Source organism: Eptatretus burgeri, chromosome 6 (assembly GCF_056783735.1).
Source record: "Eptatretus burgeri isolate ZD-2024b chromosome 6, Ebu_testis_v1, whole genome shotgun sequence".
NCBI classification, from domain to species: domain Eukaryota; kingdom Metazoa; phylum Chordata; class Myxini; order Myxiniformes; family Myxinidae; genus Eptatretus; species Eptatretus burgeri.
The window spans coordinates 106359890-106472389 of NC_140966.1; the positions used below are offsets into that span (position 1 = coordinate 106359890).

General features: G+C 44.1%; 2 protein-coding genes and 1 long non-coding RNA gene across 4 annotated transcripts in view; 1 reads left to right on the plus strand and 2 right to left on the minus strand.

Annotated features, from left to right (window-relative positions):
* Positions 1-9570: 9570 nt before the first annotated feature.
* On the minus strand, positions 9571-80518 carry LOC147025539 (uncharacterized). Its single transcript, XM_085886576.1, is given in 11 exon segments — positions 9571-10059; positions 15702-15830; positions 18036-18338; positions 43800-43953; positions 47533-47669; positions 50075-50155; positions 64419-66986; positions 67201-67323; positions 79735-79851; positions 80405-80473; positions 80476-80518. Coding segments are annotated over 11 exon segments (3798 nt in total). The 5' UTR covers positions 80504-80518; the 3' UTR covers positions 9571-9970.
* A 12778-nt stretch (positions 80519-93296) lies between these two features.
* The window catches only part of LOC147025540 (uncharacterized), a 33097-nt gene continuing 13893 nt past the window's right edge, over positions 93297-112500 (plus strand). Inside the window, exons 1-4 of one of the 2 annotated variants that reach the window (XR_015059565.1) lie at positions 93297-93810; positions 94167-94257; positions 111238-111351; positions 111779-112356. This is a non-coding gene — a long non-coding RNA (uncharacterized LOC147025540). Of the gene's footprint in view, positions 93811-94166; positions 94258-111237; positions 111352-111778 lie in introns of both variants that reach the window. The other variant, XR_015059566.1, reaches the window with a different exon arrangement.
* The window catches only part of TH (tyrosine hydroxylase), a 77261-nt gene continuing 69548 nt past the window's right edge, over positions 104788-112500 (minus strand). Inside the window, exons 11-13 of the mRNA XM_085886577.1 lie at positions 107008-107103; positions 105337-105470; positions 104788-105206 (exon numbers count right to left, since the gene is read on the minus strand). Of these exons, the coding sequence (XP_085742703.1) occupies positions 105029-105206; positions 105337-105470; positions 107008-107103 (408 nt within the window). The 3' untranslated portion in view covers positions 104788-105028. The remainder of the gene's footprint in view (positions 105207-105336; positions 105471-107007; positions 107104-112500) is intronic.

Here is a 112500-nt window from a genome sequence, read left to right on the forward strand (position 1 = left end):
TCTCATAGTTTCCTTCAATTGGCCGATCTCCTTTTCCTGTTTCATTCGCTGTTCCTTCACTATCTCCACGTACTTCAACCTTGCTTTCTTTTTCAGTTGTTCTTGTCTTTCTTTTTTTAATTTCTTTCACCCCCTGTCCGACCGCCATTATTTCGCCTGTCACGTCCTTCTTGCCCACCTCCATCGTGGACCACACACCTTTTACACTCCCTGCAATTCGTTCACCTCCTCTCGTATCGTGCCGATCTCCTTCACCATTTTGCCTTTCACCTCGTCCAATTCCTTCTTTCGTGCCTCTTGCCCTGCCTGGAGATTCAGCCCCATGCTCTGCGTTTCGCCCTGCAGTGGTTGCATATCGCCCCTCAGTGTCTGCATATTTGCATCCATGTCACCCCTCATCGCATCCAAATTGCCATTCGTGGCTTGAACCGGTGGGTGGGAGCGCTTCCCCCATGTCGTGCCGTTCGTTGAGCTATTAATATCAACCTGCTCCATGTTGCGCTGAGGTGCGGCTGCGCCGCTATTTTGCGACTTTGAGTTTGTTTGCCGGCAAAGTTCATGCGCAGTCCGCTCCCACTGACGACAATTCGTTGTGGGGTTGTAATAAAAAGAACTGTCCCGGGCCATGGATTCTACATTAAAACATATTTCTCCCTGCCCGCACTCGCCTTGTTGCCATTTTGCGTATCGGAAATAATTTATACGCTCGTAATTTAATGGGAATGAAGGGTCGCTCTACACACCGTTGATCCGATTCCTGTTAATTTAGTTTGGAGGCGGGATGGATTTGAATCCCACTTCCTGACAACAGTGTTGTGGTTCTCCGCCGCGCTGGCGTTCGGGCGGCCGCTTTTAGCTAATTCGCGGCCGCACGTGCCCAACGTCCATGGCAATCCAGTTGTAGCTTCTGGATCAATGCCAAAATCCAGCTATGGGTGTGTTTTTAACCACAACATAAATCAGCCTACTATTCTGTCCACGCGCGACAGGGTTGATCGCCAAATTGTCGATTTACCTAATTATTCGCGCAGACAGAAATGCCGGGGATTTACACCTCGACGGGACCCGTACGGACACAAGCCGCTTTAAGCAGCTCGCGCCGTTTGCGATTGCCGAGCGGTTTATTATCGCCAAGCCCTGTCGGACTCGATTATCTTATCGGCTATTAAAAACCAGCTATTATTCCGAATGCAATTACGGCAGCTCAATGGAGCAAGGGACGCAACGAGCAGGTGAATATTCAAACAATGACATTTATTTTACACGCATGCAGTCAATGAAGCAATGGGGATAAGGGACAAGACATGAGCAAAAAGACCTACAGTCGTTGTCTATTTACTAATGTACATGCACTTAACCACTATTCTACTTATTTGACAAGGTGCCACAGACTTCCATGAAAAACCCCAGAAATAAAAGAAAGAACAGGGCCCGTAGGCCTTTAATATTCTGCGGAGCTGTGGAGACCGAAGGAGCTCCGCGAGACCGTGCAGGTTACCTGCCACCCTCGTGGTGACTCGCTGGGCAACCCTCGATGTCTCGTCGTCAACATGGCAACTGGCGTGGCGGCAGCTCAGTTGGTCAAGGCCCAGCCGTGCAGCCTGGTCGATTGGGCCTAGCCGACGACACCTCAGAGGAGCGAACGGGCCTTGCTCTTTTAGAGTTGATGCTCTCTTAAGAGCCCACTCACTCCTCAGCGTCGTTCGGACCGTTATGCCGCTGGCTGGCGACTTCTCTCCGGCTGCCTCCACCGACCTACAATTCTGCACAGCACTGCAGGCTTGGCTGGACTCCAGGCTCCGCTCCGACCTCAACCCCGACAACCACTCTGACGAACTCAACCATGAACCCAGACTGCTGGCGACTCCTCTCCTCAACTGGACCACGAACCCAGACCCCAGACAAACTCACCTCCCAGGGCATCAGCCCCGCCTTTTATTGGGTTTGGGGGGGGGGGTGTTTGGTCTTTCACCTCTGACCCTTCACCCCCCGCTGGCTCTGCCCCTTTTGTCATTCTGATCCGATCTTTCCGTCAAATGCAGACAAAGCGGATGTGGTAGAAATCAACGGCCCTCGCCCCAACGAGGGAGTCCCTGCATCTGTCGGCGGAGATGCCGTTCGTCTGTGGATGTTGTTGCTGGCGGAAAGATGGCGGCGTTTGTGGAGATGAAGGTGAGGAGACATTGTTTGTTGATGTTGTTTGTTGGGGAAAAGTTGGCGGCGTTTGTGGAGATGAAGGTGAGGAGATATTGGCGGTTGTGGCGACGGTGGTGAGGAGATGTTGGTGGTTGTTGGTTAAGGTGGTGAGGAGATGTTGGCGGTTGTGACTATGGTGGTGAGGAGATGTTGTTTAAAATAACGATAGGACAGAATAACACTACCTCAAAGATGCACAGCCCGGCTCACAAATAAATCCCTTTAGACATCGGTGGGGAAATCTATCTGGACACACACTTATCGACATAACTGATTTTCGGGGAACCTGAATGGTGTTCTGTGAATGTCCACAACCGTAACAATATATATATATATATATATATATATATATATATATATATATATATATATATATATATATATATATATATATATATATATATATATATATATATATATATTGTTACGAATTTGGAATTCGATCGCACACAACATACAGGTTCCTTTAGCTCAGATATGTCGATAAGTGCATGTTCCCTAGATAGTTCACCTTCCATTGTTTAATGGGCAGAAATCGATTAAATGCACTGTGATTTAATTTAATAGTTGGTGAGCGATCACAACACAAAGGAAGACGCCCCTCCCCCTCTTCTGTGAAGAGGAAGAAGAGCCCTTCCGTCCTGAATCACGGGACGTAAACAACTCCCTCCCACCCGTGGTTGAGTGGGGGATGGAGCATGAGGGCATGAGTCATGCCGGGAGCGGGGGAGGGGGCCGATAAGAATAAAGAAGAGACGCTCTGCTTGAGAGGGCTGGCTTTTAGTAAGCTTCGTCTCCTGCTTGTTTCGGGTTTGGGTTGAAGGCTCTTTGAAGGCTTTTTGCTTCGGCTTGGCTTTTAGCAGGCCTTTGGGTTCTGCTTGGCAAGGTGGAGGCTTTTTGGAGAGCTTTTTGCTTTGGCTTGGCTTTTCAGCAGACCTTCGGGTTCTGCTTGGCTTGGTTCGCTTTTTGGGCTCTGGCTTGGTTCGTCGAAGAGAGAGGTTTTGTTCATCGGAAGAGAGTTGAGCTGGTTGCTCGGCTCGGAGTTCTTGGTTCGTGTTGTGCGAGGCTTTCTTCATCGGAAGAGAGTTGAGCTGGTTGCTCAGCTGGCTCTTCTTGGCTTGTGGAGCTCTTTGTTCTCCGCTTGGTTCCCGGCTTGGTGCGACTCATCGGCCTCATGTTGGAGGTGGTTCTTCGAGATAGCGACGCATCGACGGGAAGGATCGGCGCCTCGTCTCAACAGCACGTGTTCGGAAGCACGAGAGGATTCGCTGGAGCTCGGGAAGGATTGCGGCACACGGCGATTGGATCCAGCTCGCTCTCGCTGGAGCCCGGGTCCGAACAGCTTGAAGACCACACGAGGTGGAGAGGTTCGAGATAGGTTCTGGGTTTCAGCTCATCTGTCCTCCTAGCTGGAGTCCGTTAATAAAGGCATCAGCTACCATTTCTTGGGTGTGTGTGTGTGTGTGTGTGTGTGTATATGTGTGTGTGTGTGTATGTGTGTGTGTGTGTGTGTGTGTGTGTGTGTGTGTGTGTGTGTGTGTGTGTGTGTGTGTGTGTGTGTGCATACGTGTGTCCGTGGGCCCGTCTAATAAGTAGGAAACTGTTAATATAAGTGCCTGTGTTGTATTTGCTTCACATTGGAATAGAACTCGGCTGTAGGATATTTTGCTCGTGCCTTTTTCCCCATCCCCCCATTCATTGCATTGCCTGTGTTCAAATAAATGTCCCCATTGTTAAATGTCACCCACTCGTTGCGTCCTTTCCTCTCATTGACTGCCATGGAGCATTTGAAATGTTACCTGGTTTTTAACACCGATAAGATAATCGGGTCCGACTGGACTTGGCAATATATAACCGCTCGGCAATCGCATACGAAACGAGCTGCGTAAAGCGGCTCGTTTTCATGCAGGATCCGTTGAGGTGTAGATCCCCGGCATTTGTGTCTACGCGAATAATTAGGTATATCGACAATTCAGCGATTGACCCTATAGCGCGTGGACAGAAGAGTTGGCTGATCTATGGTGTTATAAAAGCACCCGTAGCTGGGTTTCGGCGTTGATCCGGAAGCTACGACTGGATTGCTCGTTCGGTGGGCACGTGCGGCCGCAATTGGGCTGAGGCGGTCGTCCGCACGCTGAGCAGGCGAGAATCCATAACAATATGTATATGAGGCGCCGCGAGGAGGAGTGATGTAAGGGACACCTCGGCCATTTTGGAGTTAATGCCATATACCACTATTTTAACCCTTACCCTATCATCCGAGCCTATCATCATCATATCATTAAAAAAAATGTCGCTTACATCTTTCCTCCTCGTGGGGCCTCGTATGTATAATATATGTATGTATAATATATATATATATATATATATATATATATATATATATGTATATATATATGTATATATATATATATATATATGTATATATATATATATATATATATATATATATATATATGTATATATATATATATATATATATATATTGTTGCGGAAATGGCCCTTAGTGTGTTATTAAATATAGGATAAACCCAGATCCCCCATTGAATGCATGTTTAGCCAGGTTGTTCGGTAAATGGACGCTACATGTGTGTCGGGAGGTGGAAGAGGCTGTTCATTGTTCGTACATTGGTGGTGGACTGAGAGGTTCTTCTTCTTCCTTCCTCTCTCAGCACAGTTGTCCCCGCCCAGTGCTCTGAGGGGGAGTGGCCTCGAGAAGGAAATGAAACTGAAGGGAGGAGCCAGTGGGTTTGGAGGCCAGCGTGCGCCGGGAACAGAAGGTGGAACTGAGAGCACCGAGGTCAGTCTGCGATCGGCAGAAGGTGAACCTGAGCACGCCGAGTCTGCCAGTTTGGCAGTGGGTGAGGCCGCCTGCATGTCAAGTCAGGCGATTGACTTTGTGGAGGAGTGGTTTTGACCGGCGGTGCCTCCTTGGCCATGGACCCAGCCTGCGGAGCCCAACACCTTGATTTGGCCTTATCTGGTGAACAGGCCAGGCCTGGACTTGTATGCTGGACCTTGTGAAAAGCCAGCTGGAGCATATCACCATGGATCTTTCGCTCTGGTGCAGTCGACCTCCCAGGGTCTGAACGTGCCGAGGCTGCGTGTGTGAGGGCTGCGACACATGGACGAGCGCCATTTTGCCACGCGGCGTGCTCGAGCTTGGGCGCTCGATTCCGTGGACATCGGCTTGTCACGAGCCACATTCGTGCTTTTGACACTTTCCTCTCATCCATGAAACGTCGTCTGCATATATCGTCGCTGCGTGCGTGAGGGCTGCGACACATGGACGAGCGCCACTTTGCCACGCGGCGTGCTCGAGCTTGGGTGCTTGAATCCGTGGACATCGGCTTGTCACGAGCCACATCCGTGCTTTTGACACTTTCCTCTTGTCCATGAAACATCATCAAGTACTCTGTGTCTTGTCTGCACGCTGTCCGTGTCTTGTCTGCATGTTGTTTAAGGTTTATCTCGTTTGGGTCCCCTTCAAAACCTGTAATCCATAGTTCCCTAGTTAAGAACGGATTATAGATTAATTATAACATTGTCGTAAATGCTTTGCTTGTGTTGTGTTTCCTCGATGTGTCCCCAATAAATCTGGCTGATTCGTATGAAGTTTCCGCTTTGAATTAATTTGTGCCTTGTCGAGGAACGATCCGCTCAATTTGGATATAAAAACCAAAATGGTTACAGAATGGCAGAATTCACTCGGTCTCTGACAAAACCAGTCTGTAACTGGGGTCTATTTCCCCAACTGATAAGGTCCAGGGGTACATTGGTATCGCAATTCGGGATGCGTGACCCGAGGCGTGTGCCGAACCAGTCGGCCTTATAACGCTGGAGACGCGGTGGTTAGGGTGGCGCCGAATCTGTAATATTTGGCTGTCGAGAGTGGGGTGGGAAAACCCAAACTGGTTACGGACAGTGATTGACGCACTCGTCCAAATCCCCCCACCCCCGAACCTTAACAATTGGTAGTCAGGATTGGGATGAGAATCCCTCCACCTCAATAGATTTGCAGGACACTGATTCAACAATATCTGGTGTCGTTCGCACCTCGAACATTGGTTACGAGAGGCGCGAGGAAAAAAGCCACAAATAAAAACCTGTCGCTTGCAAATTCAAAATTTGCTTTGATTTTATTTTGAGCAGATCAGGTGTAAAATTTCGATATTATAAAGAAAAATGGAGTCACAAAATGGCGGCGCGGCTCCACCTCGGCGCGACATGAAGCGGGAGTTGGCTCATAATAGCGCATCGAGCCGCCCAGCATGAAGAAAACGCTCCCGCCCACCGATTCAAACCACGTGGCCATGGCAGGCGAAGCACGACGATGACGCGTACATTGACGAGCTTCATGCACGATTGGAGGATACCCTGGAGCAGAGGAGGGGTGATGGAAATTATATAGAGGAATTGCAAATTAAATTGGATGAGACACTACGGCAGGCTGACGAGGGTCAGGAAAATTATGTGCACGGGGAGTCACAATAATTGGCTGATGCACAGGAAAGAATTCGGGGGCTGGAGGAGGACTTGGCCAGCACAGGCGTGGAACTACGTGGAGAAAGGATTAAAGTAGAGTGCTTTACCCATGAAGTGTTGGAAAAGTCAAGACAGTTCAAGGAACTACAGGGAGAAATGAGGAAAGTAGAGTGGAGTACCCATAAGTTGGCACAAGAGAAGAGCGAACTGAACAAAAGAATAGAGGAGGAGCAAATTAGTAACTCCCAGGATAGGAAGAGCTTGGAGGAAGAATGGAAAACAAAGCTGGAAAAGGAAAAATGGGAACACGATTTGGAATTGAAACAACTGAAGGAAGAGATAAGATCAGACAATCAGATAAGAGAAAGCAGAGAACAGAAGATAAAAAGAGGAGAGAAATATCTGGAGCAAAGGAAGGAAGAATTGTTGGAAAATTCAAGAGAGTTCGAGGAACGACAGGGCGAAATGAGGAAAGTAGAGTGGAGTACCCATAAGTTTGAACAGGAGAAGAGCGAACTGAACGAAAGAATAGAGGAAGAGCAAATTAGTAACTCCCGGGATAGGGAGAACTTGGAAGAAGAATGGAAAATAAAGCTGGAAAAGGAAAAACGGGAACACGATTTGGATTTGAAACAACTGAAGGAAGAGGTAAGAACAGGCAATCAGAGAAGAGAAAGCTGAGAACAGAAGATAAAAATAGGAGAGAAATATCAGGAACAACTTGAGGAATACGGTAAGAGAATGGACGACATGAGGAAGGAAGCATGCGAAAGAGGGAGGGAATACGCTAAGAGCATGGACGAATTGAGGGAGGAAGCTTGCCCCTCATCCCACCCGCCCACCCTTCCATACACACACACACAGGGAGAGGAGGGGGTGGGATGAGGGGCGTGGTGGGTCGTTGGGGGAGTGCACCTTCCCCCCCCCTCCTTTGCACTTCCTTTATTATTTTTTTAATAATTAAGAATTAAATAATTGAAAGCAAAGCAAATATAATTAATCAAGATTGAAAATATTAAACATTCTTCTTTGGGTAAGGATTCATTTGCGAGAATGGACGATCTTTCCCAGCAGGCGGATGTCTTGTGATTTTTAAACTCGAACATCATATTCTGTTCAAAACAAAGAGTGAAGAACAATTAGGGTATGTAAAGATGATGAAATAATGATATGAATGAAATAATTAATTAAACATTTACCTCCAGAAGATAGAGTCATGTCAGATTCTTCCAGATGAGCATTTAAACTGGAACAAGTTGGAAATGAATCATCACCCCGTGGAATTTCAACATCTTCCCATTCAAGGTTGTGAAATTCATTCACTTCACCAACCATGTATGATTCAGTTTTAATGCTGAAAATAAAAAGCAAGTATTAAAAAAATTACCACCATGCCATATCGGGAAAACAGAAAGAGACAGACAGAGACAGATAGAGAGAGACAGATAGAGAGACAGAAAGACATACAGATACACACACACACACACACACACACACACACACACACACACACACACACACACACACACACACACACACACACACACACACACACACACATACACACTCTCACACACACGCACTCGCACAAACACAAATGCACACACACACACACATATACAAAACAAATACACACATGCACACACACATCTACACACACATATATGTGTGTGTTTCTCACCTTGAACTCGATTCATTCAAGATCAAAGGGCGTGAGAGGGCGTCTTGCCATCCAATAAAAATATCATTCACTTCTCTTCTGAAGATTTGAATATCTTTAAGAAAGTCGTTCATTTTTATCCATTCCTCGTGATATTCAAATAATTCATTTTCAACATCCATTATATATCAACAATGTTGTTATTTGGGACAATCTGTTGATAAAAAAAACAATAATTATTAGTCGTACAGTGATTTAATTTTGTTTTATACAATGAATAATAAATTGGGATGTGAAATCTCACCTCTCATCTTGTGAAATCGATTGATCTGCAAGGTTGTAGTAAGAATCTGAATGCTCCATTCTCTGAAAACACCTCCGTTCGCTCAAAACTTGATTTAAATAAGCACAGCACACTCTGCATTCTTATTTATATGGGAAGTTTTACCCCACATAATTTGCTCTTGTGAGCCAGTGCTGCACTCACTGTCTTGCTCGGCAGTAGTCTGAGTGTGCACTGAGGGCACAAACCTCGATTTGTCGGGGTTTGTGGTAAACCTCCTATGTTAGCCTTCCAACACAAAGCTAATGACAAACCAGGAAGGTAAACCTGGCCAGTTTACCTGGCACAAACCAGGTAAACTGTGTCAGATGGCGAACCCTGTTGGAGTTGGCAAGTTTAATTGATGTTCGTGGTTGCTTCGCAACTCGCAGGACTGCAGAGTTATCCGTGGGATGTCTGCTTGCAGGACAGGGCGTTCGGGAGGAGTCTGAGCACTTCCCCTCGTGGTGAACCCCGAACCACAATTCCGCGACAATATGTTAATGAAAAGCTAATGACACATTGGTTTGGTGTTTGTATAATAAAGTAGTTCCATCATGGCTGTTCACTGAACAGGTGTATCTCAATCATTCCTGGCATTCGGCTACTGTTAAGGAACGTTGATTGGAATGAATGGAATGAGAAGGAATTCCATGATGTGAATGAAACTCCTTGTGTATCATGGCCCTTCCTGTATTGTCTTTCTTCCCTTTGCTGCTTGTTTAAATCTCCTCCATGTCCTGGTTTGTAATTCAGGATTTGCAGCAAATTATGAACAGGTGCATGTCTGTATATACCATTCAGCAAAGCTGGTCTTCTCAAGACGTGCTGTGCATGTAAAATCAGGTAAAGTTTACGTTGAAAATGGGTGGCAGGTGTGGATTCAAATTGAACACAAAAAAGTTGAAACATTTTGAAACAGGTTTTAATGCACAAAAGGTTTTGCTTATTTGAGGTTAAGAACTTAACTTGCAAAACAATCTGTTTAACGAGAATTCACAATGAAATGTATATTTGTGAAGAAGACGAAGATGAATGACGATGTGGTGCACATGAGTTGAATATCTGAGACTGACCTGCAACCAGGACACCTGACACAGTCATGGGGAGGTACTCAATTCTTCAGATGCACAAAGTCAGGGTTAATGAACATTCTGCATTTGTTGTGATGAAGATGTTTACAATGAAAAAATAAATGAGAAGCACAGGTGTGGAGAGATCACAATGGTGAAGGAGGGGAGTGTAATTGGGATCCAGAAGGTACAGGCGATGAGGAAGAAAAGTTCAGAAACTTTGAAGGTGGATAATCATGGACAGCGGAACCAATGTTTCTTCATGTCCCCAACAGGTACAGAACTCACGGTGTTTCTCACAATGTCCAGAGGGAAGATATTGACTGCAGGAAAAGGACGACACAAGCACACATGATAAAGAGAAAATCGGTGACGTGGATAAGCACGATAAGGTTTATTTTTAATACCGACTCGAGGTCAAGGCAAATGGAGGAGCTGGCCAACTTGATGGAAGGTTCACACCTGCCGAGGTGGAGGGGACAGGCAGACGAAGACCAAACAGATGCCACAATGAGTACACGGAGTATCCAAAATGTCTTTGTGATGAGATATCAGGGCATCTGCAAGTTTATATGTTCCGTAACAATCAATACCGTCATTGCATGTATCCTTCAAGTTGTCCAGTGTGACACCATGGTGCACAGGTAGCACATTTTCCTTGCATATGTGTGGTGTAGGTTTGATTCCCGTTCTCAGTACAAACCATCGGATTGATGCTTTATGAACAAGTCCTTCTGTCGCAGTGTGCTGTCACTCAGATGGATGTGAAGCCGGCTGCCTCGTATGCTTGCATTCGGTGATGGATGTTATAGATCCTACTGTGTCCTTTACGGAGAGTTAGCGAGATATCGACAGCACCCTGAACGGATGACTAATTCCTGTTCTAAATTACAGTGGACACTGCATCAGCGGCACAGCTGTGCCCCAAGAAAACGCTGCTCCCTGCAGGAATGTACTGCCATCGATGCTAATGAATGTCACAGTGTGTCAGTCTGTCAATGTGTGTATCTCCTCCATAACTCCAAAACCATGAAACTTCGCAGCCTGAAACTGCATGCCCAGTAAGGAAACTCCAAGGCAATGCAAGAGTGAAAATTTGGTGCTTCGGTTAATTAAAACACCCCTTTTGTAGATAATTAACAGCCTTATTTAATTTATCCTTTATCAGGCGCATCCTCGGCCATCTTGTTTTCCCTGGAAGGGGTCTTGTGGTGTATCCTCGGTTACCTCGCTGAGGTCTTAATTCGCCATTTTGTTCAGCCTGCTCAACATTGCCTTGACTTGGAAGAGGCCGCACCGATTTCTTCACGATCAAATTTTTTTTTTCCTCCCACTTTCCTCACATCATCGAATGCCTGATCATCATACATATGACTTGCTGGGTACGTTGCAATGCTTATAAATGCCCGGATATGCCTGCATTCGTGGCTATGATTCATTTCTGCACATGTCATAAGCTCTAGAAGCTCTTAAACTAAACCGAATTACAAGATTTGAGCTCCAGAATTGAACTTAGCAGCAGTTCAGACTGCTCACAAAAAAGTGTTCATTTGTCTAATTCGGACATAGTTTAATATTTTGGCGTCTCCTGGAGGTGTTCAATATTATTGATCGGTGATCACTAATCGCTTGCCAAGTCAGCCATTTCTTATCAACCGTTTCATTTGAGTGCTTCCCTGATTGCTTAAGTCACTTGGTGAGTACTCTGCGATATTCGCACTGTCACTGCATACTGTGTATCGATCGACGTGAACAAAGTTCAGGGGCCACTTGCCTGTGTTGGCCCCGCGTTGTTCTTTGGGGGATCAGGCATTGGCTGGCTTGCTGAAAATGTGCAATTTTATTTTACACCCTGTTTCCACTTTTTGTACGATATTCTTTCATTATAGAACCATCACTTTGGCATAGATACATACATATTGTTGCGGGTCGGGGACCGGTGGCGAGAACGACCGCTAACTGGGGGAAGTAACATCGTCTCCCACCAGACTCCCGGAATTGTAGGCCATCGCTCACGAATAACTCCGTGAGGCGGCAGGTTGCTTAACCGACCATGGACGCCAATACCTCCACTGCGTAGCGTAGGGTATTTTTGTCTAGAACCAAGTTACCTAATTAACCACGCGGTGTCGTCTACCGGGGAACCACGCCCTCGGCACGTCTTGCTCGAAATGGGTCACTCTACCGACTGCGGTAGAGTTCCAACTACCAATTCCGGTTCGGGTGCAGTCGAGCAGAACTGTCAAAGCCGTGCCGGCTAGGATGAGCAGATTAACGGGAACAAAGATCCAGCGAAAACTCAGATCTGAACCATGATAGACCAATGAAAGAAAAGACGAAAACGAAATGGGAACATTTCTACAATAATTTATTTATAATAAACGAAATTTATGTGGCACAGAAACAGGTTTATTGGGGTGTCCTGCAGGGGAAAGAAAGAAGATGTAGTGCGACGATTTACAGCAACTTATAAAGCAGACGCAGAGCAGACTTACGTGGGAATTATACAGGCAAGATTTTCAAGATCTAACACTTATACAGTTTCTACTTATTAGACTAGTGCCACACACTCAGACACACACTCGGACAAAATAAACCCAGTTGAAGGCAAAGGACTTTTGCAGCCAGGGAGGGAGGTGGGCTGAGGTCACAGTTCTTTTGAGTACCTGAGTCTCGGGTAAAGGAATGCTCCATGGTGTGGCACCTGCCAACAGTCATGCAGTCAGGTCCACAGCTGCCCGTGTGGCGTTCGGGTCCGTGGAGGAGCTCGAGTGGGCCAGGACTAGTAGTCGGGGCGAGACGTGAGCGGAGCCAAGCAGCGGGAACCCTTTTGTTTTCCAACGAACTCCGGCCTCCAAACACAGAACGAACGAACCCCAAAGAACTGAACGAACGACCCCCAAAGAACTGAACGAACGACCCCCAAAGACCTCAAGACTGAGGATGGTGTCGTGGTTTATAGACCTTCCTCATCAGGGAGGAGCCTTGGTGAAGCCGACGCCACTGTCCGCCCTGATTGGACAGGGCCTCCATGGGTCCGCCCATTCTGGGCGGGGCCTCGGCCAGGCACCGGCGAGGTCCGCCCACTCTACGCGTGTGGGCTCGTCAAGAAAGAGTTGGAGCGTTTGGAGAAGCCAAATAGGAACTGCGACAGCGAAGATTCTGTCTCAGAAAAACGAGCCTACAGAGGCAACAGGTGGACCGTGGTACATTGTTGCCAGCGAACCGAAGGCTGTAAGCGCTCGGGTACCGTGGATCGCAATGGAGGATGGGATATAAAGATTTATTACCCTCACTAAATAAACATCGCAACGCACCCCTTCAATTTCCCAATACCCACAAGGAAGGCATCTGTCTACACATATACTTAACGGCATAACTGACTTGGGACACCTGTATGTTGTATGCGTGTGGTTCCAAGAACCGTAACAATATAAAAAAATTAAACCTTTCATTTTAAAAAGTTTCTTCAACCATTTTGTGAAGTGCTTCGTGAAGCCTCTTGACGTGCGCTATTCAATCTTCGATGGCGATACCGAATTTCAATCCCGGAGTTGGGAAGGAAAAATAAATTATATGATTACAATGAGTGTTGTATAAAGAAATGAATTGCCACATCATGGCAGGATAGCCGAGAGGTACGCACGCTAACTCTGTGCTGTCTTGCCTCGGTTCGAATCCTGACCTAGCTATATACTGCCATCCCAGTTTTTCACAGGCAGGGTGATTCATCAGTGTGTGTGCCGTCTCTCGGATGAAAGTTAAACTGGGTGTTACATCTGCTGGAATTTCCCTCTGCCTCCCTCAACCCGGTCTCTCTCTCTCTCTCTCTCTCTCTCTCTCTCTCTCTCTCTCTCTCTCTCTCTCTCTCTCTCTCTCTCTCTCTCTCTCTCTCTCTCTCTCTCTCTCTCTCTCTCTCTCTCTCTCTCTCTCTCTCTCTCTCTCTCTCTCTCTCTCTCTCTCTCTCTCTCTCTCTCTCTCTCTCTCTCTCTCTCTCTCTCTCTCTCTCTCTCTCTCTCTGTCTCTGTCTCTGTCTCTGTCTCTGTCTCTGTCTCTGTCTCTGTCTCTGTCTCTGTCTCTGTCTCTGTCTCTGTCTCTGTCTCTGTCTCTGTCTCTGTCTCTGTCTCTGTCTCTGTCTCTGTCTCTCTCTTTCTCCCCTCCCCCTCCCCCTCCCCCTGCTTTCCCACCCCTCCCTCTCTGTTCAGGGGAATGTTAATGACAGACAGTTTAGTAATTTAATTTTAAACTGCTTCCCCATCAGGTAGCACGTACGAATCCGATTTGGAGTGAATTGTCCCTCATGCTGCCTTACTTTCCATTCCCATCACACTGTCTTCCCTCCACCTCCCCTGATGCTTTCCCCCCTCCCCTCTCAATCCCTATTGACATCTCCCAGCAGTCTCCGCATGTTGTATTAACGTACCCGAATTTGTTCAATCCTGTACTACACCCCCCCCCTTATCCACAAGTCCCACTACCAAATGCAATTCGAGAACCCCTGCCCTCATGCTTACCAACTCCCAAACTCTCTCCCCACTCCTCACTCTCACCATTCCCCTTCCCGGAATGTATAGCGACGTTTGGTGAGGCATCACTCTCTCCACCCCCCTTCCTCGCTCTTCCCTCTTCGAGCTCCCCTACCCTCCTCTCTCTCCCACTACCCCTTCGTCACTCCTCTTTTCTAGCTCCCCCACCCATCCTCACTCCCCCTTGCTCTCTCTCTCTCTCTCTCTCTCTCTCTCTCTCTCTCTCTCTCTCTCTCTCTCTCTCTATCTCTATCTCTATCTCTATCTCTATCTCTATCTCTATCTCTATCTCTATCTCTATCTCTATCTCTATCTCTATCTCTATCTCTATCTCTATCTCTATCTCTATCTCTATCTCTATCTCTATCTCTATCTCTCTCTAGCTCTATCTCTCTTTCTCTCTCTAACTCTCTCTCACTCTCTCTCTCTCTCTCTCTCTCTCTCTCTCTCTCTCTCTCTCTCTCTCTCTCTCTCTCTCTCTCTCTCTCTCTCTCTCCCTCCCTCCTCCCTCCTCCCTCCTCCCCCTTTCCTCCATCTTCTTCCCCCCCTTCTCCGTCCCTGCTCTCCCCCTCTCTTCACTCCCTCCTTTCTCCTCCTCCTTCTCCTTCCTCCTCTTTCCCTTCTTTCCGTCTTTCTACTTCCACCTCTCCCCCTTAATATTCGTGTCAGAGAAGCGATGGCTTGTATTTGCTCGTATAAAATAAGAAAAAGGATTGTGGGCTCCCAAACCTGTGAGCTGATCTTGGAAAGAACAAGGAGAAAAGACGTAAAATGTCACAGCCCCCGTTGTTTTAGTAATTTTGCTGTACGGAGTTAAAGGGCTAGCCCATATTTATTTACAACTACAAAGTCAGCCACCTTTGATCAGATTGCAAAGTAAAGTGAGCGGCACGTGTTTTCCATCATGTACTATGTTTGTGCCATGTTTGAACAAAATCGGACCGTGCATGTCTAAGAAATGGATGGGGACACATTTAAGTAAAAAAAAATGGCTGCCAGTCGGCCATCTTGGATCTCATCTCGAAGAAAAATGACGTGTCGATGTTTGTAACTACCATCATTGGCATACTGTTTGCCAAATTTGAAGAGATCAGTAAATGCATATCCGAGAAATGGTTGAGGACGTGTTCAACATCTGGTTTCTTACAACTAAAATGTCCGCCAGTCGGCCATCTTTGGTCGAATCCTGAAACAAAATGATGTGCTCATCTATACCATCCGAGATGGACAAGCCCCAGTTTTTGGAGTAAGTGCAATGAGGGCTAATAATCAAAATGGATGCCAGGTATCCCACTCAGTCCCCCTTACTCCACACCCCCACCCTTGTCTCCACCCCACCCCTATCTCTGCCAACCGACTCTCCCCCCTCCACCACCACCTCACCACCATCCACCAATCTCCCCCCAACACCTGCCCACCCAACCCCCACTCCACCATACCTCCTGATGTGATGTAGAACTTGTAGGGAATCAACTCTCGTTTCCTGAATGTCGGGAACGTGGCGAAAGAATCAATCTGGGCCGGGACACCTCTCCACAATTTGCTCGTGAGTCTCGAAAGGGAAAGCTCTGTGGATGTACCATAGAGTGGAAAGGAAGAATTAGAAATTACCCTTGGTGTGCACTTATCTACTGTACTTCCTGGGAATTATAATTTTAGCCAAAACGTTATGAACTCATTCGGTACTTTGTGGACCATTTTAGGTATTCAAACATGTCTGGTGTATCTCTCGCTGTCCATTTGAGCCCTCACTGGTTAGTGAAGGTTTGATTTGCTCCAAATTTGATCTTTTAATTTGCATTATTCCTTTTGTAAACAGTTGGGATGATCAACTGAGAATTATTGTTCACAGTATCATGTGAATATGAGTGATACTTCACGAGAACCGCTCGTGGGTTATTTATACTTTATAAGTACCACTCATGGGATATTTATTAATTTATACTTCAAAAGTAGCACTCACGGGATATTTATTAATATATACTTTACAAGTACCACTCATAGGATATTTATTACTCGATACTTCACAAGTAGCACTCATGGGATATTTATTAATTTATACTTTATAAGTACCACTCACGGGATATTTATTAATATATACTTTACAAGTACCACTCATAGGATATTTATTACTCGATACTTCACAAGTCGCACTCATGGGATATTTATTAATTTATACTTCTCAAATACCACTCATGGGATGTTTACACTTTGTTGGATATTTAATCTCAAAATACCACTCATGGGATATTTATTAATTTATACTTCTCAAATACCACTCATGGGATGTTTACACTTTGTTGGATGTTGGATATTTAATCATTTATACTTTAGAAATACCATGAATGTGTCATTTATTAATTTATACTTTTCAGTACCACTCATGGGATGTTTATTAATTTATGATTTGTAACTACCACTCATGGGATATTTATAATATGTACTTCACAAGTTCCACTCGTGGGATAGTTATTAATTTATACATCACAACCACCACTCATGGGATATTTATCAATTTATACTTTACTCTTTGTTTTTTGTACATGTGGAAGAGTTAGTATGGGTACACTGAACAGATCAGGACGCAATAGAGCAAAATGAAGAGGAGAGAGAGAGAGGGGGGGGACTCCAACAGCAGAGCCGAAGGCCAGGACAGAGGGAGGTGGTCAAACATTGGGTGTGGGGAGGAATAGCGGGCAGGAGAGGATGCATGGGGTGGACAAGAAAACTGAAAATTTGGAAGAGGGATTGTGGGGGGGGGCGGTAACAAGGGTGGAAACTATCATAGTTTTGGATTGGGGATGATTTGAGATGGTGGTGAACAGCTGTCTTGGAGACCTCGAGGAAAGAATGAGATTGATGATGATGTTGAAGTTGGTCCCATAGATGGGGAAAAGAGGAACAAATGAGTGGAGTTCAGCAGTGATCCTGGATTTAGGTAGTTTCACCAGTAGGGTGTTGATGGTGGACCGTGTGAGTCCTGCAGAAACCTGGGGGGGTACAAAGCACGGAACGAGCAGAGGGTGCAAGACCAGTTCGGAGGCAGTAAAAGACAGAGTGACCGCCGACCTGTCTGCGATGGCGAAGTAATCGGCCACAGACTCGGCTTCATTGCAGGAGCTTCCAATTATCTTGAAACCCTGGTTTCCACGGCGTCAATCTGAGGCAGGGGACTCAGTCCAGAGGGGACAACAGTACTCCTTCAAAGTGTGGATGAAGGCCTTTTTGGTGGATAGGAGTTCGGGTGTGCCAAGGAAGGACTTTGTACAATGGAGGATGCCCAGTTGGCAGCTGGCTTTGGGGGCCAACTTTTAAATGTGGTTTGTCCAAGATGGATCATAGCTGATGGTGTGTGTGGGGGTGGGGGGGGGTTCCAGATGGTCCTTTTGGAGAGAGATAGTGAGAATATAAGATGTTTCATGATTGAAAGACATTTTCCAAGTGTTTGACCATCTTATGTTTTGGTTTTTCAAGGTCTGAAGAGAGGGAAGAAGTGCAGCCTACCTGTCTGGAGGATGAGGAATGTCACATCTGTTCTGGAGCCCTCACACTTCTTAACATCTGGTCTGGAAGCCTCACATTTTACGACAAAATTAAATTCTGAACCACAAATTGATTAACGACAATATTAACCACACTCACTCATGTCAGTCTGGACCACAAATTGATTAACCACAGAACTTATCACTCTCCCCTGTGCCTCAGCACCATTTTAATGTCTCCTGTGATTCGTTTCCATTTATCTTATAGGAAATAAAACGATCGATTCTTACCTCCAGATCTCTGTACATTTGGATATTTCCTCCTCATGATTAATCTTCTCCCCGTTTTTGAGCCTCTCTTGTGCCGTTGTCTACCCTTTCTTCCTGTGTTGAATTGGCTGCCCCTGTTTCTGATGGACACCGTGTGAATTCGAACGTGGCCACGAGATGTGTGCGACCGGGAGGACGAGGAAAAGCGAGAGTGTTGTCGGGGTAAGGGGAAGAGGGATTCAGGAAGGAAAGGTTTTCGTGGTCTATGACGTTTTTTACATGAAGGTCTTGAGTGCTTGAAAATGTAACGGCGCACTTTGTTCCCTGGAAAGGACAGAGACACACACATGGTCAGTGCGAGGATCATGAGGAAGTCCAATGCAGGAGGAGGCCATCTGGCCCATCATGGCCACGCATTTCCACCAATATACGTGTAGCCCCCTATCCCCAATCATTGCATGTACCTATCCAACTCCAGTTTAAACCCTTCCACCATTTCAGATTCCACCATTGTTTCAGTGAGACCATTCCTTGCATCAACTACACTCTGCGTGAAAGACCCACGCCTTAACGTTGGCATAGCTCTCCTCTTCTATACTCTCAGGCTGTGCCCTTTGGTCCTATCATTACCCACTCTGCTGAAGAACCGTTCCACACTTATTCTCTCTACCCTTCATTATCTAAAGCATCTCTACCAGATCTCCTCGTAATCACTTCCATTCTCGTGTGAAACTTCCTGTCTCCTTCAAACGTTCCTTGTCATCCCCATCAAAAGCTCGAAAGCTCATCATGTGACTCCTCGTTTTTTTCCAACTAAACTCTCTTTCCATCATTCGATTCTGTATTCATTACAGATTATAAATCAGCAATGTTGAAGACCCGATCGACCAATCACAGTTCGCCATTCATGCTGTTTCCCATCGGTGCCCGGAAGAGGCTGGACGTGTGCCAATTTTTGCCGATTATCCAAGAAAGAATCTTGCGAAAACTTTTGATTTCGATCACATCAGATTAATGTTTCAAATATTTTTCTGTGTTTTTATCTTTTTCACTGTTTTAGAAGTACCAGTGATGGTATTGATTTGCTGGATCCAGTTATGTCCAGCAAAAGAAGACCACATCCTCCTCACATTGGCTCCAGTTCAGTGAGAAGTTGGCTACTCAAGTGAAGGACTGCATTCCGAAGTGGGCAGGTAATGAGGGTATAGGGAAATGCCTCTTAAACTGGGGGTCACACCACCGAAGGGGGGCAAAATAAGATTTCAAGAGGCCATGAGGGCTCTGTGGAAAATGCTGGCACGATGGGCTTACCATGCAAAAAGTGCACACACGTAAAACTATGTACGTGTGTATATATGTGTGTGTATATATATATATATATATATATATATATATATATATATATATATATATATATATATATATATATATATATATATATATATATATATATATATATATATATATATATATATATATATATATATACCTGTGTCTATATACATATATATATACATATATATATATATATATATATATATATATACATACATACAGGGTGTGTGTGTGTGAATCCACTTTGAGGAATGCACTCATTTACCCACGTATCTAACGGGTCTAAGCTGGTTCTTTCAGGTGAATTTAGGTTCTTTAACGTGAAGAGCTTGGTATTATTGTTTTAGAAAGTACTTACTTGCTTGTGATGTGTCCTCATGTTCATGGCATTGTGTTCCACAATAGCTGACTATATGTGGGTCAACGATTAGAACTGTAAATGTAAATGTAATATGGGGGTACAGTATGTGTGTTTGTTACCTCCAACCACTGCGCGAAAGTGGAAGGAGGTTATGTTTTCACCAATGTCTGTCAATTTGTCAGTGGCCGTTCTAGATGTCGTTGTGTTATGAAATGTCAGCAAAAAGAGCCAGAATATAATCCATTCTTAAGAAAAATACCAGGGGCATAGAAATGGCCCCTCTATACGTAAGTGCCATGTGACAAACAATAGAAAAGAAGGGACATTCCGTGGCTTCTAGAAAATGCCAGACTATAGGAAAGAAGGGACATTCCGTGGCTTGTAGAAAATGACAAACAATAGAAAAGAGGGGGCATTTCCTCGCTTGTCGAAAATGCCAGACAATAGAAAAGAAGGGACATTCCGTGGCTTGCAGAAAATTCCAGACAATAGAAAAGAAGGGACATTCCGTGGCTTGTAGAAAACGCTAAACAATAGAAAAGAAGAGACATTCCCTGGCGTGTAGAAAATGTCAAACTATACAAAAGAAGGGACATTCCTTGGCTTGTAGAAAATGCCAGACAATAGAAAAGAAGCGACATTCCGTGGCTTGTAGAACATGCCAGACAATAGAAAAGAAGGGACATTCCGTGGCTTGTAGAAAATGGCAAACAATAGAAAAGAAGGTAATTCCGTGTTTTGTCGAAAATGCCAAACTGTAGAAAAGAAGGGACATTTTGTGGCTTGTAGCAAATGCCAAACAACAGAAAAGAAGGGACATTCCGTGGCTTGTAGAAAATGCCAGACAATAGAAAAGAAGGGACATTCCGTATCTTGTAGAAAATGCCAGACAATAGAAAAGAATGGACATTCCATGGCTTGTAGAAAATGTCAACTGTAGAAAAGAAGGGACATTCCGTGGCTTGTAGAAAATGCCAAACAATAGAAAAGAAGGGACATTCCGTGGCTTGTAGAAAATGCCAAACAATAGAAAAGAATGGACATTCCATGGCTTGTAGAAAATGTCAACTGTAGAAAAGATGGGACATACCATTGCTTGTAGAAAATGCCAAACAATAGAAAAGAAGGGACATTCCGTGTCTTGTAGAAAATGCCAGACAATAGAAAAGAATGGACATTCCATGGCTTGTAGAAAATGTCAACTGTAGAAAAGAAGGGACATTCCGTGGCTTGTAGAAAATGCCAAACAATAGAAAAGAAGGGACATTCCGTGGCTTGTAGAAAATGCCAAACAATAGAAAAGAATGGACATTCCATGGCTTGTAGAAAATGTCAACTGTAGAAAAGAAGGGACATTCCGTGGCTTGTAGAAAATGCCAAACAATAGAAAAGAAGGGACATTCCGTGGCTTGTAGAAAATGCCAAACTTTAGAAAAGAAGGGACATTCCATGGCTTGCTGAAAATGTCAAACAATAGAAAAGAAGGGGCATTCCGTGGCTTGTAGAAAATGCCAAACAATAGAAAAGAAGAGACATTCAGTGGCTTCTAGAAAATGCCAGACTATAGGAAAGAAGGGACATTCCGTGGCTTGTAGAAAATGACAAACAATAGAAAAAAAGGGGCATTTCCTCGCTTGTCGAAAATGCCAGACAATAGAAAAGAAGGGACATTCCGTGGCTTGTAGAAAATGACAATAGAAAAGAAGGTACATTCCGTGGCTTGTAGAAAATGCCAGACAATAGAAAAGAAGGTACATTCCCCGGCTTGTAGAACATGCCAGACAATAGAAAAGAAGGGACATTCCGTGGCTTGTAGAAAATTCCAGACAATGGAAAAGAAGGGACATTCTGTGGCTTGTAGAAAATGCCAGACAATAGAAAAGAAGGGACATTCCGTGGCTTGTAGAAAATGACAAACAATAGAAAAGAAGGGACATTCCGTGGCTTGTAGAAAATTCCAGTCAATAGAAAAGATGGGACATTCCGTGGCTCGTAGAAAATGCCAGATAATAGAAAAGAAGGGACATTCCCCGGCTTGTAGAAAATGCCAGACAATAGAAAAGAAGGGACATTCCGTGGCTTGTAGAAAATGACAAACAATAGAAAAGAAGGTACATTCCGTGGCTTGTAGAAAATGCCAGACAATAGAAAAGAAGGTACATTCCCCGGCTTGTAGAAAATGCCAGACAATAGAAAAGAAGGGACATTCTGTGGCTTGTAGGAAATGCCAGATAATAGAAAAGAAGGTACATTCCGTGGCTTGTAGAAAATGCCAGACAATATAAAAGAAGGGACATTCCGTTGCTTGTATAAAATGCCAAACTTTAGAAAACTAACTCAGCTCAAATCATATAAAGGGGTCTATTCTATGTTCCTGGAATTTTTCCCAAGAATCCTCTTCATATTTCAAGTTTATCAGATGAAAATTGCCAATGTTAGAAACATGGCCTCTGTGGACCTTTGGCCCGTGTTGACCTCAAAAGAGTGACTGCTATATCACATGCTCATGTAACATGTGGGAAAGTTTCAATTTCCTCCGCTGAACAGTTTTCGATCTCAACAAAATGCACACACGTGTGAAGTACGACATACGTACATGTGCCACCGATCTCTTTTCCCTGCTTTTTTGCTTTACGAGTGCAGGGTATTGAGTATGTACATTTGTTGACGACTTATTTCATGCACCAATAAATTGATATGCCTGGTTTTGGCTTAATGGTTAGGGTGTTGGGCTTGGGATCTGAAGGTCCTGAGTTCAAACCCTGCTCAGCCATTGAATTAATACCAGGTGGGGTTGACTCTGCCTGTCATCCTTCCGAGGTCAGCAAAATGAGTATCAGCTTGCTGGGATGATTGAGCCATTCAAGCATCTTGTGTTGGAGTGGCGACCCGTCCATGATTGTGCCCAAAACCCAGGAGAATGCTGAGGCAGCACTAATGCTCTGCACAGAGTTTGGTCCCAATGGATGTATGGAAACAAATTGATCGACTTTTGCATCTCCACGAATGATCGATAGTACTGCCCTCTGGTGGAAACCAAGAAGAATTGCATAATGTTTCTGAGTTATTTGTGGATCAGCAGGGTCCCCGTCGAAGACGGGTAATGTCACTGAAATGAAAGCATGTGTTTAATGTAGGTTACTCATGGATTCAGTAGTCAATTTCGTTATGAGAGGGTCTCTTCCGTCGTCTACTGGAGTACATTTTTAAAAACAACATTCCTCGTTATGTTATCTGGGGCATGGACATGCAGCCTGCATCTTGATCCAACTCTTGATGCCGCAACGTAAATCATCCCGTGGGAGAAAACAGATGTAAGTAGATCTAGTCCGATGATTTTAAACGACTGTCCTTGTGCTTTGTTTATTGTCATGGCAAAGCAAGATCATATGGGAAATTGTAGTCGGCGGAACTGGAATGGCAAGTCACTGTCTGATGGTATAAGCGGTATTCTTGGAATTAACGCATGTTTTCCTGTTACCGGTCCATTATTGAGGACTATCTCAATCACATTTGGGCTCTTTGGTTAGACTGTGCAGCTGGTGCCATTCGTAATATTGGGTGCGTCCACTGAACGTAGAACCATAACTGGGCATCCCACTTTCAGCTTCAGTTTGTGTGGCGGTATCCCTGATATTTCGATGGAATTTAGGAATTCCACTGGGAAGTGCACCACCTCCTCAGGAGTGAGTGTACTATTGATGGAATTGTAGATCTTCACTTCTCCTGGAAAATTGTCAATGATGGTAGAGTTCACAGCGTCCACCGTTTCATTTAGAGTTGCCAGTATCGCTCGTTCTAACAACCAATTGTTGTCATTGGCAGCATGTTCTGCTAGACCTCCATAGATTGCTTTTACTAATTTGGATGGAGTCTGGTGCTGATGCATTCCTTCTGGCAAAGCGATAATTTGGCGTTTCTGTCTTGTTGTATAGATGCAATCAGATTAAGTGGAGCTCAACGTCGCCATGACAGAGATGGGAAATGGCAGGCCAGGAACTACTTTATTCCACACTGCATATCAATACACAAAGCTGTAAATACACCACAAACATGATATATGTTTTTTTGTGTATTTCATTTTTATAAAGACGATTAAAATAGTCCAGGAGCAAGGACCTGAAAAAAATGAAATCGTTCAACACCCCCTACAGAAAAGTTTTGACTTGACAGAGTGGTAGAATAGACCCTATAGAACACCTCCAGGTAGTATGTGGTTTCAAATTGTGGTATCATTAAAATTATACAGGCCATTATACATACCAAGGGTACTTACCAAGAGGGTCACTGTGGGCTAGCAAAATTTAGGGGAGGGGTAATGTAAACGTGAATATCTTTGTCGAGACTCAACCAATTTTTAATATTGAAGTATCATTGGCTTCGTATTATATATCTCTTTCAGAATATGTACAGAAATGTGGATATTCCTTCAACTGTACAACCACAAGAGGTAAAAATCACAAACAAATCAAATATTATGAGCTTTTTTTTATATTTTAGGCATCTTTTGGAGCATACCAAGTTGTCAAGTCAAACTTTTCTGTAGTGGGTGTTGAACAATTGAATTTTTCACAGCTTCATGCTGCTGGACTAAAAAATGCTGTGTTAGTCTATTTTTTAATGAAATTCTTATGGAGTAGATCACACTGCGAAGAACTGGTTCCCCTCAAGTCAGATCATGAAGAGGCAGACACACGAATATTTCTACATGCAAAACATGCCTCTCATTATCACAACAGGATTGTGATTCAATCACCTGACACAGATGTGGCTGTCCTCTGCACCACACACTTCAGAAAACTCCAGTGTCGGGAGCTGTGGTTTCGGACTGGAATCAAGGATAAAGCTAGGTATATTCCTATCCACAGCTTGGCACACAAACTAGGACCTGAGCTGTGTAATACTTTACTGGGCTTCCACGCACTCACTGGATGCGATTCAAACAGTGCACTTTCAGGACTCGGCAAGAAAAAGGGTTTCAATGTCTTACTTGACAGTAAAGAGCATCAGACCAGTCTGGGACAGCTTGGAGAAGAACCCGAGCTCAGCAACAGCACTTCAGAAGCATGCGAAGCCTTCATATGTGCAATGTACTCAACAACCAAGGGGGCTGGGAGGAAAGTGAACAATGTGAGATACTGGCAGTTCTGTCAAAAGGGACAAAGAAATGAAAATCTCCCCCCTACATTCGACAGCTTACAGCAACATATGAAGAGAGGAAATTACCAGGCCTATGTATGGGAGAGAGCATTGAAGCCTACACAGAGCCTTCCACCAGCAGCTGGACATGGCTGGAAAATTCAGGATGGTGCCCTGCAGCCTGTGCTCACGACCAAAGATCCAGCATCACGGGGTCTTCCGGAGCTGACTGTCTGTCACTGCAAGAAGTCTCTATGTCGCCGAGCCGACTGCACATGCAGAACCAACCACATGCCATGCACAGCAGCATGTGCATGGATGGCCGAAGAAACTTGTGAAAATCCAAGAACAATCTTTGAATCCAGTGGTGAAGAAGACGCTGACTAAAAGTTACAACAGATGACATCTTCATGCTTCCATGGCGAATGTGATTCCTTGTTGCCAGACACAAATATTACAAACCGCTCTGAAGAATGTGCTTCCGTGCAACCATGCACAACTATTATGATTCGCTCTCACTAATGTGCTTCTGTGTTGTTAGGAACAGCTCCCAGTGTCGACCATGATAACTATTATCATCCACTATGATGAATGAGTAGCTTCCGTGCTGCCAGAGACTACTATTATACTCGGCTTTCACTAATGTACTTCCGTGTTGCCAAAGACAACCATTATGCTCGGCTCTGATGTATGTGCTTCCGTGTTGCCATACACTAGTAAAAGACGAACGCTAAAAATAACAATTGCAGTTTTCTTTATGCGTGCCTCTGTATGTATATGAATTTCTGCAGAACAATACTTTCTTAAGTGTTGGATTTCCAAAATGTATACATACCAGTAGTAATTGAGAAACACCGTTCACCTTCATATGAGAACACAATTAAAAATGTCAGAAAGTTTGAATTAGTGTGATATTTTAGCTTTGGTGATGCCATGGCAAAGGCCATTTTCAAATAACTGTACATACTCTGATAGAGAATTATAATAGGAAGCCAATGATACCTCAATATTGAAAATTGGTTCAGTCTAGACAAAGATATTCACGTTTACGTTACCCCTCCCCCTAAATTTTGCTAGCCCACAGTGACCCTCTTGATAAGTACCCTTGGTATGTATAATGGCCTGTAGAATTTTAATGATGCCACAATTTGAAACCACATACTACCTGGAGGTGTTCTATATGGTCTATTCTACCACGCTGTCAAGTCAAACCTTTTCTGTAGGAGGTGTTGAACGAATTTCCTTATTTGGCCTCATATGGGAAATGGCTGCTGGACTATAAAGACTATGTTCTGAAGTAAATGGGAAGAATCACTGCTTCTTCTGTGAAGGATTGACAGCAGATATGGAGGTGGCGTTGCGAATGAAAACAATTTGATGTTTCCACTTCACAGCAAAATACTGGTGGCTCGTCAGTGAATTTGTTTGCATCACAGTAATTACAGATTATTTTCATTTCTCAATTATCTGTTTCAGTGAAGAACCTATCTTCATCGTTCGTGTAGGCTCGTGGGATCGATCGTAACTGCAGATGTCTTCTTGCATTCCTTCACGCACCGATTCCTGGTAATCGCTGCGCAATTCACCGTCGTCTCGGCGTTTTCTGCATGTTGCCACATGGAAACCGATAGAAGTAATTAGTAATGAGCGTTTGAATCTCAACGGATTTTAGTTCTTGGTTTATTGGCTAAAATATTCTGTAAAGCAAATAATATTGATTTTTGCCAGTTTCTGGGTATAAAAATGTTTTCGCTGCTTCAGTCCCTGAAGCTTATTTTCACCCCTGAATTTCATGAAAGATAAGCATCAGTTCACCACAAAAATTACATTAAGCCCCCTTCCAGATAGTAAAGTAAGTACCTGCCAATTGTCCGGAGGCTACGATGTCATTTGGTGCCGCAAATTGGCGCCAAAATTTGGCGTTTCTGTCTTATTGTATTGATGAGATGTGGATAGTTGAGTTTGAGCAATCAATAACAAAAATGAAAAAAACTAAGGCGCTTATGTGGAATTTATTTTGAAAGCCATTAATTAGATGTATTTTCCGATGTATATTCCAAGTTTCAGCTCATTTCAATGCATTGCCTTTCAGATATGAGCGCCAACACATTTTGGGAGGACAGGCGGACAGACAGACTGACAGACACCAACGTGAGTTTCAAAGGGTTTTGGTTGAAAACTCAAGAATGCGGAAATGGACGTTGCTGAAATTTGGAACATATTACCTCGACGTACAAAGGGTTTACTTCTCAAACTTGCAGCCGATTTTGTCCTGTGGAAGCCGAGAAATGAATTTTCAGTCCCTGTGTTAAAGTTGCTTACAGAGAAACCGTGCCATAAAAGGAAGGGCCACTTTGTGCCTCCCTTGATTTCATTAATGAGAACCTGCTTGTGCTACCTCTGTGAGTATCTTCTGCATTGTTTTGCACAAAGGCTCGTTACATAAAATAGTACCATGAGAACTGTAGCTTATCTGGACCCTATCCTAATGTTGTAAGCCAAATTTGGTCACATTCCGACTGGTGGGTCGAGAGAGAAAGGTTTTTGAAGGAATTTATACGATTTGGACCCCTGAATATAGACCCCTGAATTTGGCAATATTTACTAAAACGGCTATAGTTTATATAATTTTCATGTTACAATACCTTGATATACATCAAACTGATCCTAAGACAATAGGCTATAACATGCAATAACAAAAAAAAAACCATGTGGCTGATAAATGTCAGTGCAGAACCAATTTTATTACAAATTTTGCCCCCAAAATCCTAATTTCCGCATTTTTCATATACTTTTAGCATCACTCATCACAAGCATAATATAAAAGTATCACATATTAAGCATTACAAAGTTTCTCTAGAGTCTGCTGCAATTATTCATATATAATACATTGTATTATCTTAAGTGTAAATCACATTTTCATCACATTTTGTCCAAGATGCCCGAAAATACCTGAAAGTGCTATTATTCAGTACTCATGGCAAATGACCATTAACTTGATTAATTTCATATTTATTAAGAGAAATATTTGTTTCAAATATTATATTGTCACAAGGAATTATATTTGTTGATGAGTATATCAACAACACACAAGGATGGATCCAGGATTTGTGTCAATGGGGGGAGGGGGGATACAAATTCTTATATACTATAAATATTTTTTAAATGGTAATTTTTCAATGTACTTTCAACTTTCAACAAATAAATTTCAAACTAATATTGAGAACTAATAATGGCTGTTTGTACAAACTCTCCACTTTTGGCATCAAATGCAATCTTTCTTACAAAATTATCAGTTACCAAGATAAATGCCAGGAAACTGTCAACATTATTGTTACATATGTTGATATCTAGTCTGCATCTGAGTCTGAATTATCACTGTAAAATGCAGAGAGAGTAAAGGGATTTGAACATGATTTATCCCCTCCATCCACAAAGGCTTCACAGGTGCATGCTGCTGTGCATGGTTGGCCACTCTCCAAGCAAGAACACGCCACTGCACAGGTATTGGGTTGACAGTCACATACAAGGTCATTGAACAACTCTGGAGCAGCTGGCGATTGACTCATCATTTGAGGCTGCAGACCAGTGCCACCTGGGCTGTGTTCGAAGCCATATGCTGTTGCATCAGGTAAGGTTAGAGAAGGGTAAGCAGCTTGTCTCCATATTAACAGCTGATAAGCAGAGCGAAGTAGATGCAGACTGAAAGCATCTTCTGTTGGTGGTAGTTTCTTTCCCTGGATGTTCCTCTGTCCAGTCTTCTGACACTTCAGGGCATTCAATGACATGCAGTTTGTCTTGCCATACATGCAGCCAACAAACTTTGTGGCTGCCATTTCTATCTCCTTTGAAATGTTTTGCTTATCAGATCCTAGCAGACCAAAAGGCTGGAACTGGTTGGCTTTCTGCATCATTATCCTAAAGGCAGTGCGCTTTCCATGGCCGAAAAAAGAGCTTACCGTATCGCAACCAGTCACGTAGTAGAGTGTAGACTGACAGAAGAATTGTCTGCTGTTCAGTGGTGAGTGTATCATAGATAGTGTGCACAGGTATATAACGGGTAAGCTGTGTGTGCCTGCCATCACGACCAGTCAAAAAGAAGATCTCTTTGGTCTTGATTGCTTGTCTATGGTGAACTAATAGGACAAGAACATCAGTATCATGGCTGCACACCACAATAGTCTGTGCCCCATCATCTGCTGCAGCTACAGCATGGAGGATGATTCTTGTGTCTGATTCTTCTTGGTTGGAGCACAAGGAACTAACTTATTTTACTCCTTCACATGTAATAGAAGATGCTTGATCTTCTTGACCACCACTGACAAAAATGGTCTGTCCTTCCTTCAATAGCTCTGGTGCATTTTCTGTGATATACTGTGTGTAGTACCGTGCCAAGTTTGCCTTGTTCTCTCCATGGGTCAAAAAATGCTTCCAGTTCTGAGGGATGAGTGCATCTCCTTTCACATGGTACATGTGACCTTGTCCTTCACCTCTCCTTGCACGGGTTTGAGCTTTGATGCTATCCTTGGTGTATTTGTCAAAGACAATGTGCACTTGCTGGACTAGGGTATTGCTGGCTGTAATGGTGCTGCTGGTGTGCAGAATATAGGCAAGGAACCTTTGTGCAATGTTCTTGAAAGTCACCTTCTCTACAGTGTTTGGAACTCCCAGCATCTGGATAGATGCATGTCCATCGAAGATAACATCACTCTTCTGTATTGTTGTAATTTTCTCTCCAGGTACCAGCTCTTCAAGGTTGTGCATGAAGTCTGACTTAGCACAGGTTGTCATGTTGCCATCGTCTGTGAAAAGGCTCAGGGGCACTGGAGAGTTCTCGAATGATAAGACTCGCTTCAGTGGCACCTTCTTGTTAGCAGTGACAGCAAGAAGCCTCAAATACATCACTTCACCATCAATGGTCACTTCCTTCTGTTTCACTTTTACTTTCTGGTGCATGTTCGCCATAGTCTTGATTGTTGATCTTGGGATGGTATCATGAAGACTCTTCTTGGGAATATCTTCTCCTTCAGGTACTATGAAGTGCTCAGCAATAAACGCTTTTGCCATTGTTGCTCCCTTGGACAAGGCTTTTGTCATGCTCTCCTGAATCGGTGGTGGTGCAACTGCTCCAGTAGCAAAGTTGACCAAGTATCCTGAAGAGTCTGTAGACAGCTCAAATGGATCAACGTAAGCCCCATCAAACATAACTGTCATCTTCTTGACATCTGCATTCCACCTCTTTTGGGCAGCATTCCCTTGCTGTGCATGGTGCTGGCGAGGCTGCTTGTTTTTGCTTTTCTGACCCATAAAACGAATGGCTTCCTGGAACTTCATGGAGTACTGTGCTGTCACAGGACGAGCTAAAAACCATCTTGCTAGAGCGGGTCCTCACAGTGTCAGACCAATAATTCCTCCAGTCCCTTTCAGGGATTTATTTTCAGTTGCTTCCAGAGTGTAATCCATCCAGACAGCATTAAACCTTCCCTGGGAAAGCTTTGCAACAAACTCTCCCTGTTCAAATGCTGCCTTCACCTCAGATGGTAGCCTGCACATCATCAGTAGTGACACAGGGAGGTACCGAGAGTAGTTCGTACGATTTGTTGCAAACAAGAGAGGTATAAACTCGGCCTTTATGATTTGGTTCTCGTGCCAGAGCCCATTTCTGGTTGTACTGAGGAACACCTTAAGTGGGCACATCACTTTCATCAGAAAATCATCCCAAAACTGAAAAGTTGGGGAGCAAGATCTTCCATACTCCCGAAGGAGCTCAATTAGTTCTCCAAGCCTGCTTGTGATGACTTCTGTGAGCTGTGTTACAACATCAGACATTAGGATGTCTTCGAAATAGGCTGAGAGCACTTTGTTAACTTCATGTGGGATCAGGTGATTTGATTCTTCACACCAACGTTTGAACTGCAGAAGAAATCTTTTGTTCAAAGCCTCATCCACCAGTAGAAGACCATGTAGCGCTCTGTCAAAGTCTTTTTCCAGACAACATCTGCTGTATGCTCCCTGGGGCATACACCCCAGATTCAGAAAGAAGCTGTTTCAGCCCAGCATTTCCATAGAGGCAGCCAACAGCTGAGAAGACCGACATCAGTAAATGCATTCCCCCTTCACATGGTATGATGCCTCCCAAATCATCAGGATGGGCCCATGCAATTTCATATGCTTTGGTAAGCAGCCCCATGTCAAAGAAGATGGGAATGTGCTGTTGCCCCAGCGAATTTGCAGCTTCCTTCGCTCTCTTCAGGGTAGTGTAGACAGTAGCAGGATCTGTTGGTTTGGCCATTATTATTGGGTTAAATGCCACAGTAGAGACTGGCGTTGAGCTTTCTGACTCCATTGTTGCATGGATCTGTGTCTGTCAGGTCAGGTTCGATCTGTGACCTGCTACAGGTACCATGTAAACCTGTACTAACCTGTTCCATGGTCGGGTTGTCGGCGACTCAACCGTCTCCCCCCACCAGGTTTTCTGGTGAGGAGGGTGTTCGGATATGGACACCCAGCAGGATTAAAAACAAAACCTGTCAAAGGGCGGAGGAGCTCCTTGTGAGCCAACGGCCATCCATATCTAGTGCCCAACTGTGTCTGCGGACATCCTTCTGCAGTTGGGTCACTTCTTATTAGGAGGTTGGTGGCAGGATTTGCACTCCAGCCACCGTAAAACCCTTCATTCCGCAAAACGCAAAAACGCAAAAAAATCTGAAAACCCACTCCGTGGGAGTACCTCCTGCGCAGCTTCCCTTCGCAGGGCAGCTCACCGGATGACGGGATTGGGGCAAAGCCTTCGGGACCCCCAATCTTTGATAGGAGGGAAACCACGGGGTAACATCCCTGGGTCAGATTGCGGGAGAGTGTGTCGGAGTGGTGCTGAGGTGTCGTCCACCAGACGGCGGTCTCCTTGGGTTAACCTGAGGCGGTCCCTTCGGGTGGGTGCCTGGAATGTCCTATCCCTAAGAGAGGATGATCACCTGTCTCTGTTATCATCTGAGCTCAAGCGTTTGGACCTCAGGATTGCAGCTCTCTCTGAGGTTCGGAGACCGGATTGCGGCGAGATAATGGTGGGTGGTTACACCTACTATTGGTCTGGTCGCTCTGATGGTTACCATACCCAAGGAGTTGCTGTAGCTGTGTCCAATAAGCTGACCCCAATGATAATTGAGGTAACACCGGTCAACGAGCGTATTATGAGATTAAGGATTCGTAACTCCTTAGGTGTCATTTCCCTGGTCTCTGTTTATGCTCCGACTGAGGCGAGTGATCTCACCGTGAAGGATGCATTCTACGCCACACTCGAGTCTGTGGTTGATCAGTGCCCCAGACGAGATACACTTCTAGTCTTGGGGGATTTCAATGCATCGACTGGAACTGATAGGGATGGTTATGAGGTGTGTGTTGGTCCCCATGGGTCAGGAACTATGAACCAGAATGGCACTAAGTTCCTTGACTTTGCAAGAAGTCATGGACTTAGGGTGGCTGGTTCATGGTTTCAGCGCCCACAAGCTCATCGCTGGACTTGGTATTCCAATGCTGGCGGTGTGGCAAAGGAGATTGACCATGTCCTCATTGACGGTCGTTGGAGGATGATCCAGAACTGCAGGGTCTACCGGAGTGCTCAGTTCCTCAATACTGACCACAGGCTTGTTGTAGCAACTCTAAAGCTGCACCTTAAATCCTGGAGAATGGTACCATCCCAGCCGAGGCTGGATGTTGTCAAGCTCAGGGATGAGAGAGTAGCTGAGGAGTTTGCAAACAGGCTGAGTGGACACTTGGGGGTTCTGGGTGCTTTGGGGGGTCCTGAAGAGTTGTGGAGCGCCTTCAAGACCACCGTCCTTGATGTTGCCGGTGGATGCCTTGGAGCTCACCGCAGGGCAAAGAAGAATTTTGTCTCTCAAGGGACACTGGATACCATTGACCAGAGTCCCAGGGCCAGGCTGAATGGCAGAGCTGAGCTGTTCAGGGAGCTGAGGCGTAAAACTGTACGTGCACTGAGGGTGGACAAGGAGGCCTATGTGCGAGGAATCTGGGAGGGGGTAGAGCATCACCTGTGGACAGGTGATTCTCGTCCCGCTTACAGGGGAATTCGCGCATTACGTTCATCCAAGCCCATCCCTCGGAGCACTACAGTTCGAGCAGAGAGTGGTAGGCTCTTGACAGAGGAGTCTGAAGTGAAGGCCCGCTGGGCCGGTTACTTTGAGCGGTTGTACCAGGCTGATCCCCCAACTGTCGAGTTGGACGTCAAGGGTGTTACAATCCCTGTTGCTGACCCTCGAATCAACTGTGGTCCACCTTCGCTTGTGAAAACACGGGCTGCGGTGAACCAGTTGAAACGGGGCAAAGCTCCAGGGATCTGTGGCATCCATGCCGAACTTCTCAAGGCTGGTGGAAATGCTGCACTCGTGTCGTTGCATGCAGTTTTGTGCTCTGCCTGGAACACAGGCATCATCCCAACTGACTGGAAGAGGGGCCTTGTTGTCCCTCTCTGGAAAGGGAAGGGTGATCGCCAAGACTGCAACAACTACCGAGGGGTGACGCTGCTCTCAGTGCCGAGCAAGGTCTTTGCTCGGATAATTCTCGACAGGGTTCGCCACCATCTGCTTGAGCACCAGCGTCCAGAGCAGTCAGGCTTTACACCAAAGAGGTCAACGATTGACCGTATCCTTGCACTTCGTGTCCTCACCGAACGCAGACAAGAGTTTCGGCAGGGGCTGCTTGCAGCCTATGTTGATCTCTGTAAAGCATTCGATTCAGTGAATCGGGATGTCCTCTGGAGGATTCTTGGTCTTCGTGGGGTGCCACCAAAACTGATCGATCTGACGTCTGAACTCTACTCTGGTACTGAGAGTGCTGTGAAGTGTGGTGGTACCATCTCTGACTTATTTCCAGTTGTTACTGGAGTTCGTCAGGGATGTGTACTTGCCCCCACACTTTTCAGCACTTGTATGGACTGGATTCTAGGGAGGATGTCGGAGAGATCAAGTTGCGGTGCGTCATTTGGGAATGTCAAGATCTCGGACCTTGACTTTGCAGATGATGCAGTCATCTTTGCGGAGACTTTAGACATCCTCTTGGGGGCCCTCGAGGTGCTGAATGAGGAGTCGAAGCCGTTGGGATTACGGGTTTCTTGGGTCAAAATTAAGATCCAGGCTTTCGGTGACATCTTGGATGCTGCTGTCCTGTCTGTGTCTGTTTGTGGTGAGGATGTTGAGGTCGTCGAGAGATTCACTTACCTTGGCAGTGATATTCATGTCTCTGCTGGCTGCGAGTCAGAGGTCAATAGACGTCTGGGTCGGGCCTGGGGAGTCATGGATTCACTGGATCATGGGGTGTGGCGCTGCCGGTACCTGTGCGGGAGGACGAAAGTCCGAGTCTTCAGGTCCTTGGTACTTCCAGTCTTGCTCTATGGGTGCGAGACCTGGACTCTGACCAAGGATCTGAGACGGAGACTTAATTCCTTTGGTACCAGGTCTCTTCAGAGAATCCTTGGCTATCGCTGGTCGGATTTTTGTCCAACGAGCGGTTGCTGAGAGAGACTCGGATGAGATTTGTTACCTGCATAGTCCGTGAGCGTCAGTTGCGGCTGTATGGACATGTGGCTCGTTTTCCTGACTCTGATCCTGCTCACCAGATTCTCTCAGCGAGGGAGTCTCATGAGTGGAGGAGGCCAGTGGGTCGACCACGTGCCTCATGGTTGCAACAGGTTGACCATCATCTCAAGGAGATGGGGATGGGCCTGGCATCTGCCTGGGGGATGGCCAGACGGAGGCCCCTGGAGTACCGGCGGAAAGTGGAAGCAGCGACGTGCTGTTCTGGCACATGCTCCCATACCTGACCTGACCTAGACAGTAGCAGGATCTGTTGGTTTGGCCATTATTATTGGGTTAAATGCCACAGTAGAGACTGGCGTTGAGCTTTCTGACTCCATTGTTGCATGGAATGGCCCCCATGGAGGAACATTCCTGGTGCCTTGTTCAGGGGATTCCTGGTGAAAGAGGCCACTCCTGGCAAGGGCATAGGCTAGTTCAGATGCCTTTGCTTTTGCAACAATTGGTGAATTATGTTGCAGCATAATTTCCTTAGTGGATACCGGTGGTTCAAATTTTGGTTCTGGTCTCTTTGTTGGTTTCTTGTATGGAAGAACTGTTGATAGGTCTCCTCCTTAAACAATAATTAATTAGAATAAAACAAGTGGATATAATTTACTAAACTTTATTGCAATTTGAAAGCTGAAAAAAAGTGACATGTCATTTTTATTATGCTAGGTTGAATTTAGGAAGTATGTTCTAGATACCTGGGACATCAGTGGTGTTGAATGTACGACCTGGTGCACGTTGGATGCGAGGCGACTCTGTATGAATCCGTTCAGTGCTGCGCTGGACAAGGATGCTGGTCATAGCGTGTGTGGTTCGCTTTCCATCGGTGGTCCGTTCGTTGTGGTCCCAATTGTCAGCCACAGCAACAATAAGCTGTCCACCTCTGTCCCTTGGAGTGATTTCAGGAGGGATGTATGCTCCACATGCAGTTGGTTTTTGTTGATTGCAGACACGGTTTGCTGCAGATGTTTCAAACTGCCGAATTTCTGTGTGGGACACACTATAACCCATATGGTACATGTAATCCACCAGTTGTCTGGAGCCACAATGATGGTGAAGGTGAACAGCCAGACCCAGATGTTAAGGTGAGGCTACAGATGTTGCCAGGGTGATAATGTCACAGGCTATATTCAGGTACTTGGAATGTGTTGGTTCAGTGTCAGCTATATCAATGGCCTCAACATGCATATTTTCATCAGTGAGCCATCCCAGAGCTGTGTAAAGGAGGGGATCCACAAACTCTTGTTTGGCTTCAGTGGACATCTCTGCAGAAGAGTAGTATTCATCATCCAACTTGTTAATCTGGTAGAATCCTCTTCTCAGGATCCCCATAGCCTGGTGAACAATGCTTTCATCGACCATTGATGATGTCAAATCTGTCTTCAAACTTGTCTCTTCATCCTCAGCTACTTCCCTCAAAACTTTTGACATCTCATATGCCTTTTGTAAAGCATCTCTTACTGTTGTCTTTGAAGAACAAACAAGATCTGACTTGCCTGGTTGTGGCATTAATGCAACATCTGGCCACTCTTTTATAAGTTGTCTTTTGAGATTATAGGATGTGTATGAACCTGGATGGTCCACTCGCTCTTCAGCAAGGATCTCCAAGAACCGCTTTCTCAAGGTGCTCAGGAAGAATATTTGTCTGAGTTCAATGATGGGTGCTGTAAACTCACTGATCAGTCTCCTCGCTGATGTACTGTGTGCAGCAAATTGTTGCTTTCTGTTCTGACTTGCAGTGATAGAGCGACCACTGACATAGTTGATGTAGCATGACTTTTGTCTGTGGTAACGAGCCTCAATGGCAACCAGATCACCATTGGGTACACCCTAAAGTCTGGTTATCATGTCATCATCTTGCTTAGCCTTTGCAGCTTGAAGAACTCGGGTGTACATGTTGGGATGCTCAGGGTCATCTTTCACAGATGACTCTACCATGGACCAAAATAATCGTGCTTTGAGCTGCAAGGATCACTACAGATGAAACAGCGAGATTTCCAGTCAAACTTCACAACTGATGCCTTGGATCTTGTAAAGCGGTTTGCACACCCACCACTTGCACCATCACCATTACCACCACTAGAATTACCACCATCATCCAAAACTACATCAGAGTTATCAACTGTTTTAATAGCTCTTCTGATGTGATGTTGGCTTACATATGTTGATCTGCATTGTCTGCGATACCTGAACACCACTGTACCAGAAATTATATCAGATTCATGGGCCAAAAGTTTCTGACTAACTGAGCCATTCCGTTGTCTGCATGCTGAGAATAAGAACCATAGTTTGTTAAGAACTGGAGTGACTGGCTGTTCCTTTGATGAAAAGGATTTTGTGCAGAAAAGACACTTATTTATCAATGTCAATGGTATCTGCTCCCTTAGCTTTCTTGGCAATGGGAGCAGTGTCAAATTCTGCATCCATATTGTAATAATAGACTGTTCAGTGCTGTTGAAGTAATCTTGAGTACACTAAGACAAAATGTGGATCTGCCTGCAAGCGTAAAAAATATTGGTCACCAATAGTTTGGCAGAATAAGTCTATTTAATCCACTAAATTGAAAATAATTCAATGTAAATTCATAAGTATTTTAGACCTCTGGATAAACCCTATTCGTAGGACTGTATTCTTTAAGGGGGGTTATTTTTCACAACACCATGTACCTTACATAAAATTTATGAAGTAATGACTTCCATTTTAGACACATTCTCATGACAATACTATTTAACCCCAGCTCAACAGCCTGTAGGCAAAATATTCAGTATACCACATGTTTTTCCATCAGAAAATTTGCTACATGGTAATATATCTTCATCACAAGACTATTCATAATTAAAAATAAAATAGAAACAAATATTTTCATACTTGCATTTTAACAGAGAAGAAGGTGTCACATAAAACATGCTGCAGAATGTGTAGTCTATCGCATCTGTTCAAGTGTGACTGACCTAATTTCATATACATTGTAAACTCATGGCTGATGAGAATGCTATTTATAGCAGTGCCCATCATGCATGTGGGGACCATCTCAGGAATGTGGGGGTCATCTCAGGATTATTGTGGCATATGGGATCATCTTATATAATCCAATATTCTTTGTTAGGGGCATTATTTTAGGGTTTGTTCAGGGTTTAGGGGTGGCACTTTTTTTAGTGCATATGTATTTGGTGATATTGAGGAAGGGGGGGAGGGGGTGTTAGTACATAGGTATTTGTAACCCCCTTCCCCACCCCTTCCAAAAATTCTGGATCTATCCCTGTGTGTTATTGATATACTCATCAACAATTAGAATTCCTTACAACAATATATTATTTCAAAGATATTTCATATGAAATTAATGGTCATTTGCCATGAGTATTGAATAATACCATTTTCAGGTATTTTCAGACATCTTGGACAAAATGTGATGAAAATATGATTTACCTTTAAGATAATAGAATATATGATGTATGAATAATTGCAGAAGACCCTAGAGAAACTTTGTAATGCTTAATATTTGATACTTTTATATTATGCATGTGCTGAGTGATGCTAAAAGTATTTGAAAAATGCGGAAATTTGGATGTTGGGGGCAAAATTTGTAATAAAATTGGTTCTGCACTGACATTTATCAGCCACATGTTTTTTTTTTTGTTATTGCACGTTATAGCATATTGTCTTAGGATCAGTTTGATGTATATCAAGGTATTGTAACATGAAAATTATATAAACTATAGCCGTTTTAGTAAATATTGCCAAATTCAGGGGTCAACGACCTTAATTAACTTATTTCTCAGAATGCCACCATTTCCCAGACTGCCATCATTGGTTTTCATGTACAGGGAGAGTAGGTGGTCAATATTAACCACATTAGAAAATGTGGTACTGCTGGTGTGGATATCTCACTAAATAAGCCTCTTTTCTGGCCCCTGCTGCTCCACTATAATGTTGTAACCCAAATTTAGGAGCATTCTGACTGGTGGGTCTGGAAAATAATATTTTTGAAGAAATTTACTCAGTCGGCCATTTTGACATACTTCAAGTCATATGACCAGAATGAGCTTTGCAATCTTGTTACCAGTAAAGAGGGGAACGTTGCTGCTAAATTTGAGCCAGATCGGCTCAGTGCTTTTTGGGGGTTTTTTTGTACACCTTGTCGAGGCTCGTATGAGAGCTAACACACAACACACAGCAAGGGGGGCATGAAACAAGAGGAGCGGGAGTGGGAAGGACAAAACAGTGGGGAACAGAGACATTAGGAGATCTGACGAAGGGAGAGGGATGGGGTGGGGAACATGGGGAATAGGAACATGAGAGAAAGAGAGAGAGTTTTCTGGCTTTATTTAAATACTCGCAAGATGGACATTACAGGGACTTTCAGGAAGGAAAGTAGTGAATTTGAAGGAGGTGGGTTTGGGGTGGATTAACGGGGGTAGAAGAGATCATGGTTTTGGATGGGGGAAGATAAGTTGTGGTGGTGAACTGCTGTTTTGAAGGCAAGGAGGGAAGAATGGGATTGAACAGAATGAGGGAGTTTATTCCAAAGGAAAAAAGAAAGAGGAATGAAAGAGTGAAGGTGAGCAGTGATTCGTGATTTTAGTTGTTCTACCAGAAAGGGGTTGTTGGCGGACCTTGAGCGCCCTGCGGAAATATGTTGGAGTGGGGTGGGTTGGGAGAAATCACAGACACAGCAGGGGGGGGGCAAGACTGGAAAGGAGATGGTAGAAGACAGAAAGACCACCGACCTGCCTGCAGTGAGAGAGTGAGAGGCCCAAAGTCTCAGCCTCATCGCGGGAGATGTCGATGATCCGAAATGCCTTGGTTTTTACAGCGTGAAGCCGAGAAAAGTGGGAGGCAGGAGCACCAGCCCGGAGTGGAGAGCAGTACTCCATCAGGCTGTGGACGAAAGCTTTGTATGTGCTCAGGAGCTCAGGTGGGCCAAGGAAGGACTTTGCACGACAGAGGATTCCCAGTCGGAGACTGGCTTTGGAAGCCAGGTTTGAAATGTGGCTTTCCCCAGGAAAGATCATTGCAGATAATGAGACCCAGAAGCTTGAAAGAAAGGACTTCTTCCAGAGGATTGTTGAGAAAGTGGATGGGGGATTTTTCCATACGGTCCTTTCAGAGAGACATAGTCAAAATGTGAGATTTGTCCGGATTAAAAGACATGCTCCACGTGTTGGACCAGTTTGTGATTTTACCCAGATCTGCAGAGAGTGAAGAAGCTGCTAGTTGCCGGTCTGAGGGATGACAGATGGTATGGCAGAGGGTGGAATCATCAGCAAAGAGATAAAGTGGATTCTCCAGAGAGTCGGAGAGATCATTGATGAAAACCAGAAAAAGAACAGGGCCCAGAATGCTGCCTTGAGGAACTCCAGCCTGGACAGGAAGAGGGGATGAAAGAACTCCATTTAGGGCCACACGTTGACTGTGACAGGAGAGGAATTCTGTGAGCCATGAGTGGGGATGGCCTTTAGACACCATCCGGATTTAGGAAGAGAGTTTGGTGAGCAGGGTGCCAGACTGTCAAAAGCACGTGATATGTCCAGGGATACGGCTCTGATTTCATGTCTGGCATTGAGTACCTCCATCCATTGTTGGAAGAGCAGAAGCAGCATATCCAGGGTAGAGTGACCTGGTCTGAAACCAAATTGATGATCGGAAATCAAGCCATTGGAGAAGAGGAAGGATTTAATATCTGAAGCGATGATGGATTCCATAACCTTGCTGATGATTGGGAGAAGGCTGATTGGTCTGTAGTTGCAGGAATCTGTTTTGCACCTTTTTATGTAGGGTGGTAATGTTTGCTGATTTCCAAGCAGATGGCAGATGACCTTGAGCAAATGAGAGGGTGAATAGAACAGAGAGAGGATGAGCAAGAGCAGAGGAGTAGGTTTTTAGGACACGTGAGCTGATGCCATCTGGACCGGTTGCAGAATCTGACTCGAGGTTTGACAGCAAGCTCTCCACCTTGTCAGAAGAAAAGGACACAGAGTCCAGGGACAGTTGGGTGCGACTGGGTAAGGTTGGTCCAGAAAGCGATGGATTTTGGACTCAAGATTTTGATGCAAACCCTGAATTTAGGCATTCAGCCTTTTCACCTGTGGTATCAGCAGTGCGGCCATTTGAGGTGAGGGAGGGGGGATGGAGGGGGAACATACACCAGAAACAGATTTGATTAGACACCACCAGGATTTTGTGGAGGGAGAGAGGTTTGATAGTTCAGACTTGAGCTGAGAAAGATGTTGTTTTCTGGCTCTTCTGAGGGTAGCTACACACTTGTTCCGAGCTTTATGGAAGGAACTGAGATTACGCTCAGTTGGATTTGCTTTCCATGAGGCAAAGGCAAGTTGTTTCAGGACAACTGCCTCACCACAAGCTTCAGTGAACCATGGGTGGGAGGAAGGCTTGGACAACTGAAGACGAGAGTGGATAAATCTGTGCATGAGGGAGGGCAAGTTTCTTTGAAAGAATTCCCAGGAGGAGTTGATGTTGGGGAAAGTAGAGATGGGAGACCAATCTCGAAGTTTGATGGCTGCTTGGAGACCCTGCCAATCGGGCGAAGTGAAATGCCAGACTCGACGGCGGTGAGGTGGTTGTCTGATAATAGCCAGAGAGATGTCCACTTTGACAAGCACATGGTCAGAAGAACTGATTGGAGCGAAGGAAGAACAGCAGATGTTTTCAGGGAAATTTGTCAAAATCTGATCCAGAAGAAATGGAGTACCAGATCCGGGTTGGGAAATTGACCGATTGAGTCAGTCCCAATGAGTACCAGAAAGCTTTTGCTGAAGTGCCATGACAGGTGAGAGAAATACCCACATCCAGCCAACTGGCATGATGACAGTTGAAGTCACCACATATGAGGAAGAGAGAGTTTGGATGAGAAGATAGAAGTTGGTCCATGTTTTCGGGTAGTGAGGTGTAGATGGAGTCATCACTGTTTGGTGGACGGTACAGTACACATGTAAACATGAGGTGGGAGTGGAGGGGAAGCCGCAGCCAGAGATATTCCTGGGGGTGTGGTGGAGTGAGGGCAGTGCATGGAGAGTGAGGAATAGAGTCTTTGATGAAGAGAGCAACTCCTCCATCAGAACGAGGCTCAGGTCTGTCATACTCATGCAATGCATCGATGCCCCATCCCCAGTTAACCATGGCAGGTCATTGGAACATGACAAATTGATCATCCTGTGGATGACCCAGTCTCCAGCTGCAGAGACATTTCTCCAGCACGTTTTCTGTTCGTGCCTGAAAAGTAACTGTTAGTCAGCGAGGTGTACCTACATATCACGTGGACTTCAGTGCACGGAACTTTGTAGATGCCACAACTGCACCAACGTGGATGACGAGCCTGGCGATTAACTCATTCAAAATGATGGCTCGGATGAGAAAGTGTGAATGATGTCAGCATTCAGAAGATTTTAAAAAAAAAAATTGCTGTATTTGTTACCTATTTATGCAAATCGTTTGAAATTTCTTTTCGCCCCCAAAAATGCATTCTGGGATTACCTGGAACCATGATTCGTACTTTTTTTCATGCCAGTACATATGGACCAAATCTTTCTGCCAATTGTGGTCAATCTAGACCATATGGTTCCAGAGATCTGGGCAATTGATCAAATTCCTGCAATTTGTGACATTTTTTTCCTCTATTTTCTCAAAATTGCGTTTGTGCCTCTGGACCATTGTATCAGTCTCAGTGATATGGTTCCTGAGATTAAAGGGTTTTATCAAATTTTCAGGATTTCTGTTGATTTTTGCACATTTTGTCCCATTTTTTATGAAACGAGACACGATCGGGTCTGGAACATCAGGTTTTCTTTCTGAAAGAACATCATTTCCTTGAACAGAATCGACGAAGATCCCTTTGTCGACAAATTGAGCAGTTTGATCTCATTTCTTGGCACATTTCTCCACCTTGCGATGGAGATTATTCTGGCCTAATCGAGCTCGGCCCAGAATCGATGTCGTAGCTCGACGCTGTACCTGCTCTATGGCAGCGATGTCCTTCCTATCTATCTACATGTGGTGAGCAAAACTGTACACAATATTCTTTAAATTCCTGTGCAGTATTAACACTACCTCTTGATTTATAACTTATCCCTCCACGAATGCAACCTGAACCCTGTTAGTTTAGCTGTAGCTGATATGAACTGTTAAACCCTCCCCCCTGTTAAAATGTTAAACCCTGTTAAAATGAAGGTGAGTCGGCTACCAATACGAATGTGAGTCCGATGTCTTCATGAAGGTGACTCAGCTACCGAACATGACACCGAGTCGGACACCGACCTTGAAGTTGAGGCTGAACTGATCAAGAGGATAAAGATAAAAGTGTTTGAATGTTGGATCGCTTCACTAAAGCGTCGAAATCCAAGCTCATGGAATTGCCTTCAGGGGGTAAACAACCTAACAGCATGATCAAAAACTAAAACCAAAGATTGCCTTCATTGGCAACACCGGCCGCCATATTAATTTCCCGAAAGACCTACAGCGACATTTTATCAATGGACATCCCATACCCTAGTGCTGATATCCCATACGTGTTCCACCACTGGATGTTTAATGCTGTGTCGTGATGTTCCATATCTGCGTCACAAAATGGCGATTATGATGACCATCTGTTGAGAGAATGAGAGAATTTTTTTTTTTTTAATCACTCCATTAGTTATTTGAATTAAACAGATTCTACATCATGTCCATGAATGTATAATTTAAAATTGGGGTCTTTCACTCAAGGGAGTAGTTGATGCATGGAATGGCTTCCCTGGAAAGGTCGTGGCAGCAGAAAAAGTAGATAAGTTTAAATTAGAATTAGATAGGTACCTGGAAGTTATGGAGATAGAGGGGTATGGGGATGTTAAGACTTTTAGGGAATTTGAGTATTGATGGGTGATTGTGTACGGAGTACTGTTGGTGGTGGTCTTGTTAAGGGGGGTTGAGTGGTTGATGTGTGTTTTTAACCAAGCCCATGCCCCCTCTCAGAGGGGAAAAAAGGGGGAGGGGGGAATACAAAAAAAATGCAAAAAAACCTCCAAAAAAACAAAAGAAACCCAATTTTTTCAATTTAATTAATTAAAAACATTTTTTGCATTTTTTTCCTTGGATCTTGTGTAGATGGGTTGGTGTGGTGTTCACGCAGGCATCATGGGCTGAATGGCCTCCACCTGTGTTGGATTTCCTTGTTGTATCCTTGTTAAAATGTGTGTTACATGCCTTTTAAAAACATCATCATGGTGATTCAGACTTTAGCATGGTGCTATACTGTGGATGTTCAACACTTACATTCCATTTAAATATTCAGATCACGCAGGACTTGGATGGAAGGGTTCAAGATTAAAGACCACGTGTTTGGTGTTCAATGGCATGTATCACCTTGGAGGAAGTAAGCGGCCTCTTGGACATGACGGTAGGCCGGCATCGGTAACACCGCGTTGACCTTCCCCGTGAGCCCTGCGAAGCCTCGAGAAATAGGACGAGGAAAATTTTGATCGGTCTTTCCATTTGTGACTCGCCAGTACAAGGAATCCTGTGAGTATCACACCAACATGGCTGCCTTGGTTTAACATTTGACATCTTTTTGTTTCACAGTCTGTCCATGTTGGGTCTTGTGAGACATTCATTGTCCATGCTTTGGATCCATATTGTAATTATTGCAGTTTGTGTTATGTACAAGTTTAACAGGGCCTCTGCAGGTGAACAGGTAACACAGGCAGCACATGAGATCTACTGTTGCAACATTTAGTGAGGGACAAGGAAAGGTGAGTTAACACCACTGGTATCGAGGCATTCAAACAGTCTTCTTAATTTAAATACTCGCAAATAAAACTCCGCTTCGCTGATGGGAATAGTAGGGTGGGGAGGGAGAGGGGGGAGGGTAGAGTGAGGGGAAAGAGAGGAGGGAGGATAGCGTGAGGGAGTGAGGAAGGAGGGGGAAGCAAGGAGGTGTGGGGAAGAGCGGAAGGAGGGAGAACGGAAGTGGGGGAGGGGGTGTAATGTACTCAATGAACAGGGACGAAGACTCTGAAGTGGAAACAATTGGTTTAATCTGGATACGGGCATAACACAGCACAGCACCGCATCGGAACATGGGTGGGTCACGTGACTCTCCTTCACCACTCCCCGGTGCACCCATGTATGTAAGCATGAGCATAAACTACTGATACATCTTGGGGGGTAGGCGGGAGGGAAGGCAGGATGAAGGGAGGTGAAAGAAGTGTGAGGAGAGGGGAGGGGAGGGGGAAGCCAGTATGAGGGGAAGGTAGCATGAGGGGAGGGCAAGGGAAGGCAGAATCAGGGGAGGACAAGGTGGTAAGGCAGTGTGAGGGGAGGGTCCTTCCAGACATGAACTCATCCGGACATGTCGGGAGATAACCACCGGCCAGACACATATTGAGATAACCAGCATCCAGAAATAACCACCATCCAGAAACATAGGGAGATAACCACCATCCCAACCATCCAGACACATATGGAGATAACCACCTTCCAGACAAAACCACTGTCCAGATACGTGCGGAGATAATCACCATCCAGACATGTATGGAGATAACCACCTTCCGGACAAAACCACCATCTGGAGATAACCACCGTCCAGAAACATAGGGAGATAACCACCATCCCAAAATATCCACCATCCGGATACGTGCGGAGATAACCACCGTCCGGATACGTGCGGTGATAACCACCATCCGGATAAGTGCAGAGATAACCACCATCAGGATAAGTGCAGAGATAACCACCATCCGGATACGTGCAGAGATAACCACCATATGTGTGGACACAACCACCATCCAGACACGTAGGGAGATGATCACCATCCAGACAAAACCACCATCCGGATACACGCAGAGATAACCAAAACTCGGACATGTCTGGAGATAACCACTGTCCAGACACGTATGGAGATAGCTGTCCAAACATAACCACCGTCCAGATACCTGCGGAGATTAACGTTCGGATACGTGTGGACATAACCACTATCCAGGTATCTGCAGAGATAACTACCATCCGGATATGTATGAAGATAACCACCTTCCGGACAAAACCACCATCTGGAGATAACCACCGTCCAGAAACATAGGGAGATAACCACCATCCCAAAATATCCACCGTCCGGATACGTGCGGATATAACCACCGTCCGGATACGTGCGGAGATAACCACCATCCGGATAAGTGCAGAGATAACCACCATCAGGATAAGTGCAGAGATAACCACCATCCAGATACATGCAGAGATAACCACCATATGTGTGGAGATAACCACAATCCAGACACGTAGGGAGATGATCACCATCCAGACAAAACCACCATCCGGATACATGCAGAGATAACCAAAACTCGGACATGTCTGGAGATAACCACTGTCCAGACACATGTAGAGATAACCGTCCAAACATATCCACCGTCCAGATACCTGCGGAGATTAACGTTCGGATACGTGTGGCTATAACCACCATCCAGATATCTGCAGACATAACAACCATCCGGATATGTGCAGAGATAACCACCATCTGGGCAAAATTACCATCCAGATGTGTTTGGAAAGAAAGAGAGAGGGGAGAGGAGAAGAGAAGAGAAGAGAAGAGAAGAGAAGAGAAGAGATATGGGAAAGCATCAGGGGAGGGGGGAGAGGTGGAGGATTCTGGCAGATGTGACATCCAGTTTAAAGTCACACATGATGATGAATCATCCTGCCTGCGAAACACTGGGGTGACAATTTATATCTGAGTCAGGATTCAAACCCAGGCTACACAAGTTAGAGTGAGTGTGCGTACCTCTCGGCTATCCTGCCGTGATGTAAAGAAAACGTTTCATTTGTTTGTTTTTTGAAATTTAATTTCTGCCGAGGTGACGGGTCACATAATGAAAGAATATCATCCAAAAATAGGGGATAGGGGTGAGAGAGGGAGAGTGGAAATTGCACATTTTCAGCAAGCCATGCATCACATGATAAATCGCAGAACAATGCGGGGCCAGTGATGGTGAATTCTTCCTGAACATTGTTGAAGTCTATCGACATACAGTATTCAGTGACAGTGAAAATATTGTATAGTGCTCGCCAAGTGGCTTAAGCACTCCAATGAAACGGTTGATACGGAACGGCTCAATTGGCAAGTGATAGCAATGTCCGAACCTTCATATTAAACACACCCTCCCGGAAATTCCTGAATTATCAAATATTTCCTAATTGGACAAATTCATTCTGTAGGAGTTGGAACTACTGCCAAGTTCAATACTGGAGCTTAAATTTTGTAATTCTGCTTCGTGTAAGAGATTCTCGAGGTTATCGCATGTGCGGAAATGAAATAAAGCCACGAATACTGGTGTCTCTGGGCGTTTATAAGCTTTGCGATATACCCAGCGATTCGTTGCTATGATGAACAGGCATTCGATAATATCAGTGGGGAAAGTAAAAACAACAACTTTATCATTAAGAAATCGTTGCAGTCTGTTCCAAGTCAAGGCATGGTTGAGCAGGCCAATAAACATGGTGGCTTCAGACCCCAGCGAGGTATCCCAGGAAACGCCTTAAGACCCCAGAATATGAGATGACCAAGGATGCACCTGATAAAGGATATAATTAAATAAGGCCATTCATTATCTTCAAAAGAGGTGTTTTAATTAACCCAAACACCCAATTTTCACTCTTGCACTTCCTTGGAGTTCCTTTCGTATGCATGCAAAGTTTCAGGCTGCTAGGTTTAGTTTTGGAGTTATGGAAGACACACACACACACACGAATAGTGTTGTTGATGGAATGCAAGTTCAAATTCCAATGATAAATCGTCATTTAGGGCACAGGATGGAATTGCTAACATCCTCGTTTTTATGATTCGCCAAAACCATCATGAATGAACCATCATAATTAACCCATCATGATTAACTAAAACCATCATGAATGAACAAACCCATCATTATATGATTAATAAATTTCAGTTTTTTGATCCTCAACACCGTTTGTCCCGATTGATGATGTAATAATCGGAGCATAAAGAACATCTGATCGCAACTTCTTATAAACCTTAACAGTGACCGGACGGGTATGGTGCGATTTTATCACCGCTTTGTGGTTGTGTGCGTGGTGTCTTCCTGCGGTGTGGTACCTTAAAGATGTAGGTACGTGCTTCACAGGAGCAGCGTGTAAACACCGCATCAGGTGCACCTGGGATTCCCCAAAGGCTCTGCAAATTCCGTGGGTGTCCCATGATTCCGTGGAGTCCCAAACGCCAGGTCAAGCCTCCTGCAACGGCACCACCACCACCACCACCACCACTGGTAACCACTTCAACCTGATGCTTTTAACCACATATTCTTACTTATTTCCAATGCGTTATCCTCCAATGTCACTCTACCTCCAACCTCCTCACTTCGTGTTTATTTATTTATTTTCATTACTGAGTGTAAGTTTAACCAAACGTGACAACATTATCCTTCCCTTTTCTTCCCTCCATGTAAACGTTTCATTGACGTGTCTATAATTTTACACCGACTGCCTTGAACTTCATCAAAGTTTCATAAATGCTTCATCTATTGCTCACCTCCAACGTTTTTTTCTTTTTTCATCATATTTAGTTACTTTGTCTAACCGCTACGCTCATCCTGGTAACACTTCAACCAGTGATGTAAAGGAGATGAAGATTCAGGTTCAAGTACATGATCATTTTCCTGAAACTTGACAACAGCAAAACATCAGGCTGAGCTTTTATCGCCTTTTACAAGTCGCCTTACCTTGGTGTATGCTGTTCAGGGTACTGAGCACAAGTCAACAGATAAACATCCACAAGGAACTTCATCCTATGTGTGGAGAAAGAAGGACGGCTGCGAGTCCTGGAAGGACGCTCATCCTGGAAGGACGGCTGTGAGTGGCATCATTGACTGAGGGAGCGTGGCTGTGCCACTGTGCCACGCCATATCTAGGTTAGGGCTGGAATTTGGAATTTGGATTTTGGATGTGTTCAGCTACAAGTACAAGCAGGTGCGATGACAAAACATGACCCATGTTGAACTGTTTGTTCGAGTGATCGGATCATGCGGTGACTGTGGTGGTGCTTGTGCGTCTCAGATTACATCAACCGATGGTTGGGTCGTAAGTTTTTATCAAGCGAGGGTTCACTCAGGTGTACAGGTGTATTATCTTGGGAAGCGAAGTCGAGCTGATGTTTCAAACGTTAGTCCTCTTGCTCCAATGAAGGGCTAACGGCCAAAACCCCATCCTCGTATTGCTTCCCATGACAGTTGGCAAACCTTCGTCAGCCTTCAGTTGATTTAAAAGAAACACCTCTCGTTTAAATTGTCCATTGATGCAGTGGCCTTGAAGGTTGACCAGCAGTGGCATTGAAACATTTACTCTTCATCTCATTTAGCATTCTAGCATGTTCTCTGTTTCCCAGGATGGTCTATTTTCACCTCAATGAACAACATTGTTTGGGAGTTGTAGTACATCTCCATGTAAAGGCTCACCACCTGAACCAACCAAATAGTCAACAGGGAGTGTATACAAAGAGGCACCTTGTGTTCAGATGGTGGACAAAAAATGATATCAGCCTTGGAAAAAGGAGAGATGTCTTTGTCGAAGGACAGCAGTGGGCAGAAGCGCATACTGAACGAGTATTATGTCCGGACTGCGATGCAAAACAGGAGGGCAATGGCGGACAAACTGTGCGGAGTTCAACGTGAGTTGTGAGCATCCTGCATAATAAAAAACGGTCAGAAGGATCCTTCGCAAGGCAGGATACCCATAGCCAAGTTGCGATACACAGACTGCCCGTAATACCTGGCAACGCCAATTTAATGGTCCAGTGACACAAGGAGCATTGACAAGGGATTGCCGAACAGTGGAAGAATGTAATATAGAGGACTTCCTTGTGGAAGAATGGTGTCACGTTTTTGCAGAACAGTTCCACAAGGAGGAGGAGGAGATTGGGACCATACTCTGTGCAGAGCGTTGGTGCTGCCTAAGCAGTCTCCTTGGCTGTTGGGCACAATCCTAGACGGGTCGCCACTCCGACACAGTATACCAGCATGCTGGCACCTATTTTGCCGACCTCGGAAAGATGACAGGCCGAGTTAACCCCACCCGGTATTAATTCAACAGCTGAGCGGGATTTGAACTCAGGACCCTTGGATCCAAAGCCCACCACCCGAACCATTAATCAACACCAGGCATACAGTTCCAAACCTTTGTTGATTCCATGCCACGTGGTGGCCCAACACCCTAATAAGTGACGTTCTGTTGTTGTTTCCATTTTTGTCCACTACCCGTATGTTTCAAAAGAGAAACACCATTGTAGCAATGTTCTATGATCACTACGTTGTCTCAACTGTGTCCTTCATTTCAGTTTTGAGTACCAAGGTTACAAGCCTTCGTCCAAGTGCAACACAACTGGGACTCAAGTGTTTGGGTGACTCATCTGGTACTCGTGAACTCCCAGCTGTTTATGAGATTATTTATCAGCAAACAAACTTCCAAGGCCTGTTGACCTCAAGGCACTGACAAACCACATCCCCTTAAAAAAAATCTCCAACGATTTCTCATGAAGTCGAATGAGGATCGTAAGGATTCTCATGACAGTTCTATGTAGGGGAGACCATTTTTCATTGATGCCCCATTCACCTGTTGGTGGGGATCATATGTCCCTGACATACCCCGGAAGACGACTGTCGCTCCATTGCTCATCGTCGTGAAGGCGTTGGGAGCATCTCCTTGGCAAAGGTCGTATCTGGAATCTAAGATTGGAATGGTGAAGGGCTGGATTAGAAGCGAACATATTGTATAAATGCTGCAACAAGGTATGCAATTCAAGAAGTGAAGGAAGTTGGGACACAACAGATTCAAATCTCTAAATTTTGATTAAGCAACAGCACAAACTCGATGTTGAAACTGAAAATAAAACTCAGATGTCTGACATTGTGACCGCAGAGTGGTAGTGAACTATAAATTTGAAGGAAACATTCACCAAGCCTTACAGCAGTGACAAACTGGAGAGTTCGTAGAACACGATACCCCGTGCAGTGTTGCTTCAATATTAATAAAATAATGATTTCAACTATCGTGATGAAAAATGCATAAGTTTGGGGCGATTGAAGTAATCCAGAAGTAGTCCCGAACCCCATTGGACCTTTATTTATATTGAAGTCCTGCATTAACTGGAGGTTCTTGGAATTATTATGTCAGACAACTTCTCATACAGTCTTCAAGTATATATAATTAAATTGAAATAAAATAAAGATTGTAAAAGTCAGATAAATTAATTCTGTCCAAACATTGAGGGATGTTCAGTTACTAAGCAGCTTGCTAGCCAACATCTGTCCAAACACTTGCCAATCCATCCGTTCCTTGTGACGGACATGAACCTTGCCATGTTGGTACGGACGGACAGATGGACATGAACCAATTGCTTAACTCCTCTTTTTTTTTCTTCACGTGTGCGGGATAACTACAACAGCTCTCGGTAGAGAGCATACCTCTGCCAAGCTGAACAGGCTACATTTTGTATCCCATTGACAGGTCGGATCCGGATTTGCATCTTCACAAAAATCAAATCAAGTCTTCCTTGTCACACACCCAACCTGTCAACCAATTTTTGTTATAACTCACCTACAACTTTTCGAAATATCAGGTATGAATAGATTTTGGCCCCATCTGTCAATGGTGAAGAATCACTTGAGAAATTTAAAAATCGTTATATCTGGATCCGGATCTTCACCAAAATTGAATAAATTTGAACTTCTCACACACCCAACTGTCCACTAAGTTTTGTCCCAATCTGTCCATGATGTTTTGTGATATCCTGCTCACAGACAAACAAACAGACAGGGATGAAAACATAACCTCCGTCCACCTTCAGTGGAGGAGGTAATTGGAAAGATGATGATGTCGGAGTAAGAGGAGGGTGGGTGACGTTGAGAGGGTCGTTGATAGGTATGGTCAGGTAGATATGTGTGTACATTCTGAGAAGATACATACATACATTGGGAGCATATGCCACAGTGCTTCACTGCATCCACTTTCTGACAGTACTCCAGGAGCCTGTATCTGGCCATTCTCCAGGCCTGGCCTTGTCCATCCCTGAAGGATAGGTCATTCACCACACCAACACACCACAGTGTGTTTTGCGGAGTGAAGTGTTCCATGGTGGCTGGTGTACAAATCCTGCCACCAACATCCCAGGGAAGGTAACCAACTGCAGGAGGACATCTGCAGACAAAGTTGGCACCAGATATGGATGGTCATTGGCTCACAAGGAGCTATTCCACCCTTTGGCAGGATTTTTATTTCATCCCGCTGGGTGTCCATATCATACACCCTCCTCACCAGTAAACTAGGTGAGAGAGACTGTTTCCTCACCGACAAACGGACCATGAAGCAGGTGAGTACAGGTTTACATGGTACCTGGAGCAAGTCACAGATGTAATCTGGCTTGACCTGACAATGCCTTAAAGTCCTAGTTTAAGTCGAGAGCAGCCGTTTGTACAAGCTGTGCGTGATCACTTCCACTTTGTAAGTTTGCAACTCCCGCTTGACTCTCATGTGCTGTGCAGCCACTTGCATCATGGACAGCTTGTCAAGCACAAGAAATTTGCCAAGTTTACTTTTATTTGCAATATCTTCAAGCTATCTTTGAATCCCCCCCCCCCCCGCTAGTTTCTGACAAATATGATACTTGGATTGTCTTTTCACTTTCACAAACCCAAGAGAAGCCATATACGTGACAAGTTTATCTGTGTTGCTGGTATATTGTGGATGTATGATGGGTAGATTGTGGGTATTTTGTGGGTATTTTGTGGATGTATGATGGGTCGTTTGTGGGTAATTTGTAGATATGTGATGGGAAGATTATGGGTATTTTGTGGATGCTTGGTGGGTACATTGTGAGTATTTTGTGGATGCATGGTGGGTAGATTGTGGGTATTTTGTGGATGCTTGGTGGGTACATTCTGAGTATTTTGTGGATGCATGGTGGGTTCATTGTGGGTATTTTGTGGATGTATGATGGGTAGATTCTGGATGTTTGAGAAGTAGATTGTAAGTAATTTGTGGATGTATGATGTGTACATTGTGGGTATTTTGTGGATTATGATGGGTAGATTGTGGGTAGATTGTGACGTGTGATGGGTTGATTGTGGGTATTTTTTAGATATGTGATGGGAAGATTATGGGTATTTTGTGGATGTTTGGTGGGTACATTGTGAGTATTTTGTGGATGCATGGTGGGTACATTGTGGCTATTTTGTGGATGTATGATGGGTAGATAGTGGGTTGTTTGTGGGTATTTTGTGGATATATGATAGGTAGATTGTAGGTAATTTGTGGATGCATGATGGGTAGATTGTGGGTATTTTGTGGATGTATGGAGGGTAGATTGTGAGTATTTTGTGGATGTATGATGGTTAGATTGTGAGTAATTTGTGGATTATGATCGGTGGATTGTGGGTAGATTCTGGATGCATGATGGGTAGATTGTGGAGAGATTGTGGAGAGATTGTGGATGTATGATGGGTAGATTGCGGGTTCATTATGGATGTGTGATGGGTTGATTCTGGAGAGATTGTGGAGAGATTGTGGATGTATGATGGTAGATTGCGGGTTCATTATGGATGTGTGATGGGTTGATTCTGGAGAGATTGCGGGTGGATTGTGGATGTATGATGAGTAGATAGTGGGTTGTTTGTGGATGTATGATAGGTAGATTGTAAGTAATTTGTGGATGCATGATGGGTAGATTGTGGGTATTTTGTGGATGTATGATGGGTAGATTGTGGGTATTTTGTGGATGTATGGAGGGTAGATTGTGAGTATTTTGTGGATGTATGATGGGTAGATTGTGAATAATTTGTGGATTATGATCGGTGGATTGTGGGTAGATTCTGGATGCATGATGGGTAGATTGTGGATGTATGATGGGTAGATTGCGGGTTCATTATGGATGTGTGATGGGTTGATTGTGGAGAGATTGCGGGTGGATTGTGGATGTATGATGAGTAGATAGTGGGTTGTTTGTGGATGTATGATAGGTAGATTGTAAGTAATTTGTGGATGCATGATGGGTAGATTGTGGGTATTTTGTGGATGTATGATGGGTAGATTGTGGGTATTATATGGACTATGATGGGTAGATTGTGGGTATTTTGTGCATTATGATGGGTAGATTGTGAGTAGATTCTGGATGTATGATAGGTAGATTGTAAGTAATTTGTGGATGTATGATGGGTAGATTGTGGGTATTTTTGTGGATTTAGATGGGAAGATTATGGGTATTTTGTGGATGTTTGGTGGGTACATTGTGAGTATTTTGTGGATGCATGGTGGGTACATTGCGTGTATTTTGTGGATGTATGATGGGTAGATTCTGGATGTATGAGAAGTAGATTGTAAGTAATTTGTGGATGAATGATGGGTACATTGTGGGTATTTTGTGGATTATGATGGGTAGCTTGTGGGTAGATTGTGAAGTGTGATGGGTTGATTGTTTGGTTGATTGTGGCTATTTTGTAGATATGTGATGGGAAGAATATGGGTATTTTGTGGATGTTTGGTGGGTACATTGTGAGTATTTTGTGGATGCATGGTGGGTACATTGTGGATATTTTGTGGATGTATGATGGGTAGATAGTGGGTTGTTTGTGGGCATTTTGTGGTTATATGATAGGTAAATTGTAGGTAATTTGTGACAGGATGATGGGTACATTGTGGGTATTTTGTGGCTGTTTGGTGGGTACATTGTGAGTATTTTGTGGATGCATGGTGGGTTGATTGTGGGTATTTTGTGGATGCATGGTGGGTACATTGCGTGTATGTTGTGGATGTATGATGGGTAGATTCTGGATGTATGAGAAGTAGATTGTAAGTAATTTGTGGATGAATGATGGGTACATTGTGGGTATTTTGTGGATTATGATGGGTAGCTTGTGGGTAGATTGTGAAGTGTGATGGGTTGATTGTTTGGTTGATTGTGGGTATTTTGTAGATATGTGATGGGAAGAATATGGGTATTTTGTGGATGTTTGGTGGGTACATTGTGAGTATTTTGTGGATGCATGGTGGGTACATTGTGGATATTTTGTGGATGTATGATGGGTAGATAGTGGGTTGTTTGTGGGTATTTTGTGGATATATGATAGGTAGATTGTAGGTAATTTGTGGATATATGATAGGTAGATTGTAGGTAATTTGTGGATGTATGATAGGTAGATTGTAAGTCATTTGTGGATGTATGATGGGTAGATTGTGGGTATTTTTGTGGATTTAGATGGGAAGATTATGGGTATTTTGTGGATGTTTGGTGGGTACATTGTGAGTATTTTGTGGATGCATGGTGGGTACATTGCGTGTATTTTGTGGATGTATGATGGGTAGATTCTGGATGTATGAGAAGTAGATTGTAAGTAATTTGTGGATGAATGATGGGTACATTGTGGGTATTTTGTGGATTATGATGGGTAGCTTGTGGGTAGATTGTGAAGTGTGATGGGTTGATTGTTTGGTTGATTGTGGCTATTTTGTAGATATGTGATGGGAAGAATATGGGTATTTTGTGGATGTTTGGTGGGTACATTGTGAGTATTTTGTGGATGCATGGTGGGTACATTGTGGATATTTTGTGGATGTATGATGGGTAGATAGTGGGTTGTTTGTGGGTATTTTGTGGATATATGATAGGTAGATTGTAGGTAATTTGTGGATGCATGATGGGTAGATTGTGGGTATTTTGTGGATGTTTGGTGGGTACATTGTGAGTATTTTGTGGATGCATGGTGGGTTGATTGTGGGTATTTTGTGGATGCATGGTGGGTACATTGCGTGTATTTTGTGGATGTATGATGGGTAGATTCTGGATGTATGAGAAGTAGATTGTAAGTAATTTGTGGATGAATGATGGGTACATTGTGGGTATTTTGTGGATTATGATGGGTAGCTTGTGGGTAGATTGTGAAGTGTGATGGGTTGATTGTTTGGTTGATTGTGGCTATTTTGTAGATATGTGATGGGAAGAATATGGGTATTTTGTGGATGTTTGGTGGGTACATTGTGAGTATTTTGTGGATGCATGGTGGGTACATTGTGGATATTTTGTGGATGTATGATGGGTAGATAGTGGGTTGTTTGTGGGTATTTTGTGGATATATGATAGGTAGATTGTAGGTAATTTGTGAATGCATGATGGGTAGATTGTGGGTATTTTGTGGATGTATGGAGGGTAGATTGTGAGTATTTTGTGGATGTATGATGGTTAGATTGTGAGTAATTTGTGGATTATGATCGGTGGATTGTGGGTAGATTCTGGATGCATGATGGGTAGATTGTGGAGAGATTGTGGAGAGATTGTGGATGTATGATGGGTAGATTGCGGGTTCATTATGGATGGGTGATGGGTTGTTTGTGGAGAGATTGCGGGTGGATTGTGGATGTATGATGAGTAGATAGTGGGTTGTTTGTGGATGTATGATAGGTAGATTGTAAGTAATTTGTGGATGCATGATGGGTCGATTGTGGGTATTTTGTGGATGTATGATGGGTAGATTGTGGGTATTTTGTGGATGTATGGAGGGTAGATTGTGAGTATTTTGTGGATGTATGATGGGTAGATTGTGGAGAGATTGTGGAGAGATTGTGGATGTATGATGGGTAGATTGTGGGTTCATTATGGATGTGTGATGGGTTGATTGTGGAGAGATTGCGGGTGGATTGTGGATGTATGATGAGTAGATAGTGGGTTGTTTGTGGATGTATGATAGGTAGATTGTAAGTAATTTGTGGAAGCATGATGGGTAGATTGTGGGTATTGTGTGGATGTATGAAGGGTAGATTGTGGGTATTTTGTGGATGTATGGTGGGTAGATTGTGAGTATTTTGTGGATGTATGATGGGTAGATTGTGAATAATTTGTGGATTATGATCGGTGGATTGTGGGTAGACTCTGGATCCATGATGGGTAGATTGTGGATGTATCACGGTAGATTGTGGATGTATGATGGTAGATTGCGGGCTCATTATGGATGTGTGATGGGTTGATTGTGGAGAGATTGCGGGTGGATTGTGGATGTATGATGAGTAGATAGTGGGTTGTTTGTGGATGTATGATAGGTAGATTGTAAGTAATTTGTGGGTGCATGATGGGTAGATTGTAAGTAATTTGTGGATGCATGATGGGTAGATTGTGGATGTATGATGGTAGATTGCGGGTTCATTATGGATGTGTGATGGGTTGATTGTGGAGAGATTGCGGGTGGATTGTGGATGTATGATGAGTAGATAGTGGGTTGTTTGTGGATGTATGATAGGTAGATTGTAAGTAATTTGTGGATGCATGATGGGTAGATTGTGAGTAATTTGTGGATGTATGATGGGTAGATTGTGGGTATTTTATGGACTATGATGGGTAGATTGTGGGTATTTTGTGCATTATGATGGGTAGATTGTGAGTAGATTCTGGATGTGTGATAGGTAGATTGTAAGTAATTTGTGGATGTATGATGGGTAGATTGTGGGTATTTTTGTGGATGTATGATGGGTAGATTGTGGGTATTTTTGTGGATTTAGATGGGAAGATTATATGGGTATTTTGTGGATGTTTGGTGGGTACATTGTGAGTATTTTGTGGATGCATGGTGGGTACATTGCGTGTATTTTGTGGATGTTTGGTGGGTACATTGTGAGTATTTTGTGGATGCATGGTGGGTTGATTGTGGGTATTTTGTGGATGCATGGTGGGTACATTGCGTTATTTTGTGGATGTATGATGGGTAGATTCTGGATGTATGAGAAGTAGATTGTAAGTAATTTGTGGATGAATGATGGGTACATTGTGGGTATTTTGTGGATTATGATGGGTAGCTTGTGGGTAGATTGTGAAATGTGATGGGTTGATTGTTTGGTTGATTGTGGGTATTTTGTAGATATGTGATGGGAAGAATATGGGTATTTTGTGGATGTTTGGTGGGTACATTGTGAGTATTTTGTGGATGCATGGTGGGTAGATTGCGTGTATTTTGTGGATGTATGAAGGGTAGATTCTGGATGTATGAGAAGTAGATTGTAAGTAATTTGTGGATGTATGATGGGTAGATTGTGGGTATTTTGTGGATTATGATGGGTAGATTGTATGTCGATTGTGACATGTGATGGGTTGATTGTGTGTTGATTGTGAGTAGTTTGTGGATGTATGATGGGTAGATTGCGGGATGATTGTGAGTAATTTGTGGATGTATCATGTATAGATTGTGGGTATTTTGTGGATTATGATGGTTAGATTGTGGGTGTATGATGGGTAGATTGTGGGTATTTGGTGGATTATGATGGGTAGATTGTGGGTAGATTGTGATATGTGATGGGTTGATTGTGAATAATTTGTGGATGTATTATGGGTATATTGTGGGTTGATTGTGAGTAATTTGTGGTTGTATCATGGATAAATTGTAGATATTGTCACGTCACACAGCGTACATTACATGGGCCGACTGTGCGGGAACTTTTATCCCACAAACGGCCGCAAGGTATCTTGCTACTGCATTCAAATGAAATTAAGCTGCAACTTTACCATTCCCCCAAGTTACCCAAATTAATTGAATTTGATGGCAACACGCATGTGAAGCAGAGGATGGAAAAGGTTTCTTTCCTTCATAAGGGTTTATTTCTAATGAGCGGATGGTGCATGCAAATCAGAATAGATCAAGCAAGTCAACAGACACAAAGATGGATGTGGGGACATGCAAACTTGTACACAAGAAATAATAAATAACAATCCCAACTCCACTATGCACCACAGACCGCTCTTTTACTTAACAACAATCCTTCCTCCATTATGCGCCACAAACCACTCTTTTACTAAACAATGAAGCCTGGTGTTGGTTTAATGGTTAAGGTGGCTGGCTTTAGATCTTAGGGTCTTGAGTAGAATCCACTGTCACCCCCACTGAAATAACACCGACTGGGTTGACTCAGCCTGTTATCCTTCCGAGGTCGGCAAAATGAGTACCACCTTACTGGTACAGAACCGAGAGCACTTACCACCACCATTTGAGGAGACAAACTTAGTTTATGTTTTTTTATTTCACCATATTTGTGGAACAAAAAAACCATGCTGGACTTGTCGGAGCTGTAGCTTCGTGGCTGAAAGTAGGTAAATCCAAGATATCATCCAGGAAGTGCAAAAATTCCTGGTCAGTGCTTGTGATCGAACTACAGGCTATAATTTTCCATGGAATCTTTTCAAACATGGCACATTGTTTTTCTGAATGGAACATTTCTGTTTGTTTTCTGTCTCGGTCTGATGTCAATATCAAAGATGGCGATGAAAGGATGACAACTATCATAGAAAACCTAATAAGCAGATTGATGGTTGTTACGTTTTAACTGATCGACATAAAATTTGTCGGATTACTCAGGTAAATGAAAGAAAGACCCACAATGGTCCCCGGTAACGTCAGGTGACCTTGTTCTTTAAAGTATGATTCACAATTGGCTCGATATGCTCTTGACCAGTCAAGAATATGTCCTCGTACTCCTTCCGCTGAATGGAAGGCATGCATCATATGTTCACGTGAAGCTCCCAATGCAGGATGAGTCAGTCCAAGAGACCTGTCATCATTGGACACACTGCTTGAAGCTGCCAGGATATGTGCTTTTGAGCCTATCCTGCAATTGTCATCATCTGATGATGCTCTTCCGAAGATATCTTATCACAGGGACTATAGGAACACATTCACGCACAAAAAGGTACTCAACTTTATTAGAGATGCAGCTGCTCCACATGATTTGATCAATCAGGGGCAGAGAAAGTCTTCGAGAGATGTAGTTGCGAGTAGTTCTTGGGTGTTTGAGAATGTCTGTATTGTTTCTGATAAGTGTAGCAAGTATATCAGAAAGTCACATACCCGGGAGCCTCTTATCCAGTCCCAAGAACTTCGTTCAGATGATAAGATCCAACAAGTGGCTACACTGAAGAAGGATGAGAAAGTATAGGCCATTGCATCTCGTGAGCTTGCACCCTCTGAAGCTCACTACTACAAAACGTGTTACCGTGCTTTAATGAGATACTCTATTCGGCCTGGTTGCAGTGCAGTAAATTTAGATGATGCTGAGCAAGTTTACACAGATGTGGAGCAGGATGCCCACGAGTAGTTATGTGCAAACATCAGGGTGGATTTGTTTGCATCGCCTCATGTGTGCTCGGTGACTGACAACACAGATAAACTTGTCATGTATATGGCTTCTCTTGGGGTTGAGAAAATGAAAAAAGAAACCAAGAATCATATTTGTCAGAAAGTCGCGATGAAAATTCAAAGATAGCTTGAAGATATTGCAAAGTAAACTTGGTCAACTTGGTCAACTTGGCTGCACAGCACATGAGAGTCAAGCGGGAGTTGCAGTTGGGTTACTTTTTATTCAGAGGTTCAGACCTATGTGGGTCTGAATTTGTGCATTGCGTTCCTCCAGGCCCGTCCTGCGGTGTACTGTAGTTAGAGCGGAGGGTGGTGAGCTTTTGACAGAGGAGTATGAAGTGAAGGCTCGCTGGGCCGGTTACTTTGAGCGGCTGAACCAGGCTGATCCACCAGACCCAGCGTCCAGGGGCAATTTGCGGTGGTAAGTGGCGGAATGATGCTGAGGTGTCGTTACCAGACGGCGTTCTCCTTGAGTTAAACTGAGGCGGTCCCTTCGGGTGGGTGCCTGGAATGTCATCCCGAAAGGGGGGTGATCATCTGCCTCTGTTATCATCTGAGCTCTAGCGTTTGAACATCGGTACTGCAGCACTCTGTGGGGTTCGGAGAATGGATAGTGGCGAGATCATGGCGGGTGGTTACACCTAGTATTGGTCTGGTCGCTCGGATGGTAACCACACCCGAAGAGTTGCTGTAGCTGTGTCCAATGAGCTGACTCCAATGATAATTGAGGTAACACCAGTCAACGAGCGTATTATGAGACTCGGTCGGTATTCGTCACTCCTTGAGTGTCATTTCCCTGGTCTTGAAATATGCTCTGACTGATGCGAGTGATCTCACTGTGAAGGACGCATTCTATCCCACGCTCGAGTCTGGTTAATCAGTGCTCCAGGCGAGATACTCTTCTAGTCTTGGGAGATTTCAAGGCATCGACTGGAACTGATTGGGATGGTTATGAGATACGTGTTGGGCCATATGGTTCTAAAACCAAGAACCAGAATAGCACGAAGTTCCTTGACTTTGCAAGAAGTCATGGACTTAGGGCGGCTGGTTCATGGTTTCAGTGCCCACAAGCTCATCGCTGGACTTGGTATTCCAACGCTGGTGGTGTGACAAAGGAGATTGACCATGTGGTTGTTTATGGTCACTGGAGGATGATCCAGAACTGCAGGGTCGACCAAAGTGCTCAGTTCCTCAATACTGACCACAGGCTTATTGTAGCAACTCTGAAAGTTGCAGCTTACATCCAGGAGAATGGTACCATCCCAGCCTCGACCAGATGTTGGCAAGCTCAATGATGAGCGGGTAGCTGAGGAGTTTGCAAACAGGCTGAGTGGAGATTTTGGGGGATCTGGGTGCTTTGGAGAATCCTGAATAGTTGTGGAGTGCCTTCAAGACCACCGTCCTTGATGTTGCCGGTGGATGTCTTGGAACTCACCGGAGGGCAAAGAAGAATTTTGTCTCTGAAGTGACACTGGATATCATTGACCAGTCACAGGGCCAGGCAGAGCTGAGCAGTTCAGGGAGTTGGCATAAAACTGTACGTGCGCTAAGAGTGGTCAAGGCGGCCTATGTGCGAGGAATCTGAGAGGGGGTGGAGCATCATCTGTGGTCAAGTGATTCTCGTCCTGTTTACAGGGGAATTTGCGCATTGCATTCCTCCAAGCCTGTCCCTCAGTGTACTGTAGTTAGAGCGGAGGGTGGTGGGCTCTTGACAGAGGAGTACAAGGTGATGGCCTGCTAGGCCGGTTACTTTGAGCGGTTGTACCAGGCTGATCCACCAGCTGTCGAGTTGGATGTCAGGGATATTACTATCCCTATTGCTAACCCTCTGATCAACTGTGATCTCCCTTCGTTTGTGGAAACACAGGCTCCGGTGAACCGGTTGAAATGGGTTAAAGCCCCTGGTATCTGTGACATCCATGCTGAACTTCTCAAGGCTGGTGGAAATGCTGTACTTGTGTCATTGCATGCAGTTCTGTGCCCTGCCTGGAACACAGGCATCATCCCAACTGACTGGAAGAGGGGCCTTGTTGTCCCTCTCTGGAAAGGGAAGGGTGATCGCCAGGGCTATGACAACTACCTTGGGGGTGACACTGCTCTCAGTGCCAGGCAAGGTCTTTGCTTGGATAATTCTTGATAGGGTTCACCACCATCTGCTTGAGCACCGGTGTCCAGAGCAGTTAGGCTTTACACCAAAGAGGTCAACAATTGACCGTATCCTTGCTCTTCGGGTCCTCACCGAACGCAGACGAGAGTTTTGACAGGGGCTGCTTGCAGCCGATGTTGATCTCTGCAAAGCATTCAATTCAGTGACTCGGGATGTCCTCTGGAGGATTCTTGGTCTTCGTGGGGTACCAACAAAACTGATCAATCTGATGTCTGAACGATATTCCGGTGCTGAGAGTGCTGTGAGATGTGATGATACCATCTCTAACTTATTTCCAATTACTGGAGTTCATCAGGGGTGTGAACTGGCCCCCACAAGTTTTTAGCGCTTGTATGGACTGGATTCTGGGGAGAATGTTGGAGAGATCAAGCTGTGGTGCATCATTTCGGAATGTCAAGATCTCTGACTTTGATTTCGCAGATGATGCAGTCATCTTTGCGGAGACTGGATATCTTTTTGGGAGACCTTGAAGTGCTGAATGAGGAGTTGAAACCGCTGGTATTATGGGTTTCCTGAGTCAAAACTAAGATCCAGGCTTTCAGTGACATCTTGGATGCTGTTGTCTTGTCTGTACCTGTTTGTAGTGAGGATGTTGAGGTCACGGAGGGATTCACTTTTCTTGGCAGTGATATTTATGTCTCTGTTGGCTGTGAGCCAGAGGTCAACAGATTGGGCCTGGAGAGTCATGGATTTACTGGTTCATGGGGTGTGGCAATGTTGGTACCTGTGCAGGAGGATGAAAATCCGAGTCTTCAGGGCCTTGGTGCTTCCAGTCTTGCTTTATGGATGTGAGATTTGGACTCTGTCCAGGGATCTGAGATGGAGACTTAATTACTTTGGTACCAGGGATCTGAGATGGAGACTTGATTACTTTGGTACCAGGTCTCTTTGGAGAATTCTTGGCTATCGCTGGTTGAACTTTGTGTCCAACGAACGGTTGCTGAGAGAAACTCCAGTGATATTTGTTATCTGCACAGTCCGTGAGTGTCAGCTGCGGCTGTATGGACTTGTGGCTCCTTTTCCTGATGCTGATCCTGCTCACCAGATTCTCTCAGTGAGGGAGTCTCGTGAATGGAGGAGGCCAATGGGCCGACCACATGCCTCTTGGTTGCAGCAGGTTGATCAGCATCCCAAGGAGATGCGAATGGGCCAGTCATCTGCCTGGGGGATGGCCAGATGGAGGCCCCTGGAGTACCGGCAGAAAGTGGACGCAGTGACGCGCTGCTCCGGCGCATGCTGCCACACCTGACCAAACCTGATTTAAGGCATCATGAACACAAGCTGACCATGGCTCGCCACCACATACTGATGAGCTGAACAATAACCATATGCTTCTGCCATCCTCTCTTGCAATCTTCCTGAAGACTCTTCTGTCAGGTGTTGCAGAAAAGACTCCAACTGTGCATCCTGCGTAAACTGGCTCATTCATTCTCTTGGTCAAGATTGCATATATGCAGTTGGTGTTGGGAAGTATAAGTCTGCTAAACGCATAGTCCTACCTTGGGTTGTTAAGACACTCATGTGAAATGTGGAGATTGTAAAAATTTGAGACTTGTACTTCAGTTGTAAATTATTTTTTTTTAGATTTGCCCCAATAATAATAGTCTTCATCCCCTATTTTGGGCCCTACAGAATAGTACACCACCATGGCTTGTGGTGCACTAGCCAGATCGTGATTAGTCCTTTTGAAATGTGAAGCACTTCCTTTGTGCTTTGTCCCAAAGTCCTTGCCTGGTCCTATCTGCTAACAATAGGTTTTTACACATCCAATCTTACCCTGAGTATGCCGTCCATAAATTACAGACGCTGCCTCCTCAGCATCTCGTGTAACAAGATGACTTACTCCGACACGCCCCGATACATGGCAATCTAACCTCCTCGAAACACGCGGTCCATGTTACATTTACCAAGTCTAGTTTTGGATCCCCTCCCCCTTCCACATAATATTTTGTGGGCTAGGTCCTGTTTAATTTGTGGATGTACGATGAGTGGAGATGTGAAGATGTCAATGTTTTGTGGACCTATGATGAGTAGATTGTGTCGGTATTTTTGTGTATTTTGTGATGTTTTTTGCAGTTGTTTTCTGGACATTTTGTAGATTTTTTTGGACCTAGATTGTGGGTATTTGTGGATGTATGATTGGTAGATTGTGGTTTATTTTGTGCAATTTTGGGTGTAGATTGTGTCGGTATTTTGTGGGCACATGATGGGTAGATCGTGAATGTGTGATGCATACCTGTGAGAAGATCATGTCTGTTTTGTGAAAAAAATTGGCTCCATTGTTGGTGCATAATCGATAGATTATTATCAGTAGATGGTGTGTACATGATGTAAAGATGGTGGTGGATAAACAATGAGAAAACTGTGGATACATGATGGCTGGATTATGGATATATGTTGGTTTGGCTGTAAAAAAAAACTGATACATAACTACAAATCCACATTCATCAAACTCCTGCATTTCATGCTTCTCTCAGTTTTACAACAATCTTTCCTCCTCACTTTAACTATTTTGATGTTAGTACGATACTATTGCCAGTTTGATCTTCCCTGGCCATGTTTGTCCATAAATGTCTCAATACTAAGAAAGGAGGAAGCATGTAGAACGAGAGATAGCAGTTTGCATTTTTAAAAGGTGGAATCTGATGGCTATGTCCATACCTGGAGGTGCAAGCGATGGTGAGTCTTCTGCGGACACCGGAGGTGCAAGTGATGATCTTACATCGGGAAAAGTCGATACTGTTGGGAGACTTGACATTGTCAATGCTCTTGTCGTGATCATTTGTGCATCTGTGTGCATTGTAATACCCGTCTGTGCAGTTGTCAATATAATCCCATTTGTTTCATTGTACGTTTGTTGAATCACTGTTATAGGTAGTTTGCTTTGTAAAATTTTGTCTGACTCTGTCACCATCCTCAGAGTTACATTTCTTTCTGCCATTGTCTGTAGAGTGGCGTCTTCTGCGGACACCTCTACCGTAGATGTTGTTGAGGTACCTAATTTGGGCGGTGTCTGTGATGTCATGTCTGACTGTGTAATCTTGTTTAACCAGGTACCAGTCTGTGGAGTTGTGTCAGAAGCTGTTTGTGGTGGCAAACTTTTCATCTCTGTGCTTGTCGGAAATGCTGTGTCTTTGTCAGGATATATTGACATCGTCGTTTTGTCTGAAAATGTTTGTGTTTGTGGAGTTGCCTGTATTTGAGAAGTCTCTGGTTGTGTCTGTCCCTTCAAAGATGTATGTGGTTGTGTGTGTGTCTCTGGAACTGTATGTGTCTGTATTTCTGTCTCAGTTACATTTGTTGTTCTACTGTATGTTGGGGAATGTGTATCATGTTCGACTTGTATCTGAGATGTCTGTGATGTGTATTTGTATGTGGTCCCAATACTTTCCTGTGTCTGTGATGGGACATCTGATTCTGCTTGTGTCTGCAAGGATGTGTCAGGCCATGTCACCATCATAGGAGTTGTCCTTTGTTCTGCCAATGTCTGTCGTGTAGTTTCTTGTCCTGTAGATAACTGTGTTTGTCTCTCTAATCCAGGTAATGTCGGTAATGCAATGTCTGACTGTATAATCTTGTCTAACCAGGTACCAGTCTGTGGAGTTTTGTCCGAAGCCATTTGTGGTGGCAAACTTTTCATATCTGTGCTTGTTGGAAATGCTGTGTCTTTGTCAGTATATGTTGACATTGTCGTTTTGTCTGAAAATTTTTGTGTTTGTAGAGTTGCCTGTATTTGGGAAGTCTCTGGTTGTGTCTGTCCCTTCAAAGATGTATGTGGTTGTGTGTGTGTCTCTGGAACTGTATGTGTCTGTATTTCTGTCTCAGTTACATTTGTTGTTCTATTGTATGTTGGGGAATGTGTATCATGTTCGACTTGTATCTGAGATGTCTGTGATGTGTATTTGTATGTGGTCCCAATACTTTCCTGTGTCTGTGATGGGACATCTGATTCTGCTTGTGTCTGCAAGGATGTGTCAGGCCATGTCACCATCATAGGAGTTGTCCTTTGTTCTGCCAATGTCTGTCGTGTAGTTTCTCGTCCTGTAGATAACTGTGTTTGTCTCTCTAATCCAGGTAATGTCGGTAATGCAATGTCTGACTGTATAATCTTGTCTAACCAGGTACCAGTCTGTGGAGTTTTGTCCGAAGCCATTTGTGGTGGCAAACTTTTCATATCTGTGCTTGTTGGAAATGCTGTGTCTTTGTCAGTATATGTTGACATTGTCATTTTGTCTGAAAATTTTTGTGTTTGTAGAGTTGCCTGTATTTGGGAAGTCTCTGGTTGTGTCTGTCCCTTCATGGATGTATATGGTTGTGTATGTGTCTCTGGAACTGTATGTGTCTGTATTTCTGTCTGAGTTACATTTGTTGTTGTATTGTATGTTGGGGAATGTGTATCATGTTCTGTTTGTATCTGAGATGTTTGTGATGATGTGTATTTGTATGTGGTCCCAACACTTTCCTGTGTCTGCGATGGGACATCTGATTCTGCTTGTGTCTGCAAGGTTATGTCAGGCCATGTCACCATCATGGGAGTTGTCCTTTGTTCTTCCAATATCTGTCGTGTAGTTTCTTGTCCTGTAGATAACTGTGTTTGTCTCTCTAATCCAGGTAATGTCGGTAATGCAATGTCTGACGGTATAATTTTGTCTAACCAGGTACCAGTCTGTGGAGTTTTGTCCGAAGCCATTTGTGGTGGCAAACTTTTCATATCTGTGCTTGTTGGAAATGCTGTGTCTTTGTCAGTATATGTTGACATCGTAGTTTTGTCTAAAAAAAATTGTGTTTGTGGAGTTGCCTGTATTTGAGAAGTCTCTGGTTGTGTCTGTCCCTTCAAGGATGTATGTGGTTGTGTGTGTGTCTCTGGAACTGTATGTGTCTGTATTTCTCTCTGAGTTACATTTGTTGTTCTATTGTATGTTGGGGAATGTGTATCTTGTTCGACTTGTATCTGAGATGTCTGTGATGTGTATTTGTATGTGGTCCCAACACATTCCTGTGTCTGTGATGGGACATCTGATTCTGCTTGTGTCTGCAAGGTTGTGTCAGGCCATGTCACCATCATGGGAGGAGTCCTTTGTTCTACCAATGTCTGTCGTATTGTTTCTTGTCCTTCAGCTTCATGTTCGTCTTCAGGCACATTCATATCTGTCTCAGGATATGCCCATGGATCATCCCGCTGCCATGGATCATCTGCAGCAAATTCTAAATAGTCTTCGAGTTCTCCATCTGAAAGGCATGTCCCACGTGCACACACACACACACACACACACACACACACACACACACACACACACACACACACACACACACACACACACTTCGACACACCACTCCAGTCCTATGCATAGATCACCATCCATAACAGGTAGTGTTTAGTTTTCTATAGATGGTAACATCAGGTTTTAAATGTTAACATCAACATCTTGATGAATGCACACACCGTCAGGTGCACAGATGTTGTTGAAGTCAGAACAGCACTCTCCATATTGATGGCAGGCTTCATCGCACTGACAGTCTTTTCCACGCATGAACTTGCTGAAACAGCGGCCTTCACAAGATAGAGCTGTCAGACAGAGAGAGCACACTTAGACGTCTCTACACAAGCTCACCGTTTGGGTAAGGAGGAGGGGTTTGTAGGGTTCAAACGAACTCCCCCCCCATCATTCCCCATCCCCACTCCACTCACTTGCCCAAGCACATATAGAATTTTTTTCATGTCAATTCCTCATTGCTTCTTCCTGCAGCATTAACGGTCCCTTTGTGAGACGAGGACATTGATATCAAACATTTTCAAAGAGGAACAATTGTAATGTTCCTGCTAATAAAACATGTTGTTTTAATCTATAATTTTGCACATAACAAAAAAATCTCCCCCCCCTCCCCCCAAATGGGGTCTGCATCGTGTGCTCAACACAAATAGTTTAATATCACTTTTAAAAATTTCGATTGTTTCAGATAACTTTCACCAATCCAGATCGTCTTCGATAAAACTTTCACAAATAATTACTCTTGAATATATAAAGTATTTAGCTGCAGTACTGTTTAAATAAGAAACTATTGCTGTAATTCTCATCGTGTACAGGTTTAGGTAACTCACAAATTCAAATAGTTTGAGATAAAACTTTTAAATTTACATCGTTTTAGGTAACTCATAAATTTACATATTTTTCGGAAACTTACAAACTTGCATCGTTCTACAGTAGATAAAACTTTCACAAATTCAGATAGGCTTATGTAACTCTCACAAATTCACATTATTTCAGAAAACTTACACAAATCCAGATAGATTTCGATAACTCTCACACATTTACATCGCTTCAGATAATTTCACAAATTTAGATCGTTTTCAGTAACTTTCACAAATTTAGATCGTTTTGAATGAAAACTTTCACAAACCTATATCATTTTTGATAAAACTTTCATAAATTCAGGTAGTTTTAGATAACTTTCACCAAACCAGATAGATTTTGGTAGTTTTCACAAATTCAAATAGTTTGAGATGACTTTCACAAATTTAGATCGTTGTACATGGTGTTTACAAAGTCCTGTTACCTCCCGATCATCATCTACTCTGGTACATTTCATGTATATTGTTGTGGGGGGTGACGGCCAGGTTAACCCCCCCCCCCATCCAAATTGTGGTCCATCCATACATTGGGACGATACTCTGTGCAGAGCGTTGGTGCTGCCAAAGCAGTCTCCTTGGCTATTGGGCACAATCCTGGATGGGTCGCCAATGTGACACAGGATACCAGCATGCTGGCACTCATTTTGCCGACCTCGGAAGGATGACAGGCAGAGTTAACCCTGCCTGGTATTAATTCAACAGCGAAAAGGGATTTGAACTCATCATCCAAGGATCCCAAGCCTACCACCCAAACCATTTAGCCAACACCAGGCATATAGGTGATGACTGGTGGTTAACACCGCCAGCCCCGGACGGTCGAGCGGTTCCTTATTAATAGGAGGTGGACACGTTAATCCTCGGAGATTATAGCACATGTAGGAGGGGCAGGGCGCAATGGTGGAGGGACGGAGGCACAGCGAAGCACAACACGGGGGGGGGGGGTTGACAGGCTGAGTCAACCCCCATATATATATATATATATATATATATATATAAATAAATATATATATATATATATATATATATATATATATATATATATATATATATATATATATATATATATATATATATATATATATATATATATATGCATACATATACTGGTGTTGGCGCAGTGGTTAGGGCAGCGGCTTGGGATCCAAGAGGTCCTGAGTTCAAGCCCCGTTGGGCCACTGAATTAATACACCAGGGGGTTGACTCAGCCTGTCATCCTTCTGAGGTCGGCGAAATGAGTACCAGTATACTGGGCCAGTGTATTCCCCGGTTAAAATAGGTGTACCATGTCCCTGTGTCGTAAGAGGCGACCAGGGTTGCGTCAGGAAGGGCATCCGGCGTAAAACATGTGCCAAATCACTATGCGGATCATACGGATGATCCGCTGTGGCGACCCCAAACGGGAGCAGCCGAAAGAAGAAGATATATATATATATATATATATATATATATATATATATATATATATATATATATATATATATATATATATATATATATATATATATTGTTGCGGTCTTCGCGCCCGCCGGCGTGCTGACGGCCACGTAACTCGAATCGCGGCACGTCGCCCACCGGACGGACAATCCAGTCGTGACCCTCTCGGACTAACGCCGGGAACCAGTCACGGGTGGACCTTTCGGTCTCACCGCGATCGAGCCAATCAGCCCCCGCGTGGGATAGGGTTGCTCGCCAAATTCGACCTACCTAAGTACCCACGCGGAGGGTAGACCGGGTGATCGCACCTCGCCGCAGGTCGACTTCGGACACGGGCCACTGAAGCGACCCGTTCCGTACTATCAGAATAACCGAGCGGTGTTATCGTCGACCTCGACGGTTCGATTAATTATCGGGCGTATTCAGCCCACTACCAACCCTTTACGTGAAGCAAGATAAGGGTTCAATGGGGGAAAAGACGAAGCGAAGCGGGAGAACAGTTCAACAATAAAGCACATTTATTCGCGGCACACGGGAAGCACACAAATACAATTCCACCAAAAGCACACAAAAAAAAGAAAACACAATTCCATTTACACAAAAAGCAAATATAAAAGTGAAAACACAGTGCAGAGCTAATACCGACTACCGAGCACACGGCAACACTTATACAATTCTACTTCACAGACGGCGCCGACAACACATACCCAAAACCAAGGAAAGAATACCCTCAAGAATGAGGCGGGCCTGAGGCCGAGACCGGGTCGCGCCTACCCGTCTGGTGATGAGACGCGGAGCGGCGATGGCGCCTCACTCCGCGGGCCTCGCGGACAGTGCCTGGCAGGGGGTGGGAAAAGGGGCCCCCTTGGTCGCACTATCTCAGCGCGGGGGGAAACAGGAGGGGGTTGCTGATGCTCGGGGTATAGAGGATCTTTATTATCCCTGGTGTGCGTCTCCACCTCGGCCAGGTTGCGCTGCCGGCCTTCCTCGGGCGTGCAGCTCCCGGCACCGACGCGAGCACCCCCTCGTCTGCCTTCGCCGCTGCCGCCTCTCCGCCTCTGGACTCTCCACCCTGGACTCTTCTTTGGGCTCCCCTCGTTCGACTTTCTTCAGCTTCTCCAGCTACTGCAGGCTTCGGGCTCCAGACTTCCACACAGCTCTGACTGACGAACACGGTCCTTTTATCCCCCCGTAGCTTCGCCTTTGACCCCCTCCCTTTGACCTTTCACCTCGCTCCCCATTGGCCCGAGAAAAAGTGGGCGTGAAGGCTTTTTGATCCACAAATTTGCATATATCGATCGTTCTGGAGGCGGGGCCAAATCGCCCCTCGCTCACCGATTGGACGGCAAAAAGTGGGCGTGTGTCGTTTTTGATCCGTTTTTGAAGCACAAAATCCGTGATTTTGTACACGCTGTTCGACGCGCGCCCTGCCCGAGTCCCACACCGGTACCCACAGCGGGGCAAGAACGGTGGCGATGCTATGGTTGCGAGGTGTGACGTGAAGGTCGTGGCGGTTGTGGTGAAGCGGCGTTGTGGTTGGTGGTTGATGTTGTGGTTGTGGTGGTAATCATGGCGGTTGGTCCAAAATAAAGATAGTAAAAGAAAAACGGCTATCCTGAAGAGTCGCAGCTCGCATAAATGACATGTATTCCCACTAGACAACGGGTTTGGGCCTAACTACACATGCACTTACCGAGATACCTCACCTAAGGGACCTGAATGGTGGTTTGCGAATTTGGTAACCACAACACTACCCCCTCCCCTTTTTACAGACTCGTCCCGAGTCGTCAAATTTTCGTGTGCCATCATGTGTAGTTTTCCCCTAGTACATTTTACCTACGGATCCCTGAGTGCGACATTCATGGTATTCGTGTCCCCAAAATAAATAACCTGAGGGCTGCGTAACTATCTAAACAAACTCACTCACACGGACGACTTAAATAAAATTGCCGGCGCTAAGACAAACATGCCGGGGGCGCACTCATATTTACAGTACATCTTAACCTTAACTTACAAATTTTACACTAAACCATGGCCCAGGATCACTGAACTCTGCAAAAGAAAAGCAGTTAGCAGGGAGCCAGGCTGCCCGCATGCAGTCTCTGGCTCAAACAATGCAGGTGACAGGGAACGTGGCTGGCTGCTCACACGTAGTCCAAGGCCTTCCCTTTTGAACTGAACGCAGTGAACCACAACGGTGCATGGGCTGCACAACGCAGTCTCCGTGCCAGCTCAAGTGGCACACGCAATGAGCACAACGAATGGATGGATGGATGGATGGACACAAACACGGTGCACGGGCCGCCACTGCAGGCCCGTGTTGTAGCTGCCAACGGGGCAGTTCTCGCAGCTTGCAAACTGTTGCTTTTACGATCCTGGCGCACATGGCAATGAACAGGGGGTGGGGGGGCAAAGCAAAAATTGAATGGGGCTGGTGAACATGGGCAGTGGGCATGGCAAAGGCAGCAGGCAAACACAGCCCGCAGAAGAAGGCCGCTGCAGGCAAACACAGCCGGCAGATGAACTAGCCGGCACAGGCCTTGAAGTACCACAGCTGCAGATGATCCGGCCGGCACAGGCCTTGCAGCACACAGCTGCCGATGAAGTTGGCCGGCCTCCGCCTTGAAGCAAAACACGGCCAGCCGATGAAGTTGGCCAGCCTTTGCCGTTCAATGGAGGTTGGTGGAGGGAGTGCGGTGGTGCTGGCCACTTGGAAGGCGGGCTCGGACCTACCTACCTGTCTCCCTCCCACCTATCGCCTTTGCCTGTCACTGTACATACCCACTCCCTTAATTTGTCAAACCCCAATTTAGCCCCAACTTAATTTTTTTCTGTTGTTTTTATTTTTACTCCCCCTCTATAAATCGTCCCCTAACCCCCTTTATCGTCCTTGTTCGGCTAACCTATCCTGTCACCTAGCCTACTCCCAACCCCTACGTTCCCTTCCCGGAGGGGAATAAGGGAGAGCTAACGTCCTGTGTCGAGGCCCAACGAAGCCTCAGAATGGCCTCCCCAGAGTTCGGCGATCTATAACCAAAGTGGGTCCAGCGGCCCACAACGACAGCGAGGGGATGGATGGTGCGGAGGGGTACATCTCCTAATCTACCCTAACCATTTAACTGTTAAACTACCCCGGGGCTTTCAACAAGCGCCTCTCGCTTAAACTATTGGTTCTAACAACCCAGATTCCCGTCGCCTGTGTTGGTGTCCTTACAATTTCGGGCCTCGCCCCCCAATTTTCTCTCCGTGCCCTCACACGGTCTCCTGGCTAGGACACGTGGCTCCCTTTGGCAGGCACGACCCTCTGCCGAATCTCCCGCTATGGCACCCCCGGGCACTACACTGCCTCCGAGCCTACCAGCTCCCTAACACCGGGGAGTGCCCCCCATGGCACCTCCCCTGAAACGCACACGTGGCAGGCCGGCCTCCCGGGCCCCTTTCCGAGTGTCACCCGTGCCCACAACACTGCCCACGCGGCTAATGGCGCCCCGGGCCCCCGCACCAAGCAGGCGCACCCGTGCCCACTACTCTATCCCGGCCCCCCATGGGCCCTTGGCCTACCACGGCCGACTAGCCTGGTGCCCGGGGTACCCACTCAGCGATACTCACCTTTCGCAGCCACGCTCCCAAGCCCGTCAACAGGGCTCCTGCACCCCTCCAAATGGGTCTCGAGCCTACTTTCCCACCAACAACAAAACGACCTCCATTTTTACAATTTGACTAACCCAGCTAACTCACTCTACACTGACCCCGGGGTCCCTTGGGCGGGAGTCACTCCTCCCCCCAATCACTCATCGCACCATGCATTCCCCATTCGCTCCACTCACACAGACCCGCTGGCCTCACTCGCTCATCATGTACTCACCTCTCAACTCTTCAACACACACACCGCTGAACTCTGCCATCCTTCTAACTGCACCCCCTAACTAACTCGTGCTCCCACGTCGTCCCTTAAACTACAGCACGTTCCATTTAACACTACGTAGCTAAACCACGTCCCCACTACACATCCAAAGTCTGTCACTGTCTCCAAATGTCCCAAAAATCACTTTCCCAACCTAAATCTGGCTACAATCCCTCTAACTAATCCATTCCACGGACTCCATGAGGACTTACCCCTGCCCCATGAAGTCGGTCTAGCTAAGCTAACCCTTCCCCCTAACTAGTTTTCATCCTGTGCCCAGGTAAGGGGGTCTTTCACCCCTTGCCCAGGAATCCTGTACACCCGAAAGTGAGGCTTGCTTTTTTTTTTTTTTTTCCATGCGCAGCACCTGCGCGGCAACTCAGAGCTCGCGCACTTTGCACCTGCCCGTGACGTCATGCAGCTGCACGTGTTCCTCGTCCCTCCTTGGACGGGACCATCCGGCAGAGATACCCCTCCTGCCGGATTCCAACCCCACGTGCAGCCATGGCGTCACCGGGCGCATAAAAAAACAAGCCCCACGTCTCGAGGGGTTCCCCACGCGAACACATGTGCCTTGCCCGTTGGAGCTTAACACACACGATCGCGTGGAGAACCCGTCCGGTCCAAATCCATTTACCTGCCTAAACTTTGTCCGTCCGCGGGATCGGCAAATCCACCGCGTGCGTTTCCGGACCGGGACTTCACTCTCGCAAGCGAGCACGTGGTGGTCTCGTGCGTTGCACAGCACGGACCGCGTGCTCACTGCTGGGTGAACCCGGCACGGTCCCCGAAACAACTACAGCCGCTACTCGGCTTTCGTTTCTCCCATGTCGCCGTCGTCGCCATTCCACACACGCATACCTGCGTGTTACGACGCACACAGTCCACTCCATCACATTCACACCGGGAGACGCGGCTGCGTGCTCCCGCATGCCAACCGACATCTCCCTCTCATACCGCTCTCTCACACACACGGTCTCCCTGGCACACAGCGACCTTGCACACGGCCGTTCACTCACGCGTGCGGGGGCGCTCACCCGCGGTCCCTCACTCGCACTCCGTTCCTCATCCACACACGCGGGGGCACTCACCCGCGGTACCTCACTCATACACACGGCGACACTCACACACGCGGTCTCTTCCACACACGGTGCCTCACCCACACACGCGGGGGCACTAACCCGCGGTGCCTCACTCACACTCCGTGCCTCATCCACACCCGGCGTGCTGGGAAGCACGCACTCTGGCACCATCGCCACCACACCACTCACACACGGTGCCTCACTCATACTGGCCGTTTCACTCACACACACGGCCTCACTCACACACGGTGCCCCATCCACACCCGGCGTGCTGGGAAGCACGCACTCTGGCACCATCGCCACCACACCACTCACACACGGGGTCGCTTCCACACACGGGGACGCACTCACACCTTGCACCACACACACAGGGACAACCACACTGGGGATTCGTGTCCCCACAAGGGTCTTCGGGGCCTCTACACCCCCCAAGCTCTCCGTGCACCCGTTCGCAGCACTCCTCCCCTCAACCTCGCAAAGCACGACCGAACTCACCTGGTCGTGATCCGCCTCAAGGGGGCATACTCCCTCCCCTTGTTCCTGGAGGAGGCCATCCAGGTGCTCGCACTGGGTCTCGACCCAGTCCGCCAGCTCACCCCCATTATCCTCCACTACCTCTGTGTGTGTGTGTGCGTCACTTACCCCGTCTTCCTCGTGTAGTCTTTCCTCTATTTTTTCTATCTCCCGTGTCTCTGCCAACTCTTCACCCTTTACCTCCCTTGTCTCACCTATTATTTCCTTTGTCACGGCCTTCATGCCCGCCTGCAGGCATCGGCCCATGTTCTGCGTCTCACCCCGGAACTTTTTCATTTCTTCCTTCATGTTTGCTTCCATTCCGTTTATTTTTGTATCCATCTTTTCGTTTATTTGTTGTGTATTGCCTTTCATTTCGTTTTTCATTTCATTTGTCATTGCCGCATTCATTTGTGCCAGCATGGTGAATAGCTGGGCAATGTCGGATGCACTCAAGTGAGCCGTTTCGGCAGGGGTTGGGGAAGGGTCTTGGTGGAGAGGGGGGGGGAGGTGTCATACACCGCGGCCGCTGCCGCACCCACCTCGGGCCCTGGGTTCAGTTGGGCGAGTCCGTGTTCCTGCACAATCAACATTTCCTGCTCGGGGATTCCATCCTGGACCATGGATCCTACACATTGTACATCCATTTCTAATTCCCCCGGCTCCCGCTCGCCTTGAGACGCCATCTTGCTTCTCGTGAAGGGTTAATTTGCTCGCTCGTAATTTGGAGGGAATCGGGGGTCGCTTCTCTCACCCCTGGACCGATTCCCGTGAATTTAATTGGAGACAGGAGAGCCCGTTTTCCTTTCTCCGATACCAGTGCCGCGAGGAGGGCGATGAATTTGTATCGCACGACCTGACACCAGTGTTGCGGTCTTCGCGCCCGCCGGCGTGCTGACGGCCACGTAACTCGAATCGCGGCACGTCGCCCACCGGACGGACAATCCAGTCGTGACCCTCTCGGACTAACGCCGGGAACCAGTCACGGGTGGACCTTTCGGTCTCACCGCGATCGAGCCAATCAGCCCCCGCGTGGGATAGGGTTGCTCGCCAAAGTCGACCTACCTAAGTACCCACGCGGAGGGTAGACCTGGCGATCGCACCTCGCCGCAGGTCGACTTCGGACACGGGCCACTTAAGCGACCCGTTCCGTACTATCAGAATAACCGAGCGGTGTTATCGTCGACCTCGACGGTTCGATTAATTATCGGGCGTATTCAGCCCACTACCAACCCTTTACGTGAAGCAAGATGAGGGTTCAATGGGGGAAAAGACGAAGCGAAGCGGGAGAACAGTTCAACAATAAAGCACATTTATTCGCGGCACACGGGAAGCACACAAATACAATTCCACCAAAAGCACACAAAAAAAAGAAAACACAATTCCATTTACACAAAAAGCAAATATAAAAGTGAAAACACAGTGCAGAGCTAATACCGACTACCGAGCACACGACAACACTTATACAATTCTACTTCACAGACGGCGCCGACAACACATACCCAAAACCAAGGAAAGAATACCCTCAAGAATGAGGCGGGCCTGAGGCCGAGACCGGGTCGCGCCTACCCGTCTGGTGATGAGACGCGGAGCGGCGATGGCGCCTCACTCCGCGGGCCTCGCGGACAGTGCCTGGCAGGGGGTGGGAAAAGGGGCCCCCTTGGTCGCACTATCTCAGCGCGGGGGGAAACAGGAGGGGGTTGCTGATGCTCGGGGTATAGAGGATCTTTATTATCCCTGGTGTGCGTCTCCACCTCGGCCAGGTCGCGCTGCCGGCCTTCCTCGGGCGTGCAGCTCCCGGCACCGTCGCGAGCACCCCCTCGTCTGCCTTCGCCGCTGCCGCCTCTCCGCCTCTGGACTCTCCACCCTGGACTCTTCTTTGGGCTCCCCTCGTTCGACTTTCTTCAGCTTCTCCAGCTACTGCAGGCTTCGGGCTCCAGACTTCCACACTGCTCTGACTGACGAACACGGTCCTTTTATCCCCCGTAGCTTCGCCTTTGACCCCCTCCCTTTGACCTTTCACCTCGCTCCCCATTGGCCCGAGAAAAAGTGGGCGTGAAGGCTTTTTGATCCACAAATTTGCATATATCGATCGTTCTGGAGGCGGGGCCAAATCGCCCCTCGCTCACCGATTGGACGGCAAAAAGTGGGCGTGTGTCGTTTTTGATCCGTTTTTGAAGCACAAAATCCGTGATTTTGTACACACTGTTCGACGCGCGCCCTGCCCGAGTCCCACACCGGTACCCACAGCGGGGCAAGAACGGTGGCGATGCTATGGTTGCGAGGTGTGACGTGAAGGTCGTGGCGGTTGTGGTGAAGCGGCGTTGTGGTTGGTGGTTGATGTTGTGGTTGTGGTGGTAATCATGGCGGTTGGTCCAAAATAAAGATAGTAAAAGAAAAACGGCTATCCTGAAGAGTCGCAGCTCGCATAAATGACATGTATTCCCACTAGACAACGGGTTTGGGCCTAACTACACATGCACTTACCGAGATACCTCACCTAAGGGACCTGAATGGTGGTTTGCGAATTTGGTAACCACAACAATATATATATATATATATATATATATATATATATATATATATATATATATATATATATATATATATACATATATACATACATATTCACGGGTCATCTCGTATATTACTAAAACTCTCATCTTGTATATGTATATATATATATATATATATATATATATATATATATATATATATATATATATATATATATATATATATATATATATATATATATCTGTATATCTGTATTATAATACTAAGCTTGCACACTAAAAACTCGGCTCGCCATCAGAAGATCCCTATGAAATTGCTGTGGCACTTAGCGGACATGCCGACAATGTTTGGGAAGTCTTGGCGTTCCATAGTACCACTTGCATTTTGCACAATGCATATTTTTGTCATTTCCCGTGTACGGTCTGTCATGTGCTACCAGCGATGTTGTACTGCTATCCCGTGCATGTGCACAGGTATCGCTAGTATATATATATATATATATATATATATATATATATATATATATATATATATATATATATATATATACATATATATATATATATATATATATATATAAACATAAACATATATATATATATATATATATATATAAACATATATATCCATCCACTGGGACCATACTCTGTGCAGAGCGTTGGTGCTGCCGAAGCAGTCTCCTTGGCTATTGGGCACAATCCTGGACGGGTCGCCACTCCGACACAGGATACCAGCATGCTGGCACTCATTTTGCCGACCTCGGAAGGATGACAGGCAGAGTCAACCCCACCTGGTATTAATTCAACAGCCGAGTGGGATTTGAACTCAGGATACTCGGTTCCTAAGCCCACCACCCTAACCATTAAGCCAACACCAGGCATACATATATATACATACACATATATATCCTGCAAAACAAAATCAAAAAGAAATAAATTACGAAAATTAATAATCTGCAAGACAATTATTAACAACATGACTTCCCAGAAAAAATCTGACAGCCGAAAAAACACAAAAATAGGGTACTACTTTTGACTCACCCTGTATATATATGTATATTGTATATATGTATGTATATATAAAATGACCGTTTTTACAGCCATTTTTCCCTGCTGTGCAGTGGTTAGGCTTTTTCTTGAGGTAATGTTTTTTATGGCGGATGCCCTTCCTGACGCCAACCCTGGTCGCCTCTTACGACACACAGGGATATGGTATACCTATTCTAACCGGGGCATACACCGGGACCAGTACACTGGTACTCACTTCGCCGACCTCAGATGGATGACAGGCTGAGTCAACCCCCTGGTGTTAATTCAGCAGCCAACGGGGCTTGAACTCAGGACCCTGGGATCCCAAGCCACCACCCTAACCACTAAGCCAACACCAGGCTTATATGTATGTATATATGAATGTATATATATATGTATATGTATATGTGTATGTGTATATTTTTTATTTATGTGTGTATATATGAATATATATATATATATATACATATATATATATATATATATGTATGTATGTATATTCCCAAAATACAGCCAAAATGGTACACGATAGTGCAAAAATTTTAGGGCCACCTTACTCACCATTCACCTGCGATGTGCAGTATCAAGTTTCGTTCAAATCGGGCAAGAAAAAAAATTATTAAAAAATCAATTCCCGATTCAGTCAAGTTTTGGTCTGACGATCCATAAAGCGCAAGGACAAACCATGGAGAATGTGTTGATCGGTATATCAATTTTACTTTATCGAGAATCCAGTTGGCCGAATGATGACTCCGAGCTAAATGCTCAAATTTTCTTCAAGTGAAAGTTTGACCACTAAATTAATATTAAAATTTCGTCTTTTTTTTTTTTCATCAACCGCTGTCACAACGGAAACCGAACGGGTTCACGGGTCGTCTTGTAAATACATAAAACTCAAAGAGAAGCTCGAGTCGGAAATATTAGTGCACTTTTACATTGATTTAAAGAACGTTAGTAGACAATGTATCAATCATTCAAATAAGAACACCAGACAACTTCCCCTCGTTATTACAACCACAATTAAAGTGTCAAATGACTTGACATTCCTTATGATATGTCACCCAAGGCTCTGGATTCCTTCAGTGTCAAATAAAGATTTTGCAGGTAATCACTTTGTGTGTTGTGGACTGAGATTAGGTGTGATGTGCCATATTGGTTTCCAACAACCGGATCGATATCAATATGTGTTATAACTCAAAACTATTGTACGAGTTAATTGGGGTTCACTAAAACACTATATTCCAATGGAGTCCCATTTGTGGGTTACACAGAGAATCCAAGTCTCGTGCTGTGAAAATGAAGTCCGACGGTGCAGAGTTGTGAAATGCAGTGATTGGTTAGGTGGTCTCCGCTACGTGCAGGTCCATACGTGAGGTGCACTGATCGATGTAATCAGAACAGCACTGGTCAAACTGCAGGCAATGAGGATCACAGGAACATGGCAGTCCACGCATGAATACCTTTGAGCAGCGGCCTTCACATGACTCTGAGAACACAACAACATGGAATCATCAAATATTCATAATTGTCCAAAACAGCAACATCTCCATCCATATATATATATATATATATATATATATATATATATATATATATATATATATATATATATATATATATATATATATATCTCTCTCTCTCTCTCTCTCTCTCTCTCTCTCTCTCTCTCTCTCTCTCTCTCTCTCTCTCTCTCTCTCTCTCTCTCTCTCTCTCTCTCTCTCTCTCTCTCTCTCTCTGTGTCTCTCTCTCTCTCTCTCTCTCTCTCTCTCTCTCTCTCTCTCTCTCTCTCTCTCTCTCTCTCTCTCTCTCTCTCTCTCTCTCTCTCTCTCTCTCTCTCTCTCTCTCTCTCTCTCTTTCCCTCTCTCTCTCTCTCTCTCTGTCTCTGTCTCTGTCTCTGTCTCTGTCTCTGTCTCTGTCTCTCTCTCTCTCTTCCTTTTTGTTTCTGTACAAATATATTCTTTTTTCCCTCTCCTTCAATTCTTTCACACTTTCTCTTCTTTGTTCATTCATAACAAAAAATAAAGCACAAGTTTCCTCACCTGTTTCAAATGAGACAACACCAGCAAATATGGAGACACCGAGACAGACGCAAAAAAAGAGCCCAGCTTGTTCCATGTCCTTGGCTGGCCATGCACCATGTCGCTTTTGGAGTGAAATGTGCACACCATAGGATGTCAAATGAGTGAATCATCAGAACGGCCCAATCACCCTCAAGGTTTTCCGAGAATAGAGGAAATTTGCATCCATTGTCATTAATTATTGTCTCTCATCCTCATTCCAACCTGGCATGGATCACAAGCGGAATGCAGAGCTTGCGCTCTCACTGATAAACAGACCTTTGGCTGAACCCTGGCTGTGTTTCCTCGGTTAACCAGAATCATTCGAAATATTTTCATTCCAGAATGTTATTTACACAAAACTTTTACTGTATCAAACTGAACTAACCTTATTCCTGCAGCATCCAAAGCCTCAATAAGGAGTTGCAAGTATTGAAAGGAACAAGCATGAGTTAACATAAGTTGAACTACAAGGTCATTTGGAGACAATGGGCAAATCACACGAGTATAGGAACTTGAACCTTCGTTCCCAGCATCGTGAGTCAGATGGGAATAACAAAGTCAAACCACAAATAGTGTCACAGTGTAATATATAATAATGAATGTCAGTGTGTGTCCATCCATTCGTCAGTACGTCCGTCTCCTCCATAACTCCAAAACCATGAAACCGAGCTGCCCCAAACTGTATGCATACTAAGGGAACTCCAAGGTGGTGCATGGATGAAAATTGGGTGTTTGGGTTGATTAAAACACCACTTTTGAAGATAATTTATTGGCCTTACTTAGATATATCCTCATCAAGCGCATCCTCAGACACCTCGCTCTTGATGAGGGTCTTAAGGTTCATCCTCAGTTGCACCTTGCTGGGGTCTTACGACCTGTTCGACCTGCTCAATAATGCCTTGAGTTGGAAAAGACTGCAACGGTTTATTAATGACAAAGCGCTCAAAATGTTTCTTTTTCACTTTCCTCACTCATATTATCGAATGTTTGCTCATCATGGCTACAAATCGCTGTATACATCGCTTTTGTTCATGCTATAGTTTTCAAATTAGGAGCTGGGAGTGATTTCGTGCATTATTTTCCACAATGTACTCTCACGGACTAATTAAAGTATATCATCGAAATATGATTTCAGCTTTGAGGAACGGATATCATCCAGACGAAATAAGTGTCAAAATCTGTTGTGAAATCTGATAGTTTACAAAAATAACGAGTCATAACTAATCCGATATATACCTATTTACTCAAAGCAAGGTTTATGTCCCCTTCTTCATACAAACACAAGAAAATGTGAAACTGTTTTGAGAATTATATTGAGTGAACAAATGATTTCGTAATGTGCCAAAATTAACCAGCTTCATTGAGCTGGTTTCGAGTGTAACGAAAATTATTAACCAGCGGTAGGTATCGACACAAAGGCAGCAGTGCCTGGTATCTCCATGGGGAATCTCTGGAGTTCGTAAGGCAAAATAAATTAAATTAAAGATCGAATTAAATGAAAGAATGAACAATTAACATAACAGGAGGATTAGGGTGAGTGAAACAACAGATTAGGGTTTTTTCTGTCACGTAAATACGTGTGTGTGTGTGTGTGTGTGTGTGTGTGTGTGTGTGTGTGTGTGTGTGTGTGTTGATAAAGCAGAACATAACATTATCTCTTACTCTTCCTTGCTCCCCCTTCCTTGCTCTCCTCCATTCCTACCCTCTTTCTTAGCCCACTCCCTTACTCGCCCCTCCTCTTCGCTCTCCCACCCCACCTCGCTCGCCCTCCTCCTCTCTCTCACTCCCACCCACCTTCTCGCACTCCTTTCTCCTAGCATGTTTAACGACATGTGGCGAGGTGTTGCATTCCCCCCCCCCCTATTTCTCGCTCTCCCTCTCTTCCTCGCTCTCGCGATCTCTCTCTCCCACCCATCCTCGCTCCCCTCCCTCTCCATGCCCCCTATCTCTCTCCCACTCCTCTCCCCTCCCACCTCTTTCTCTCTCTCCCTCCTCACTCCCCTCCCCTCACTCTGCCCTCTTCATTCTCCCCTCTCTTCCTCCCTCCTCGCTACCCCCACCCTAACTCCTTGCTCCCCCTCCCATTCTTTCTCTCACCTCTCTTTCTCTCTCCCTTAGTATTCCTCATGTACGTGTGTGTGTGTATGTGTGTGTGTGTGTGTGTGTGTGTGTGTGTGTGTGTGTGTGTGTGTGTGGTGTGTGTGTCTTCCCATAACTCAAAAACGATGAAACCTTGCAGTCTGAAACTTTGCATGTCTACAAAGGGAACTCCAAGCAAGTGTCGGAGTGAAAATTGGGTGTTTGGGTTAATTAAAACACCTCTTTTGAAGATAATTAACAGCCTTATTTAATTATATCCTTCATCATGTGAATCCTCAGCCATGTTGCTCTCCATGGGGTCTTAAGGCACATTTGGTTACCTCGCTGCGATCTTAATATGCCATTTTGTTCGGCCTGCTCAACAATGCCTTGACTTGGAACAGGTTGCATCGATTTCTTAACAATGAAGTTTTTTCTATTTTTTCATTTTCTTCATTCATAATATCGAATGCCTGTTCATCATAGTGACGAATCACTGGATACATCACAATGCCTGTAAATGATCAGAGATGCCGGCGTTTGTGCCTTTATTTCATTTCTGCACATGCCATAACCTCGAGAATCTCTTAAATTAAGCAAAATTACAAGATTTAAGCTCCAGAATTGAACTTAGCAGCAGTTTTGACACTACGGAAGTGTTCATTTGTCCAATTCTGACATTGCTTGGGTGTTTCCGGGTGCATGGGTTTACGTGACCGATTGGTAATCGTTTGCCAAGCCAAGCGTTCCATTCGAGTGCTTGCTTGAGTGTTTACCCCACTTAGCAAGTGCTCACGAAGCTGCTTCAATGTTCATTTCAAAGCCACCTGAAGTAAGACCCATCGCTTCACTGATGGAAATACCAATCTTTGCATAATTGCAAAAAAAATAACCAGAATAAAAATTAACTTTGACCCTTTAAAAATCATTTGAATAAATTGTTGAAATATCAGCTGCTTTTTCACATCCTTTTCTCACCTGTGATGCAAGTAGAGCGACCTGCTTTGTGATGCTTTACGAGGCGGTGTAAAATCAGCATTTTCTGAATTTAATCGATATGAGAAATGGGATTGAATGAGACTCACATTATTATAAGTGATGAAGGAGGAAGAGATTTTCTGCCAAGTTTTGTCAAGAATGCTGCGGTTAAACAAAAAACGTTGCTGTTTGGGCACATTATATCACCCCAGTAATGCCAAAGTATGCTGCCTCCCCTCCCCTCATGCTTCCTTCCCTTGCCCTAATGCAGCCTTCATACCCCTTATGCTTCCTTCTCTTCCCCACCCCTCACGCTGCCTTCATTCCCCCTTCACTGCATTCCCTCCCACTCTCCTCAAGCGTCCTTCACTTGCCATTCTGCTGCCTTCCCCTCCCCTCATGCTACTTACCATCCCCTCACACTACCTTCCCCTACTCTCATGCTGCCTTCCCCTCCTCTCACGCTGTCTTCCTCCCATTCCCATCACCCTGCCTTCCCCTCCCATCACCCTGCCTTCCCCTCCCCTCACTCTGCCTTCCGCTCCCCTCACCCTGCACCCCCCCCCGCATTCCCCCCCTCCTGCATTCCCCTCCCCTTACGCAGCTTTCCCTCGCCTCACCCTGCCTCGCTCTCCCCTCACCCTGCATTCCCCCCGCATTCCCCTCCCCTTACCCTGCCTCCCCCTCCCCTCACCCTGCCTCCCCTCCCCTCACCCTGCCTCGCCCTCCCCTCACGCTGCCTTCTCTTCCCCTGATGCTGCCTTCCCATTCCCTCCCCTCACACTTCCTCCCCTTTCCTTCATGCTGCCTCTCCACCCCCTTGCGCTGCCTTCTCCTCCTCTCAAGCTGTCCTCCTCCCGTCTCTGCTCCAATGGAGATCTCCTGGCGTTCTTTGCTTCCTGTATTAATGTGATATTTTAAAGTTCCCATTTCATTCAATGCTGATACCCTCCCTCCCGCCCCCCCCCACGCTTCTTCACAAGTCCCACTACCAAACGCAAGTTGAGAACCCTTCCCCTCACACTTACCTCCTCCAAAAGTGCTTCAGCCTCCCCACTTCCCCCTCTCCTCCTCGCTCTCACCCTCCCCCTCCCAGAGTTCATAGCCGTTTGGTGAGGTGTATTTCTCTCCATCCACCCCCCCTCTCATTGCTCTTCCCCCCCTCCGAGCACCCCACCCCTTCTCCCTCATCCCTTCTTGCTCCCCCAGTGGCGTACCTAAGGTATGGCAGGTATGTCACATGCCCTGGGTGCCACTTGAAGTAGTCTTGGAGCCAGGCCACATTTAATTAGACGATTGAGCACAAAAGCTTCAGTGAAATGAAAGCAAACGACCATCAGTGCTGACCCAGAAAAGCCAATTCTTAAGTTTTTCTCGGTCAGCCTAAGACCTTTGGCGCCCATTTGAAATGGCGCCAAATTTCACTTTTGTTTCGACTTTTGAGCACAAGTGTGATTTTAGGTATATGGAATCCTTATGCGGCCCTTTCTAGGAATCCGTAACTTAAGAATGCGCTTAGGTCAGCCTCATGAGCTTAAGAACGCCACTAATTGGGGTACCCAGTCAAATGGACTGGGTAATTGGGGTACCCAGTCAAATGAACTGGGTAACCTATTGTTTTTCTTCTGTTTATTTATTATTCTTTTTTCTGCCGGCAATTTTCGGGTTATTTCGCTTTAAAAATCATTTTGTCAGGAACGCTAAGTCTGATCGACACGAAATTTTGACCATAGTATGTATCTTTTTGGATAGCATACTTAATTGATAATTATGACGTCATAGGTCACGTAGTACGGGCGCCATCTTGAAAAAACCGATAAACTTTGGACCTCTGTATCTCTGAAACCGTGCACTGCAATTTTTTTTGCTTTATACATTTTAATAAGCTCACCATGGGGAACACGGGTGATTTTTTTTTGACGTCATCGGTGAAGCGGTATGCTGGTGAAAATTCGTCAAGTAGAACGCTGCATGGGAAAAATCTGAAATTTCTTGAGCATCATCTCCAGAACAAATCACTGTAGAAATTTTTTATTATGACGTCAAAGGTGACTTGGTTCGGCAGCCATCTTGTTTTGAAAAAAATAATTTAAAACATCTTCTCCAGAACGGCTGAACAGATTGAGGCGAAACTTCACAACTGCATTCCCCATGAGATCCTTTTACAAGTTTGCTAATTTCTTATTGATTGGTCACATGGTTTGTTGGCCATCTTGAATTTACCCTAAAACCTTCAAACATCTTCTCCAGATCGGCTGGTCAGATCAAGGGGAAACTTCACATACATATTGCACATGCGTAGTGAGTATAAGTTTGTTAATGAATAATTGATAGGTCACATGGTTTGGCAGCCATGTTGGATTTAAGAAAAATATGAAATAATGTTTTCTCTGGAACCACATAACCTATCGAAGCGAAACTTGGCAACTGTAATCGACACACAAGCCTGCATATACGGTAATATGTATGATGTCACACGTCACAGGGTTTGGTGGCCATATTGGATAGAAAAACGCACCTTATCTGATTAACACGAAAATTCACAAACTTGTTCCAATACACGATTGGAAGCAGAATCGAAATTTATGATGTCATAGGTCACATAGTTCGTCAGCCATCTTGAATTGAAAATTAATAAATTTTAAAAATCTTCTTCTCCGGAACGGCTAGACAGATTGAGGCAAAAATTCACACACACTTTCCCCAAGACATCCTTTCACAAGTTTGTTAATTTCTTATTGATAGGTCACATGGTTTGGCAGCCATATTGAATTTACCCAAAAACCTTCAAACATCTTCTCAAGAACGGCAGGTCAGATCAAGCGGAACCTTCACAAACATATTGCACACGAGCAGGGAATATGAGTGTTAATTTCTAATTTATCGGTCACATGGTTTGGCAGCCATGTTGGATTCAATAATTATATTAAATAATGTTTTCTCTGGAACCACATAACCTATCAAAGTGAAACTTGGCAACTATAATCTCACCCCATGCCTGTATGTACCGTAAAAATATGATTTCACAAGTCACATGGTTTGAAGGCCATCTTGGATAGAAAAACGCAACTTGTCCGATCAACACAAAACTTAACACACATAATCCACTTCCCTATTAGATGGAGAAGTTAAATTTATGTTGTCATAGACCAGATGGTATGGCAGCCATATTGGATTGAAAATTAATAACTTTAAAAGTCTTCTTCTCTGAAACGGCTGAACAGATTGAGGCGAAACTCCACATGTATGACCGACTCTCCATGCGAACAAAGAGTCTCCCCCCCCCTCTTTTGATGTTCGTCACATCGTTTGTCAGCCATAATGGATTTAAGGGAAAATATTAATTAATGTTTACTCTGGAACTGCCACATCAATATAATGTGAAACTTCTGAGAGATGATGCAGCAGAAATGTGGAATGATGGGTTTAAATTTCAACTCGATCGGCCCCATGGTTTGGAAGCCATGTTGGATTGAAGGATAAATATTAATTAATGTTTATTCTGGAACCGCTGCTTCAATATATGCGAAACTTCGCTGCATCTGAATGCGTTTGGTACAGGAATAGCAATTCAATTGATACCGACAATGTCCCCAGGAAAAAGGGGTAACTGAATATGTAATAAATACATTGAACACTTTGTGCTACCCGGTTCGTAACTCGTCAGTCCCACGCTGCTTCGAAGCAGGGCTGTATTTGTATCACGATTAAATAATGTTTTCTCTGGAACCACTGATCCTATCAAAGCAAAACTTTGCAACTATCATACAAGTCTCATGTTGTATCAAAGGCGGACGTCTGCGTACCTGGTCATCACTGCCAGCAGTTATAAAGTGGCAGTTCTCGTTATCATTTTCATTAGACTTTTGAGCACAAGATAGAAACATATCGCAAATGAAAGATGAATGTATAACAAGACAGAATATATCACTTAAGAACGCAATTAGGTCAGCCTAAGTACCTTAAGAATCAATTAAAGGTGATTAACACCAACCAATTGTGGCCATTGCAGAGTTTATCAATGTTGCTCAGCCACACCTGAAAATTATATTTGTGTATTCCAATTGTCATGGTTATTCCAGAAATACTGTCATAATAAACATATAGATCAGCCTAATGAGCTTAAGAACGCCACTAATTACCACTAATTACCACTAATTATCACTTTAATTAGACTATTGAGCACAAAAACGAAACATGTCGCAAATGAAAGTCGAATGAATAACAATACAGAATATGTCACTTAAGAATGCAATCAGGTCAGCCTAAGTACCTTAAGAATCAATTAAAGGTGATAAAGGTGACATTTATCACCTTTAACTTATTGCATTATTCGCAATTTCTTGGTATGGTGAAGTTTTTATCGGTAAAGCGTGACCATCACGAAAGTACGATTGTTTAGTAACCCAAACGTCATGGTTAAAAACACAGTCATAGTATATAGATAATAATACACTGTCAGTGTGAAAACATCAACCAAGTCAAACTGATGAGCTTGAGAACACACTGTAACCCGCACTGATTATCACTTCGATTTTTAACTTGAAAATTGACAAATTTGGTCAATATTTTCACGCACTCCCACACGACCGAGGAATAATTAATTTTGATGTTATACCAAAACCTGTCAACAACATAATTTATATTTAATCATTTGTTCCATCATCTGATGAAACTGAAATATTTTCGTCGTTGCTGGAAGCGGTCTGTTCATCCTGACTGTCATCTTCAATTTGTAGTTTCTCAGGGAGTTGAGGACTTTCGAACCAGACGTTTTTGTACCTGTTGTTCTTAATCTCCCATCCTTTGTCCAGAGCTTGCTGTATTATGGCCTCGTCAGCACTAGACCACATCCTCGCTACAAATGCTGATTACTCAAGATGGAGCAGGAACTCTGCTCTGCAGGTTGGAAGGCTGCAGGTATCAACGCCTTTCAGTCTGTGGAACGGGTTCGTTGACTTCACCGAAGGACTATAAGCCTTTTCGAACGCTTGATACCATAGGTGGTTCAAAGATGTGGCTGTCTTGTATCCGTACATGGTACACGTAAACGCTTCGATCGCCTGTACAGTAGATGCATTACATCCACCATCACGGGACAAACTCGAGAATGCTTCTTTGAATTGTTCACTCTTCTCCACGTTTGATGCAGGACGTATCTTCCCCATCCTTACAAATGCTGAATTATAGTCACATCGGTAAAGGCGTGTATGGCAGGAAGTGCAACACACATCTCTGGTCCGATTTGATGTGCTATGGTCGATATATTGATGTATCGCCGATTCTTCCCCGTTTCTGTATCCATCCATATTTTTCTGGAAACTTTTGCCAATGATGCAGGAGGATTACACACATGTCTGCATCAGAAGCTCTTACTATGATATTACCCGTGATTCCTTGAGCTGACATGGCAGCAATGTGGAGAATGATACGGGTATCAGCCTCATGATGATTGCTCTTAAACGAATCGACGTCTTCTTGCACGACTTGGCCATTTCGGCTGGCTCTTTGAACACATCTGTCGTTGAAGCCAATGAACAAGTCGCGCTCACCAATTATAGGTCCATACTCAGCTTTTCCCCATCCACGTTCTCGGAACGGGGCAGTTGGCGCATGAACGAAGTGGACTTCAAAGCATCTTTGAGTTTCGGTCTTGCTTGCTCAGGGCCTGTAATGTTGTATGTTCCTTCTGCGTTACCTATGTTTATCCTCTCCACATCTTTGATTGATGGAGTATCGTACGTATCGAATAAGATGTCAATGCGACCTTGACTCAGGGCTGCAGCCTGTATCAGGATGTTACGAGCAAGTCCTCCGTAGGTCCTTGGTAGATTGGGTGGTAATGCGTGCAATAGGAAATTACCGTCAATCACACATGCATCGACTGTGGATGGTACATCAGATGTTACTTTTCCTTCCACATGGCGCATGAGCTTGCTCTTGTCAGTTTTCGCAATTGAACCGTCGGTGCTGCACAAACACAATGGGACTGGTGTTGGAGGGAATGAAAGAACATATTGCGGATCAATCTCCTGCTTGTTGGCGAGGATCACAAGCTGACCCATGAGATCACGCGTACGTTTCAGCTCGGCAATCTTGCGATCGACCGCCCATCTGTTTTTGACGCTATCGCTTTCAAAGTTGAGCAGTTTGAATCATTTGGTAGGTTGCTCGAAGCGCAGAGGATTTTGTATGCAGTCGTTCGTGAATGCAGCGTACATACCATTTCCCTTGTCCCGGAGAGATAGCAAGCGTATTGTGACATCTTCACTGGCTGCCTTGCCAGTGTACACATTGTACAGGCCATCAGTAGGACAGTCAGTGAAAGGGTCATAAATTTGCTGTATCGGCGTGATGACTTTCTTTAAGTCACCATTGTCCCGTTTCATTCGATCTTGTCGCAACTCAGTGGTGCTACTTTTAGCTGCCGCCATACCTGTTATGTTATGGAGGGAAGCTACCATGGCTGCTCTCGGTGCCTTGGTCATCATCCATCATAGGTGGGCAGGGTAGTTGTTGGTAGCTGCTGATATGCCCGTGAGCCTGGCTGCAGCGTCGGCATTAACTGTTTGCTCCAAGGTGAGATCTACTGGCACTCTTGAGAACTGGTTTGTGCCTCTACTTACTGAGAAAGCGCCGTTCTCCAATATCGATCTAATTCCTGGATGACCTACGTCCATGTTGCTTAAGTTTGCTACGTATTTCGTCATCCACCGGTCGAAGTTCACGTGGTTCATAACAAAAAAACAGTGCAACTATTTGAGAGAGAGAGAGAGAGAGAGAGAGAGAGAGAGAGAGAGAGAGAGAGAGAGAGAGAGAGAGAGAAGAGAAGAAAAGAGAAGAGAAGAGAAGAGAAGAGAAGAGAAGAGAAGAGAAGAGAAGAGAAGAGAAGAGAAGAGAAGAGAAGAGAAGAGAAGAGAAGAGAAGAGAAGAGAAGAGAGAAAGAAGAGAGAAGAGAGAAGAGAGAAGATCAATGTTGTTTGTGTGAATGGCCCGATCGAGTAAATGATAGTCCTGGATGTAATCAATGTAACATAGCCAGAACTTTGCGGTTTTACCATGTTTCCCCTTGCGAGTGTTGTCCATGTACACTGTGTATGCATTCACAAGGGCGCTGACCTGTGGATCATTCATCTCCCCCCATACACTGTCGTCGTCACTGGATATCAATCTCTGAAGTGCCTGTGAAACTTCTTCATCACATTCATACATCGACAGGAATGAGCGGAAGTGAAGTATCTGCATAGCCAGGGCTCGGATCTGATGAAGCCGTCCACATCTGTTGAAATGCGTGCCAGACAAGAACCCATTGAGAGAGCCAGAAGCAAGGACTTCACATTCCGTGAGAAGTTCAGGACCACCGGATCCAGAGATATACTTCCCTATCGCTTTGAAGAATGACATCTGAATATGAAATGCTCCGAACATTATGAACACATCATCGTAAGTCGGTGACTCCATCAGTAGAGGATAAATGGGGCTTCTGAGGCATCCATGCAAATGAATGGGGAAAAGGGGGAAAACTCTCTGAATTTACCCCGAAAAAACTCAAAACAGGAGACTGATTCCTCCCCCTCCCATACAAATGAATAGGGGAAACTCTCTGACTCGAGGCCCATCAGGTCAAAACAGAAGAATGATTTTCTCCCTCTCCCATACAAACGAATGTTAAACTGAGACTGATTCCCTTCCCTCCCATACAAACGAATGTTAAACTGAGACTTACTGATTAAAGCACTTCATTCCAATCAAAGAGTGATCCAATCGAGTGTATTCATCCTTTGGTTTTGTAAAATGGGGTAGAACACAGTCGTGCAGCTGAAAATTTTCCAGAATTCCTGAGCTGTTAACAAACAGGAAGCTGTCCCCATTGTGTTCAAGCCCGGGATATTTTCCAAGATTACGTAATCGCTTCCTGGAAGCAGCTTTAAAACTCTGCTCTCAATCGAAAATCTTGTCTAACGGCTTTTTTCATTTTTCTCATCTTATCCCATTGGTAAATGACTGAAACATGAACTATCTTTCATCCGACGAAGAAGAACATCCCCTCCATCCCCTCCCTTACCTCAAATGGCCGCACTGCTGATTCCACACGTGATAAAGCTGAATGTCTAAACTCGGTGTTTGCAGCTAAATCTTGTGTCCTAAACCCATCACTATCTCTACCCACTTTACCCAGTCGCACCCAACTGTCCCTGGACTCTGTATCCTTTTCTCCTGACAAGGTGGAGAGCTTGCTTTCAAACCTCGAGTCAGATTCTGCAACCGGTCCAGACGGCATCAGCCCACGTGTCCTCAAAGCCTGCTCTTCTGCTCTTGCTCACCCGCTCTCTGTTCTATTCACCCTCTCATTTGCCCAAGGTCATCTGCCATCTGCTTGGAAATCTGCTAACATCACTGCCCTGCATAAAAAAGGTCCAAAAACAGATCCCTATAACTACAGACCAATCAGCCTTCTCCCAATCATCAGCAAGGTGATGGAATCCATCATCGCTTCAGATATGAAATCCTTCCTCTTCTCCAATGGCTTGATTTCCAATCATCAATTTGGTTTCAGACCAGGTCACTCTACCCTGGATATGCTGCTTCTGCTCTCCCATCAATGGATGGAGGTCCTCAATGCCAGACAGGAAATCCGAGCCGTATCCCTGGACATATCACGTGCTTTTGACACAGTCTGGCACCCTGCCCTACTCACCAAACTCTCTTCCCATGGTATTCAAGGCCATCTCCACTCATGGCTCGCAGACTTCCTCTCCTGTCACAGTCAACGTGTGGCCCTAAATGGAGTTCTTTCATCCCCTCTTCCTGTGCAGGCTGGAGTTCCTCAAGGTAGCGTTCTGGGCCCTGTTATTTTTCTGGTTTTCATCAATGATCTCTCGGACTCTCTGGAAAATCCTCTATTTCTCTTTGCCGACGACTCCACCCTCTGCCGTACCATCTGTCATCCCTCAGACCGGCAAGCAGCAGCTTCTTCGCTCACTGCAGATCTGGATAAAATCACAAACTGGTCCAACACGTGGAACATGTCTTTCAATCCAGACAAATCTCACACTCTCACTATGTCTCTTCGAAAGGACCATTTACAACCCCCCCCCCCATCCACTTTCTCAACAATCCTCTGGAAGAAGTCTTTTCTTTCAAGCTTCTAGGTCTCACTATCAGCCATGACCTTTCCTAGGAAAGTCACATTTCCAACCTCGCCTCAAAAGCCAGTCGCCGACTGGGAATCCTCCGTCGTGCTAAGTCCTTCCTCGGCCCTCTTGAGCTCCTGACCACTTACAAAGCTTTTGTCCGTAGCCTGATGGAGTACTGCTCTCCCCTCTGGGCTGGTGCTCCTGCCTCCCACCTTTCTCGGCTTCACGCTGTCAAAACCAGGGCATTTAAGATCATCGGCATCTCCCGCAATGAAGCTGAGTCTTTGGGCCTCTCACTCAATCACCGCAGGTTGGTCGGTGGTCTTTCTGTCTTCTACCGACTCCTCTCCAGCCTTGCCCCCCCTGCTCTCTCTGCGATTTGTCCCCACCACATTTCCACAGGGCGCTCAAGGTCCGCCAACAACCCCCTTCTGGTAAAACTACAAAAATCACGAATCACTGCTCATCTTCACTCTTTCATTCCTCTTTTTTTCCCGCCTTTGGAATAAACTTCCTCACTCTATTCTTTCCCATTCTTCCCTGCAGGCTTTCAAAACAGCTGTTCACCACCACCTCTTAGATTCCCCCATCCAAATCCTCGATCTTTTCTACCCCTGATAATCCACCCAAGCCCACTTCCTTCATTTCTCCTGCTTTCCTTCCTGAAAGTCCCTGAAATGTCCATCTTCTCTTCGCCATGTTCTCCGTCCCATCCCCATCCCTCTCCCTTCCACAGTTCACCTAATGTGTCTGTTCCCCACTGTTTTGTCCCTTCCACTCCCGCCCCTCTTGTCTCATGCCTCCTTGCTGTGAGTTGTGTGTTAGCTCTCATACGAGCCTCGACCAAGGTATACAAAAAAAAAAAAAAAAAAGAGAACCCATCACCTCATTGGTAAGTTTGTGTGTGTTTATTGTTAAGTTTGGTTTCCTCTGAGAATGACAGTGAAGCAACTGATTATTAATTAAATCACTGCACGACTAATAATTATTGTTTATCTTTTCCTAACAGGTTCTCCCCAATAACATCGTTCACTACAAATGTGGAGAAGGAATTATCTGATTTACATAACGAATAGAAACAAATGAACGACTTTCTTGAAGAGATTCGAAATTTCAGTAATGATCTGATATGATCGGTATCGTTGCCGACTGGAAACAAGTTCTCTCATGCCCATTGATTCCGAATTCAAGGTGAGAAACACGTGTGTGTGTGTGTGTGTGTGTGTGTGTGTGTGTGTGTGTGTGTGTGTGTGTGTGTGTGTGTGTGTGTGTGTGTGTGTGTGTGTGTGTGTGTGTGTGTGTGTGTGTGTGTGTGTGTGTGTGTGTGTTTCTGTCTCTGTCTCTGTCTCTGTCTCTGTCTCTGTCTCTGTCTGTCTGTCTCTCTCTGTTTGTCTCTCTTTCTCTATCTATCTGTCTATATGTCTCTCTGTCCATTTGTCTCTGTCTGTCTATGTCTCTCTCTGCTTGTCTCTGTCTGCCTCTCTCTCCCTCTGTTTTGATATCTCCCTTGAGTTTTGGCTCATCATTATTATTATTATTTTTTTCAGTTTAAACACTTGTCTGGTTGAACCCAACACAAAAGTTAATCGTCTGGAGGAATCTGGCATGAAACTCAAGACATCTGAAGCAGACTGCTTGGTAATATCATCTATTTTTACAACTGAATGTTCGATATTTTTAACGTTGATAAATTGTATTTGCTTTGCTTTTAATTATTTCATTCTTAATTACAAGAAAAGGGGGGGTGGTGGGTCAAAGTTTGGGGCGCATAGGGGGTGATGAGAGGGGTGGGTGTGGCTTGTGTGGGTGTGGCGTGTGTGGGCGGGGCTTGCGTGGGCGGGGCTTGCATGGGCGGGGCTTGTGTGGTGGGGTTTGTGTTGGTGGGGCTTGTGTGGGTGTGGTTTATGTGTGTGGATCTGTGGATGGAGTTTGTATGGATGGGTGGATGTGCGGGTGGAGCTTGTGTGGATGGGTGGAGTTTGTGTGGGTGGAGCAAAAAAATTTTAATTACATAAACATGTGTGTTGAACTAATTAACTAATCACTAATTATGTGAATATGAATAATGTGGTTTTTGTGGGTGGAGCTTGTGTGGGGTGGAACTTGTGTGGGTGGGGCTTTTGTGGGTGGGGTTTGTGTGGGCGGAGTCAAAAAGGGACGGAGTTTTTAAAAAATTCAATTTGTCTTTGTCTTTTGTAATTCCTGTGAATAAAATGAACCTAAATTCTCTTCCCCTTCTAAATCATATACTTTAAAGTCCAAGGAACTGTATATATCACATCAATGATTTTAAAAAGCTCATTTGTCCACTGCTTTGGATAACCTTTTTCAAAATGAGATTTCCACCTATATATTCTTACTATATCACCAACTTTGAACTGAGGCTTTCTGACATTAATCTCTTTTACATATTTTAATTTTGTAAATGAATCTGATGGTTAAATTTTCGTTGAGGTGTGAATCGTTTCATTATACTTATCTACAATATACTGAATTAAAGATGACCATTGTTGAGAACCGAGTTGAGTGAGTTTTATATATAGTCTCTCTTTTAAAGTGCAATTGAAGCGCTCAATAACAACCGCTTTTCCTTCATTAAAGGTACTGTATAATGTAATGCTGTTATTTTTTTTAGAAAATTCATAAATGTCTTGTCATGGAACTCTCTACCCTCTTCAGTCCACAATTTTTTAGGTTTTCTCTTACTTTTATTAAATATCTGTTGAAAGGCTAACATAAGAGTAATACCTGTTTTGTTTTTTAAAGGGACAACCCACGCATATCTACTCCTCAAATCAATAACGGTTAAAGCATACTTGTACCCCTTATCATTACTGAGTTTAATCAAAACAGCGGACCAGATATAATCAATTTCCTTGGAATAAACCTTCCTTCTATGAAACTTTGTGAATATTGGTTTATATAATTCATCAGCAAATTGTTCTTCAATCTTAATGACATCATTAGAGCCTATAAGTTTTTTGAATTTCCAAGCCCAAGTTTCAAATTAATACTGATCATCTTCTTCACGATGAACCTATCAACTTTTTCTCTCAAGGTTGGATTTTGTATCAGAGACAAATCATACAACATTTCTCTATTGGCTTCATGCTTTTATTCCAAAGTTGTGGAATTCCCATCATCAATATCATGCCTCATGCACACTTCATCAACCCTATTGATGGGTTTGCTCCACGGTTTAGGATTGTCAGCCTCATCTAATCTTTTATTCAAGTTTGTTCCTGGACCACAGAAAGAATACCCTGGTAGATGTAATTACCCTGGGATTCCAGTAGTTGTAAATTTACTTCCTGATAAAAACTTTTGTATATCTCCTCCATGTTTGTGTTTTCGGAATCGACTCTTTTTTTGAGCCACACATCGAACATGTACCTTTTTATATAACCCTATTATTTTACTTTTAAAATATGAGATATTTTTAGTATTAGCTTTCTTTTTACGTTGGTGCGTTGGGATTTATTTATTTTCTGTAATGCTCCCAATCTTTTTTTAACCTCATTGGTTTCCATATTTTTATATTTATTTATTCTCTCTTTCCTCCCTCTCCTTCTTCTTCTTCTTCTTCTTCTTCTTCTTCTTCTTCTCTCTTCTCTCTTCTCTCTTCTCTCTTCTCTCTTCTCTCTTCTCTCTTCTCTCTTCTCTCTTCTCTCTTCTCTCTTCTCTCTTCTCTCTTCTCTCTTCTCTCTTCTCTCTTCTCTCTTCTCTCTTCTCTCTTTCCTCCTTCTCCCTTCTCTCTTTCCTCCTTTTTTCTCTTCTCTCTTTCCTCCTCCTCTCTCTTCTCTCTTTCCTCCTCCTCTCTCTTTCCTCCTTCTCTCTCTTCTCCTTTTCCTCCTTTGTCTCAGTTTCTTCAACTCCTTCCTCGTCCCTTACTATCCATGAATCACTTACACCCCATAGAATATCATACATATATTCGTCAGGATTTCTTGTTATTCCTGAAGACAAAATAATTTTTTTACAACAGGAAACCAATAAAATTTATTCTGAATTTCTAAAAGAGCCTTACGTTTTCTTAACTTTATAATTTTTTCATTATTTAAAATTTTAATTGAATCCAAAAGTTGTTGGTTCATTAACATCAGTATAAAACCAATCGTTTATTGAAAATACCTCATTCTTATGTTGTAGAACATATTTATTAAAGTACCGAATACCCTTTTCTTGAAGGTATGCTTGGACACAGAAGTGATGATAATTTTCTTTTAGCCTTCTTGCTGTCATTTATGTATTATAAATATATGACAGATTAATATTATGACACGAACAGCCCCCCATCTTCCCATAGTTAAATCATTTTGTATTTCCTTACTTATTATATATAATCCTGTTTTTTTGTGTTTTCATGATATAAACTAGGGCAAAACCATTATTAAATTTACCCTTATTAAATTATTTTATTTGTTGTTTACTAATCGTGCTTCCACAAAACTCATTCTCAGCACCAAGTGGATAACATTCCTCCTTACAAGACTGATTTAATTGTTCCAGGTATTCTAGGTTAATTTTAAATGACCAATTATACCCTAATTCATCCATATCATACCCCCGTTGTTCTATTCTCAAACAAACGATACGCCATTCTTTATAAAAATTTATATGAATTGGAACTGTGAATTCTGTATGACTTGGAGATAAAATCAACACTTCTGTATCTTTGGAATACACAGCTTTTTTATTTAAGGATATATATTGTGATAAATCACTTAATCTCACCAAGTCATTCGCATCAGTCGGGCTTGGATAATTTATTAATTTATAAGCATTTTTCATATTAATATTTTTTGTTATACTATATTTCTGTCGTTCAGCCTGTGCCTTTGTGTAATAATTTGATAAATCAATATCCAGTTCTTGGGATACACCAAAGATAGAGCCATCTTTACCAAGATGTCATTTTATTAGATTAAAAATAATGTCATTAAAACATTTATTTTTGTTGAGTTGAAATAACACATCTGGACATAATTGACCACAACACTTGGAATTTCATTCTTGGACTTGAAATGTTTGATAAACACCATTCTTTAAGAATTTTATAACTTCAACAGGTTGTGGAAGACCAAAACTATCAAAATAATATTTGTCTTGACAATTAAAAATACAAACCCAATGAGAACCGTTCCCATTAATCTATATTAATATTTCGGCACGCCCCTTTTTTTGTTCCACCATCAGATTTTTGTTACTTCATGACATGAAACAAGCTTTGACATATATAGTAATGATATTATTGTCTTCCTTAAGAGGCCCCTCAAAATTCGTTTTGATGATTATGGTAGTTAAACAGTTCATGTTCTCCATTTGCAAAATGGGAGGAATTATTGCACAAAAAAAGAAATAAAAATGTTTCCCATTTTTTAGAGGACCACTAAGATGAGTTCGGCTCATAGAATCACGCTCCATTTGGGGAGAAAACAGTTGAGTTCATACTTGACGAACTTGCACTTTCCATGTGCCGTAGTTTCTTCACAAAACCATGACTTTCTGACTAAGTACAAAGTATTTCTTTGCTTTTTTGCCGTTTTGCCATGGTTGCCGTTTTGAAATTTTCATCGACCGATACCCGCTGCCCAGCCGGACCAACTGCCAACAAAGTATCACCCGGTCAGTCACGGTTAAACCCAAAATCATGATCATCGTTTTAGTGTGGAGGTGAGTACTGACAGTGTACTTGGGTCTTTTCCGGGCGGGTGCGGGATTGAGCACGTGCACATAAAAATCTCAGGTCTCCGCATTGTGGCATACAGGCTTAGGTCGTACTTCTGTTTACTACCGTAGAAAATCACAGAACCATCCGATCGACATACTGTTAACAGTTTCAGAATCAGCTAAATTCTACAACATATGAATATGTAGACGAAACTGATCCGGCCAGCTAAAATCTACAAGATATGAATATATACACGAAACTGATCCGGCCTTTTGGATCACTTTACAGTAGGGTGCCCTGTAATTTTAATGCGCTCTATGGATCCTCCGGAACTCACGAATGGTACACGTTGTGTAGTCACTAAACTACGTGTAATGTCATCGAAGTGGAGCTACTGCGGGACAGTCGAAGGGTAAAACCTGAATGATAATCAATGGATAAAAATGATATAATATATTGTTTAAAATACATTCATGCTATCTGTCTTTTACCATATGTTGCCAGTGATGCCCGTCGAAGACGGGCACCTTTACTAGTATCTTCTAAGTTCAAAATAATATTCTTTGTATGTTTAGACACGTTTGTTAATCCATCTCTCATATAAATAACGACATTATGAATTTTTAATTTCTTACAATATTTGACAAGTTCTAAATTTGATGTTGTATTCTTTCCAAATTCTTTAAACCACTCATCAATGCTCATTTATTTCTGAGAAAGATATAATCCATTACCCCTTTTAGTTAATTTTACACCTGCTTGTGAGATAGAAGAAAGCACATCTCCAACTAACAATCTCACTTTTACAGGCAGACCTTCAAGTTTTTCAGCAAAATCTACAATTACACCACTTCCACTAATTTGTTTCTCCAACTCTTTGTTATGTCTTTCCAATTATTTTTGAACCCGGAGTTGAGCCTTCCTTTCGTTGGAAGCTTTCACCGCTGCTGAAATACCACCCGTCAATGCTCCAGCTGCACTTAAACCAGCAAATAAAGGCATTAGAAATGGGAGAATTCCTCCACTCGTCTCTCTTGTTGAATATTTCTTCAACATTGGTTTTGACATTTTAATTTTAAGTGAGCCAGTATCGTTCAAGATTTTCACCTGTTCTCTTGTGAGCAAAACATCAATTCTTACTGCTCCTTTTCTCTGAATTGTATTAACGTTAATCATACAAGGCTTTTGATTTTGAACACAAGATGATAGTTTAAGAAGATTGATTTGATTAACATATACCCCAGTTGGTTCTTTACCACTCATTTATTTAACAAAAAATTATGGGAGACTAATCATCACACCATTATCTTTATTAATCTGTAATTCTGTTTCTTCCAAAAGCAAACAATATGTATCAACTTCTTCACTCTCTCCTCTTTCAATGTATAGGGAAGTATCCACTCGATTAGACTTTATAGTTTCCTTTTGAGCACTCAGGTCAAACACATAGATTGTATACAAACTTTTAAATGCTGTCATATCCAAAATAGGTTATTTATTTCCATTGCTTTCACAAACCTTTTGGTAAGACTTGTATGCTTCAGCATAATCATTTTTTTCCCAATTAATTTCCAATCTATCTCGTGGATAAAATGTTCCATATCGAGAAACACGAAGTTGTTTCACCTTAGCATTATCACTCAATGCATTATTCTTATCAGTAGCAGTATCACCATCTGTTTTTTTTTTAAATGATCCACAGATATCGTGGCTTTCCTTCCAGAACATATATTTGTGTATATATATATATATATATATATATATATATATATATATATATATATATATATATATATATGTATATATATATATATATGTATATATATATATATATATATATATATATATATATATATATCTTCTTCTCCTTTCGGCTGCTCCCATTCGGGGTCGCCACAGCGGATCATCCATATGATCCGCATAGTGATTTGGCACATTTTTTACACCGGATGCCCTTCCTGACGCAACCCTGTTCGGCTCTTACAACACAGGGATATGGTACACCTATTTTAACCGGGGTATACACCAGCCCAGTACACTGGTACTCATTTCGCCGACCTCGGAGGGATGACAGGCTGAGTCAACCCCCTGGTGTATTAATTCAGTGGCTCAACGGGGCTTGAACTCAGGACCTTTTGGATCCTAAGCCGCTGCCCTAACCACTGCGCCAACACCAGGCATGTGTATATGTATATATATATATATGTATGTATAAATATATATATATATATATATATATAGATATATATATATATTTATTTATATATATATATAAATATATATATATATATATATATATATATATATATATATATATGTATATATATATATATATATATATATATATATATATATATATATATATATATATATATATGTATATATATATATATATATATATATATATATATATATATATATATATATGTATATATGTATATATATATATATATATATATATGTATATATATATATATATGTATATATATATATATATATATATATATATATATATATATATATATATATATATATATATATATATATATATATATATATATATATATATATACATATATATACACACATATATATATATATATACATATATATGTATATATTTATTTATAGTGTCTTTGGGCATTTATAATGATTCGTTCTCTATTCCTGTTGAGCTAACCTCTTCTTAGATATTTCAATGAGTCTTCTTCATATCTGCCTAATCTGTCCAACTCTTTTTTTGTTTTGTTTTTTTAATACCTTCCTGCCCTTTTGTCGTTCACCCAGTTGTCAGTGTACATCTGTTAATATTTCATTTTCTATGTATATGTGGGAAAAATTACAGGCCCAGACCCAGAATCAAACCCAGGTCATTACTGGTACAGTTCACCAGATGCCATGGGTTAAATTCCCAGTCTGGGCCTGTACTTTTTCCCACATATACAAATAATGCTTGTTTCTTGTTCATTTGTAATATTTCATGATGTGTTCTTATTTTGTCTTCTTTGCTATCAGTGGGATTTTATTTGTTGATATTTTGGTGTGTTGTGTGACATTATATATTCGCACCTGTTTTTGGAACCTTTTTTTATAGGTGGATTGGGGATACCTTCTCGAGATTACTGTCTTCATGTTTGCATAAAATTGTTTTCTGTAGTCTGTTGAACTTCTCACGTACTCAGCCAATCCTACTGTTGTCATTATGTGCATTTGGATGAGTTCATTGAGGTCACTATCCCCTTCTCGTCATGGTTGGTACGTTCTCAGGATGCATTAGTTTTTGTAGAAAATCTTGTGGATTGTGACGTGTTTCCTTGTTTTGATATCTAGTTTGTTGACTTCCGCTTGTGGCTAGTTTATTATTCCACAGCTGTACTGTAGCACTGGTACTGCTAGTTGGTTTATGACTGATTTTGTTTCTTGGGGAGAGGTATGTATTTAGGGTCATCCTCGTTTGATGCAGGTATCGTTTGTTGTATTTGTTTGTGACATATTTGCTGGCCTTCTTCGACTCTGAGGTATTTGTAAAATGCTTCATTGTCTAGCTCCTGTATTGTATCCAGGTCGATTTTGATGTTATCTGTTTTTGTTGGTTTCCCTTGTATGAATGTGCACTTGGCACACTTATCCAGGCCAAAATCCATTTGAGTGTCATCGAAGTACCATTTCACCAATTTGAGTTGTTTCTCCCAATGCTTTGTTGTTCGGTTCGAAGAGCTTTCAGTCATATTCAGGTCGTGGAAAAAACATGGTAACACCTGGGTAAATGAGGGACACCAAGTATATTGAAAGCAACGGCTTCCATTCAGGTGTAGCCCATGTGTTGAACAAACGACATCCCAGCATGCTTTGGGTCATGTGTAAAAATGCTGCACAGGACTGGTTGTCGAAAAATATGGCTAGCATGGTTGCAAGAGGAGACCCTAGTAACTTTGAAAGAGCGACACTTGTTGGGGTGAATTTGGCAGGAGCTTCAGTGACAAATGCAGCTCAGCTTGCTGATGTTTCACGAGCAATGGTGTCCAAGGTGATGTCGGCATGGAACACTGAGGGAAAGATTTTATCAGCAAAGGGCAACAGTGGGCAGAAGCACATTCTCCAGGATCGTGATATCCATGTATTAATTTGAAATGCAAGGCAAAGCAAGCGAGCAACTGCAGATCAATTGACTGTAAATTTCAACCTGGGCACAAGCAGCCAGATTCATCAAAAACTGGTTGCCGAGAACTCCAGAGAGCAGGATACAAGAGTCGTGTTGCAGTGCACAAACTGCTCATTGCACCTGGCAATGCATGCTTGTGAGTCCAGTGGTGCAAAGAGCACAGGCAATGGATTATTGAGCAGTGGAGAAATGTGATGTGGTCAGATTAATCATCCTTCAATATGTTCTTGACAAACAGACCAGTGCATGTGTGGCACCAACCTAAATAACTCTACATCTTCGAGTGTTTGGTTCCAACAGTGAAGGGTTCTGGTGGTTCTGCATTGTTGTAGCATGATTTTTCCTGGCAGGATTTGGAGGTGTGGTCAATGCCAATCGCTACTTAATGGTACCGAGTGATCATCTTCAGCCCATGTTGCAGCATTTCTTTCCTGCCGGGAGGGGTGTCTTTCAGGATGACAATGTCCCATCCATGTTGCACGTATGGTCGCCCAGTGGTTTGATGAGCAGGACAATGATGTTATACATGTCATGGCCTTCTCAGTCACCACATCTGAACCCAATCGAGCATTTATGGGATTTTCTGGAACGATGTTTGAGACAGCGTTTTCCAACTCTATCAAACAGGTGTGAGTTGATTCACTTTCTCGTGGAAGAATGGTGCTGGATTCCTCCTGCAGAATTCCAGATGCTGGTGGACTCTATGCCATGGCGCATACAGCCCGTACTGGCCGCATGTGGTGGCCCAATGCCCTATTAAGTGACTTTACATTGGTGCTTCCATTTTTTTTTTTGTCCACTACCTGTAGGTACAGTAGATGTGTCATGTTTTGTGTTTCTTTGTACGTCGTTCTATTGGATGTTGGGGTGTATTTGTGTTGTTACTCATCAATGAGGTTGCTCAGTGAGTCCAGGGCCAGGCAAAACAGAGGCCAGAAAGGCTGTTACCATGGAAGATCTTGTTTCGTATCTTCACTCCTAGTATTTTGATCTTTCCTTCCGCGAGCTGTAATATAATTGCTATTCCAAAGCTCCATTGCTTTCTCAATCTGGTTGATTATTTTTTGGGATGATCTTGTGCAATTGCATGCATTTTATCATCCCTGAATGTGGAACACTATCAAAAGTTTATTTTGTAGTCTATCCATGCTTTGGACAATTGGGTTCTTCTGTTTTTACAGTTTACGAGTCTGGCCTTGCTTAGTAGTCAGTGGTCTATTGATCTGTAGCATCCTCTTTTCCATCCATTCTGTTCTGCGTCTTGGCCTCCTTGTACATTAGGTGGTGGGCTCGGGGTGGGGAAGACAACATACATTCTCTATGCAAATGTGTATTGTATAGCACCGCTTCCAGTGGGAGATTGTAATGCAAGTCCCAGCAGTTCACAGTATTATAATAGCATTTCTGTTTGGAAACCTTATCGATTCGAAAACTACCTGGCCATTTTACATACGTGCTCTGTATTTTATGCACTCCTAAATCACTGGACAAAATAAGTGGAAAAGTGGTGGTTGTACTCTGGGTGTGCATGAGAATGTTCTACCAAGTTGGGATGGCCACCTCTGACTTTACTTTTTACGTTTATGTAAAAGTAGGGAATTATCCAATGAAGTGGGTGAATGATCAGAACCCGCTAATGCACCCACGTGCATCGATGAACAGAATAACTTGAAAGCTGGATGCTATCGTGAAAAAAATAAATAATAATGAATCAACCTCTCGGAAGTTGTACAAATCATTTTAAAATACACCAATTCTCTGTTATAGTTCAATGAAAACTATTGTCATCATGGATCTTGGGAATGCATTGAAACAAACATGTTTGTTTTTTTTGGGGGGGGAAATGTGTTGAAACCTGGTGGCTGTACTCGGATGGGAATGTTATTGTAATTTGGGATGGTAACCGCCAAGTTGTTTTTACTTTTACGTAAAAATTTTTTATAATTTGACATCTGTCTGTTGCTTTGTTTTGTTTGACTTCAATGCACTCCTGCAACGATGGTCAAAATGTCTTGAAAAGTTGAGCTTAAACAGCATAACACAAAATAAAGTTGCTCTCCCCTGCCCCACTCCCTTCCCGCTCCCATAGGGAGTGGGTGTTTCTCGTCTAAAAATCCATTTTATCAATTTCATCAAATAACTTTCACTGACTCAGCTATGTTGCAAACATCCTATGTTTGATGGAGATCAACTTAAAGTTGCTTCGTGGATTTACATCATCCCAATAAAAGTGCTGGGGCACACACAAAAACTCGAGATGAACCCTTCCAATAGAAATGTGTGTTCGTATCTTATAATAACCATGTTGTTGAGAAACTTTGTGCACAAATCAAAATGTGTTTTGAAACTGTTTATTTTTATTTTCAATCCAATAATTTTATCTCAACACATTCTACACACATCGATTCACAAGTTAGCATATGTGTGAGTGAGAGACTAACGATACTAATGGCTCCATTGATATGAGCCACATGTTATGGACTTACCAGTGGCACTACACACGTTCGATCAACATTGAGGCTTCGTTATATTTTCTAACAATCAGCATGAAAAAACTGCGGTGCAATGCCAACAAATTACGACAATCGATCAACCTGATGCACTTCATCCAAAGCAATTGACAAATTCTCAATCTCATCAGAAATGGACGCAATGCAGTCCTTCATTTTCCGAGGGTTCTCCAGCACTTGCACAGAAAGTGTGTAAGGGTCAAACCGCACAGCGAAAGGCCGCTTGATTTTCTTCACAAAGTCTCTGTAAATGAAAGAGTTACAAATAACGATGTTACTTCGACGATGTAATGTCTGTGCGTGCGTGCGTGCGCGACTGAGCATGGGCGATCTTCTGGGGTGGCCCTACATGCAAGGACAAATATTGCTCTCACCGTAACTTGACCCGCGCTTCCTCCAAGCTTTCAGAAAAGAAATAAACTGACTGGTACTCTTGATCCTGGTATGGCTGAACCGCCACAGAGTTTGGTTCAAATCGCCGGTACTCAGGCTTGTTTGAGAACGCATACTGAAAAATATTTCAATGAGGTACATTCGGTTAGGAACATGACAAAACTTGTTGGTGTTACTTCAGTACATCAGACTGATCAATAAACATTATCAAACTACGAATGATCGGCCTCAATATCTCGTTTTGTGTACCACATTCAGGCTCCAGGATGAGCAAGGAGAGGAAAGCAGAAAATCAACGTACTGATAGTGGAGTAGCACGAGGAAGGTGCAAAAGCCAAATGAATAAGGAGAGAGGAGGGAAGGAAACTTACAAGTCATATGACTGGGTTAAGTAGGGTTTGAAGTATTTGTTGATAGGGATGGGGGATGATATGAGACTGTGGTGTACTGCCTGCTTTTAACTCGAAAGTGAAGTTTGTGATTAAACCACCTCAGAAAGTTAGTTCCACAAATGGGAGAAAAGAGGACCAAAGCATGGGTTTGGGGAATTTAACCAGGAAGGGGTTACCGGAAGAAGTGTGTCATGGAGGAGCTGGGGAATGTTGGAGGGCTGAGTGAGCAGATGGAGCTATACCGGAGGAGAGGTGGTAAAAAATATGGGCAATACCCCTGGGCACTCACCTGGTAGAATAATGATACTGAGCATAGAAGAAGCCAAAATTCAGGATCCATGGGCAAATCATGGAAAACTAGGTTTCTCTGCATTTTTCATAAGGTCTTGGTTGGTAGAATGAAATTTGCTTGAGGGGTTTTTCCCAATTTCATGGGAGTGGGGAGGGGGGGGGGATTTTGGAGGGCAAAATTCAAAATGGTGGATTTTTGCCCTGATCCACAGTGACCCAAAAATTTTATGCAACCCATTTCATTGGAATTGTGTGTGTAGTTTCAGAGAAGAAAGCAAATACCTATTTGGGGGGGCAACCCCCCCATAAACCCCAATGGACCCTGATTTTTTTATGCCATGAAAAAATGTTAGTACATCAGAGGTGATTAAGGTTGTGGTCAAGTTTCATCGGAATTGTCATTTCTGAGAAGAAAGCAAATACCTATTTTGGGATGCAACCCCCCCTTAAACTACCTGAGGGCACAATTTTTTTTTAATGCCGTGCACAAACTTTGGTACATCATGTACAGCTATGAAGATTGTGGTCAAGTTTCATCGAAATTAAAAGCCAACACTTTTTGGGGGGGTGGGTGGGGTAAAACCTGGACCCACTTTGACCCCAGATGACCCCCTTTGACCCCAATGTTTTTTTTATGCCATGAACAAACTTGAGTTCCAACATATCAAATATCATTTTTGTCATGTTTGGTTCTAATCCCATCCGTAGTTTTGGAGAAGAAGTTGCAAGTGTTTATGGATGGACGGACTGACGGCGCAGCATCCCATAAGCTCCCGGAACTACGTTCCAGATGAGCTAAAAGCAGAGAGGCCACTGACCTTTAAGTATCATTTACAATTGAGGGAAAGGAAAGCTATACTGTACATGTCAGTATCATGGAACTTCACCCAAAAGGAGGTTTAAAGAGCAATAATCACCAATATTTATTCCATCGGCATTCTAAAAAAAAAAAGGGCTTATTATACTTACCATCATCTCTCCATAGGATGAAAGAAGTGCGGCACCATATGCTTTTAACTGCCCATTCTCCTTGCAGAGGCCAAATTCGATGCTGAACCAGTACAGCTTCAAAAGTAAATGCACATTAGTTAAGGATTACTATTACAAGTACCATGAGCCCTAAAATCATTCACAAAATTGCAAGCAGTATGAAGAATACAAGAGGAATTATTGCCGATTGCTCAACAAAGCCATTCTCAAAAACTCGAAATCAAAAAGATCTGTGAACAATGTGGATTGTCTACAAGTAGGTACTCCATTGCGGCCTCTACTCATGGATTGAACAATGCATAGAACGTTACAAAATATATACTGCAATATCAACTCGAAATTGGTTTGATGAAAAACAATGAAGCGATTGACTGTTGACAACATATCAGCGAAAAGGAATAAATCAAATTACAGAAGTTGGTAGAGATGATCTCCCTGAAAAATACGAGGTACCCAAGGAGCCAAATGGATTTGACAGACATAGTATGCTGTAAAAGCCTGGCTGCCAAAAATAATATATATAAATATATATATATATATATATATATATAAATATATATATATATATATATATATATATATATATATATATATATATATATATATATATTGTTGCGGATTTCGCGCCCGCCGGCGTGCTGACGGCCACGTAACTCGAATCGCGGCACGTCGCCCACCGGACGGACAATCCAGTCGTGACCCTCTCGGACTAACGCCGGGAACCAGTCACGGGTGGACCTTTCGGTCTCACCGCGATCGAGCCAATCAGCCCCCGCGTGGGATAGGGTTGCTCGCCAAATTCGACCTACCTAAGTACCCACGCGGAGGGTAGACCGGGCGATCGCACCTCGCCGCAGGTCGACTTCGGACACGGGCCACTTAAGCGACCCGTTCCGTACTATCAGAATAACCGAGCGGTGTTATCGTCGACCTCGACGGTTCGATTAATTATCGGGCGTATTCAGCCCACTACCAACCCTTTACGTGAAGCAAGATGAGGGTTCAATGGGGGAAAAGACGAAGCGAAGCGGGAGAACAGTTCAACAATAAAGCACATTTATTCGCGGCACACGGGAAGCACACAAATACAATTCCACCAAAAGCACACAAAAAAAAGAAAACACAATTCCATTTATACAAAAAGCAAATATAAAAGTGAAAACACAGTGCAGAGCTAATACCGACTACCGAGCACACGGCAACACTTATACAATTCTACTTCACAGACGGCGCCGACAACACATACCCAAAACCAAGGAAAAGAAATACCCTCAAGGGTGAGGCGGGCCTGAGGCCGAGACCGGGTCGCGCCTACCCGTCTGGTGATGAGACGCGGAGCGGCGATGGCGCCTCACTCCGCGGGCCTCGCGGACAGTGCCTGGCAGGGGGTGGGAAAGGGGGCCCCCTTGGTCGCACTATCTCAGCGCGGGGGGAAACAGGAGGGAGTTGCTGATGCTCGGGGTATAGAGGATCTTTATTATCCCTGGTGTGCGTCTCCACCTCGGCCAGGTCGCGCTGTCGGCCTCCCTCGGGCGTGCAGCTCCCGGCACCGACGCGAGCACCCCCTCGTCTGCCTTCGCCGCTGCCGCCTCTCCGCCTCTGGACTCTCCACCCTGGACTCTTCTTTGGGCTCTCCTCGTTCGACTCTCTTCAGCTTCTCCAGCTACTGCAGGCTTCGGGCTCCAGACTTCCACACTCCTCTGACTGACGAACACCGTCCTTTTATCCCCCCGTAGCTTCGCCTTTGACCCCCTCCCTTCGACCTTTCACCTCGCTCCCCATTGGCCCGAGAAAAAGTGGGCGTGAAGGCTTTTTGATCCACAAATTTGCATATATCGATCGTTCTGGAGGCGGGGCCAAATCACCCCTCGCTCACCGATTGGACGGCAAAAAGTGGGCGTGTGTCGTTTTTGATCCGTTTTTGAAGCACAAAATCCGTGATTTTGTACACGCTGTTCAACGTGCGCCCTGCACGAGTCCAACACCGGTACCCACAGCGGGGCAAGAACGGTGGCGATGCTACGGTTGCGAGGTGTGACGTGAAGGTCGTGGCGGTTGTGGTGAAGCGGTGTTGTGGTTGGTGGTTGATGTTGTGGTTGTGGTGGTAATCATGGCGGTTGGTCCAAAATAAAGATAGTAAAAGAAAAACGGCTATCCTGAAGAGTCGCAGCTCGCATATATGACATGTATTCCCACTAGACAACGGGTTTGGGCCTAACTACACATATACTTGCCGAGATACCTCACCTAAGGGACCTGAATGGTGGTTTGCGAATTTGGTAACCACAACAATATATACATATTACTAAAACTCTCATCTTGTATGTATGTATGGATGTATGTTCCCTAAATACAGCCAAAATGGTACACGATAGCGCAAACATTTTAGGGCCACCTTGTTCACCATTCGCCTGCGGTGCGCAGTAGCAAGTTTTGTTCAAATCGGCAAAAGAAAAAAATATTTAAAAATCAATTCCCGATTCAGTCAAGTACTCTTCGGGAGTATTTGCTCAATGCAAACCTCAGCGGTATAGTTCACTGGAGCTATCTTTTTTTTTCTTGAAATGATTTTTTTTAGCAACTGCTGTCACAACGGGAACCCAAACGGGTTCACGGGTCATCCAGCATATTACTAAAACTCTCATCTTGTATCATCTCATCTACTACTTGCGCAGTAGCAAGTTTCGTTCAAATCGGGCAATGAAAAAAATTATTAAAAAATCAATTCCCAATTCAGTCAAGTACTCTTCGGGAGAATTTGATCAATGCAAATAACCTCAGCAGTATAGTTCGCTGGAGCTATCTGTTTTTTGTTTTTTTTCTTGAAATGATTTATTTTAAAATCTCAAACATTTAGTAGAGACAAAGAACGATTTATTTTTAAGCATAAAATAAACATCGCCATTTTGATCGAATACTTCCGTGTTCATAAATAAATAAAATTGTGTTTAGAAGATTACATGAGCCTGGTGTGGCTCGGTGGTTAACGCAGTGGCTTGGGATCCTTGGGGTCCTGAGTTCGACCCCTGCTGGCCACTGAGATAACATCAGGGGGGTTGACTCAGCCTGTCATCCTTCCAAAGGTCAGCAAAATGAGCACCAGTATACTGGTAATTATCCCTGCAGGGTCAAAGATGACTAAAGGGTTGGTGTCAGGAAGGGCATCTGGCTGTAAAAAAAACATTGCCACAAAAAAGGGTACCATGATTGGAGCCCACAAAAAGCTGACCCCTGCTCAGGGATTAAGACTTTCAAATGGTGTGATGATTATGTGTTTAGAAGATTATATACAACAGTTTCTTCGACTTTCTTTTCTCAGTTTTTTTTTTCACATTGACGCGCAATATCAAGTTTCGTTCAAATCGGGCAACGAAAAAAATTATTTAAAAATCAATTCCCGATTCAGTCAAGTACTCTTCGGGAGTATTTCATCAATGCAAACAACCTCAGTGGTATAGTTCGCTGGAGCTATCTTTTTGTTTATTAATTTTTTTTGAATTTTTTTATCATCCGCTGTCACAACGGGAACCCAACGGGTTCAAGGGTCATCTTGTATATAAATATATGAACAACCTTGCCAACAAGCAACTGGAAATCTGTAGAAAGCCTCTAAACAACATGATCCTATATATGTGAATACAGTGCCTTTGAATGGTTTGCATTGCTGGGAACAATCGTCTGGGTGGCAGACGGGTGTTTGTTCTTTGTGGATTATGTGGTTTTACAGTGTGAGACATAGTCTGCGGTGATGCTCACCATAAGTCAGGCAGTGCATCTGATGTTTAAACGACAAATGTGGTCATCATTAGTTAGATATTTATCAGTATACCATCCTGATGAGGGAAAATAAGCCCAAATTCAGGACGGCATGCCTTTGAAGTCATGGGGACTCACTCCTCTGGAGTGGTCCAAATGTATGACCATGCATTCTGGCTCTTCAGGGTTAGGATATGTGTGTTTGTTTGACCATGTGCTTCAGCCTTTGGGGTGAGGGGCATGTGAATGCCAATGGGACAGTCTTGCTGGACTGTGAACTTTGGCCATGGGGTCAAGGTGCACATCCCAAGCTGTAAACGTTTTGATTTTTTGAACCTTTTTTGGGGGATAAAAAGGTATCTTCAAAATAGGCAAACAAGTCCAAAATCCAGACAGACAGCTTTGTTTGATGTTTAACTGATGATGACCATGCAATCTGTGTCTGTTTGACAGAGTCACGGGGCTGAGGCCTCCGGATTGGAGATGACGCTTTGGTGTGGTACTATGTTCAATGGAGATCGGGGGAGTGCTCATTATACTCCACATGTGAGCATCTGGATGAGGGAGGTGAGTGCCATTTAGGTCTGTGTGTTTCTCAACACAAAGTGCACAAATAAAAGTTTCTCAACAACATGGTTATTATAAGATACGAACACACATTTCTATTGGAAGGGTTCATCTCGAGTTTTTGTGTGTGCCCCAGCACTTTTATTGGGATGGTGTAAATCCAGGAAGCAACTTTAAGTTGATCTCCATCAAACATAGGATATTTGCACCAAAAGTTTGGGTGAGCGCCATTTAGGTCTGTGGGGTGGCCAGAAGCATTATCAAGCAGCAGGAGTACCTTGAACTAAAGGTTCTTTCCTGCCAGGTACCTCTTGACTTGAGAAATGAAATAGTTTTGGAACCAGTCCATAAAAAGTTCAAACATTACTCATGAATTTGTATTTGCCCTCAAGTACACAGGCAGTGCCTGCTTGTTTTTGTTCTTCAGCGCACCTGGGTTCAGGAGTTGTAGAGCATCATGGGCTTTACCATGAACTCCCCTTCAACATTTGTGCAGAGAAGGAAGACCCGGTCCTTTGCAGCCTTGAAGCCGGCTGCTTTGCTCTCACGCTGTGAGATGAAAGTTCTGGTCGATATCTTTTTCCAAAACAAGATGGTCTCATCAGCGTTAAAGACTTGCTCCAGCAGGCATCCCTTCTCCTCGATGAGGCTCACGAGTTGTGCAGGGAATGCCTTGGCCATGTCATGGTCCGCGGAGGCACACTCCCCTACGCACTTGATGCTGCGCAAATTATAACGTGCCTTGAAGCTGTGGAACCACCACCTGCTCACTGTAAATGAGATGGAGGTGCCACTTGTACCTGCCGCGCTCATGCTTGCACCACACGCACCAGAGAGATGGTCATGCAGGAGTTTCACCTTCTCCCATATCAGTGGTCCATTGAAAGGAATACCCTTCTTCGTGTTATCCTCGATCCTTGAGAGCCATTTTCGAAGAATGAACGGAGTGAGAGGCAATATACAGGTCAGAGCAATGGGATGAGAATGATGGCAATCCAGGATGTGGTGAGTTGTCTCCGCATTGTTTGTGTGGGATTTTAACGGGTGATGCTATATTTGGCAGCTGATAATAGATGTGGTGAGTGATGCTGTTGTGGAATTCGTGCATATGTAGCTTGCTGCTGATTACACCAATAGATATGCTGAACA